This window comes from Pleurodeles waltl, chromosome 5, assembly GCF_031143425.1.
Source record: "Pleurodeles waltl isolate 20211129_DDA chromosome 5, aPleWal1.hap1.20221129, whole genome shotgun sequence".
Lineage (NCBI taxonomy): Eukaryota > Metazoa > Chordata > Amphibia > Caudata > Salamandridae > Pleurodeles > Pleurodeles waltl.
Window position 1 is genome coordinate 1093616607 of NC_090444.1, and position 144179 is coordinate 1093760785.

Genomic DNA, 144179 nt, shown 5'->3' on the forward strand with positions numbered 1-144179 from the left:
CCCTTTCTACCTTTGAAGTTGGCCTACTTCAAAGTGAAGTCTCTGTTGTTTTCAATATCCTGCCTTGCCCAGCCACGCCCCAGAAACACACCAGGGGGTTGGAGAATGCATTGTGTGAGGGCAGGCACAGCCCTTTCAGGTGTAAGTAACCACTCCTCCCCTCAGCCCAGATGGCCCATCAGGATATGCAGGCTACACTGCAGCTCCCTTTGTGTGACTGTCTAGAGGAGAGCTGCAAACAACCCAACTGTCAAACTGACCCAGACAGGGAATCCACAACCAAGCCAAGTCACAGAATGGTTTAAGCAAGAAAATGCCTACTTTTTAAAGTGGCATTTTCAAACATACAGTCTAAAAACAAATTTCACTAAAAGATGTATTTTTAAATTGTGAGTTCAGAGACTCCAAACTCCACGTCTATCTGCTCCCAAAGGGAATCTGGTCTTTAATAATATTTAAAGGCAGCCCCCATGTTAACCTATGAGAGGGATAGGCCTTGCAACAGTGAAAAACGAATTTGGCAGTATTTCACTGTCAGGACATGTAAAACACATACATACATGTCCCATCTTTAACATCAACTGCACCCTGCCCATGGGGCTACCTAGGGCATACCTTAGGGGTGCCTTACATGTATAAAAAGGGAAGGTTCACACCTAGCAAGTGGGTACACTTGCCAAGTCGAATTGGCAGTTTAAAACTGCACTCACAGACACTGCAGTGGCAGGTCTGAGCCATGTTTACAGGGCTACTAATGTGGGAGGCACAACCAGTGCTGCAGGCCCACTAGTAGCATTTGATTTACAGGCCCTGGGCACCTCTTGTGCACTTTAGTAGGGGCTTACTAGTAAATCAAATATGCCAATCATGGATAAGCCAATGTACACAGATAATTTATACAGGGAACACTTACTCTTTAGCACTGGTCAGCAGTGGTAAAGTATTGAGAGCAAGAGTCCAGCACACAGAAGCAACCTGAGAAGTAGAGGCAAAAAGTTAGGGAAGACCATGCCAATGATGCCAAGTCTAACAATACTACTAATATAAATTATGACAAACCCAGCAGACCAAAGCGCTACTGTTCGCGAAACAAGTTCTGTTGACATCGACTAGAGAGACATATGCTCTCCAGATAGCAAGATCATTAGACGAGATACAATCCCTATTAAATACCAACTTCCCCAAGCACTTTGGAGAGCTGGTATCCAGAATATTAAGTGCTTCAAACACTCCAGGGATTGTGCACTTCTTTAAGGCTGTCGGGTCTGGATTTGTGTCCATCTTCCAGACTGTCATCGGAGTCATTTGTTCAGCCATCCATTCACTCTTTTCAAGTGTGTTTGGTGGCTTTCCTGAGACTTTGGCCTTGATCGGCAGGATACTGCTGCTGCTGTTCCTGATATGCAGTAGTTGTGCCTTCCTAGCTAACCCGAGTAATGGAGCTACTGCCACCAAGCCTGGCTGTACCGTGGTCGCATGGTGCAATTCTTTGGTGCTCTGTTGCAGGAAGAATTGGAGCATGTTTCATCACTGTCATTCCGACCAGTCTTATTGTGTGTGCAACCAGTCTTTCATTGCAGCTGGTGCCTCTTTGAACATCTACCTTCGGTGTGCCTTGCTGTTCAACCAGTGCCTCCTGTGGACCAAGAACTTGTGATGTTCTTGATGAGGGTTCATTCACAGTCGTGCCCCCATGAGACTGCAGCTGATTCGCGAAGCCACTTACGAACCGCCATTGGTGGACTATCTGGGTCATTCAGGCACTTTGAATGGTGCTGCCCTCGCAGGTGATCCTGCGCTTGGGGCTGCTGCGCACTACTGCTCCATGGGTCTGTCTGCCAATCTGATCATCCATCTGACTATGTGGATTTGTTCCTGGATGCCCCTCCTTTCAATAACTTCGGAGACATTCTTCAAAAACATGAGTATTGTTAGATGAATTTGACCATTGACTTTATTTTAAAATTTCAAAGTCATGCCAAAAATTGCCTTTTGACTGAATTGGCTTTGGCCTGCTGTGCTTGTCATGGTCGACATTTTTGTCTCTTTGTATGTTATAGCCATTTTATCTTTTTTAACTAGTTTTAAATTAGATTTTAATAATGTTTTAGCTTGTTTTAACTCAGATCATTTTAGCTTGGGTTCATGCACCGTCTCTGGCATCATCCTTATGAGGTCATACTTGTTACGGCAATGGGGAGGGCGTAGTGGATCCTATTTAGTTTTACTGGGAATCAGGAGTTTGCTTAGCCTTCTGGCTTGCAGGCCTGTGCTCCTCTCACTTAGTGAATTTTAACCTACTAAGCCTGCTCTGTTTTAGCACAGTTATTTGATTATTTCTTCAACAATGGCTGCTATGTTTATAGTTAGGAAGGTATTTTGATTTCACGTTATCAGTGCCACTCTGTGAAGGCGCCACTATCAACATAAAAGACAAGTGATATATGTATGTAGTCACATCATGTCCCTTTCCCACTTACATGTGACAGGAACATAAAGTACTTTGGAGGGAATTGTTTATATGATTGCTGCCCCAAGCGTGCCTTCTTGTCTATTCTTTGAGAACATGTCTGCGTCAGGTGTCCCACAAGATCTGAATAGATACATCTCACCCAGACAAGGTTATCAGAGGGATTCCTTCCAGATGTCATCAACGCTATCTAAGCTACATGACGCCTTGATGCCAGGCTTCGTGTCTCCATGGAGTCTGACCTAGAGACCTCATTCCAAGGTAACGAGGGATGGGGCTCTTCTCATGGGCATTGTACTGGCAGATTAGGTTTAACACACCTAGCTCTCTTTAGGTTAGAGATTAGGTTATCCATGCTAGAGTTTTTAGGGATGTTTTACATATTATGTTGCTTGCAAGATGGTGGAGGTCTTTGTATTCTCGACTCATTTTTACAATTCTGTTTCTTGCATTGTTCATTATCCTAATCATGGCAGCTCATGCATTTTACGGTAAAGTGCAGTCTTGTTAATAAAAAGCTACTGAAAACTTCAATGCATTTCCTTCCTTGCCTGTGTGTCAATGAGAGTTATTGCTCATGCGAAAAAAGGGTAATCTCTGTTTAACCACAACTTCCCTGTGATGTCGCACTCTTGAGTCCATGCTTAAAGGCTGCCAGAAATCACTTTTTACTGTTTGGGTTATTGGTGAGGTACTGCTTGTGAGCCAGGAGGGTTGGGCTAACAGTTGCTACTTAATCAAACAACAAAAAAACATTGGTTGATGCTTAAAGGTCCGCACATTAGTGATTATGATGAATGACTGGTAAGTCCAAAATGTTGAGATTCTGTATTAAGGTGCCGGTCTGGTATGACACCCAATCACCCCAGGTGGGTGTCCAGTGCACTGATCACAACAAAGTTATGAACTGTGCTGAAAAGCTCATTGAGGGAAAAATACCAAGGCACTCCAGAAAGTAGTCCACGTAGTATAATCAGATAATGAAGAAAGTTCATACAAACGTTTTTCTTCCAATTAGTGACCTTTATTTCTGGTAAGTATACACAATACGCAAACAGCCAACACGTGTTTCGTCTGAAGGACTTTTTCAAGGTGAGATTTATTAAGTGAAGAATGGTTCATATGTGAAAAGGCTGAGTTATCGTAGAGTCCATCGATGACTTGTGGCGATCCAGATATAGGAAATAACAAATGATTGTAGTGTGGTACCGAGACAAGTGTCTTTATGGCATCAAGTTGGTCATAACAAGGTTGGGGAGAAATGGGCCGTGTTAAGCCCAATAAGAACAATTGCGTGTCGTAAATCTTGTGGTGACCCCATGTACCCTCCTGTCTGTGTCTAATTTTGCATTTTGTTCCCCCGCCTGGTAGCTTTCCATGTGTCTCCTCTCTTCTGTGTGTTAGTTTTTGGCCCTTGCGATACCCCTCCAGTTCCAACAAAAAAGGTGATCTATGGGAGGAACTGGATGAGGGTTGCTGCGCAAGTTCCCTAGCATCTTCATATGTAATACTGGAGACACTGGAAAAGTCTGTATCGCTAGTTGAAGCGGACAAATGTATATGTTCTTTCAAAGAGTGATCCCCACCTCTATCTGTTTTGATGTTGTCGTATTTACGTGCAAATGTAAAGACTCTGCCATTTCTGTAGTCATTGTCATCTCTTCTGAGTTTACAAAGTTTTTTTTGTCTTTTATGTAGATTTGATGCTTATGGATAACATCTTTAAGTATGTTATAATTCTTTACCTTTGCTTCCGGTAAATGAATGTCATTGATTTCTTTTTCTACTATGGCTATGTCAAGTAAAAGTTTGTCCCTTTTGATTTTGGCATCCCTGATGAGAATGTCCATCATACCAAAAGACGATGTTATCAGAAGTTGCTCCCATTCTTTAAGCAGATCAGGACTAAGATCATCAAAAAAGGGGAATAAAATAACTCTCAAGCCCCTAGGTATTTGTTTTTTTTCCAATATATCTTTGTAGGATAGTATAATCCCACCATCGTGAGAGTTTCTGTTTTTTTAAACAATCAAGTTTTATAAATTTCATTCTTAAACCTTCCTGGGTTGAATTTTGTAAACCGGAGGGTGTGTGTCAGGTTATCTGATTGGAATAATTCCTCTAAAAGAGTATCTCTATTATCATCAAAGGTAGCCATATAGAACAGAGGGTGTTTACAGTAATCAGCAGTGATACCAATAATGTCTAGTATGTTTAACAATAAATGCAGTATCAGATACACAGAGTGCAGAACAGCATGAAGGCAATAATCGAACAACAAAAAAACGGTGGATAATGCTTAAAGGTCCGCACATCTGGGATTAAGATGAATGACTGGTAAATCCAAAATGTTGAGATTCTGTATTAAGGTGCTGGTCTGGTATGACACCCAACCACCCCAGGTGTTCAGTGCACTGATCTCAACAAAGTTATGAACTGTGCTGAAAAGCTCATTGAGGGAAAAATACCAAGGCACTCCAGAAGGTAGCCCAAGCAGTATAATCAGATAATGAAGAAAGTCCAAAGTTCATACAAAATTTTTTCTTCCAATTAGTAACCTTTATTTCTGGTGAGTATACACAACACGTGTTTCGTTCAAAGGACTTTTTCAAGGTGAGATTTATTAAGTGAAGAATGGTTCATATGTGAAAAGGCTGAGTTATCGTAGAGTCCAACGATAACTTGTGGCGATCCAGGTATAAGAAATAACAAATGATTGTAGTGTGGTACCGACACAGGTGTCTTTATGGCATCAAGTCAGTCATAACAAGGTTGGAGAGAAATGGGCACTTGTAGGAGTGGCCTAGTCACCTACAAACAAAAGCACTGTCATACCTAAACCAGCAGTCCTGCCTATGGCAAGAGTCCAACTACGACAGTAGAAACCAATTTCCTTCTAATTTTATTGTTTCACCAATGGAAACATTCTATTTAGAAGTACATTTTCCTGTACTAATTTTCTGGAATAGTCACTTCTTTATAACAAGATTACTATTCACAGCTCTTGCAACCCCTTCTATCCTGGTTGTGCTTTCACGTTACTTGCTGCACCTGCCTTTTTATCCTTTTTAACTTTAACCACACACTTTTAAACAATGTTAGCTAAGTTATCTGCACAAAAGCTTTATGCTGGTGGTCTCAGTCTGGACAGGCTTCTCAAACAAGTGCAGAGAATTGCAAAATTGTAGAGTTACCTGGCCTCCTGCTCCAAGAATAACTTCTGATATTGCTACATGGCCAAAGGTCAATTTATCATACATAAACTTTGATAAACTGAGTACGCTTCTTGCAGTTCTAACAGAGGTTCCTACAGCAGTTCCTATAGTCTCTCCAGTGGAAACTTTACTACTCTGCATCAGAAGTACAGAAGCTTTTGTACACTCAGTTCCTGACAGACTTTTGTTTGGTTCTGTTTTTCAGGCTTCTAAAACAAATAGTGTTTCACACATTTTAAGCTATTTGGCTCTGGATTATTGGCTGGATTTCAAGCTATTTGTGGAACTATATTTACATTTTTTGGGTTCACTGTTTTCAAACTTGTTTTGTGGAATTTCAACAGCTCTCAGAGTAGTGTCATTGTAATAATCATCCTTACAACGGCTCAGCTACAGCACACACAACAGCAAAGAGCTCTTCACCATCGTCAAAGAGTTCACAAATCCCGGAACTGACAACTCAGTCATCCCTGCATCTTAAGACTTCTGTGACGACCTTGCCACCTTCTTCCACTGGAAAATCAAGGACATTTACAAAGGCTTCAAGAATCAAAACATGCCCGCACTGCCCACTAACACCACCGCAAACCCCACGCCGCACCAGATATTGAACTCTTGGGAACCCATCACCACAGAGGAAACCCGGAAACTCATGAACTCCATCCACTTGGGAGCATCCTTGGATCCATGCCTACATCACATTTTCAACCTGGCCTGCGCCACCATCACAGCAGAGCTCTGCCAGACTATCAACCGATCCTTTGAGACCACCACCTTCCCATCTGACTGGAAGGTCTCCAAGATCAACCCGCTACTCAAGAAACTTACCACCGACCCAAGAGAGCTGAAGAACTACAGACCCATCTCTCTGCTCTCTCTTCCAGCCAAAGTAACGGAAAAGGCAGTCAAACAGCAACTCATCTATTTCCTCGAGGGACACTAGATTCTAGACCCATACCAATCCGGATTGAAGAGCAATCACAGTACCAAAACAGCACTTCTAGCAGCCACTGATGACATACGCGCCACACCGGACCATAGAGACACGACCTCACTCATCCTCCTCGACCTCTCCGCTGCATTTGACACCGTCTCCCTCTCCACCCTCTGTGCCAGACTTCACAACGCTGGCATCCGTGATGAAGCACTGGCATGAATCAGATCCTTCCTTACTGGAAGAACACAGTGTCAGACTACCACCGTTCACATCAGAACCCAAAGAAACATGCTGCGGAGTGCCCAAAGGATCCTCACTCAGCCCGACACTCTTCAACATTTACATGCCCCTGCATGCCAAAAATCAGACAACGCAGCCTAAACATCGTCTTCTGGGCCGACGATACCTGATGAATCTTCTCGCTGACTGATGACCCAGCAAAGGTCAAGACAAACTTCCACAACAAAATTAGAGCAGTCACCACCTGGATGGAAGCCAAGTGCCTCAAACTCATCTCTGACCAGACGGAATTCCACCTACTCGGCTCCATCCCCTCTGCCTGGAACGACTCCTGGTGGCCTACCGACTTGGGAAACGCCCCCGCTCCCACTGACCACACACGCAATATGGGCATCATCCTGGACTCCTTTCTGTTCATGACCCATCAAGTCAACACAGTCTCATCTTCATGCTTCCATACATTTGACTCCTTCGAAAGATGTTCAAATGGATCCCCACCGAGTTGAGGAAGGCAGTCACCCACACACTCGCCAGTAGCAAACTGGACTACAGCAACGCACTCGATACCGGCATCACAAAGAAACTGCAATCAAGATTGCAAAGAACCCAGAATGCAGCAGCCAGCTTCATCCTGGACATACCCCGCCACAGCCACATCTCCTCCACCTCAAAGACCTACACTGCCCCCCCCCCCCACCCTCTTCACAACCTAGGACCGGCCTACCTCAACCACTGCCTACCTTCTACGCACCCAACAGACAACTCCATTCTTCCCAGGTGACCCTCGCAGCCATTCCCAGAATCCAAAAAGCACAGCAGGGGAAATATTCTTCTCCTAACTTGCAGCCCAGACGTGGAACACGTTACCACTCAAACTCAGACCGCATCACTGAAGCATTTCAGGAAGGACCTCAATCCCTGCTATTTGAGTGAGCAGCATGCCTTGAGATCCCACAGGTGATAAGGAGTATTGATTGATACAACCATGAACATCAACACAACAAATGCAACTGAACACCACATCTGCCAGGCTATGATTTTTATTTTAATGAAGACTTGCTTCCACTTCAGTGAACACTGGACTCTCTGCTTTCTTAAGATTCAAACAGGATATGTCGGACCACCCACTCAGAGCTTGAATTGCTATCAAACTGTCATTTTGACTCTTCTACTGAAAAAAAGAATATGGTTCAGGTGGGCCATTTGGAGCTAATTCAGCCAATAGTACATCATGAAGCACATTTCAATGTTATGCAATTGTTTAAATCAAAGCACGTTTGAGTAACTATTGTTCTACTGCATGTGCCACAACAGTGTATGCCAGACCTCCAGTTTCGCCTTCCACAGAATTGCCAAGTTTTTCCTCACTTTTGGTTCTGATTGTGACTGCTGCACCGCCAACTTTGACTCTGAAGAAAAATATGATGCCTTACTCACCCGCACCATCTACAACTTCACTATTCATACTGGCATCTTCATCAACTTCAGTGATTTTACCAATGTTTTTAGTTTCTGCAGCATCTCCTGATATCAGTATGTCTTGTGACGCTTCCTCACCTCTAATCTTGTCTATGTGCTATGCAGGGATGTGGAATTCCTATCGCCCCGGGACATCTTGTTTGGGGTCAAGGGCAACAAGTTTTTATGTTTACTTTGTCCTTGGGACAAGTAGGCCCAACCCTCTGCAGCACAAACCCTTTGGCTGCCTGTTTACAGAGAGTGGAACTCTCTACAGTTGAGGTAATGTGTTTCCAAAAGATAATGCTGTTCGAACTTGTATTTATGGTTCATTATTTGAAAACCTTCATTATTAGGGTGAGTGCTGTAAATAAATGTTTTAAGGTCACATTTCACTACTGACGTTGGTTCCAGTACAAATAAAAAAAACGTGTATACACATGTTTGAAAAGTTTAGGCTATGAGGCTAAGTATAATGCTCCCAGAATGCTCTCTGATTAGATGCAAATGAGGTGTCATTTAGTAAAATGTTTTGATGCATGCTAATATTTCCCAAAAATATTTCTAATGGAAAATCAGTGTAACCATTTTCAACACGATTATGGGAAGCATGAAAATAAACAAACACTGACAAAGCCAACTGATCTGACATATTTTTATAAGTCTTTTAGTTTCATCAATGCGTGTCTTGTTTTGACATGGCTTTTGTAACACTTTATTGTTGTGGGAGCTACCAGGCCCTCAACATTGTAACAAACACTGGCAAAAAAAAAACCAAAACGTTTTTGAACTCTAAAAGCACACGTTGCCACCAGTGGCATAACAAAGGCCCCGCAGCCGCCCTCCAGGGGGCCCCTTCAGCACAGCACCTGCCCTGAGTGAGTCTGGAGAGGGGGCTCCTCCATGTTCTTTGCAAAGGGGCACCCTCCAGTTTCGTTACGTCACTGATTGCCACTGTAGTTCCTGACACTGAACAAAACTACTTTGTGTGCCAATGTGCTCCTTGTGGAAGAGAAGAATGCGATCTCTCACAGTAAAGCCAGCCGAAAGAGAGATAAATAGAAGTTTAATAAAAACAAAATGTCTTTAACACCAGACCTAATTAGGGACCAAGACCCACATGTAGGTAGCTTTTTGCATGTCGCAAACAGCAACTTTCGCTGTTTGCGACGTGCAAAAAGCACATTGCGGTGCACAAACCCAGTTTTGCGATTAGGTAACCTGGTTACCGAATCGCGAAACGGGTTTGCGACTCGCAATTAGGAAGGGGTGTTCCCTTCCTAATTGCGACTCGCAGTGCAATGTAGGATTGTTTTGCGAACGCGAACCAATCACAGTTTGCACCCATTTCAAATGGGTGCCAACACTTACACAAAAGGGAAGGGGTCCCCCTGGGACCCCTTCCCCATTGTGAATGTCACTGTAAACATGTAGACCTGCAGCACCAGTAGCCACCCACTATAGTAGTCCCTTAAACATGTCTCCAGCCTGCCACTGCAGAGCCTGTATGTGCAGTTTTGAACTGACATTTCGACCTGGCAAGTGCACTCACTTGCCAGGACCAAATTTTCCTTTGTATTACATGTCACCCCTAAGGTAGGCCCTACTTAGCCCCAAAGGCAGGGTGCAGTGTATTTAAAATGTTGGACATGTACTTTTAAGTTTAGAAAAAAACTATTTAATTAGTTTTTCAGTACTGAAAGGCCTCCCTCCCATAGGTTAACACTGGGATTAACTTGAAGCAGCCTTTGAGTGTCAATTCCAATTGGCACAAGATAGAAACTTTGAGTTTGGTGCCTCTGGAGTCACAATTTAACAATTATAACTTACAGTGAAATTTTAAATGGTAAGTCTGAAAATGCATGTCTGAGGCAGGTGACAGCTAAGCTTTGTGCATTCCCTCTAGACAGTCACACACAAAGGGACCTGGGGTGTGACATTTACATCCTGATAGCCCATCACCAGGCTGATGGGCCTTCCTGGGCTAAATGGGAGGAAGAAGCTGACACTTGCATCTGAATAGGGCTGTGCCTGGCCCCACACAAATACCTACATAACTCCCTGTAGTGTGTCTGGACTCAGGGACCGTGTGCACTTCAAATGCCCCTCTTTGAAGTCTCCCCCACTTCAAAGGCTCAACTGGGTATAAGTACTGGATCCCAAACCCAACCAAAACAGTGCACTTCTGGATATGAGGAAATTCTGCCAGGAAGGACTGTTGTGCTGCCAGGAGGGACTGCCCCTCTGCACAACTGCAATGCTGTGTTGGCCTGCTGTCTCCTGCCTCTCTATATCCTCTACAGAACCAAGTAACTCCAAGGGCTAGCCTCCTGTTCTGGAAGTCTCAAGGCCATCAAAGACGTCCCTCACCCTGGTTAGGTTGCTGGACTGTGCCATTGAGAGTCGTGCCCTGCCATCCAATCCTGGGCCTTGAGAGATAACTCTGCAGCTATTTAAAATAATAATAATAATAATAATAATAATAATGCATCAAGGCCGTTGAGCCACTTGGAACCACCACAGTGCCAGCTAACACAGTGCCCTTCAATGCCAACGCAGGACCAGCCAGCAAGGCTCGACAACAAAACATCTACTCACCTGCATGAATCAGAAGAGACACATCAAGGCTTCACCGCTGATGCTTGCTCCATCCAAGGTACTTTTTTGGCAGGGCATGCGTGGGTCCTGTAGCCAGCCTGTGTGGGTCCTGTACCCTGCCTGCCTTCCATTGCTGTTGGTCTGATCTTTGGATTCACCTTGTCTAGTATGACCTTGAGTAACCTTTTAGTGCTGTTGACATTAAAGCACTATATTGCAGTGTATTCTTTAAAAATTAAATGAGTCCTACACATTATATTTTTGTCATTTTGGTCTTGTTTTACTCAGATAAATATTCCCTACGTTTCTAAACTGGAATCTTTCTGTGGTAGTTTCACCGTGCTACTTTAATTTAAGTGTTGCACAATTACTTTATACTTTGCCTCTTAAGTTAAACCTGACTGCTCTATGCCAACCTGCTAGAAGTGAGCACTGGTTAATTTAGGTTGTGCATCTGACTTACCCTGACTAGGATTGTGGTCCCTACTTGTTCAGAGTGCATACCTCTGCCAACTGGAGATCTATTTTCTAGCACCAATGATCAGCGATGAGAATAGGACTTGTGTTTGTGAAGTGCCTTACAATGATTTGGTGTACATTACCACCCACATTTAGGCCAATTCGCATCAATTGTCTCGGGATCCCCAAAGGCAATTGTTTTCTACTCTAGCTGACTGGCATTGTTCAATTCTCCCTGATTGGCATTTATGTTTTCTATAAATCAAGTCTCTGAATGGAGATCCACCCAACTTCACCTGCAAACCTGGATTTTGACTTTGTAATGCAGGAAAAGTATACAGTGACCCAGCTTAAGGATTTTTGCAAGGCATTTGGGGTTTCTACCAAAGGCTTCCCTAAGAAGGTGGAGCTGAAAAAGGCACTGAGGGCCTGGATAGAAGCTAGAGATGCAGCATGAGACCCCTGAGAAAGATGATGTGGAAATTAAGGATAATGAGGAGCTGGGCCAGGATTTAGTGGATAATCTAGAACTGCCTGGGAACCAGGGGGATGATACCTTTCAAAAAGCAGTGATTCCCCCCCTCCCCCCCTCCCCCCCCCCCCACCAACCCACCCCAAGCCAGGGAGGAGCATTTCATCAAAAGGCCTGTCCTCAGAGGAGCTAGAGGACAGGAGGGAGGAGAGGAAATGGAGGTTGAAGCTGGCCAAGTTGAAATTGGAGGAAAAATGGAGGCCAAAAGTGTGGCCATGGAAGAGAATAAAAGGATGCTGGCTCACAATCTGACCCTGAGGGTTGATTCCAGGCAAGATCGTGACAGCAATTCTTCTGTGCCCTCTGCCAGGAGGGTCTAAATACCCAAGGTCTGGTGCCGGACTCTGTGGTGGGAGACAACGTAGACAGATGGTTTAAGGCCTATGATATTGCTCTACCGATGCACAGGGTCCCTAAGGAGGATTGGGGAGCTAGTATGTGGAGGTAAATTCAAAGTAAGGCAAGGGATACTCTACTGACCCTAAAAAGGGAGAGACAGGCTGAGATATTCCTCCCCCACACCTCCCCAACACCATCCATGAAGGAGGCCCCAAGTTTGGTCTGACCCCAGAAATGTATAGGCAAAGTTCAAGGACAGTCAAAAGCTATCCCAACAGACCTGGTGGATTGTGTGGATTCTTTTTGCAAGGCACTGGATGGTTGGGTGAAGGGCAATGAGGTAAAAGGTTACCAGAGGCTGTACAATTTGTTTGCAACAGAGCACCTGCTCAGTCTTTGTTGTACAGATCTGCATCAACACCTTGTTGACAGTAAGCTCACTGACCACAGACAGCTTGCTAAGGAGGCGGACCGAAGGGTCAGTACCAAGGTTCACAAGACAGTATCTGGGAGGGAACCACCAAAAGTGTGGGCAGTGTCCTCAAAAGATAGAGAGGGGGCAAAAAGAGTAAGGAGTTCTCTAAAGGGCCCCAAAGTAGTGCTGTGGGTCGGGGTTCCCTTCTCTCTATTGAGACAAAAAAGTGGTTCGCTGACAGTATGTCTGCAGGGAAGGCTCTCGTGAAGTGCTGCGTGTCAGAAAGAAAGGTACTACAATGGAGATGCCAAGTGTCTGAAGCAGGTACAGCCCCTCACCGGTGGCCAGTCACTGGGGTTGGCTAGTGTAGCACTTGGGGAAGAGGCTGCCCCAGATAGTTTTGGGGAGTGAAGGTTACACTAGTTTCTCTGGGTGACAGAGAGATGCTGCAGAAGACCCACATGCTTGACAATACTAGGAAGTACAGTCGTTGGGTCACCATCAATTGGCAGAGGCTCTGGGGGTCACATGAGCCAGCATGACAACCGTCTGGTGTCATATGATGTCTTCAGACCAGGTAGTCCCTGAGGAGTTCCACCAAGTTGTTGCTGCTGACAGCCACTATCCAGTAGCTCTGGTTCCCTTTAACAAGGGGGGTCTCAGGTCTGCTTAAGGTAGCTGTAAGTCCATCCAAGCTGGTGGACTGTCTGCTATACAATGCCCTGGAGCATACCATTTGGAAGGAGGTGGAGCTCAGGTCACTCTTGGGAAAGTTGAGATTGCCTGAGCAGGTGTGCCTGGCCATACAATCCATAGCAGCTCAAGAGAGTGATCAGAAGGACCTGGAGCCTGGAAAAATGGCCCAGGGTCCTGCCAAGAAAAGGAAGGGCAAAGGAGCAGGAAACCCACTCCAGGGATTCCTGCAGACTGGGAGGAGGCTGAACCTGAAGGGGAGGCCCCGGCACCTACAGGGGAAGAAGTGGAAGAACTGGGGAACCTGCCTGAGCTGTCCAACTTTCATCAGGAAGGGGGTCTCAGGGAAGAGTTCTGCAAGGCGGAGGAGTGCCCTTGTCTTGTAGGTCTTTAACAGCAGGCTGAAGCCCAGGAAGCCGGTGACACCTGTGGCAAGCACATGAACTATTGGAAGAATAATCTCCTGTATAGCAAGCCATTGGCTCCTGAGCCTGGTGCAACACGTGTGTTGGTAGACCTCAGTGATGCAAGGCCTTCCTACTTGGTCTGGCTCATGATGTGCCATTGGCAGGTCATTTGGTGAAAGACAAGCGCTTTGACAGGCTTGTCACCCACTTTTATGTTTATTAAGACCTCAGCTGCATACTGCAGGTCCTGCCCTACCTGCGCGGCGAGTGGCAAGTCAAGGGGAAGCGCAATGTCCCCCTGCAACCCTTTCCTGTTGTTAGCCCCCATTTTGAGCAGGTTGGATCAACATTGTGGAATCTCTGGATCCCAAGACAGCCATAGGGAACAGATTCATTCTGATCTTGGTGGACCATGCTACCTGGTACCCATCCCCTCATAGGGCATTAACTGTGCCCATTGTGGCCAGGGCACCAAATGGGATCTTTACCTGTGTGTGTTTCCCCAAGGCAGTGGTATCTGACAGAGGTACAAACTTCATGTCTAACAACATGAAGGTCAAGTGTAGAGTGGGGGGGGGGTGGGTAACCTACAAGTTATTCACTCCTTACCATCCCCAAACCTATGGGTTGGTTGAGAAATTGAAACTGACCTTCAAAGGCATGATAAGGGGTCTACCGGAACCCATGAGGCATATGTGCGACGTCCTCCTGCCATGCGTGTTCACCTACAGGGAGGTAGTGCAGAAGGGGGTTGACTACAGACCTTCGAACATCTGTATGGCACCCTGTGAGAGGGCCTCTCACTCTGGTGTGGGAGGGTTGGGAGCAAGCTCCCAGGAGAGCCCCCCACCCACTCACCCCACCCCAGGATATGGTCAGCTACATGTTGTCCCTTTGCAACCAGGCAGCACACTTCAGGAAGCTCACCCAAAAGAACCTAAAATCCAACCAGGAGGACATGAAACACTGGTATGACCATAATACTGCTATGGTGGAGTTTCAGCCTGGTCAAAAAGTGTGGGTCACAAATCTTGTGCAGCCCCATGCTCTACAAGACTGCTGGTCTGGGGCCTATGAAAAAGAGGAGCACAAGAGCAATATCTCCTATTTGGTGGACCTCAAAACTCCTAGGAACTCTTTGGGGTCCTGCATGTAAACCACCTCCAGCCCCAATTTGAGAGGTCTGAGATTACCATGCTCTTAGTAACTGATGATGGGATGGAAGAGGAGAGTGCACGCCTCCCTAATCTACTATCTTCTAAAGACCAGAATAAGTCAGTGGAGGGTGTCTACCTCTCCTCTACAATGACCCTAGATCAACTGTGAGGCTGTGGCAGTTTGCTGCTCTCTTCTCACTTAACCCAGGGTGCACTCATGATACAGATACTGGGAACATTCCAACTGTAAAGAACAAAACTCAGCTCAACTGCATTGCTGTGCTGGCCTGCTGCCTCTTGCCTTGGAGTGAGAGATACTGCAGTTAACTCTCTACATCTTACAGAACCAAGTAACTCCAAGGTATTGCTGCTTTGCCTTCTTTTCTGGAAGTCTCAGGGCCATCCTAGACTTCCCCAACCCTGCTTCATCTGCTGAACTCTGCAAGTCTTGGTCCTTAAGAGGACTCTGCAGCTGTTTTTCTTAAAAAATGAACGGATGGAGGCTACTGCACCACTCAGAATTGATGCAGTGCCCTTCAATGCTGATGCAGTGCCAACACAATGATGACCCAGGGACCAACTCTGAGGTTTGATGCCCACACAGCTCCAATCTGAGGACATCACTGCACGGCTCAATAACGACACACTGCCTGCATTGAAAGGGGTTTGAAACCAGCGCAGAACCAGACTGCCAGGATCAACGACATGTCTACCTGACTGAGTGAATCGGAACCAATGCTTTGCGTCTTCAACGCCGACGCTTGCTCCATCCAAGATACTTTCTCAGCGGGCCCTGCATAGGTCCTTTAGCCAACCTGCCCTCCATCCCGGTTGGCCTGAACTTTAGATGAACTGTACGATTCTGTTTGCTATTTCATGTATTCAAACCACAGTGATACTTATTATAGGCTGATAGTGTATCACTAGCTCATATGCGATGTTAACAATATGACTTCTAGAAAAACACATGGTAGTCAGACACATTTGTGAGAGAACTTACAATTTATCTAAGAAACTTTCCATCACAACAAGTCTCATTTTTCTCGAAATGTTGATAAAACGTATAAGATCTGAGAAAGAGTTTTATTTTTTATTTTTTTAGGATGAGTAAAGCTGTGGCATTCCTATAGGAAGCATTCAATCCACAAACATTCTACATCAAAGTAGCACACTGGTCCTTACTGGCTGCAAGCAATTTGCTCCTCAAAGGAACACCACATAACATAACAAAGACAGGCCTTGCTTCTCTTGCAGGCTCCAGACTGAAAGAACATTGGATTATGAGCAAGCATGCGTGCTAGACCACTTACAAATCTTCTATTCAAAGCATTTTAGTCCTAAGCTAGGGAACAAGCGAATCCATCACAAGTTGAGATCATCTGAATATCGCCATCTGCAACCACTTGTTTCTTTTTTCATGTATTGCATTTATTCTAGTCATCACAAATTTCACATCTGTGACTATACTTATTCCTATAACCTGCACTGGAATAGGGCCTTATATTATCACTGAAGCCTTTTAAATTACGGCGTAGATTTCCTCGGTGAGCTCATCTTTTGAAAAAGGTATTACAGTTAGCCTCTTCAAATAAATGTATTCCTGTTCTCGCTGTCAGTAATGATCATTACCAGATACAAATTATTGCCAGACATGCTATGGACGGTTCATGAGTCACCAACTGTGTCTCTTTCCCACTCAAACAGGTAAGCTGATTCACGCTTGTGCTTTTCAAAGTTCCACAGAAAATTTAACTTAGCCATGTTTATAGACAGGTCTGCAAACACATCAGTAAGCTGCCCCTTTAACCTCTTAGCGTGCCCCTCCTCCCCCCACATCCCCCAAGTGCTGAGCCCTTTTTTGGCTATTTGGGGTAGTTCACGCTCAGGCCTTCATAACTTTTTGTCCACATAAGCTATCCACGCCACATTTGTGTACTTTCTTTTTTTTCAACATCCTAAGGAGTGTAAAGGTACCCAGAGTTTTTGGGTTCCCCTGGAGGAGACCAAGAAATTAGACAAAACACAGCTAAAATGTCTTTCTTTTTTTTTTCAGAAAAATGAGAAAAACAGGGCTGCAGAAGAAAGAATTGTTTTTCCCCTGAAAATGGCATCAACAAAGGGTTTGCTGTGCTAAAAATCACCATCTTTGCTGCTTTCAAGAACAGGCAGACTTGAATCAGAATACCACAATTTTCAACGCACTTTTGCAATTTTACTGACCCATACCCTATTTTTACTATTTTTTGTGCTTTCAGCCTCCTTCCAGTTAGTGACAGAAACGGGTGTGAAACAATGCTGGATCCCCGACAGCTAAACATTTCCGAAATGTAGACAAAATTCTGAATTCAGCAAGGGGTCATTTGTGTAGATCCTTCAACGTTTTCCTACAGAAAGTAACAGCTAAAATAAAAATATGTTGAAATTGAGGTGAAAAAAAAAAGCCATTTCCAGCCACATTTTCTTCTATAACTTTTTCCAGCTACGGCAGATTTTTTTTAAAGCAATATACAGTTATGTCTGCTGGACGCTTCTGGTTGCGGGGATTTATAGGGCTTGTAGGTTCATCAAGAGCCCTAGTTACCCAGAGCCAATAAATGAGCTGCACCTTGCAATGGGTTTTCATTGTATACCGGGAATACAGCAATTCATTTGTTGAAATATAAAGAGTGAAAAATAGGTATCAAGAAAACCTTTATATTTCCAAAATGGGCACAAGATAAGGTGTTGAGAAGCAGTGGCTATTTGCACATCTCTGAATTACGGGGACCCCATACTAGTGCTTGAATTGCATGGCATTTCTCAAATAGACCTATTTTTTTTACACAGTCTTACAATTCAAAGGAAAACATGTTGAGAAAGACAAGGAGCAATAACACTTGTTCTTCTATTCTGTGTTCCCCCAAGTCTCCTGATAAAAATGGTACCTCACTTGTGTGGGTAGGTCTAGTGCCCATGACATGAAATGCAACATGGACACATCACATTTTTACATTGAAATGTTTTTTTTTTTTTTTTTTGCAAAGTGCCTAACTGTGGATTTTGGCCTCTAGCTCAGCCGGCACCTAGGGAAATCTACCAAACCTGTGAATTTTTTTTAATACTGGACACCCAGGGGAATCCAGGATCTGGTGACTTGTGGGGTTCGCCAGGTTCTGTTACCCAGAATCCTTTGCAAACCTAACAATTTTGCTAAAAAACACTTTTTCCTCACATTTCGGTGATAGAAAGTTCTGGAATCTGAGAGGAGCCACAAATTTCCTTCCACCCAGAATACTTTTAAGACTCCCAATAAAAACGGTACCTCACTTGTGCTGGTAGGCATAGTGCCTGCGACAGAAAACACCCCAAAATGCAAAATGGACATATCAAATTTTTACATTGAAAACCAAGGTATTTTTGGAAAGTGCATAGCTGTGGATTTTGGCCTCTAGCTCAGCCAGTATCTAGTAAAACCTACCAAACCTGTGCATTTTTTTTTTTTAAACTAGACACCTAGAGGAGCCCAGGATTGGGTAACTTGTGGTGCCCTCACCAGGTGCTGTTATACAGAATCCTTTGCAAACCTCAAAATTTGGCACAAAAAAAAACAAAAAAAAAAACACACACTTTTTCCTCACATTTCAGTGATAGAAAGTTCTGGAATCTGAGAGGAGCCACAAACGTCCTTCCACCCAGTATTTCCCCCAAGTCTCCCGATACAAATGGTACCTCACTTGTGTGGGAAGGCCCAGTGCTAGTGTCAGGAATGGATCACACAACGGTCAATGATAGTCCCTACATGAGGGCAACTGTTGACCCTTGGGTGATCCATTCCTAACGCAGGAACTAGGTACAGGCACTCAAGTGGGGTAGAGTTTTTATCAGGACAGGTGGGGAAACACTGGGTGGTAGAAATTTTGTGGATCCCAGCATATTCCTGTAGTTTGTGTGACAGAAATGCAAGAAAATATTTAGTTTTTATTCAACATTTCACATTTGCAGGGTATTCTGGGTAAGAAGATTTTGGGGAATCCACATAAGCCACACCTCTGTGGACTCCCCTGGGTGTCTAGTTTCCAGAAATGTCTGGGTTAGGTAGGTTTCCCTAGATGGCCACCAAGCCTGAGACAAAAAACACAGGTGCCTGCCTTACAAAACCAGGTTGTTTTGTGATAGATAATTTTGATGTCTCCACAATACGATTGGGGCTGGACTGAACTGGGGAGATCCCAAGAGAGCACTCTCTTTGTGCTTGCCGCAACATGCACCTGCTCTCTGGGTTGGGCTAACCCACTATTGTCCCGCTGCACAGACTGTGCTTGCGAGGGACAGTAGGACTGTCCTCATAACCACCCTCAATCAATGGAAGAGGAGTTGACGGAAAAAAATTACTCCCAGAGTCCGCGCCATTGTCCTATCCCTCAGATGCTGTCTCAGTATCTCCTGTCTAAGGCTCTGATACTATGTCTGCGCTGTCCCATATAACCAGAGTTAGGGCTTGAGCAGCAGTCATCCAACAAGAGACCATCTCTGCTACTGACTAAACTCTCGCTCTAAAACACTAGTCTAACTAGACAGTCACAAAATTGCTGGTGTGTGATGCTGGCAACAGTAAAGGTTAGTCACCTTACCTTCGCTTCTTCCCTCAATCAGCACATTCTCTCCAGACACTCAAAAAAGCCAGAAAAGACACACTATTACTTCACCTTGTCAAATACCAATCATCACCAGTATTCAGTGCCTCTGGCACCTAGTCCAACAATCATTATTGGTACTCCCATTCCCATGACCTCTTCCTCGGATTCCCTCACTACCACCCTGCAAAAGTGCCCTTCATCTCTCCATCGCCCCCCAGCACATACATTTCATTTGGATTATAACACAGGTAATGGCTGGCTTTACTAATCCACTCAGCTGTTCACATAAAATACAGATTTGATCTTTGCAGAAGGCATATAAACCTTCTGCGCTACTTTATGGCATCAAAACTGCCACTAGACAAAAGTCAGATCCTTTTGTAGCAGAAACATAATCACAAGAGTTACTTGACTTTATTGCTGCCTAAAACTACAAAAATTACAGTTGAAAATTGTCAGTTGAAGTATGAGCACTGCTTTGAAGATGCAAGCTGCAAGACAACTGGTGGTATATATATATATATATATATATATATATATATATATATATATATATATATATATATATATATATAGAGAGAGAGAGATCACTTTAATTTGTGGATGTGGTTTTCTTGGGGGCTGACTGCAGCCCCCAGGAAAAAACCACCCACGCATTGTCAAAAGTGATCTCTCTCTCTCTCTCTCTCTCTCTCTATATATATATATAAATATATATATATATAGATAGACCGATAGATAGAGCTAGATAGAGCTAGATAGATAGATAGATAGATCTATATGAACGAGTTACTTACCTTCGGTAACGACTTTTCTGGTGGATACATAAGCTACCTGTGGATTCCTCACCTAATGAATACTTCGAATTCTGGCGCAATGGGAGTATTCATTAGGTGAGGAATCCACAGGTAGTTGTATCCATCAGAAATATTTTTTAGTAGCTGTATGATTTCCCTGGGGGCCACTATGAAACCATACAGCTATTTAAAAAAAATTGCTCACGGGCGAACCCGTCAGTTTCATTTTTTGTTTTTTAATTTATTTTTTTTAATTATATTTTAACCCCTGGTGGGCGCGATCTTTTTACATGTGCCTGTGGGTATGGGCTGCACGTTTTTAGAGGTGCCCCACCTCCCCCCACCCAAAGTGAGTTCCCTGGTGTCTAGTGGGGTTTCCTGGCCCTGGATCACAGTGCAGCTGCAATCCAGGGCCAGGAAACCATTTTGGGAAGGCTTCGTTTGAAAGGGGAGAATCTCCCCTTTCAAACGAGGCCTTGGTGAATGGTGGGGAGGCGTGTTTGGGCCCGTTTCCCCCACCAGAGCAGGAAGCGGCCTTACCTCTGCTTCCTGCTCCGGTGGGGAAAATAGATTGTGGCGTCAGTGCGCATCACGGAGTGCTGATGTCACAAAGGGGTATTTACATTTATTTTTTTATCCTCCCTGGTGTCAGCCACTGGTCATGACCCACACCAGGGAGGTAGGGCGGCCAGTGGCCAATCCCCGCAGTAAAGAGGTTAAGAAAATTACAAGTTAATAAATATTTGAGCTGAAATCTATGTATGAATTCAGTAGTGGCTTCGGTGAGAACAAGGTTGACTTAACAGAGGATGTCAGTTCCATGTTTGAAAAATTTTACAAGATTATGGTATCTGCCTTTGCCTATCATTCCAGAACCAGCGCCAAGACTAGCTGTGCCACTGTTTTAATACTCTGGGTTTATGTACTTGCCGCCAAACAGTAAATGCATTTTTAACGGGGTAAACGCAAGCCTAAACGCACAGACGATCAAATTTCTGTCTTATGTTGCAAAAAAAAAAAAAAAAAAAAAAACTCTTCTTGCAAAACAAAGTCATAGGAATCCAGATAAACTCAATAACATTAAATCGGACAGCTCCTTGAACAACTCATATGATTGACCCAATTTTATAGTCTTCCAAATTGTAATACCTTTTATAAGTGTATTTTATGCAATGGTGTTTATTAACTAAGCATATGTTTTTTTTATTTTTTTTATTGAAAGATGAGGGTAGGTCTCCGTAGGCAACTTCCTAGACTTTGTGGAGACTCCAGCTGATCTTCATTGAAGGAGTTTACAAGCTACAGTGTGTTCTTAAAGCATAATACGTCTTCAAAATTGCCCTTAGCCGGGAAAGATTACATGAATCAGAGCCAAGTTATTTGCAATTCCAATTAACTCTGAAAGGACAATAAACCGAATGGTACAAAAAGGCAGGGCAGATACGTTCAAATGTCTTACACATTAGGAGAGTGGTCTTCGAAAGTTGCATTCACAATTTACAACCCCCTTCTAGCAGCAGATCAAACGTGCCCCAGGTATAGTGATCTATTGTGCAGTTTAAAACTCATTCATTCTTGCCATCTGGTTTTCATTTCCCATGCTTTTCCCGTTCAATATGATGTTTAAATATTTAACAAACGTCAATTCTTCTTTTTAATGTGCCAACTTACCAGATGAAAAAAGAAGATGACATCACGGTAATGAATAATTCCGTAAACTTTATTCGGAAGAATAGATTAATAAAAATAAAAAATAAACTATCATCTCCATTTTCCACTGCTAGCTTGTGATTTGCACCTTACACATAAAGCTAGATTCCTGCCTTTGGGGAAAGGGTGTCATTCACTGCTTTACATGTTTATTTTTTGTGTCATATGCACTGGCGCTCCCCAACCACACGTCCAGGAAAAACAACTTGGGAAATGTCCATGCGCACAGGTGTTTTCTTAGGCAAAGCGAGTACACTTCGACGTAGAATCATGCTGGAAAATGTACATGGTTACAAAGTAATTAGTGGTTATGCATTCATAGATGAGTCTTCCACCAAGTAGAGTCCTTCCTTGAATTTTGAAATTCAGTTTTAGAAAGACTACGGTTGAGTCATTTACAGGCTGAAAAGCATGGATAACAAAAGCAAACCGAAAAGGAGTGAGGAGGTATTAAAGTAACGCTTTAACCTTTTCGTTAACAGTGCCAGTGACTTCCCATTCTGCCTAGATAAGAAACATTTATTCCCTCCTTAACAAATTGTAGATTCTTCCAAGAGGACAGATTAAGGCCATATCACTGCCTACGAGGAGGTTGAAAGCTGGATGTCCTGTGTTCCTTACGGTCAAACTTATCATGCCCTTCCAGGAAGCATCGCTGGCAATACAGGTCTTCATCACAGCCATGGCATCGAAGAGTAGCATTGTTGGTACAGATGCAGCACCATGGCAGTTCTTCATCACTGTCTATTGCCTTGGCCAACTGAACAGGTTTTTTGGTAACAACTGCAGTGGGCTGGACAGGGCCCTTCGCTTTTGTCCTTCTGCAGGGGTTCTGTTTTGCAGGACCCGTTATGATGGTGTTGTCTACTGGGATATTGAAGCCACTAGCTTCATCCAGAGCCGCTTCCTCAGTAAGCTGTTTAAGTACTCTTTGAATGGCTGCTTCTTCCATTTCATCATCACTGTCTGGCAGCTTATAGTCATCTATAGTTACTTCATCAGGGTTTTGACCTCGGAGAATTGCAAGTCTCTTTCCAATTTCTAGGATCTTCTCGTCCCTGGTATTCTCATTCTTCAGTTCAGCAGCAGCCACAGCTAGCAATTTTTCTTTCTCCTCCTGTAGCTGCTCGGGATCTAGGTCCACAGTAAAACTTTTCCAAACTTTATCCCCACTAACTTGGCTAAGATTGTTCGTTGTTGCAAGTGTGGCACCATCATGCTTAGTACCTGGTTTAAAGCTCTCATCGATGGCAATCTCCTCTGTGAGCTGTGTAAAAAGGTCTGCAGCCTTCTGAGCTTCAGTTCTACGGTCTGGTGGCTGGTGCACTGGTTTAGGAACTTTTGATGGAGGAACTACCCCCTGTAATGCAGCAAGCCTGTCTACTATTTCCTCAGTGGAGGGAATAGGTTTTAAAGGGTCATTCTTGAGGACCGCAAGCCTGGATTCTATTTCGGCATCAGACACAGCTATTTTGGGTTTGGTTTCCTCTTTCAATCTTTCAAGCCTCTCAGCAATAGCTCTGTCTTCTTTGCTAAGGCCTTTGTATCTTGAATTCAGTATCCCAGGGGGTCTTGCAGGACCAGGCAGTTGACCACTTGACAGATTCTGCTTAGCTTCTAAAGCAGCCACACGTTTTTTATAGTTCGCTGGTGGAGACCATTTCGCCATATTGTTCTTTTGAGACACTCCCCCAGTTAGCTCAACATGACACTGTTTGCACACTTTCTGCTGGGTGTTCCCACAGCGAGGAACAACTGCATTAAACCCAATACATCCAGAACAAAATGATCTGCCACAGCTCTTGCACCCACACTCTTTCTTGAAAACGGTAAACTTGGAGGCACAACCATAACATCTCCTATCCATGATGACAGGCAAAGGCGGAATGCACCGCAACACACAAACACAGATGTACCATATTTCATCAGTTTTCTTGGATTCTGACTTAATCTCTATCAATGGAGTTCGTCTCACTACATCCCTTTTGATTTCTCTTTGCCAGCAGATTTAACTTCAGAAAGTTTCATCTAACCAGGCCTACGGCTGAAATCAATGCTGTGTTTTTATCACTGCAATGCAGCTGTAATGAGTGAGGTGTGCAAGATGCCTTAGTTGTTTATTTAGATTTCAACAGCTCATCCCAGTCAAAGGACTCCGGCATCGTAGGCTGTTCTGCATTTTTTGGAATTGCTGGAAATTTTGATTGCATTTGCTCTCGAAATTCTGTAAACTACAAAAAATAAAAATGAGTCAGTGCAGTTAAAAGAAACCAGTAACCCAATGTCATAAATGTGCTGCAATCATATACAATAATTTGCCTGGCAGGTAGAAGATTTTAAGCAATCATCTTCAAACCAGTCCAGCAATATACATCAAACAATTCTCACTAATATGAGTTACTACCATATACACACTACTTAAAAGACAAAAAGGTAATATACAAGATGCATGATAATTGGCAAAGGATTACAAGGACAATCACAAACACTATGTTATATAGAGTCAAAATAAATGTACAGCAACTAACATAACAAATGTCTGCACCTAAAACTTTTTCCAACCGGTTCCTGTGTCCTACCTCAGTCTGCTGATGCTATAGGCTTTTTTAAATCGAGAAACACTTTAAAAGGAGCATGATTTTTTCACATATTACCTCTACTGCAACAAAAATACTCCCACAAACGCAAAACCTAAATAAGAGACTCAAAGGGGTACAGAAAGATCAGCACTTTAAGTCACACAAAATAAACTCCCATCTTTAAAGGTGTACATAATCAATGAATTAAAAGAATGGCAGAAAATCACTAAGTTGCTGGCTTTAAGACCTGGCTTCTAACTCCAGCTTGAGTGACAATCATGTCATTCTGGCATGTCTGTGGAATTCTGACTGTCAGACACAAGAAACATGGAGATTTTTTTTTAACAGGAACTACAATAATTTCGGTTATATTGAACAGACTAAAACGGGAAACGTCCTGAACAAGGCGGATGTTTCCCACACAAGCGTACTCACGCTTTCCGGAACAACAACTGCCTTTTTACGTGCCTAAAACATGCATGTGCCAAACTATGCATATGCGTAGTCAAGGCACAGAGAAAGGCAGAGTTGATTGGGAGAGAATGTGGTGAGGTAAGTGGGGATGGGGCAGGGGTGTGGGGTTGATTAAGGGCTTTGGGTGGGTGGGGGTATCCAGGCTTTTAATTTTTTTTATTTTTATATAGAGGTGGGGGTTGGGTATTTAATTTTTTAGGGCTTGTGGAGGTCGGACAATTTAATTTTTTTAGGAGTGGGGTGGGGGGGTTCGGTTATTTTTATTTAGGGCTTAGGGTGGGGTCGTTTATTTTAAAGGGGTGGGGAAAGGTTTAAGGAAGGGTGGGAGGAGAGAAGTGGAGGAGGGATCAGGAGAGGACGCGGTAAGGTAAGTGGGGTTGGGGCTGGAGTGGGGGTAGTTTTTAGGGGGCGGCTCTTGCTATGTCCCGGGGAGCCCACCTCGGGACATAGTTGTTTGCTTTTGCTTGGTGGGAGCCAACATCCCCCACCAAGCATAAGCAAACCAACTCCACTTTCTGACAAATGTAAGTGCAGGGAAGACACACAAAAACATTGCTTCCCACAAGCAGGGAGCTGCCATTAAAAGCAGCTCCCTGCTTGGGGGAGCTACGCTGACTCCAATATGGTGTGGGAAGCAGCCTATGACTGTGGGGGCCTTGAGACTCCTCCCGCGTTTCTATCACTCGCTCTTTCTCTCTTCCATCCCACAGTAGGATGGAAGACAGAGCGAGAGATTGTTATTGCAAAGATCCCTCCATTCAATGACTTGAAGGAGTAAGACTAGATAGATGTGTGGTTTGAATGTTAGAGTTACTTTTTGATGCAAAGCAGAACAGAGTCTCTTCTGACCTACTGGTAAAGCTCTTGGACTATTACTCAGTAGGTTGATGGCTCAAAGCCTAATATCTCCAGGCAATGGGTCCATTTATTTACTAGTGTTTTGACTGATAAACCTTCCTAGTAATGGAACATTCATGTCTCTTTACTCTCGAAGTGTGTGGGCTGAGTGTCATAGTTACCTACGGAAAAAGGACAACTCGGAGTCACCTATGGTCTAATGGTTAAGGTCACAGACCCTCACACTAACAGTTGAGGGTTCTAGTGCAGGTATGTCTGAGGTAAATACCTTGTTTTTAGTTCTTTTCAACTTCAAATGTTTAAGGTTCATACAGAATGTGATCTCACTAACTGTCATTGACAAATACACTTGTCTATTCAATTTGTCCTAAAAAAAAAATATATATATTCTACTTATATTTTTCATGAAAAAAAAATATATATACATACATTATATATATATATATATATATACACACACATACATACACATATATATACACACACTCACCTGTGGCACAATGGTTAAGGTGACAGACCCTCACACTGAAAGTTGAGGGTTCCAATCCAGGAGTGTCTGTGATCATTTTGCTACTTTAATTTGTTTTCAATCTTGAAAAGTTTAAGGTTCATAATGAAAGCTGATCTCACTCTTTAATTGACAAATACATTTTTGTCTTCAACCTGTCAAGAAATATCTCATTCTAAGTAGATCATTCACCAAAGCCTAAACAATTCTCTCACTCTCAATTACTCTTTTACAATCTTTCACCCACTCACACCCTCACGCACCCACTCACCCACTCACTCACAGACCCACTGAAACCCTAATGCACCCACTCACAGACCCACACAGAAACTGACACCCACTCACACCCAGAAAGACACTCACAGCGCTCTCACTCCCCAGGGCACCCTCTCACACCTATTCTCACACCCAGAGAGACAGGCCGTTGCCATCTCCCGCAGTGCACAGCCATAGAGCTGTGCGCAGCATGGGGTTGGATGGTTAGGGGTGGTAGGCAGTGGCTGGATTAATGTTTAGTAATGAAAATACCTTTACGTTAAAAAAAAAAAAAAAAAAAAAACATAGCAATTCACTGAAAAAAACAAAAGTTACATGGACGTTCTAGTTAGGAAACAGAATAAAAATTAAAAAAAACATAGAAATTCACTTACAACACCAAAGGTTACAGGGGCATTATAGTTAGACTCATGTTTTAAACGTAACAAACCACAGAAATTCACCAGCTATAGTTAGAGTTATCACAATTAACTATAACTGTGCCATAAGTTAACTATAACTTGCACCCTCTCCATGCACTGCTAATTACCACACAAATTGCAGCACTCATGACATCTTTAATAACATCGTTGATAATGTCACTGTAACACCTGCAGTAAAATTATTGATCAGATAGCTGTGCTCAGCGGGGGCGCCAGGGTTATAATTACCTTAGGGCACGAGTTACAGTTACTTGTGATAACTAACTATAAGAGTTGAATTTCTATGATTTGGTACATTTTAAATTAAAGCCCAACTATAATGTCCCTGTCACCTTTGGTTTTTAAGTGAAATATATATATATATATATATATATATATATATATATATATATATATATATATATAGAAATAAAAGGATAACACTTTTTTGCCGTTTTGTTATACAGGGACTTTCCATAATACGCTCCTTGTTAGAGGAGTGTGGTCTAGAAAGTACTATTCCTATTCTCTCTCCTTTTTCATTCATTCATTCAGACAAAAACCTAAGATGAGGCACCTTTTTAGGAGGCAGTAACTCATGTCTCATGCCTCCTGTCCCAGTCTGTAATAAGATACGTCCCTTCTTCATTCTGGGCATCCAGCACCTATCTATAATTCTACATCCATATAGATTACACAGTGGAGGTTGCCACTGGGTAGTCATAGTTAGGTCTGCTTTTCCACAGACAGAGATTTTTTGATCTGTCAATAACTTTGGCACATTCTGACAAATCTTCAGGAACTTTCCTTAAAAAAATTTTTTCATCTATTTCAGCTCCTTCCTGGAACGTTTCAGCGTGATTCTTCAAGCTGGGTGTTTTTTTTATTTTATTTTTTGAGGGGGGCAGGGGTGGAGCAAAATCACAAAACCTCAAATCCCCATGCATTTTCTATAGACTTTTTTTTTTAGGCAGTGCTGCTGCAAAAACCGCTGAATGGAAATACTCCAAATTTGGCAGGAAGCTAGATCTTGGACCAGAAATTGTGCTTTTTGTGATTTGGTGTAAATCCGTTCAGTAGTTTTTGAGGTTGAAAATACTGTATATATGGACTGCTGGGTTTGAAGGACTCTTGAAAGTCCCTCAAACATAGTTTTTAAAAACAGGGACTTCTGTCTGGCCCAGGGAGCGTATTCTCCTTGGGTCAATTTGCTTCTGCAACTGCTCCGAATGGCTGCCAACATGAGAAAAACGTTGCTGCCAGCCATTTCAAGACTTGGGGACTTAGTCTCCTGTCCTGAAGTTTTAAAGAAAAAAATAATATTGGAGGTCAGGGTAGGGATACCCTACTCCCCTAAGCCCTGTTCGGATGACCAGAGGGACCTCCCATAGGGGCCTGCGAAAACACATATGCTCTTAATGCATTGTGTGTATGTAGAGGTAACTGGGGGGCAGACAACAGTTGGTTACTTGTGTCCAGTTTGTTTCTTACACGTTTTGGTTCTGCAGTAAACATTTCCAACAAGGCAAAGACTCTACGTAGTATATTCTAGGTATTGTAAGCAGCCTACAGTCTTTAGTCAGAATTCTAGCATGACAATGTCTACATAAAATAAAAGACTGTGAGCACCAGGAATTAAGCCATGTACATGTGCTAATTTAGCTTCAAAAGATGAGCTACCTGTAAGGGTTTCACCAGAGTATGAAGGCTGCTGGTAGTATGACCTTTAGGACCTTCAGCCTTTGATTTGTTTTTTTTTTAAAACAGTGCCTTTTTGACAAGTGTTGAATAAAGTGTACACTGTTCTTGATGGATCCCTTCCTGTATGCTGTGGTGTATTTCTCATAAGTTTCACTGTCTGCAAAGTGTGTTGTGTTACAAAGTAAACTCTCTCCATAGAGCAAACACTGTTTACAGTATCCACTTTACTACTCATATCAACTCCATTTGCCAAAGTAGGTTCAGTGACTGAGTGGTTTGAGACAGGTAAAAGCTGTTCTTAGTGGATCAGATGTTGAATATCTTGAGGAACGTGGCTTTCTCTGAACCGTTATATACATCTTGAGCACCCTGTCCAATGAAGGTTTCCCATATATCTGTGGTTGATTGTTAATGTTAACTAGAATACCTGTGAAATGTATGGTCTAGAGTCAATGTTGCATATAACAAATGCTTGTTACACCTAAGGGAGCTGTATTTGTGATGCAATTAATGACGCTTCATATCATTCTGCGCTACTATGTACTTACTTTTAGACCTCTAAAATCATACATTTATAGAGTAATGTGTACAAAAGAAGCTTGAGTGATGTCAATGATAACATCAATTATGTAATTTGAGAGGTCATCAGTGATGTCATAGAACATGTTATCAGTTATGTAATATGTGAGGTGATAAGCAGTTCATGGTGGGGCACAAGTTATAGTTCGCTCTGCTGACTATAACTGGTGAATGTAGCTTTTTTTTTTTTTTTTTTTTGGTTCAAAACAATGTTGTCACTGATTTTCACCTATCTATAATTTCACTTTAATGTCACTTTAATGTTTCGTTTTTTCAGTATATATTATACACACAAAACCACATTCATTCATCCCCTCACTAAGTTCTTAAATGGAAGAAAATTAGTTTTAACTACTTAAAATGGAAGAGTCTGGAAGATATTTTTGGGGGAGTGTTGATATTTAACTGCTACTATGTGCCCAACACAGGATATTGCATGCGTGTGCACACTGTGTAATAATACTTAATTGTTTAGTTGAGCTATACAGAGGCTTGTAATTGCTCTTCAAGGTGGCACCTAAGCTAGATGCAATTTCAACGTCCAGGTACTTTATATATGATTTAAGAACACACTAAGTCGCAAGGGAAGCGGCTACATTCAATTTTGCTTCACAATTTGCAATACATAGAACAACGTCACCATCCTGCGGCTACCTTGAATATTACAGGCTATTTTTGTCGCAACTTTGTTAACTTTTATTTCGTACGTTGTTTTATTCGGAGGAACACACACGGCTCATTGCACTCTGTGGCGTGGAAGAGCTACATATAAGATTTAAAAATAAATAAAAGGGCACGTTTGCAGAGTATTCAAACTAAACTATGCAGGGGGATGCTACATTTAAGGCTCTAACTACTCGCTCACCGTTCTCGATCCTCACCTTGGACTGGGGCTCGGTCCATCGTTTACTTCATGTGGGTACAGCATTTTAATGTATGCTAGCACTGTTTATGTCACAAGCTAAACTGAATACGGGTAAAGCTGAGAAGTAGCAAAATACACCCAATGTGGAACTTGGCAAGCATGTCAACATACCAATACAGAGTAATTTTAAAGCCAGTCTCACAAGAACAATGTGCAAATCAAGCGTTGGTTTAATCAGCTTGCCTGCCGTAGTCATCTCTCAAATGGAAACACTTTCGTTTGAATTCGGATTATTTTTATATGCTAAAAGCGTCAAGATTTTATTATGTGCATTTGTTTTAGTGTATTTGCAATTGTGAAAGAGCCATTGTTCAACAAATATTCCTAATGTTCTTTTCAGATTTTTTTGGTGTTTGAGAATCATCAACCTTAAGCAACAGAGAATAAATAGTTCATTCGGAAAATAACTTCGGAACTAAACAAACCCTGATATTTCAACTCATTCACAATGGCAATACTGCCCTCTGGTGGCAAAATTAAAGACCATTTCACAAAAATCTAAGTTGTTTCCCAAAATAGGGCTAATATATACACTAAGATTCGATATGCAGTACGAGGTCGCAGAATATGCAGTCTTTTTGGGAACCATCTCATATTTGCGAACCGTCCCATGCACTAATAAGTCGGGTCACTAAATAATTAATCATACAGGGTGGCAAAAGGACCTGTCTAGTCTATCTTCCTTAAATAGCTACAATTTGTGACTTGTGATTGTCTGTAATCACAGGGATGTGGAATGCACGGGATGGCACACTACCATTCCTGTGTCTGCACTCCAAAAACGTTCTTGTTCTTTTATTTTGTATTTTTAATAAATGCAGCCCGTGTTCTTTATAGGAGCTGGGCTTATTTTTTTTATTTTTTTAACATTTACTTTTTGAAAAACTTTAGGAGGAGAACTAAGTGGTCCTCCGGGCAACTAGTTACTACGCTCCCCCGCCCGCCACCCGTATATTCCCCCCTCCTCCATCCCGTGGGCGGTGCCAACCCGATTACAAAGGGGAAGGAGTCCAAAGAAAAACGCTTCTTTATGAATCAGTTACTACCACAAGTTAAGCGTTGATAACTGACCAATGGTTTGCGACTTGAACTGCTGTCACAAAACACTGATCCATACCATACAGTCTCATAATTTGGGAGGAACGCCCATTTAATGCCCCCTCTGATTTGTAATTCGTTATTGATCGCTAACTCAATTTTCAAACTTTTCCAAGCTATAAAATGCTTTCTTTCAACTCCTCTCCGTTTACTCTCCATTGTTTTCAAATTAATTTAGTAAGCCGATTTCATGGTTATACAAACACCTTGAACTAGTCATCTAAATACTGTACAAACTGTTCAAAATGTTTAAGAGCCTCGTCACATATCCTTGCACAACCCCATATAGATTAGATCAGGATTTATTTTCTTAACAGTATGCTCTACTCAGTTCCCAACTGAAATTTCCTAAATGCTAAGTAACTGTACCTATGTGGGCAATTTGGTGGCACTGTCCCTGCGCTAGCTGCTGCCTAGTAGGTCTAGAAGCCACTTAACTGATAAATTAGGAATTAATACGTTTTAATTCGTAGGGATCTCTTTACATATCGCTTCTCAGACATTATTTGCATATCATTTTATATTCAAAATTCAAATTTCAAAATCAAAATGTATTCGAAAAATATATCACGTAAAATAGGGTCTATACAATTTGTAATTTTTAAAGTTTGTTTAAAACCACATGTGAAAAGTGGTCTCAGGCCACATGTCGAATACAGCATCAGCCGATGTGTGTTATGTGGCATACGCAGTCGCTTGTTCAGGGCATGCCATTAGGCAATATATTCTCCTATTGACATATTAACTGCCTGGGTGGCTATGTTAAATCCCATCATATCTTCCTAGAACATCTGAAATTCTCATGAAAAACCTTGGTGCAAAAGTTGTTCATATCATCCCACTATTGCGATGTTTTACAAATTATCACATTGCACTCTTCCAGTCATCCAATAAAAGTCCATTCTCTTGTTTTCCCACAGTTATCATTGGGTTACACATCCATATCTGAAAGTAAAGACCCACTAAATCCATCTGCGGTACAGAGCTGCCTTGTATATGACTGAGGAGATTAGTTCCTCAGACAAATGACAATTGTTGATTTCCGTGTATCAACTGTCCAGATATCTATATTTCTTCCATACTTTAATTTCTCAAAAACTGCTGAATGGATTTACACCAAATCACTAAAAGCACAATCTGCATACCAAGATCTAGTGCCCTGCCAAATCTGGTGTGATGGTCTGAAAAAACAAAGATTAGAAGGACGTTATAGTTCTAAAATAAAAATATTTGAAAATTCACTAAAAAAAAAAAAAAATGTTACAGGGTCGTTATGGTTAGGTTCTGATTTTACAAGCATAAATCCATAGAAATTCAGCAGTTATAATTATAGTTATCTCAAGAAACTATAACTCGTGCCCAAAGGTAAGTATAATGCGCGCCCCCCCATGCACAGTTTTCTCACCAATAATTTTATTGCAAATGTTGCAATGATATTATCAATGATGTTACAGAAGATGTCATGACTGATGTAATATGTGGGGAAATTAGCACTGCATGGTGAGGGTCGGAGTTGTAGTTTGAGAAAACCCCATTGCCTGCAGCCAATACCACACTGTGGGTCTGTGAGTGGGTGTATGAGTGGGTGCATGAGTGGCTGTGTGGGTCTGAGTGGATGGCTGGGTGGTTTTGTGGGTGTGTGAGTAGTTGTGTGGCTGTGCAGGTCTCGGAGTGGAGGGTCAGTGGCTGTACGGGTGTGTGAATGGGTGTGTCAGTGATTTTGCTCTATTGGTCTGCGAGTGGGTTTGTAAGTGGCTGTATGGGTGTGTACATGGCTGTGTGCAAGTGTGTGTGCGCGCGAGTGTGATTGTGTGTATATGTGTGTATGCGTGTATGTGTGTGTGTGTGTGTGTGTGTGTGTGAACGCCTGTGTGGTTCTGTTAGTGGGTATGAGCGGTTCTCCAGGTTTTTGAGTGGATGTGAGCCATTTTATGAGTGTGTGAGTGGATGTGCGAGTGGGTGTACATTTTTATTTTTTTTAAGTAGGGTTTGGATCTCTGGATCCACCATGGATTCACATGGGGCCGTGCTGAGTGAAGCCACAGATCCTCACACACCCTAAAAAAATATTTCTGGGCTATTTCCTGCATATGAGGGGTCCTCCACAGACCCCTCAATCAGTCACATGAGGACAGGATACCTCTGCCCTATTTACACTTTATTGCCCCCCCCCCCCCCCCCACACCAGGAAGCGTGTCCCGATTTAAAAAAAAAAACAGCAACTTTTCTCTCAGGTTGGTTCTGCCAACTTTAGTGTAATTTCATCCAGCGGTTTGGGCTGTAGATGTGTCTAAATCCCTATTGGAAATTGTATGGGGAAAACATGTTTTGGGACCTCCCCCCCTTTGTTTCTCACCCCACTTGACTAATCACCCCAAAACATTCCAAACAGCAGCTGAAGTGAGTGGAAAACTAGTTTTGAAGATTTAGTGAAGATTCGTCAAACAGCACCAAAGATATTAGCAAAACAAAAAATGCTTTTCTATGGAAACTAGGTCCTAACTATAGCTACCTACCGGCGACCGTCCGTAGGATGGATATATACATGTACTCCCTCTGCATGGTAGGAATTATTCTAGTAACCCGCCCAATAATCATGGACCAGAAAAAAAATAAGAATATGAAGTAGAGAGGACATATAGGTTTTATGAGCCAATGAAAATATAAAACTTCAAGCAAGGTCCATATGTGCTCTGCAAACACCAATGCATCAATAAACGCCATACTGACCTGACCTCACATGAAAAAAAACAATGTGTAAAATCTGAAGTGAGGTGTCCGAAACACACACAGGTGCAATACTTACACTATGAACCCCTAGTGCCTTCCAGACAGCAAGACTAATGAGTCCAACTCCACACCAGGCGTATAGTGACCCCCAACCAAGGGCACGCAAAGCGAGCGATGAACCACTCTCTGGTAAGGCCGCTGTAGCAGTAATACCCTGGAAATCAGGAAGCAGACAGTCAGTTCAAATTTATCAACTTTTTAACACAATGAAAAACACGATTTTAGACATCTTTTGCAAGTTCCCATCATACACAACAGTCTTTTACTTCAAATGAAGCAGATTAGTTACATAAAAAGGACTGTAACCTGATAATTCACTTCAATCTCGGATCCCTTTTAACACCTCATAGCAGGGCTTCTCTAACTTTCCATTTTTCACCCCATTTTCCATAAAACTATTGAAATTCGAAGAGGTTGCAATGTATGGCTTTGCAACCTCTATTTTCTTCACTTATATGTTTATCATTTATAAATAAATTATCTGGCTCCACCGGGTGACATCCCCCCTGCCTACTTATGATCAGACTACAGCGCAGAGCCACATCCTTGTAACATGCCAGGTCAGAAGGAATGGGGAACGCAAGGCCATGATCACAGCAAAGCTTCCTGTTGAATGGCTAAAACTATGAATATGCTGCGTGGTTTAGACACATGGCAATCACTAGGTTAACCACTCGCTGGACCTTCTTTGTTAGCAATTATGGATGAAGTTTCTAAGACCTGTTCTGAGTAACAATGAATCCAGACAGTGCTGTCCTCTTATGATGCTGCACAGCATGGACTGCAAACCTGAGTTCTTGTCACAAAAATCCCAGTTTCAACCACAGAAAGCTCGTCTTTCATCAAAACACTTCGTTCTCTGGTCCGGGTCTAAAACAATTGGGTATAGCAGCCACTTTAAATTCGTTTAAAATGCAATGAACTCTTGTATGGGGCCCTCACCAACACTGGACGACACACAAGGAGAAACAGGGCCTGTTAACAGGGCAGGAGAGGTCTACCATTCTTTGTGTCATGCTGTGAGGCCTGAACACATTAGGCCAACTGGGATGAAACGTGAACTACCTTTATCTTGTGCTCAATTACGTGATTAGCTAGTGAATGCATGCTGACCCGTGCTGCACTTTCTGATTACTGAGGAAAACAGGAGAGTGACTGGCTGAATGCTTAAATTAGTCTCAGCTACTAGTAGTTAGTCGGGTCGCATTCTAGTCCATTTGTTTTTTTTAAAACCATGCCACTGCAGACAAGCCACAGATCTGCAAATCAAATCAGTCTTGTTGCTGACCAAAATTAACAGTCTGGCCCAAACTGCCAGGCTGTGCTCCCTAAGAACAGGGACTCCAGCAACCCCAGGCCACGTTTGGCTGAGCTAATTCTGGTCAGTGAGGTATAGTTTTTTAGTGCCGTGGCACAGTACAGCAAAGGACCCACGTATGGCAAAACTATTACACTAAAAGCCTTGCACTGAGGAAAGCAAGAGTCATGTTTGGATGCTTTAAGGATTCTCTCTGGCTGAGATTGATTCGAGCATTCCTTCCACAACGTCATTGTTTGTTGCACTAACTACTGGTTACTGCAATCACGTCCGTGGTTGTATAAAAGACAAGACCGACTTCAGGTTTTTTTCATGAGTCTGAGGAAAGTATTTATTGCAAAACTAAGCTGTGAGCGACAGAGCAAAACAATTTGGGATCGATCCCTTAACCCCTGCAATGGTGATAAGCTACGAGTTAAAGCAGGTCACACATGTCATCTAAGTTTCGGGTATAGATCACAGAACTAAATTCTCACTAAGCTACAGACAGGTGCACGAGTGAGATATGGGAGGAGGTCCAGGTAGCCTTCCAAAGTAAGAACACTCTACTCCGCTTTGGCTGGGAAAGGTGAAATTGAGAAGTCTCGTCTTGAGTGTCAAGGCGCTTCCTAGCCTGCCTCAGAGCTGTTACCTAAAAGTTAGCATGTACAGAAAACAGGATAGTTATTGTAACGTTGTCATTTTATTTGGAGTTTAAATTTTACAATTGCCTCTATAAACAATAATGATAAAAGGTAGACAGTTCTGTGCCATACTGCAGAAATCTTTGAAGCAAAATGAAAATCAAATATTTAAAACACAAAAGGCATAACATTGGTTTGCATTAAGTAGCGCATATACCATGGTCCAAGCTCCCCAATGGCTCACATCCCATTGTAGGTATAGTAAATTTACAAAACCATTCTTCCCCTGTATAACTAATTCAGCGCATAAGTTCAAAGATTTAACAGCTGTAAGAGCAATGACTAATACTCGCAGGAACAGCAGAGGTAATGCTGGATCAGAGTGGGAATCAGTGTCATTTACGCTCTGCGGCATTTACGTTTGCCAGATAAGAGATACACATCTCACCGTTTTCTTCTACTTGTGCTCTATGTTTGGGTGGCAGAACATATGTGCATGTGCTAGCAAGGGGCAAGCTTCTGTAAGGACATCAATAAAATGGTAGCACAGAAGTAAAGAGAATGAAGAATTGGGAGCTGGTGCCTTAAGAACGCCTTTAAGTGGCAGAGGCTGGAGGCATAGCACGTCTGTTAAGCTGGGTGGAGACTTTGGTAGTCAGCCGCCGAGGAAGCTTAGAGTTTTCAGTTACCTGGAGCCTCTCTGGGACTATCAAAGGGAGAGGCCTCAAATTCCTGAAACACTAGGGGCCACATTTACACGTTTTGCAGCAAACCAGCATTAGCGCAGGTTTGCTGCAAAAAGTATGGCGCCGGCTAGCACCATTCCTAGAATTACTGAAACACCAACCATAAGGAGAGAAGTAAAAGGGAAATAGTCAAGGGGGATTTAAAAAAAAAAATTAAATAAAGCTACTGGTGAGTGAAGATGAAACTTTAGGAAATGTAGTTTTGATTGTGCAGTCTCAAAATACTACTGAACAGTTGCCTACAACCAAGGCCACTGGAATTATGCAATTCTGCGGCCACAGCTTATTCTGCAAAATTCGGAATTCGCCAAATAATACATCATCTGCTGCAAAATCTGCAGGCTTAACGAAAAAAATCTTTCTGGCTCAAACGGATCAAAAGATACTAAAACCATGGCAACATGTGTTCGCACAGGTTAACTGGTAATCTTTCAGTTGCTTTTGTTTTCTGCATTTCATTGTTAAACCAGTACTAATTAGGTGAAATCTTTCTCCAGACAGTATTACTGTGTGTACAAACTATAAAATAATGATTACTATGAAAAATGTACTGCATTATCTTTTGTTGCTGCATAATTTAGGAAACTCTTGACACAAAATTTGGTGCTCCCCTGTTGCATAATTTCAGTGGCCCTGCCTGTAAACCTTTGCGGGAAGTGATACCAGCACAAGGTTCACATAAGAAGTACTTTACTTATTATGTTAATACACCTGGAGCACAGCAGAGTACTGTGGCCAGTAACGTTTCACTTGCCCGGTTAAATATTTAATGAAGAAAAGAACGTCACTCCCCAAAAAACAAAAAACAAAAAAACAAAAAACACAGGGAATAGCTTTTTTTTTAGGTCGAGACTGCGTAAGCATGGGCTTGCGCATGCTCTCACCTACGAGACTCTTGTTTTCAATAAAGGACTTGGATCTTGCCCATTGCTTACCACAGTTTGACTCCAAAGTCGCTCTTCTTTGCTGCCTCTTAGTTGGCTAGCACTGCCGATACGTCACTTCTGTTCCTATCTGAGGAGCACTGACCCAGCATAGATTTATTCTGCTTGATTAGTGCTCGTCCGCTGCGATGCAGGTACTATTTCCTCTACCCCTTTCTATTCCACCTGCCCTCTTTGCCAATGCATTTATTTTGACCGAGGGAGAACAGATCCAAAAGAGGCACGTGCACACTCCACAGCCAATTAGCCCCTTTTGGAATTTTGCACGATGCGCTATGACAGGCTAAGGTGTCCGCAGTTATCCAATCATAGATCACTGTAGGTATTATAAGCACCTCCTTCCAATGGCTCAGTATAAGCTTATGTAAAAATAAGTTGTAGTGCTACCTGTAAGTGAGAAACTTACAGACAAATGACGTTTGTTTAAAGATCAATAATGAGCTACCGACATCAGTCTACATTCATGGTCGGTGAATTGAGAATGCGAAATTTCCTAGCTATCGTGAAGGAAAGTTTCAATTCTATTAAGGACACGGAGGCGAGAATTATGCAGATCTTTCTTCACTTTTTATAAAACAGCAAGTTCAAAGTTATATAAAGAATACACAAAAAAAATACAAGTTCCATGAGGCTGCCGCCATGGTAACCAGTGTCCAATGAGGATCCGCTCCCAATGCCGGTATAAATATCCACGAGTGCGTCCTTCGTCCTCGACTTCACTGCGAAAGGAATCCTAGAAGTCTCAATTGGTTGCAGTTTCGGATCCTACGAAAAAAATTACTAATTAAAAAACTGAAAATGAGATGGCAAATGTTGAACTCAAGCAACAAAAAACTGAACAGTTCTTACGAATCTCAGATATTTGAATCGGAAAGAACACAGTCATAATAGTAACTAACTCAACTTAATGTTAACTAGAAATTGGTTTAAGAAAACAAATAAATAAGAGCATTAACGCAAGCATACCACCGTAATACGAAGTTAAAATTCTTCGAGTGGGAAAACTCGTGAGTAGTGTTGGGTGGGATAATCCTCGCCTCCGTGTCCTTAATAGAATTGAAACTTTCCTTCACGATAGCTAGGAAATTTCGCATTCTATATCAGGACCAGAGGCGAGGATTATGCAAGTTCAAAGCTTACCCACCACCAAGGAGGCTGCTTCGTGAATTGGTTTAAAATAAAACTTTTTAAAAGTAGATTCAGAAGACCAATCAGCCGCATGCATAATGTCCTCTAATCTACCCCCCACTTGAATGGCTTTTGAAGCCATGGCCCCCCGGGCAAAGTGAGCGCCAAACACCTGAATATTGATACCTGCTTCGGTTAATATCCATCTGATCCACCTGGCAATGGAAGGAGAGGAAACTGCCTTAAACGGTTTCTTTAAGAAAATCAACAATTGATTTTCACCTGGAGGTCTAAGTTCCACTGTCACCTCTTCACAGACTTTGAGACACCTTATCACACATAGTTTTGGGGAATTAGGAAAAGCTGGATAGGATACTGACCTGGTATTATTCTTCGTTCTCCTTGATATAGTAAAAGTGACTCCTTCTGGAGTAAACACTGGAGCCGATATATCCAGGGCTCTGACATCTGACACCCTCTTACATGAGATGAGGCACAAAAGCATGGCCAGCTTGGCCGACAACTCTTTCCTTGACAGATACTGATTATCCTGCCACGAGGATAATAGATTAAGAACTAGGTTTACATACCAGAGCTCTGCATACCTAGGTTGTGGAGGCCTTGAGAAGTTTACATATCCAAGGATGTTCACCGATCGGGCGGTTATCAAGAGGGGGGATAACCCGCCAAAATAGCTGATCGAAAAGAATTGATCGTACAATAAGCCAGGCCAGACTCAGCTAATTCTGCAAGGAAATTGATGATGTCGGTAATACTGGCCCCCATGGGATCGCACTGTTTGCCCACACACCAACGAGACCATCTATTCCACACGGATCTATATCGTTTGCATGTTCCTGGAGCCCAGGCCTGTGCAATGAACTTTTTAGCTTCTTGCGAAAGTCGTCAGTCCTGCCAGCGAGACCTGAAATCTTCCATGCCATGAGAATTAGATGGCCTTGAAGGACCAGGGGATGAGAAAGGCCTGACGGGTCCCGGAGAATCAAGGGAAAGACCGGGAGACGCATAGGTAACTCGCAAGAGAGTTCCAGCAGAGTCGGAAACCACGCTTGGGACCTCCACCAGGTGGTTATCAGGACCACTGTTGCTTCCTGACGGCGAACCTGAGCTGCAACCCGTGGGATAAGAAGGAAGAGGGAAAAGCATACCCCTGAAGTTGCCCCCAGTTCTGGAGAAACGCATCCACTGCCGCAGCTCCTGGATCCGGGCGCCAACTGAAGTATAGGGGTAGATGGGCATTCCACCTGGATGCAAAGAGGTCCACTGAGCAAGGACCCAAACAAGCCTTGATCGCCCGAAAAATCGATTGATCTAGTTGCCAGTCGCTGGAATCCGTGAGAAACCAGGAATTCCAATCTGCCCAGGTATTCTGGGACCCCGGAAGATACTCTGCCGTGACAGAGATCTGATGCTGTAGGCAAAAATGCCAAAAGTCCTTCGCTAGATCTGCTAGGGCCCTCGATCGTGTCCCCCCAAACGATTTATGTACTGCACAGCAGACACATTGTCCATCCGCAGTAGCACTACACATGAGATCTTGTCTCTAGTCAGAGATCTGATCGCAAAAGACCCCGCCAGGAGTTCCAGACAATTGATATGCATGGTGAGGTCCTGCGGGGTTCAGCATCCCCCAAACAAGATGTCCCCGCATCGTGCTCCCCATCCCTGGCGACTGGCGTCCAATTCTATCACCAGGTCTGGGGCGGCCCCGAAAATGGCTCTGCCATTCCATGCTTCCATGTGGTCTAGCCACCAATGTAATTCCGTCTTTGCCTCCTGAGAAAGGGAGATTAGTTTGGAATACGTCACCCCCCGTCAAAGGTGAAAAGCCTTCAGACGTTGAAGGGCTCTGTAGTGGAGGGGGCCTGGGAAATGGCCAGAATTGAGGAGGATAGCAGGCCCACCACTGTGGCTAACTGATGTAGCGAAATCCTGTCGTGCCGAAGGACCTTCCTTAGTTCCTCCTTGATCTTGGATATCTTTGGAGTCAGAAGACTGAGGGATGCTGACTGGGAGTCTATGAGGAAACCCAGAAAGACCATCGATTGAGCCGGAGTAAGCTCTGACTTTTGTTGGTTGATCACGAACCCCAGACCCTGCTAAAGAGCAATAGTTGTGTTCATATTGGATAAGAGTTGAGACCTGGATTGATCCATCAGAAGAAGATCGTCCAGATAGATGATGAGACGAATTCCTTGTAACCGCAGTATTTCCACCACAGGCTTGAGGAGTTTGGTAAAGCACCATGGTGCTGAAGAAAGACCGAAGGGGAGAGTGGGGAACTCAAATACTTGATTGTTCCAGAGAAATTGCAGAAATCTGCGGTGGGGAGGAAAGATAGGGACGGTGAGATATGCGTCCTTGAGATCTAGACGAACCATCCAGTCCCCTTGTAAGAGGAGATCGCAGAGCATATGAATACCTTTCATTTTAAAATACTGGATTCTACCCATTTGTTGAATGCCCGGAGATTGATAACAGGCCGAAAACCCTTGTCCTTCTTTTCTACCAAGAAGATGTTGCTTACAAAACCTCTGGGATGAAGAGACGCAAAGGATATGGCATTCTTGTGAAGGAGAGCCTGAACATCTAAATTTATGAGATCGGAATCCGCCGTTGAAAATACTATCGGCGCAGGTAGCGTCTCCTGGGATGGGGTACCCCAGAATTCGATCTGAAAACCGGAAACTGTCTGCAGAACCCAGGCGTCTGAGGTGATGCGACTCCAATTGTTCTTGAAAAAACATAATCTCCCTCCGAAGTTTTGAGGGGAAAAAGGGATAAGCCTTACCAGAAGGTCCTCCGAGGGCATTAGTTGCTCCTCGTGCACTCCTGTTAGCTCTGCCTCTCCCCCTGCCTCTGTTGGGGAAGAACGTTCCCTGTCGACCATCCCATCAACCGTTGTTCCGGAAGGAACCGGGGCCTTGTTGGTACTGGCGGCCGGAAGAGCGACCCTTGCCTCGTCCGGCCCCACCAAAAACCTTATTCGGGAAGATCTTTTTGATGGATGGCTGGGCCTTGTCGAGAGCAAAAAAAGTGGCAACAAATTTTCCCAATTCCTTAACAAAAGGGTCGCCAAATAAATTGCCTTGGGCAATAGCCCCTGCCTCCGAGTTAGAAAGCTCCCCTAATTTGGGGTATAGTTTGATGAGCAAAGACCTGCGCCTTTCAGCCGAAATGGCACAGTTTGCATTGCCCAGGAGACAGACAGCTCTTTGGGCCCACCCCGCTACAATGTCTGTCTGAAGGGGTGTGTTTGATTGCTTGGCACGTTCCGCCAATTGAATTATCTCTGTGAGGGGTCCCAACACATCGAGGAGTTTATCCTGGCATGCCCTCCAGGATCGGTCAATCCTCTTCTTGGGGTCCTTAGTGTACTTGGCAAAAAAGGTACACCTTTTGGGGTCTATATCAGGCGTGAACGCGACCTTATCTGACAAAGACGGGCGTGGGCATTCCGCCCATAAACGGGCACGCACCTCTTTGTCAAGAGGTTGTCTAATTTTACTGGTGACATATTCTGCCACCTTGTGGTTTGGACGCCACTCCGAGGAACGCGGATGGTAAATCCCATCCAGTTCAAACATATTGGAGTCAGAATCTCCCAGATCAGAAGGATCTGGCATGGCAGCTCCAGGGCGCCAAGGGCGACCGGACTCATCATCCAAAGATGAGGAATCATCATCTGAGTCTCCAGTGAAGCCTTTAGGTGGCCCAATATCAGGGTTCCATATGTGGTGAAGCCTGTCACCAATTGCACCGGGTAGCAAACCCTCCCGGGAGGGTAAACACTTATGCGCACGCGCACTCTTGGAGAAGGTACTTGACAAAAATGCAACATCATCCAGGTGCCCCGCGTCACGCTTGCGTGATTTCTTGGGGGCCGATAGGGTAGAGTTTCCACCCTCCACTCCCGTCACGCCAAACATGCCCGTCCCTTTGGACACCTGTTCTGTGAGCCTAGCCACACTTTCTTTAAGAGGGCAAGGCCGTGAGAAATAGCCTGCGAGAACAGGGCATCCATCCCAGGGGGAAGGGTACGGTGAGAGGGTCCCTCACCTGGGGACATGTTAGCAAAAGTTCTCATGGTCCTGAGAGGACTGCATCCTGAGACTCAGAGAAATGTATTGTGACAGAGAACACCCAATAAAATTAGACAAAGGGTATTCCCTACCCCTTCTGTCAAAATAAAGAGGCAGCAATTGCTGGAATAAAGTCTTCCCAAAGGAGTTAGATCTTACCAAAATGGTGTCACAGGGTAGGGAAACAAAGCACAAAAGAAAAAATGCCAAATATAGAAAAATAAACTGAGCGCCGACTGTAGAGAACACACGAGCGCTCAACGCGCATTAAAATGCATGCGGGCGCCCTCTGTCGGGAACGACACGTCTCCACAATAAAAATAAAAACGCTCGGGCGGAACGCCTCCCGCGCTGAAGACATGCTCGTAGCAACACCTGTTGCTACAACAGAATAAGCCTCAGGAGAAACGTGCGTTTCAAGCAATAAACATACATTATCCAAAATACAAGCGTAATAACTGGGAGGCAGAGAGGCACTTATCTGACTGAAGCAGTGAAGTAAAGAGGACGATGGACGCACTCGGGGATATTTATACCGGCATTGAGAGCGGATCCTCATTGGACACTGGTTACCATGGCGGCGGCCTCATGGAACTTGTAGTTTTTTTGTGTATTCTTTGTTTAACTTTGAACTTGCTGTTTAATAAAAAGTGAAGAAAGATCTGCATAATCCTCGCCTCCGGTCCTGATATAGAATTGAATGTGTGGTCGCTTTAGATTTGACTGGTCTCCAGATATACTGGCTTTATGCTGCAGTTATAAAGTGGGGCTAGACGGCAGTTTACAGATGGAATCATATTAAGCAGGTTTGATTTTATAGTATTAACCAACAGTTTGCTATGCCTTTATCCTGGGATGGTTTCATCAAGAGCGTAAAGGAAGCAGTTTACCTATACAGGCCCCAGAAGTTGGTCTGAGACGGAGTATTATGTAATATTTTAAATCATGACTCCGTTAACACCTTTGCTTTACATGCTTCCTTCGTGCAATGTTTTACTTGTTTACAGCGACACTGCATTCATCCGGAGTATTTTCCCTTAAATTAGATCATATGTCCCCCGGGTTACTTTCAAGAAGTTATAATATCACACCCTGGGTGTAAGATGGTGGAACGCTTTTTGCATTAATACAAAACAAGCAGTATTTTCTTCTATAGGGGTTTTGCGTATATTTACCTATTTACCTCCCTTCTTTAATGGTGCAACAGTGCATGTAAATCATGAGTGTCTGAATTTTGTAAAACCGGATTAAATAGTTTTTCATAAACTTTTTATAACTGTGCAGTGTTTTAAAACCTTATATAGGGCCTCATTAAAACCACACTGCACATTTTCACAAACTTCTGTTTGTGCAACATTCAGGAATCTCAGTTTACGGTCAACAAGTGTGTATTAGAATTATGTACCTTTAACACTGCAGCATTGTCCCAATAGTGAAGGAAAAAAAAAAAAGAGGCAAACTTGTGAAAACTGGGTGTGCAAGGTCCAATTCTACTTGTGCCTTCTTAGCATAAGCAGTCCGAATGGAGCTGTTATTGTTCACCAAGTAAATACACACCTGTGTCGGTCATTTTTTTTTTTTTTTGGGGGGGGGGGGGTGGGGGGGGGGAGGGGGCATGGGGTCCTTTTAATCTCAGTCTTAATTCAAAACCACTGTATTGATTATCATGTTTTTGCTACATCCCCTACTCTTGGTTCACCTGTACATATCCTTGCCAATTTCATTTTTAGGTTGAGCCTACTTTAGCATGCGCTAGCGCACGCTCTTGCTTGCAAGACTTGTTTTCAAAAAAGGACTTGGATCCTGCCCACCACTTACCACAGGTTGACTCCAGTGTCGCTCTTCTTTGCTGCCTCCTAATTGGTTAGAGCAACCAATACATCACTTCAGTTCCTATCTAACGAGCACCAACCAAGCACAGATTAACTCCACTTGATTAGTGCCCCTCTGCAGAGATGGAGTTGTTTTCTTAACAGTTCTACTACAAGTGCTTGTGTTTCAGGCTCTGCAAGTTCGTAAGTTGGTTTTGAGTGCTAAACTTAGCGCAGCTATCCTATATGCTCAAGCATAGCAGGGGGAATGTGGTTAGAGACAAAGATTTTGATTGTTGGGGCCAAGGTGGATGCGATCAAGGTCTTTACGTCTGCAGTATGCTTGAATTATGGCAAGTGGTGGACAAGGATTGTGATTGCAATGTGTGTGTATGTATATATGTATTTGGTATTTCTATAGTACAAACCTAAACAAATGGCAGGGGAGCATTAGTCCCTATAGGGACAGGAATACCAAAATGTGTTCGTCAGCCGAGTAACAACGTCATTGTTCTCAGATTTATCCTGTATTAATCAATCTACCCCCCTCTCTCCACACCACTCTACCCCACTCCAATCTACTACGCTCCAACTCCACCCCAATCCACCCCACTCATCCTCTCCTATTTATCCCACTCCAATCTACTCCACTTCATTCGACTACACTCCACTATACCACAATATTTTCCACTCCACTTTACCCCTCCCCATACATTCCACACCAATCTACCCCATTCAACTCTATCCCACTCCAAACTATCCCAATCCACCCCCACCACATTCTATTCTAGCCTACTATAGTCTGCCCAATTTACCCTTCTCCACTCGACTCCAGTCTACCCCACTTCAATCAATCACAATACACTCTTCCCCATCTATCCCACTCCTATGTACCCCAATATATCCCACTCCACTCTACCCTACTCCTATCTACCCCATTCTAATGTACCCTAATCTATTCCACTGCAATCAACCCCACCCCACCCATATCTAATTTGCTTCACCAAAACCTACCCCAATTTAATTTAACCTACTTCAATCTACCACACTAATCTACCAAACTCGAACCCACTCCACTCTACCCTGCCTCACTCCATGCCACTAACTTTTGGCCATGCTGAACAGCAGCCACACTGGTGTACAATATGGCTTAAACACACTGACAAAGCCAATGCTTGTTGATTTTACCAGCACTGTGCATCCTATATTCTCTTAATCTCCATGATTTATAATGCACAGTCTGTCTCTAAAATAGCAACTTAGTGCTAGGAACAAAAAAAGCTGAGGTAGGACTGAATAAGAGAGCATACAGCGGTCTTTCCAAACGTCAAGTATTTGGTGAAGTTGTGTCAGCATCATGTTTCAGGCATGAGGATAAAAGAAACAAACTGCATAGTCACCGCACAAAACACAAAACTCTTTGAAAGCACTGTACCATCGACAAATTGAGGGAGCCAGATTTCAGAGAAAAAGCAGGTCTGTATGGCACTCGTAGGTCAGAAAGATATCTCGCTTTGTCAGAAAGCCAAAAACATGTTATTAGTGAACTTACAAAAAAAAAAAAAAAAGAAAAAGCCAACACCAACAACATAGTAAAAATTTCCAGAAACCACACAGCAGTATTTTCATTAAAAAAAAGTCTACATACTTGGCTGTGAGGTTCAGTAATAAAGTATAAAAGCATTGCAAGCACTCCATCCATCACTTTTTGTATACTTTAGTGTATCGCCCTAAATGGCACAGTAATGCCCAGACATGGGTTCTGTGAACACGGTCACTTGAACAAAGCTACATCTGGCTCATGAACCTATAACCAGGACAAAACTGGTCCTGGGTTGCTTGTGTTCCAGTTCAGGGAAGACCTGGCCTGGCAGTTTGGGCTGGACTGTTCCCAATGGAGCTGGTTCAATACTGATTTGCATACAGCTGGGTCCAAATTGAGGTGGCATGGTGCGCAAAATAATGGATTAGGATGCGGCCCCAAGTAATTATCAATGGCTGAGATTAATTCAAGCATTCCATCATCACTTTTTGTACACTTTAGTGTGAGTTTAGGTAAATGTCATGGAAAATAGGTTTTATGTCTCTTCTTGTGGCTTACTTGGGTTGGGCTGCAATGGTTTGAAGGGCATGAGATGGGAATCTTTCCCCAACGACTCTTCACCAGCCACCTTTACATTTCAATGATCCTAAGGAAAACTCAGCCTAAGAGACTGACCTAGAGCACAATCGGTTTCACAAAGTCAGCTATACAGTGAAGCTCTGATCAATTAGCTGGAAGATTCTTAAAATTGCTCTCTGGGAAGAAGTGGATCAGCCCAGGTGACTGATCCCAGACGGCAGCACAGATATGTTGGAGTGATGGAGTCACTGTTAGAGGAAATGACTGGAAAGATGTAAAAGCGAGAGGCAGTTGAGGAGAGATAGGAGTGTCTGAGATCAAGCAACCAGACTGAGATTAATAAAGATCCACACCAAGGTTGCTGGGAAAGGGGGCAGCGCTACCTGGAAGCAGATCTGGGACAGTTTGTCACTGCCTGTAGTAATGTTTGTAGGTGAAACAAGAAGGAACAAGCGTATGGCAGAACATGACCCAGGCACACAGAAGCCGGCGGGTAGTGGCAGCAACCTCAACTCCAGGATCCGATACATTGAGAGACAGGAATATGCCAACCCAAGAATAGAGGGGCAATACTGGGAGCGACTACACAAAATGCACTAATGTTCTTTGAGACCAAAGCACTAGGACTGCAATGGGTCGCAGTGTGATATCTGGACATCAATGAGCACTACAAAGGGAAGTAAAAAATGACTGTATAATCCTAGATAAGGCCCGCCTTAGTATGTCCAATTAATGTACACATGCTTGTCCCCTGAACACACACTAACAAGAAGCAGTAGTGCAGGTTAATGCACAAATCTATATATATATATATATATATATATATATATATATATATATATATATATATATATATATACACACACATATATATATATATATATTTATATATATATATTTATATAGAGGAATTTGGCTTAAGGAAAGAAAGACTGTGCAAAATGTTGAGAGCTGCTGTAGTGGGTTATGGTGAGGACCAAGGGCAAGCTCAGATCTGTTAATGGTCAGAGCACTCACTAGCATGCACAACTTACAAACTCATCTAAGAGGGCAGAAACAGAGAGTGATGACATTATTAATGATCAGCAGCACAATGAAAGGGCCTACCAAGACGAGCTGGATAAAATATTAGAAGCCACACCTGCCCTCAGATGGCATTGGAGATCACAAAAATCAATGAAATAACAAACAGGTGATTGCCTTATTGGAACATGTTGAAAAAAAAAAAAAAAGAAAACTGAAAGTAAAATTGAAAATGAAAAAGAACAGCAAAACACAAAAAGACAAAGAATGAAAGAGAAAGAAAGAAGAAAAAAAAGACCTGTGTAACGTAAGGAGCTATGTACTACAACTCTTCTCTAAAAACATTAATGCCATTGACTTTAAGCAAATAAACTTCTCATAGATTATATATTTTTCAGGCTGAAGGTTTCCGTACAGTCTGCTCTCACGTGACATTTATTAATTGTTTAATTCAGGCTTCGAAATGACAGCAGTCCTGCATGGTCACCTAAGCCTCAGAGCTGCATATTTCAAACTAGCCTGACAGACGGAGCTACACCAAGACAGTCTACAAGCTACTGGTGACTTGCGGTCAACATTTTGGAAACAGACAGAAATGTTGCAAGGATGCGAGGACAACTGGGATTTGCTTGGCTGCTGGAGATTAGTTTGTATGGTATCTAGAGAATTATTCTAACAGAAAAAGTTAGCTAATGTGACATACACACTATGTCTATGTCAGATTACCTAACTTAACATCCACACAGCTTACAAATGAATGTTATGTTGAGAAAGCATCTATGTAAATCTATCTCCAGCAACACTGTGATCACAATGGAGATAAAATGAAGATGAAGACAGTCTAGCTGGAGACTCGAGGCCCTCACACTCTAAGATTAACTGTTTAGAAACTCAATACATAAAGAATGCAGTATTACTTTGAAAAGTACGTGAGAGTAGAGTGCTAAATAGACAGAAAGAGTTGTTGGAAGTAGTTATAAGGGGACACATTAGACCGTAATTTAGAGCCCCAAAAGTCTACAGAGATAAGACTGTACCACCAGGAAAACCCAATTTCAAGAATTGGAAAGATCAATTCCCAAATCATCCCCCTCCCCCCCACCCCGACATAAAAAAAATATAGTTGAAACAAAAATACAAATAGCCTGGTTGGTGGAGCGACTGAGGTGCATAGATTACAAGAACTGCATGCTTAAGAAGCACACTAAGTGATTGAAAGCTGGGAGTCTATTAGTCTAGTAGACAAGACCTGAAACAGAAAGACCTCCAATATTAAGACAAGTGTGGCAACATTATATACACACATCATTAAATAGTTTAACAAGGGGCTTAATTCTGATAAATCATCCCTATGTGCAGAATGAGACTCAGTAGCCCAAAGGTGATGGAATGAGCACCTAGATGTCATATGTTTCTTGTAGCATAATGCCAGTACAACCCTAGAAACCCCTTCTAAAAAGGGGCGATTACAAAAGCAGATTTAGCTTTGGCCAGGAGGAAAACCTTGGGATCAGACATGTTACTTGCAAAGTTCAGTGTGGCATATGAAGAACTACTGAACCCAAGACTGATATATTTTCTTTCCTTCCACAAAAATGAAGGGAGGAAAATTATATTTTCCTACCTTACACAACAGAGAAAGCCCTGATAGTCGCACTGCCAAACCCAGTAGTGAACCCCAAGACAAACACTAATTAGAACTTTGCTAATGCTTAACATGGATTACAAACAAATCAGCAAGGGCATTGCTAATCAAACTGCCAAGCTGCTGCTCTCAATAATTCAGGAGGATCACAGTGGATTTGTTCTGGGATGCAACACATTCCCAAACATCATGAAAACTTATTAATGTCATGGAGGAAATGCCAGGTGCAACTATTTCTGGAAGTAGTGACTGCTGACTAAGCTTTTGACACACTTACCTTGAAATACATTTTCATGATAGTAAGAGTTTGGAGATGACTTCCTAAAATCGGCGCTGAGCTACCTGCCAGGATTGTCCTTTATCATCGATAATCTTTTTTGTTACTATTGCCATGGAATCTTCAACAAATATTATCAGAACACAAAACGTTCAGAGGCATTTCAGGCACATCCCACACTATTTCATTATAAGATCATGTACTAATTTACTTAGGTGTAGTCACAGGTCTAGACAGATTGGGAAATACATAGCTTATAGGTAAATTGGGACAAATCACATGTAGGTTCATTAAATACGATCAAACTGATGACAAAGAAAGACTAGAGTACATCATCAGATGGCATAACCGAATGTCGGACATTTAGGGATACAGGTTTACCATATAGTACTTGATCGGAGGCAATATTGGCAGCACTCGAATTGCTTTCAGACCGAGCACTATTTTTTGGAATTACCTTCCTCTATAATGGAGAAAATAGCACTAGCCACGTGGAGGGTGCGACCTAAATTGTTATACCACTTTATACTATAACTATCAACTAAGTTATTAAAGATAAATGGCCTTGTTTAGAGTGTGGAGGATATCCCATCTGCCAAATTACGATTCCATTTTAGCGAGAATCACGATTCAGTTTTAGCCTAAGGAAATTGTAATATGGAGTACAGGATAACTGTCACGTTTGTGAGTGAGTGACCTGTCTGCCAAATTTTAAATCAGGCCGTTTGACTCTGGTAATGTGATTTTGGGTCAAAATACAAGGAGAGTGGCCCTGAGCAAACTACGATTGCTGACCACTAAAGAAGGAATTAGCCTGTCTACAAACTTTACTCCATAATTGTGGAGTCCAGCAGTTGGCTTGATGGCTTTCTGTAAGGCAACACTACAAAGAGGAAGTATGTGAGGAGTGACTAGACAAGTAAAGAAATTGCAAGGCACGTATTAGGAACAGTGAAGACCTACCCACACGAAAAAAGTGTCCTGAGGTTAGTAGGTTTGGGGAGGTATTGTTGAGAAAGGTACCAGGAGAAGGCTTCTATAATAGAAGCTTACAGAACAATCTGGTGCAATATTTGGAGAGAGAGGGAGGAAGGGGGGGGGGGGAGGAAAAGAGAAAAAGAGACCAAAACATGGTTTGTAGCTGGGATTACAAAATGGAGAGACTTATGACTTTTCAAATTCTGCTAAAAAAAATAATAATAATAATAATACAGAATATCCAGGGGACAATTTCTTGACTTGTGGTAGAATGGTAGGGATGATACACTTGAACAATACACTCTATGTGGTGGGTGACTATCATGACTAAGCCCTCGGGTATGTCAGGTGATGTTTAAATACAAGGGTACCAAAACAATAAAAAAAAGTCCATAAGTAAGTCACTCAAGGTAAGTCCATGAACAACTTAAATAGTTTAGTACTTTAATGCAAGTAATCAGTCCAAAACATGTTCTGATATAGCATCATCCACCGCCAACACGTGTTTCGTCACCTTTACTGACTTCTTCAAGACTAGAGATCTGCCAAGATAATCAAGAAATATATAGCATCCTCTTTTGCTCCGATCGTGGCAGTATCGGCTAAAATATAGAAATTAATGTAGCAAATCCTAGCTTAGGAGAAGACCGCTATCACACAAAACACTTGGGTATTGAAAAATGATGTCACATATCTAAGGATGTAACCAAATTCTATTAGTATTTAAGTCCAGTAAGTCACACTATAATTACTTAAAGACCCTGATAAGTCATTAAACCAAAAAGTCAGATGTTCCAGAGGGCAGGGTTTGGATCCGGAATACAGGGTTGGTTGTATGATGGAACCACATATGCCATTACCCTGCATGCCTTTACAACACATCCATTACAATGCAAATGCCTTTACCATGAAAATGTAAGTATATGCATACATATATAAATGCGTGTGTGTATGTATGTAACACCTTATCGACCTCAACCGCTAACCCTACCCACCCTAAAAACTCAATACTCTTGCCACCCAAATACCCCTACCCACCCTAAACCATAAAAATACCCCTGGAACCCAAATACTCTATCCACCCTAGAAATACTGTCCACCCACATACCCCTACTCACCCTAAAACCGAAAAAAAAATACCCTTGTCCTGAAATACCCCTACTCACCATACGCCATAAGAATCCCCTTGCCACCCAAATACCCTAACCACCCTAAAAACACCCTTGACACCAAAATACCCTATCCACCCCTAAAGCAAAACAATTGGCCTTGTACCCAAATACCCCTACCCACCCTAAATCTTAAAAATACCCTTGCCACCCAAATACCCCCACCCAACCTAAACGCCCTTGACAACCTAACACTATTACTCACCCTAAACCCTAAAAATGCCCTTGCCTGCCAAACTCTTACCCATCCTAAAATTACCCTTGCCACCCAAATACCCTTAACCACCCTAAAACCTAAAAATGCCCTTGCCACGGAAACAACCCTACCCACCCTAAACCCTACAAACACTGCTATCAAAATACCCTAATGCACCCTAAACCTTAAAAACACCATTGATCTATGATATATAGATTCTACACTTACCTGAAAAATACTTACATTTTCGTTATAAAGGTATGCTTGGTAAAGGAATATGAGAGTTAAAACTTTGTGTGGCAGAGGCATACGCGTTGTAATAGATGAGCGGTAAAGGTATTGCGTGGTAATGGCTGGGTTGTAAAGGTTGTTTTCCTTTTTGAACTAAGCTTATTACGAAGGACAGCCAGGCTTCAGGGAGTAAACAAGCATGGAAACAAAGTAGAATTGGTTGCATGTCCCACATTGGTTTTGGGTCTATAGTAAGCTGGTAATGTTACCAAAGACTTTTCAAACAGAGCAAGGAAGATCTGAAAGAGGGAAAATTCCACATCCTGGAACCCAGGTGAGGTACATGGTTTCCCACTAGATGAAATTTGCATGTGTTCTTAGGGACTAGCTGATTCGCTTACAGTCACTCCTAAGGAAGAAAGGAATACTTGGCTCGGGGAGGAAGGTCTTTCTCTTGCTTCCTCTCTTGGACTGACTAAAGGGAAGACGTCATACCTGCTATTGCATAGCTAATTGTTTAACTACATGGTCAGTAATTCAAGGCTATGTCAAAGCTAGAAGAAACATTTTAACATTAGCAAAAAAATAACTTTTTGTCCTTAACTGAAACATAAGAATACAAGTCTAAAACAGATGATACAATAATAATCCCCTTAAAAGTGTTTTAAAGCTCCTGCAACTATTCCTGTATCGTTCTTACAGCAAGCAGCCCAAATTGCTACGTTTAAAAAAAATAGACCATCATACACAAAATCTTATGAAAAGTTCCTTCTCCTAGCCCTTACAGAATTTCCAAACATGAGCTAATGGGTGATATTTTCCTCTAAAATGGCAATTCTAGCTCAGTGTAGAAGAGGCATACAGGAAATATACCTCAAATAATTCACATTGCTAACCACCAACTTTCTCATGATGGACTCTGGAATAAAGAGGCGGCTTCTTAGGAAGTTGGAGTTGACTTGGACAAGCATCCCGACATACAGACCCAGATACCGAAAAAGTGCCCACTTGCTTGTGCACCCCTGCACACGTTATTCCCTGTGACCTAACAGGACTCAACCACTCTCGCAATAAACCAAAAAAGTGTTCCTTTATATTTTGACTACAAGGGAGAAAGGACTTAGAACATGGCCATTACGCTGACACTTGGTCACATAAATACGCCCTCAAAGTTGTTTGGAGCAAGCCACACTGGTGTCTTCTATATATCTGCATGGTTGGCCTAGAATTTCTTCTTAACATATAGTCCCGTTTAAAGCAGAACAATTTGGTTGATTAGTTTACGGAATGTGCTTGTTGTCCACATACACCAAGTGTATACAGTGCATGGAGATGCTTAACACAGGTTATCTGCTGCCAATCATTGCTTATAGCTCTTACTCTTCTACAAGCTCTTTATCAATGACCAGGCAGGCCTAAAAAAAAAAAAAAAAAAAAAAAATCTACTCTCCCACTTGCTACAGTGAGTCATTTTTTATCAGGTAGAAGTACCTACTCGCCCCTTTTAGCCAGATGACAGATAAAAGGTGTTCTGTTCAGTCAGAAAGTGAAAGAGCAATAAAGATGCCTTTACATCTTGCTATTTTCGTCTACATTTGCTCTGTGTTCAGAGACAGAGGTAGAAAGTCAGTTTGTCTTCTTACAATTACTTTTTCTTCTTCTGACTGCAGAGTTCTACGATTTTGTGAAATAAACTGTCTGAACTGCTGTACAAAGAGTGGGAAACGCAAGGCTGTAGGGTGTCAGTTTTTCCTAAAAAAAACAACATTTAAATAACTAAGTCAGCTGTACCAACATTTCAAAATATATTTCAGTAGCTGTGAAAGCCCATTTTTTTGTACTTCTGTGTGATAAAAATAATATATGTTAATACAATGAAAATAAATCAGAACACTTTACTTGCTGATCTGCGAATGATAAATGTTTTTTGAAAAACAATTTTCACAGACTGTTAATATAGCCTTATAACCCGCCGTAGCGGGCTCTATCGGCTATTAAAGGGAAAGGGCCTTTAATTGCCGGTAGAGCCCGCTACGGCGGGTTCTAAGGCTAGTAGAACATTCTGCCACTCAGGGCAGAATGTTCTATTAAAAAAAACAAATTGCTCACGGAGCCCGAGGGGATTAATATCCCCTCGGCTCCGTGAGGCTTTGTTCACAGCTGTTGCTGTGAACAAAGCGAACATTGGAATGTTGGCGCTGCGGGCTTTCACCGGCCAGTAAAAGCCTGCAGCACTCCAATGTTTTCAATGGAGCTGCCAAAGTTCGAATGTTCTAATACACCATATAGTTTTCTCATTAAAGCTGCAAGTTAGTGAGCAGATTTTTGGACATTTCTTGGAATCTTACTGATTGTAAATGACAGTGTGGTACCACATCATGCTTTAGTAATATATTTATTAAAAGTGGGTGTTTAAACATAAACTGAGAAATATTCCTGCCCTGATGGCAAAGCTATCAGTAAACTAAGAAGCAAGTCATAGATCAAGTGTACTCTATATGTGAGCTAGATTATTAGCATACATGGAGCAAACATTTAGTCTATTTAATCAAACAATAGAGCTTTGTTTGTACAGCAGAAATCTGAACTCACATATTTGAAGGTACACTCATATAGCCATAGAACCCGCCGTAGCGGGCTCTACCGGCTATTAAAGGCCCGCTCCCGCGTTAAATGCCCGAGGCGAGGGCATTTAACAAGGGAAAGGGCCTTTAATAGCCGGTAGAGCCCACTACGGCGGGTTCTAAGGCTATTAGAACATTCTGCCACTCAGGGCAGAATGTTCTATTAGATCATGGGTACTCACAAACTTTTTCCTCGGGGGCCAAAATTGCAGTATGGTTTGCGGCCGAGGGCCGCACTGAAGTGACAGCGGGGGGCGGGGCTTAGAGGGGGCGGGGCCTAGAGGGGGAACAACCACCCCACCCCCTTTTTCAAAACAATGCCCCTACCCCAGTAACACACACAGCGCCGACACATACAGCGCCATCTGCTCTCACCCCTACCCCAGTAACACACACAGCGCGCACACATACAGCGCCATCTGCTCTCACCCCTACCCCAGTAACACACACAGCGCGCACACACACAGCGCCATCTGCTCTCATCCCTACCCCAGTAACACACACAGCGCCATCTGCTCTCACCCCTACCCCAGTAACACACACTGCGCCATCTGCACACAGCGCCATCTGCTCCCACCCCTACCCCAGTAACACACACAGCGCCATCTGCTCTCACCCCTACCCCAGTAACACACACTGCGCCATCTGCACACAGCGCCATCTGCTCCCACCCCTACCCCAGTAACACACACAGCGCCATCTGCTCTCACCCCTACCCCAGTAACACACACTGCGCCATCTGCACACAGCGCCATCTGCTCCCACACCTACCCCAGTAACACACACAGCGCCATCTGCACACAGCGCCATCTGCTCTCACCCCTACCCCAGTAACACACACAGCGCCATCTGCTCTCACCCCTACCCCAGTAACACACACTGCACCCTCTGCACACAGCGCCATCTGCTCCCACCCCTACCCCAGTAACACACACAGCACCATCTGCACACAGCGCCATCTGCTCTCACCCCTACCCCAGTAACACACACAGCGCCATCTGCACACAGCGCCATCTGCTCTCACCCCTACCCCAGTAACACACACAGCGCGCACACACACAGCGCCATCTGCTCTCACCCCTACCCCAGTAACACACACAGCGCCATCTGCACACAGCGCCATCTGCTCTCACCCCTACCCTAGTAACACACACAGCGCGCACACACACAGCGCCATCTGCTCTCACCCCTACCCCAGTAACACACACTGCGCCATCTGCACACAGCGCCATCTGCTCCCACCCCTACCCCAGTAACACACACAGCGCCATCTGCTCCCACCCCTACCCCAGTAACACACACAGCGCCATCTGCACACAGCGCCATCTGCTCTCACCCCTACCCCAGTAACACACACACACAGCGCACACACACAGCGCCATCTGCTCTCACGCCTACCCCAGTAACACACACAGCGCGCACACACACAGCGCCATCTGCTCTCACGCCTACCCCAGTAACACACACTGCACCCTCTGCACACAGCGCCATCTGCTCTCACCCCTACCCCAGTAACACACACAGCGCCATCTGCACACAGCGCCATCTGCTCTCACCCCTACCCCAGTAACACACACAGCGCGCACACATACAGCGCCATCTGCTCTCACCCCTACCCCAGTAACACACACAGCGCGCACACATACAGCGCCATCTGCTCTCACCCCTACCCCAGTAACACACACAGCGCGCACACACACACACACAGCGCCATCTGCTCTCACCCCACCCCAGTAACACACACACACAGCGCACACACACAGCGCAATCTGCTCACACGCCTACCCCAGTAACACACACTACATTAAAAACAAATAAATAACCAAAGAGCCTTACCTGACTCAAAGCACTGTAAAGATGCCACAAATCTGGAACAGCAGGCAGGCAGGCGGGCAGCAGACGTGGAGCCGGTGACAGCAAGCAGACGACCAAAGCCCCGTAAAAGTTAGCTGCAAGCGCTGACTTTTATGGGGCTTTGGCTTCCACGATCGTCAGGGCAACGCAATAAACAATGGCCGCCGTATGTAAACATAGAGGAGGTCCGCGGGAGCATGCTCCCGCGGCCCTCCTCTATGTTTACATACGGCGGCCATTGTTTATTGCGTTTGGTGTGCGTCTCGCGGGCCGCCAAGTTAGGTCCGTGGGGCCGCTGGCGGCCCGCGGGCCGTACTTTGAGTACCGTTGTATTAGATAAAACAAATTGCTCACGGAGCCCAAGGGGATTAAAATCCCCTAAGGCTCCCTGAGGCTTTGTTCACAGCTGTTGCTGTGAACAAAGCGAACATTGAAATGTTGGCGCTGCGGACTTTTACCGGCCAGTAAAAGCCTGCAGCACTCCATTGTTTTCAATGGAGCTGCCAACCTTCAAATGTTCTAATGTGAGAATAAAGAGATAGGAGACTGTAAAAAGTAATATTTGCCTAGGATCACACAATTTGAGACCCGTTTACAGGTCAAGTACATTACAATTAGAACAAGTTGATTATTCAAGTTACTAGTCTAGTAAAAGTTTTATGATTTTTCAAGGCCTCCCAGGGTACATCAGGGAAGAGTGTGCACGTCTGAGCGGGCATTGTTAAAGATGGTGAAAACAACAAAGATAGAGACACAAACAGTACTGTGCCCTACTTTTGCTAAGGCGTGCTCCAAGATACTGTAAAACCTGTGATGCAATAACTAATATTTATAAGTTCCAATACAAACTAGCAATTTTTGATTTCTCAGAGAAATCCAACTTTCCATAGCTTCCTCGCCTACACTGGCTGGTGATGCAATAGGCCACTATCAAGACTTGTAGGTTTACAACTAACACAGCAAATGAAGCAAAGGTAACCAAGGTATTGCTTAATCTGACAGCATTGATTATGCCAACCAACTCGTCCGGCGACTCTGGTGGTCATTAAAGAGACTGACGGTCTGTGGACCGCCACAGTGGAGGTGGCTGTCGCACCGCAGTGGACCGCCATATTATGAACACGGGAATGGAACCAACAGAACACAGCTAAGTCGCCACCCAAACCGCCACAGCGGAGGGACCACCACGGCCATCAGCATGCATATCCAGGCCGGAGGTGAGGCTATTACCCACAACCCTATTACAAGGCTGCACACTGCCAGGACTTCTTGGAGGAAGGGTGGAGGGTGGGGATTGCAATCGCGAATTGCAAGTCTTTCCAATGCTCCTGCTGTCCATTGAACTCCAGGACCAGCGACGAAGACACCAACCGTAAATACACCCGCCTAGCACACACTGGAGGGAAGGACATTAGTACACACACAACACAAACACCCGTACCAAAACACATACACACCAAATTGCATACTTACGACACATACATGTAGAAGGAAAGCCAGGACAAGGTTGTTACCATCGACACCAACACTGCAGTGGTGTAGATATATTAAAAAGACTAAAAACTGTAATAAATAACTGTGTGTAAAGTAGCCCAAGGGCCAGTCCAAAATGTCCATAGTGTCCCTTGCACACTGGGCACAAAATAAGGGCCAAACTTGATTAATGACTGCAAACCACTGGGCAGGGGCATCAATGTGGCATGCAGGCCCCTCAGGGGTGGGGTTGGGCTCTGAGGGGGGGGGGGGGTTCCTAAGGTTTGGGAAGTCTTAGGTGGGGGAGGGGCATGGCGACGACCAAGGGAGGACTGGGAGGTGGAAGGCAGGGGTGTGGGGAGGGTAACAGGGCTCCTGGGGGGGTGGGGGCGGGCAGAGACTAGTTCACTGGTAGGGAACAGGCAAAATTCATGAAGGAAACATTTCTTGGTGGCACGAGGATGGTCATGGCAGAAAGGAGTGGGAGTGGTTGAGAGGTATATATGTGGAGGTGATTTGAGTGCAGGTGCGTGCATGGATGTCATGTATGTGCTGCATGACTGCTGGGTGGGTGACTATGGGCGTTTAGATGTGGTGGGAGGAGGGGGGGAGGAGATGCAGGAAGATGGCGGGATGTGTGAATGTATGTTGTGGTGTGTGCAGATAGCGTGGGTATGCTGCATATAGGGGTATTGACAGTCGTGCTGAGTGCGCATGTGGTGTATGGGGTGCATGTATGCGGGTCTGATGTAGTGATGGTGGCAGTGAGTGCACTTGTGGCAGGATCTGGGACTGAAGGTGTGAGTGGAGTAGTGCCTGTGAGGGGGGTGGTGGTGGTGGGGGAGTTGGTGAAGGGAGTGGATGTTATCATGTCTGCATCTGAATGTTGTGTGTGTGCGCATGGCAGTGGTGGCATTTATGTTTGTCATTGTGTACTGTGTCTGTTGATGAGGATGCAGGATTGGGAAAAGGTAGCTAGAGGGGGTATGGAAGAAGAAGGGAGACTGGCTGTCGTCGATGAGGAGGCCACAGCCTGAAATGATCTCTGCAGGCCAGCCATGGCACTGTGAATGTTTTCCAGGAATGCATTGGTCTGTTGCATCTACGATGCCAGTCCCTGGATGGCATTCACGATGGTTGACTGTCCCACAGAGATGGACCTCAGGAAGTCAATAGCCTCCTAACTGAGGGCAGCAGGGCTGACTGGGGTGGGGGCAGAGGTGTCTGCGGCGAAGGAAATGCCCATCCTCATGGGTGAGCGGGCACGGGCAACTGGGTAGGGAACTACAGGGAGGGCGGTGCTGGAAAGGGGGATGGCGGAAAAGGATGTAACTGGAGTGGTCCCACATGAGTCCGGCACCGCCAGGGAGCTACCATCGGAGGTGGAATCAGAAGATGGTGTGGTCGATCCTGTCTCCCAAGTGGCACTCCACTCGCCCTCCTACCCACTGTTCCCCTCGGCTACAGTGGATTCAGCCTCCTGGGTCCCGTGGGCTGCAGCTTCCCCACCCATGGTGCCCCTTCTCCTTTGCCAGATGATGCTAATGCACACAAGGACAGGGAAGGCGAGGGAGTGGAGGAGAGAGAGAGAGACAGGGTGCAATAGGTCAATGCAAACACAACAGTCACACAGAGTAACAACATCATTATCTGCTACCATGCCATGCCTTCACCTATACATGCTACAACAGTGAGCCACCAAGGACAAATTACAGCTATGATGATGTGTACTGCTGATGGTGGTACAATGGTACCGATGTACTTGATGTGAGTCAAACTAGTCACACTTGCCCAGTACTTGGCAACTCCACATGGCCGTTTAGGGAATACATTTCTGTACTCCTGTATCAACTGAATCCTGCATGGGTAGGTGGCATGCCTAAGCCACTGACAATTAGAACGGTGACATCCTGTCCCACTCTGCCTCACTACACATATAGTACATGGCAGCAGAATTTAGACTCGCTTATCTCCCCTCCCACAGTAGTAGGCAAATATAGATGATGATGCCCGACCCCCCCAGGTATACTGATGACGCTGGTAGGAGCTGGGTTCCAAAACTTGGTTGGGGTGACCACACAGATTACACATTGGAAGTACTTGCCCTCATAAGTCACTGTCTGCATGGTATGGGCACTCATCTGTGATACCAATGCTGCCAGGGGGACTGATACCCATAGTGGACAGGCATCTACCTAGTACCTACGCTACAGCTACCCACTGGCCCTCAGCCCAACCCCACCTAAGCAACACAATAACGAGGTGAGAGTGTGTACTTACCCCCCTCGTGGCCTCTGTGCTGGCCTCAAGCGCCCATCCACCTCAGGGTGGGCCACTGCCAAAATGCGGGCCATTAGAAGGTGGGGGGGGGGGGGGGGGGTCAGGAACTGACAGGCACCTCTTGCTCGTTGGGAGGACACCCCAGCTGGGCCTCCACGGTCTTCCGTTCCCAGTATCTCAAGTCCTCCCAACTCGTTCTGCAGCGGGTGCTACACCAGGCATGGACCCCCAGGGCCCGCACTTGCATGGCGATGGCCCACCAAATCCCCTTCTTCTGATGGGCGCTGACCAACATGGGTGACACAGACGATGGATAAAGTCATGTAGACTAATATCACAGGGACAGCAGTGGACAGCACACATATCATGCCCACACTCACACGTCTTCACACCACTAACCCTCAGACTCCTCACCCATCACCATGCATCCACTCTATCTGCCTCATCCCAAAGCCTTACATCCACATGCACTTCACTATCAGACAGGTCAGTGACATTAGACTCACCTGCTGCTCTGGTGCCCCATACAACTGTCCATAAAGGGGTAGGACCCCGTCCACAAGCTTCTCGAGTTCCTCCTGGGAGAAGGCTGGGGCCCCATCACCTGCAGGATGTGGCATCTTAACTACCAAAGTCAGAACACAGCAGCACACGCAATGGAGGTCTAGTGTGCAGGAGTGTCAGGAGTCAAGTGAGCATTGCCACATGAAATGGCAAACACGTCCGCTATGGACATCACAGTCACTGCCGGAACATTCACTATTGGCTCAAGTTTCCCATAGACAACCATGTTATCCAATGAAGAGTTGCACAGCGGTTGCGACCACCTATCACCATGACATCTAACGCCGGCAGTATTAGGTCACTTCTATCTGTCCTGTGCATGCAAGACAGGCGGCTGCCATTTTACGTGCATTTAGCGAATAGTGGCTGAATGTAGGGTGCGTCATGGGTGAAATTTTATGACTATTGCACAGCTTTACTGTGTCCACACAGTCAATGCAGCTTATTCTACTTCTCCCTCTCCTATTCCCAGATACAATGCAATGTTGAGGATGAGACATGCTCCTGTGTAACGGCCTCTACTTGACCTTTCCACACATGAAGAGCGACACGTCATGAAGACGTATTGCCAGAACTGTCAGACCAACATGGAACTGGTGACCCAGCGGAGCCTGATCTGTTGCCTGCCATCCATCATTCCAATGCCATCCCTCCCACAGTAGAGTGGTTGCCAGTCCTCCACTTTCTTGCCACAGGGTCGTTCCAGATGACAGTTAGCTTGGCAGCAGGGATGCCACAGTCAATGTTCAGAAACATTTTGAGGGATGTACTGTGTGCCCTGCTAAGACATCTGCCTTGCTACATCAGGTTCCCCCAGTGTGCCGATTTAGCCACTGTCAAAGCTACCTTCTACAGTTTGGCACATGCCCTCATGTGATAGGAGCCATTGATAGCACACACATTGCCTTGGTACCACCCAGGAGAAACGAACAAGTGTTTAGGAACCGAACAAAATGTTTACTCTATCAACGTGCAGGTGGTGTGTCTCCCTGACCAAAGTATCTCCCAAGTTACAGCCAACTTCACTGGTTCTGTGCAGGACTCCTTCATTCTGCAGAACAGCAATGCCCCACATATGATGGCACCACTACAGAGGTACCGGGCCTGGCTCATCAGTATGTATACATTTGTCTGTGTGACCCTGTACACTCAACTCTCTAAACACCCTGCCCTATCTCCCTCCAAGCCTTGACATGGGTCCTACCTCTGTGCACACAGGTGACTCTGCCTATCCTAACCTTTCCTGGCTACTGACACCTGCGAGACATCCGACTAAAGATGCTGCAAACTGTTTCTATGGGGCCCATGGTAGGGCAAGACGTGTGATCGAGAGAACCTTTGGGCTACTGAAGGTCAGATTCCAGTGTCTACACATCTCTGGAGGTGCCCTACTCTACAAACCACTGAAAGTTTGCCAGATCGTAGTTGCCTGCTGCATGCTACACAGTCTGGCCCAGAGACGTCACATCCCTTTGCTGAATGCAGAGGAGGTGGCAACTGGACTAGTGGCTGATGAAGGGGACATGGGGAGTGATGAGGATGAAGATGAAGAGTACGCAGCTGACTCCAGAGCAGAGTTGATACAACAATACTTCACTGAGTTACAGGTATGTGTCAGACGTACGTTATGTGACCTGTACTGCTGGCTGCCTTGTGACACAGATCGTCCTGGTTTCTGTTAGCACTGGTGGAACTGGGTGCAGCTCTTCCTCAGGGTGAGTTGAGGGGAGGGGTGAGGGGGAGCACATTTCCCCATCAGTGGAGGTGTTACTGTGCACATTTCAGTTCCATGATCACCCTGCTGCTGTGTTGCTTCGCAGATGATATGCCTGTTTATTTCCATTGTTCCCTGTACTGCCATATCAACTGCAATATGTATGCTATACATTGTGGTATCAACAGTATTGCTACCTATCCTAAGAGTCCACACTGGCAGGCAGTGCAACATTACAGTTTTGACTGTGGGACATGCCTTAAGTTTAGCTTTGACTCCTGTAATGAAGGACCATTGGGGATGGTTGGTTTGAGAATGTGGGTCTGCCATGGGCATTTGGTTACAGCCGACACTTGACAACTCACCCTTGGGACTTTGTAATTGGAGTGCATGTGCTTTGTGTGGACATGTTTCACTCCTATAGTGATTGTTGTCCCTGTCTTGTTCTTCTTGCAGGGCACTCGTGTGGTGCACTCTGGTTCCTGCATCACCTGTTGCCTCCCTTGAGACATGTCTCTAGCCTCTGCCTGCTCCACTATCATCCATGCTGCATATTGCTCCCCCTTCTGTCACTCTCACAAATATTGGCAGGACAATGGTACTTCTTACAATAAAGGACAAACACTATTGAGCACAGCTACTGTATTTGTGGCTGACATATGCAAGAGTTGATAAGTGGGGACATGGTGGGTGAACTTAGCAGTGTAGTCAACACAGCTGTGTATAGTCCAGGTCTAGTATAGGGGGCCATGAGAAAATGGAGAGAGGACAGTGGACAGTCTAGAGGGTCTCTCTGTGACACACAAGGGAGAATGTTCAGGAGGGTCACGTCCTGGCGGTGGTATTTGTCTTGGCATCAGTTCCTGCAGGATGTCTGTTTAGACATCCTCGCTTGAGTGGAGGTCCCTCAGCTATGGGGGGGGGGTAATCTGTGGGTCTTCAGGCAGGGCCTCCATTCCACTAGCTACCGCTGTAGTGGAGGGATCTGTTGGGATGTGGCTAATGAAAATGGTTTGCTGGTGAGTGGAGGACTCACCAGGATGCTGGTCAGTTCCTTCAGCACCCCTGCAATAGAGGCCATGGTGGCCTGCCACTGCTGCATGGCCTCCTGGTGTTGTTCCCGCTGCAGCTTCTGATTCTCCTATATGGTCGTGAGCATGTGGCCCATTGTGTCTTGGGTTTGGTGCTATGAACCCAGGATTTGGGAAAGGGCCACCTGGTCAGTCTGCTGTTGTGGCTGCCCCGTCCCTTGGGCCACAGGTCCCCTCCCATCTCCCCTGGCCCCCTGTGCCCACTCCCAGTAGCACCTGGACCTTCATTGTCTTGAGTGTGTGCCCTTGACTCTGGCCCCTGTACTGTGGGGGCACACTTCTGATTGACCTGTCCCTGGGCACTGGTTTGGGGGGACGAAAGGCTGGCTGCAGGGTAGGGGGGAGGAGGGAGAGGGGAAAGTGGGGGGAGGGGGTGGCTGGAGTCCGTTGTGTCCAGGGTGGGGCTGCTGGGTAAGGACTGACCAGACATCCCTGATGGGCCAGGCAAGTCATCACTGTCCAGATATCCACTGGGGCCTTCATCCTGCAGGGCTGTCTGACTCTGGCATCCACTGGCAGTGGCAGCGGGACCTGTGGATGGAAAGGGAACGAGCTCCATTTTGAAGATGTACTTGTTGGCCACATCGTGTGATGCATGGTGTAGCATGACTTGCTTCTCAGTGATGGCAATGACAGCTGCATCAATGCAGACATTTGGGGGGGGGGGGGGGAATGAGTGGGTTGTGCCATTGTTTACATGTGCCATTGAGGGTTGAGGACAGTGGATAACACTGCTGTCATTGCCATGTGTTGAAACGCAGTTGAGGATGCCAGTTGGTGTGGCATGTGATATGGTTTTACATGCAGGTGTTCCACTGTGAAGTGGGACTCTGGTCCTCTGATGTGTAGGGAGTGTTGCATTGTGGGAATTGTGGTGCTGGTATCCGTGCATTAGGGAGTGACTGAGAAGGGATGGTGGCAGTGGGGTGGTGTGGCATGCAGGGGAGGGGCGTGGTGTGCCTGTAGAAGTGTGGGATGGTGTGGATTGGGGTGTGATGGGTGGTGGGGACGCAAGCTGGGCAGGAGTGGTTGGTGGCTGGGGGTTGTTGTTGACTTACCAGAGTCGAGCCCCCCGATGATTCCAGTCAGGCCCTCAGGATGCATGATGTCCAAGACCTTCTCCTCCCAGGATGTTAACTCAAGGGGTGGAGGTGGGGGCCCACCGCCAGTCTTGTTCAGGGTGACCTGGTGCCTGGACGCAATGGAACGCACCTTCTCCCATAGGTCGATCCACCTCTTCCTAATGTCCTCCCTTGTGCGTGGATGTGTGCCCACTGAGTTGACCCTGTCAACTATCCTCTGCCATAACTCAGTTTTCCTTCCCAACAATGTTTGTTGGACCTGGGCTCTGAAAAGGTGTGGCTCTACCGTGATGATTTAATCTACCATGACCCTCAACTAATTTTCAGTGAAACGTGGGTGCTTTTGATGTGCCATGTTGTGTGTGGGGGGGATGTAGTGCGTGTAGGGTGCAGTGTGTGGTGGTTGGTGGAGTGAGGGTGTTTGGATGTGGGTGCAGGTGGGTTGTGGTGTTGGTGTGTGAGTGTGATGTGTGCCTAGTGCAAAACGTGCAAATGTGTGGTGTGTGCAGTGTGAAGGTGCCTGGTGTATGGGATGTGTGTGAATGGGTCATCGCAATGTGTGCTGTTTGTAGGATTCGCAAGGGATTGTGTGGGTGTGTGGGGGGGGCCGTGAGCAGCTGTATATGGTTTGTGTATGTGTCTCAGGTGTGGGGTTTTCAAACTGACCAATGTGGTGTTGCCCACTATTGACGGTACCTTTTTGAACCGTGTTGGTGCGCACCGCCAATCGTGTCTAGCTGTGCATGGAACCCTGGGCAGGAAACGGACACTTAATACGGCAGATGGAATGGTGTCGTCGTGGCTGGTGATCGGACAGTCATACTTTTGCCTTAGGTCAGCCTGGCGGTGTTTCATTTGTGGCTGTATTTGGGAGGTTTCCACTTTGTGACTCGTAATACGGCGGTCACTGTACCGCCAGCACTGACGGTATGGTGATAGTATTCTGCACGGCGGTCTTGCTCGGAAACCACCAAAGTCGTAATGAGGGCATCTGTGTTTAAGACATTCAACTTAATGCTAATTAATGATGCTTAATTACTGATAGATAATAAGCTATACATTTAGCATAGTACTTTGTTCAAGCTCCCAACACAGAATGAAAGTCTTCCTAGCTGTTGTGAAGGAAATTGGACAGCACAAAGGAAAGGATTATCCAACCCAGGATTTGCTTCAAATTACTAAATTGCACTGAATCCTGAGCAAAACACCCCACACAGATTACTTGTTCTAGGTACTGAGACGAAGCAGGAGTTGAGTAAAAACAGTAAAGAAGAACTGATGGTGGACGAGGAAGTTTGGGTTATCAATTGTGGTTAAAGTGAAGGATGGATACTGGATTCATGCACAATGAAGCTGTTGCACAAGAGAACTAGAGGGCACATAATACCAGAGTATACAGGTAGTTGAGGCATGTCACGTATCACCATTCAGAAAAATATGTTGAACTTTTCATGCTCAAGCATCTCTAAAACAAAAGCGATAACTATAGGAAACCTAACTATCTCTGGCCTACCTGTCAAATGGCCTAATGAACAGGGAAATGCTTTAACAACAGTAGGATATGTAAAGCAATATACTCTACAAGTCTGGTGAGACTGTGAGCTTCTGTTCACTCAACAAATCAATATAGTAACAACATAACTTGGAGCTCAAGGAGGATAAAGGGTCTAGCTCTATTACATTTAGACCACAAAAATTAGGTTGCAAGATTACTGGTCCTACCTTAGCTAGAAGTCTGCAATATAGTCCCCATGTAAAACACAACAGAATACACAGGCAGGCTACAAGACTATCTCAATGTGAGAAAATGTGATCAGTAAAGCACTTAAAGTAGTCCACTGACCACTTGTGGAGGTAAGCATAAAATGCAATGTTTTGAGACTAATTTTGAAATGAGTTCTAGGAGATGATCACAAGTACCAAGAGATGATCCCAAGTACCTTAAAGTCATGACGCTGTTCAACAAGGCCAAGAGCTTAGATTTCACAATACAATTTTGAACTGTCCCATGAAGCACAAGAAAGACAAATGTGGTGGAAAAACGCCTCTCTAACTCACTGGATCCTCCTCTGAGATCAATAGACAACTTAAACTCTTTCATAAAGTTCTGAAACTTATCTGTCCAACTCATGATCTAACCCCATCGAACCTGCACCATTCACGCTGACTCACAATCGATTACTAAACCTTAAACTGTTATGTGTACTGTTAAGGTCCATGGTGACATATTAGTGCATTAGAGATCAATAAATTAAAAGAAAAAGCATAATCCTTATTTCTTAACAGAACCTGCACCTTTCCCTAAGAATAGCTAGGAAATCATGAATGACTATTCATTTTCTTAAATCCTTGTTTTCCTCATGCAATTATCCCATGTGGGATCCTTGCCAAAATGCAAGCAAACAGTGGATAAAGAGTCTACAGAACTAAGACACTCAGCATACATTTATACACAAACACTGAAGGCTCAGCATTCTGTTATGTGGCTGCAGAAATTAAATCTTGAACACTGATTTATGAAACACAGGCTCAGTCGCCAGACTAAACACATGGAAAACCCTTATTGCATCCCAATTTTCACAAATGTATCTGGGAAATGGAAACGCAATGCTGTAGAATTGCATTTCATTTCTTCGGTCCACGTCTGAGGACACACTGAATAGCAACCACCGAGTATGTAAGATTCCTACAATAACCTTCTGGAAGCCACCATCTTCAGTTATTTCCTTAAGCTCATCATCGGCTAAAAAACGCCAGACGCTATACACAACACTGATACAACTTCCAGTCAACAGCAACTACGTCACCCACATCTGGCATCACCAGAAAACTACAAATCACAACGTCAGGAAGCACCATACTTTCCTAAACTGATGAATGCCAGATGCAGTAAGCACTCAACAGTAGAAACTGAGAAAAGACTTGACAAAATAAAATTAGTTTACAAAAAAAAAACATGCAATTTTGTTTGTCCTGCTGGCCACGTTTTTGCCATTCACAAGCCTTCTGTTTGCAGGGCACTAGAAGTTAAAAAGAAAAAATAGTTCCTTGATCACGTTGAGAGCAGCAAGCTGACGCTGATTAAGTTTAAATCAATTAATGCTTGATCTCTGCTACACACAGAGGAACAGAAAAGATACCAGGCATGAACTGTGAGACTAAAGAAGAGTGCCAACAGCCAACAAATGGTGAGCGATAGGTGGGCTCCAAGCCCTTTACCGAACACAAAAGTGTCTTTGCATGCACCCGCAGGCACGACCGTAAAAAGGACCTACAATCATTAATAATGAACACTGGTTAGCGTTAGAAAACCAACTACCATCCTCCCACATCTTAAGAAATACGTCTTTCCAAACATAGAAAAACAAATTTAAACCGGAGGTCAACCGCGATATGAACCGTTACATATTAAGTAGAAGTCCGGGCAAACAAAGCATGAACAAAGGCTCATGTACAGCAGGATGTGGGCAACTGAAGGTAAATGTTCGCTAAACTCGAGCACAACGAGGCAGTGTGTTTACAGCATGGGACGCTAATTTCATGCTATAAATAGCAATTACAAACCTCTAAAACGTTTTGGTAGATTCGACTCAACAAAGCCACTTCAAAAAAATTCGCCTTGCTAAAGAGAAAAGTCTGAAAAGAGGGCAAAACATTAACTTTAGTCACACGTCAGCGCCTCTAGGGTGTTCTGCACCAATACTAATTGTGAGGCTGGAAATATGCCGTCAGATGATGTTTGCACAAGCCCTACCAAGCCTCAAGACCACTGCTGCAGTAATCACTCATCAAAGCAGCTGCCACAGAACACTTTTAACAATACGATCTCATTGTTGAAACTGTGGGAATCAGTAAGCTACTGTTCCTTGAGCACTCGGTCATGATCACAAGCTTGCCTGATAAATAGGTCAGTTTCCCTTCATGTGCCTCCTAGACAAGTGATCCTTTAAAAAAAAAAAAAAAAAACCCTCGACGAAAAATAGCTTTCAAAACTTCAACTAATCCTAGAAGAAACTGAAACTAAGACCTCCCATTCATCAAAGTTAAAGGCAGACAATGTAATGAAAGCCGGGGAGGAATCTACGAAGATATACAAGGTACAACAGAGAAGCAGGAGATCACAAAGTAGTGTTGGATCTACGAAATTCAACTGATCAAAACCTATGTTGATCAATTCTTTAGTTAGAATGGGTTTCACAACAATGGAGATGATAGCAACAGGGAAAGTTACCTTTGTATCAACAGTGTTTACTATTAACGCGGGAGTCAACTCTGCTAAGAAACTCCTGTCTGACAGAAGTGGCGAGGAGACTGTTAAGTGCACCTGTGCATTCTCCACACAGAAGAAGTGCATTCTCCACTTAGAAATGAAAGGGTATAAACTTGAATGACACAAAGGGCATTAATATACACACAATGGCGGCTCAGCTCCCTCGGTGGCTCGTTTGTGTGGGAGGAATGGAGGTAGTGAGTCAGAAGAGAGAGCGTGTGCAGGAAAGGATGCCACCTGCCAATAAGGTCTGCCATTTTTTGCCTCCCTATGATCCTGGGATAGCTACTGGTCGTCAAACCAATAGTGCATCGCTCTCTACAAATCAGACAAAATTCGATGTGGACAAATACTAATTTAGCATCTGTACAAATCAACAACCCCTGAGGAAGCCTCTGGAAATCTAACTTCTATGTGAGATTGAGAATATAATCTGGGTTGCAGGCCAGTAAGAAGAAGCTGAAATCTGTGTTATAATCACTGGTAAAAGCAATGTTTACCTCCGTGCGTCCGATTCTAAAATATCTGTAATGGTGTACCCTCATAACTCTTCTGTGTAACCCATCCAATGTTGATCTCTGATTTTGGGGAACTGGGAAATCACTGAAGACTGAGCCGATGCAGTGGAGAAAGAATTTAGAGAATGTCTTGTAATTAGTATAAAACAAACCTTGTTGAACCAACTGGGGCTTTTCCTTTTCGCGAGAGAGAGAGTTGTACCAAAGCCCACCAGCATTCCACACGTTGCCACACCAGCAAGGAAAATTCCACCTGAAAACGCATAAAAAAATTTGCAGGTAAGTAGATTTTATACTGGCTGGAGAAGGCTCTAGAATAGTATAGTATAGCGGGAGAAAAAAAAAAAAAAAAAAAAAACTTAACGAACATTGTTCTTGTAACATGTTTTACGATATGTAAATAAAAATTATATTAAAGCGAAAGACCTAGATGCCTGGCATCGAAGTGCAGACAGGGTTCACTCAGCTAAAACTGGTAATAATAGAGGTCTTTAGCATTGGTGTCCTGTTGCAAGACTACTGCTGGAGCCCAAAGTGAATGGCCCAAGTTCTTTATTTTAGCACTTGACTCTCACAAAGTAACGAAACTGACTAGTCCTAAACTTACTCCAAGAGATGATCTGAGATTAGAGTCCAACAAGACAGTAGAACAAACACTTCAAAAACAGTTAAGAAAGGAGTATCCAGTCAGTGATTTACTTAATCAAAACTGTGTCTACCACAGAAAAGCATGTCTCTAGCGCCTCTCTGGCCATCTTAAACACTATCATAGTACTTAAGTGATGAGCGCAGTAAACAGGTTTAACATGGGGTCTATGGCTAATGTTATGCTATGGCAATGTTCAGAAAGATTCACGGGCCAGCAGCCAGGGCAACAATACCATTGGGAGTATTTCGAATGGGGCTGCAAGCAGTATCTCAAAATTGAAGCAATACAAACACATTGAAAGGTTTATCAAAATATTCTTCAAAACAAACAAAATCAAGGCCATTTCGATTCCTTGTAATGAAGTCTGGATGAGAGTTTCAATATACACAGATGTAGTTCTGTGCACTTGCTATGTCCAGACCCTCAGAACTGGCCATGTACCTCCGCGACTGAAGGGTGACAAGTCCATTTGTCTCAAGCAAGCAGCCACAATTCCTATAGGGAGAAAAGGGGCAGTTTACAAAGCCCAGTTTCAGGGAATAGTCTACTTATGTCTTATTAGTGCAGTCCTTGATGGGCTAGTCCATAAGACCTAATAGCTTGTGTCACCCGGTGCCAGTGCACTGTGATACCCAAAGAGATGGCAGAGTAAGTTTAAGGGCATTACGATGGAACCCACAGGGTGTAGTCACACAATTCTTGCGATGGAGAAATGCACAGGCCCAGGTGCATCAGTCACAGGCCCCGCAAGACAAAGCTGGAGACATTAAGCTTCTTAAGCTTGTGACAGAGTTCAAACCTAAATATTTCACGAACTGCTGGCACTAAAACAGCCAACTGTATAAGATTCAGGATGACCACACTTAGCAGGCAAGGAATTAAGCAGAGGAAAACCTAAATGCCTCCAGAGGCAACTAGAGGGCGAACACCAGCTTTCTGCTGCACGTGGAGGCTGAGAGGGAGGGGGAGGGGGAGTTTGCAATGAATCAGGATCACCGTCACACAAGGCAATGTCTCTTCTTCTGAGCCCCAGTGGGTATGTTCAGTTGATTATGGATGGCACCCCAGCAGTAGACAAAGTAAATTGGTAGCTCGCAATTATCCTCTCAGTCAGCTGGGCTCTGTACTTCATGGGCATTTGGGGCCTAGTTCTGAAAGAGGCAGTCATTCTTGTCCAAAAGTAGAGAGGTCTCCCTCAACTCACACAGGTCAGTCAAGCAGAAGTTTGTTCGGACTAGGCCCAGATTTATGCCCAGAATAGTGGCAGGCGCTGACAATTGGCCAAAACGTTTGCCGTTTTCTTCGGTGTAGCTGAGTGACTCAAATTGAACAGTTCCGAAAAATGGTGTCACATATGTACGAAGATATCTTATTGGCTTAGTATCCGGATATATGGCTTGTAGTTCTTGGGGCAGAATATCCAATGGTCAGTGAAAAAATAATGTTTCTGTTTTAGACTGATTAATTTTATACCTCCATATGACGGGAAAAGCTTGAATTTTAGCCACAGCTCTCTGGATATTGTCCCGGTTCTCTTCTAGATACAAGGCAATGTCGTCTGCAAACAATTTGAGTTTTGGGGCACCAACAACCAGTGGAATTATGCTCATATCTTGTCTGATTGCCAGTAGTGACAAAGGCTCGTTATACAAGGAAAGCAGAACCAGTGACATGGGGCATCCCTGGCATGCCCCACTCCATATGGTAATGCACCCTATAGTTCACGAGTTTATCATGATCGCTGCTTCCACTTGTTGATATAGATTTTCTAATGACCCTATTATTTTAGAATGAAAGCCAAAGCTTAGCACATTAGAAACATAGTTGCCCACTTGACACGACTGAATGCTTTTTTAGCATCATTATTGCAACTTTGGCTTTACTAGGTCTATAATTTGTATTTAAAAAACGGTGTTGTTACTAACAGAGCAACATGGCAAAAACACACTTCAATCACAATCTACTACTGTCGCTGCTACAGGGGCTAATTCAAGAGCCATGATTTTATTAAATAGCTCATAGTCTTGAGTTTGGTGGCTGATTGGCCTATAGGAGCCAGGAGACTCAGGTGACTTGTCTTTAAGGAAACGGACTACGGTTGCCTTAGTAAACTGCTGGAACTTCACACCCACTGAGGAATTCTTTAAAAATCTTTGAAAGATGGTAACTATTTGAGTGCAATCTTATAGAATTCGGCTGGTAAACCATCACAACCACAAGCCTTTGCATTGGGGAGGCTTTTAATGATGTTCTATACTTCAATATGTGTAATGGGGCAATAAGAGTTTTCTGTTGGTCTTCAGTTATGGATGGGAACTTGATCGAGTTACTAAAGGCATTAGCTAGATTAGGTACAGGAGGATCCCTTTAAGAATATAAGTCAGAATAGTGTGCCAAGAAAACACAACCAATTTGGTCATTATCCGTTGTAACTATCTTTTTAGTCAATCCCCATACAGCACAAATGACACCCTAGTTTCGCAGTTTTTTAGCGACCAGGCCTGAAAGCAGCCTGTATATTCACTTTCTTCATAGACTCTCTGAAAGCTTGTTTTTTGGTAGATGACCTTGCGTGATACAAAGTATTCTTTAAGAGCTTGGTTTGCATTCACAAACAGACTGTGGGATTGGGCGGCTTTTAAACTATTGTCCGCCCGCCTATCTTGATCTAACTCCTGCTGAAATGTGTCAATCTCCTGATATATCACTCGGTTTTGTCATGCCACATATGTGATACACTCACCTTGTGTCAGAACTTTACATACCCCCAAACTGCGTAGACAGAGCAGAGCCTTGATTTGTTTGAAAGAACTATGTTGGCGTCTGCCGCATATTTGAAACCCACCGCTCTTGGGTCAGTAAGGATCTAAGGTCCAACGTGTCTCCCCTTTCTTTGTGTTGCATATCTTAAGATCCAGGAAATGAGCAGAGTGGTCAGAAAATGGATTGGACAAAAAAATACCCGATTCTCCTCTCCTCGCCTCCCCGCCCCCGGTTTATTCTGTATTTTGCCTTGTCTAGAACAAATCTCGAGTAATGTTCTGAAGTAGGTTGAAGTCCCCACCAATAACGATAGGTCCCTAAAGAGGGAGTAAAAGATAATACAATTCCTGAAAGGGGTAGGTTCATCTTGGATAGGCCCATAAACACTAATCAAGTGGGTAGTTGCATTGTTAATACTAACAGACACCAAGATCCATCAAGCTTTGTGATCTCAAACCACCCATAATACTTGCCTAGTGAACATCTTTGTGAATCAAATAGAGACCCTCCTTAACAGCGGCACCCTCAGAAACAATGAAAGCTTGTGTTGTATATTTAGGTAAGGCGGGTGATTTAACTGATATCTTGAAATCCTGAAGTAAAATCACTTGTGCCACAGGTGATATGAGCCAAGCCAAGATAAACCAGGACTTGTTTGGATTGCTAATTCCATTGGTATTACATGTGATAATTCTGAGCTGCAGCTCCTTGAAACTTGGTTGACTCATGCTAAGCTGTTTATGACTGATTGTCCCTTGTTGCCTGGAGGTATCTCAACAGCTTTTGTCTTAACAGATGTATCCTGATTATCAATTTTTTCCTGTTTTTTTTGTTATGCAGTGCACCCCTCGCATTTCCTCACTCCTAAGCCCCCATCCTCCTGGAGTCCTCCCTCCGCTACCAGTGCTGGGAACCCTCCCTGCCTAGGATCCCTTGGAGTGCCCACCTTCTTATCTGAAGCCCAACCCACGTGTCCCCCTCTACCTCCTGTGTCTCCTTTATCCCTGTGCCTGACCACCCCCGCCAGCTTTCTCTCTACCCGCCCACTCCCTGATTCGCTCCCTGCACAACGGCATGTTGGAAAGGTGCTATGGCTACATCTAGACAGCCCAGGCACCTCACACTTTAGAGACATTACAACATAACCCTTTCAAACTTAATTATTTCTGTTGGAATTGATTCAATAAGGTTTTTGTCTTTTCGACAGTCTGAAGGATATGTGCATGGCTATTATATAGTACCTTTAATTTCGACTGTTGCCCAATTTCTGCAGGTGCCCCATAGTATTTAAAGTCATAGATCAAGACATCTACTTCCGCCTTCTTGCAGCTGTGATAGACATGTCAGAAAATACCCAAAAAGAGAATTTATCAGCTGTATGATAGACTATCTTTGATGGCTTTAGATAGTATCTGTTCCTTTATTTTGTAGTCGCTAAAGTTCACCAGGGTGGATCGAGGATGTGAAAAGCTGGGGTTTTGGTTCAGGGGAACTCGATGTGCTCTCATAGTGAAATCCACATCTTTCAACACCATCTTAGGACAGATATACTTCTTGATGAGTTCGGCCACTACCAGACCTCGAACAATCATAAAAATATTACCAGACCTGCAGGTCGAGTAACTTAAATAATCTACTCGACCTAACTGTAATGTACTTGACCCGCAAACGGGTCTCAAATTGTGTGATCCTACGCAAATAGTTTACAAAGTCACCTTTTTCTTCATTCTCACATGATTGCCCCTTTAAATATGTGAGCACGCATTTCTGCAGTACAAAAAAAGAAAATATATTTTTTATTACGTAGACTAAAGTTTGCTGCATGCATCACAAGAATCTAGCCCACATATAGGAGACACATGACTTCTTTTAGTCTGCTAATAACATTGTCATCAGAGCAGGAGTGCGTCAGTTTGGCTAAATACTCAAGGTTAATAAATATATTACTAAACCATGATGTGATACCATATGGTCATCTACACACAGTAAATTTCCAAGAAATGTCCAAAAACCTCTCCACTAACTTGCAGCTTTACTGATAAAACTATATAGTGTATTAACAATCTATAAAAATTGGGTTTCAGAAAACATAGCCTTTGCACATCAACACGTAAAGTATTCCGATTTTTTTTCATCCTATTAAAATAGTTTTTCATCACACAGAAATATTAAAAAAAAATGGGCTTTCACAAGTACTGAAATATATTTTGAAATGTTTGCACAGTTGACTTAGTCATTTAAATGTTGTGTATTAGAAAAACCTGACACCCTATAGCCTTTTATTTTACATTTTGAACAGCAGGTCACAAAGTTCACCTTACAAAGTCCTGGAACTCTGCAGTCAGAAGGAAAATTAATTGTAAGACAAACTGACTTTTGACCTCTGTATGTGAACACAGAGCACATGTGACATAAGAACAAGATTTAAAGGCATCTTTTTTGCCCCTCCACTTTTCAACTGAACAGAACACCTATTCTTTGTCAACTCACCAGAAGGGGCGAGTAAGTCCTAAAAATAGCTCAACCTCATCAAATAAGACTTGCCATACCACAGCTGAGACCGTAGTTCCTTTTTCTCACCCTTCCGGGATACCAATGATGTTAGTCCAGTGTGATTTATTTTCTAGATCATGCCGTTTTAGCTGTAAATCAACTAATTCCATCTGAAGTTTTGACACCTTGGATTTAAAATCTTAAAAGTCTGAGATCCTTTGCTCTGATTGGGTTATTCTGTAATTCAGAGCCTGCAGGTTGGTATTGAGTAGCTTGAGTTGTTCATTTGTCATTTTGTTGGCTTCCTCCTGGGAAAGCTTCATTTCCCAAATCTCACTGAGTATTTGTTGTAAGAAAGTCTCCACAGAAAATGTGTTGGCAGGTAAAGGAACCAAGTCCGATTCTGGATGCAACAGATTATGCTCTGGGATCCTCTGTAAAAGTGACAAGGAGGTGGGCGTTATGGGACAGTCCCCTTGGGTGTGGACATTACTCTGTCGTTCTTCAGGACTGGGGTGATCTGGTCACCGGTTCTCTGCACGGTATCCTGGTTTTTCCCTTCTGCTGGAAAATTTACGTGAGCCTGCTGTATCAGTTGCTCCCATTTCTCCTTCGATCTGGAGCAGCTTGCCCCCAAATAAAGGGCAGGACGACTTGTTCTTTAGTACCACTTCCCCACCTGACAAATTGCTATCCATGATAGCACTGTGTGGTTGGGAACTGTGCTCAAGGATTCCGTGTGTTGTATGCCCTTCAAAGGTTATCCCACCTGAGGACAGTTCTGTACTTCCACGACAAGACCACGCCTATTGCCAGAGTCAGAGTCCCCTGTCTGCGTTGACATCTCCCTAGAACGGGTATTCAAGGCTTTAGGGGAGTAGCTGGGTCTATTAAACAACCTGACCTGCCTTCGTTTTTATATCAGGAGCTTGTTTTGGGGTTCTTCATGCTGTTATTTTACCTAGTTTAAGAGGGCCTGGAAGTTTTGCCGGTACACGGAAAACGCAAAGGGATGTCCCATGAGAGCTTCTTTATCCCTTCACCCATCACCGCTGGTATTTGCCGTCAGTTGAATAATCATCCAATGTCTTTGAGGTGTCTTAAACCTGATTCCTAGGCCCCCTTGGATGGACCCCCCTCATATCCCTTTCGAATGAAGAGCTGTGCATTTAATAAGACCACTGAAGACTACGTCCCCAGTCAACACAGCGAATACAGCCCCAACAACCACCGTTCAATGACCTCTAAGCGTTCCCCTCATAAGAACAGTTCTTGTCAGCTATCGTTCTTGGCTAGGAGATAAACAGGAGAAAGAGCTAGTGCAGGCTGTGTTTGTTTGTGGAGCAGGTCACACTCCTTCTGCCTTACCGCTCAGTCTGCTCAGCCCCTCACATGCTTGCAGCCTGCTCACATGCCTGTAGCTTGCACTCCTATGCCGCAAATAAGTCTCAATGATTCTCAACGCTCACTGCACACTCATTGGTTCGCAAGTCCCCCAGATCATGCTTGCTCTCTTCTCAGGCCAGGATCACAGGGACTGCAAAATGCAGCTCAGCTGCACAGACCCGTGCTTAGAGAGCTAAGCTGTCACGTATTGCGAGCAGCAACACCGCCTGCCATCTTGGAACACCTTTCATCATCTCTGGATGTGACCCAACCACGGGGCATGACGGGAGCACCCAAAGTCAGTCCAATGCTCCACCCTTCCAATGATAAGAGAAATATTTTATAGGGTCTTCAAATCGGTGCCCAAGATAGTGAATGGCAGTCACAGGACTCAGAAGTCCAGTAATAGGTGGGCAATTAAGGGGACAGTGGCTGGCAAGGGTGTCAGTTCATTGCAGGTGTCCCTAAATGGTCAGCTGGGTTAGAGGGGCCTTAAACTTTGAAACCACCAATTGTGGAGACACCTTCTATTGACAGGTTCATCCACAGATAAGGCGACAAGTAAAATATTCACCAGGAGATCCAGAGGTCAGGTCATCAGTGGCCTAAAGAACTGGATTGATAAACATGACAGACTTGATTTGGTTGGAGGTCAAACCATAATATGCCCTGAACTGCTTTAGGGAGAAAACTAATTCCAACTGTTTCGGAATCTGGAAGCCAACTGCATGGTTCCGCTGGCCAGAGAACAATGTCAAGGTTTTCAAGACTCCAAAGGATTACCAAAGAGGTAGGTAGATGTGATCCAAGGATACAGGCTTCATTTGTAAACATGGCAGAGCATTCCCTCGATCCAGGTGATGCAGGTTTCTGGAAAGATTGGCTGGGAAAACCTCATGGCTCCACAGGAATCTTCACCATTTAAGATGTCTTACACACACAGGTCCCTTCAGTCCACTGAGCCTTGTTTGTAATTGATCATTCAGAAACTACCTCCTGACGGGGGAAAAGGTAAGCTCTCCCTTCTTTTGTGTTGCTAAAGTTGCCCTAAGTGGGAAGGGTATGCCCAGACGTGGTTCCCTTCCTCACTGTGCCACTGGATTCAACCTAGCCTGGCTGATGAAGAGTGAAACCCTGAAACGTGTCCCAGGATGCTTGTTTCCGGTCCAGTCCAGTGAGGACCTGGTTTGGCAGTTCGGGCTGGATTGTTCCCATGAGGAACAGGGTCAAGACTGATTTGCATATGGCTGGGTCCAAACTGGGGTGGCATGGTGAGCAAAAGACCGATGGATTAAACTCTTGGTTCATTCCACAATTATCTGAAATTATTACTATGTATATTGCAGAATTTGCAGAATGCCAACAATACAGCCCTAACCCACACTAAAAGTAATTACTTCAACAATACCACGTCCAACAGGCCCATTTAAAAATGTACATATAGAGTCTGTTGACATGATTGAGAGATGTAATAATTACAGATACCTTATTGTGGTGGTCTGCCCCTTCTCAAGGTGGATCGAGGCAGGACCATGTGTACATAATGATGCTAAAGCAGCAGCCAACTTTTTGATGAGAGGTGATACCTAGGTGGGGAATCGCAGAAGCGATCCGCTCAGATAACGGCACACACTTCGTTAATGCAATGTTTCAGCACATCTGCATCTCTCTAGGAATAAAGCATAAATTATCATCTGTTTATCATCCCCAAAGTAATGGTATAGTGGGACGCCTTAACGGCCTGTTAAAGAACAAAGTTAGTAAATTATGTGTCACAATGCAGAAGAACTGGCTGTATTGCCTTCCCCTAGCCTTATATGCCCTCAGGAACCAACAAGAAAGTGATCATCACTTGACCCCTCACCAGATAGTAACAGGGCGTCCCATGCCAACTCCTTTAACAATAGCTCGACAGAGGACAGATGCTCAAAAGACAGCTGAGGTTTTAGGACAGGAGAGGAGTAGTTATTTATCTCAGCTATTGAAGTCTGTCAAGTTCTTCTCTAAACAGGTGGCAAGACAGGAGAAGTGCACCACTGTAGCCCAGCAGACCAGTCCAATCTCCGTGGGCCAGCAAGTGTACATCCGCAATTTTGTACGACAATAGAGACAGCAAGTTCGAGGGCCCCTACTTAGTTACCCAGGGAACCCCCACAGAGGTGGAGGTGGAGGGCAGGAAGCTATGGATACATCTGTCAGACGTTCGATTGTCCCCGGCTTCATGTCACACATCACCATCTTCACAGGAACTTTTATAGGAGGGCAAAGAAAAAGACGAAGGGCAGGTCCTTCCTAAGGAGGCCAGCGGAGCTCCTATTCGACATTGCTGGTGGACAGTTACGGTATGTATTTCGATTTTGTTTTTCTGTTCATGTTTTGCTATGCTAGCAATTACATTTCAATGGTATTTTAGCCCACGCATGGCAATGTGTCAGTATACTAAGCGCTTGTAGAGAGAAGTATTAGAAGTATGAAAATGTATCCCATAATATTCATGTTCATTTACTAGACAACATATGGTATTAGCACATGACAGAGATAGGCATGCAGACCACTAATGAATCGCCTTTTGTTTGTTTCCTGATTCCACATGCTAGTGACACAGACAGGCTGCACTCGTCAAAAGAGGTATCGCCAAATATTACTCAATGTTTATTACATTTGTATCTTTGCAGAATGAGAGCACGAATGCAACCCTTACAGAGAACGCAGGAAGCGTTTCTAGTAAACACCACACAATATGAGAAGGAGTTAGCCGATATAACAAACGTCCTGACAGATCGCAATGAGTTAATAGTGAAGTTAGAAACAATGGCTGAGACAGGGGTAATGAGGTACAAGAGCAAAAAATTGAAAAATAGAACATTAGAACAGGGATTCCTGGGAATATCACGATCCACACTTTTCTGTAAAAAACTATTCAGCCACACCTATGCCCCAAGATTGTCAGGAGAGGCCATATTTTCGAGTAAATGGATCAGTATACGTCCATGGTCAGTGGTACCATGGTGCAACATTTAGATGTAGAGCTCTCTCTTTATGGATGGGAAATCAGAGTGACAATAGCACACAGCAGAAGTGTCAGGCTATATGGGATGAAAACATATCTAGATTAACTTGGGTAGAAATGTCATCCACTCTTCGAGCAGGTAGAACACCAATTGTTTTCTTTTTATGTTTCAGAGGGAATGGAACAGTCCCGGTAGGGAGAAACATCAATTGCATCACCACAAAGTACAATGCTGACATGCAATGGGGTACCTCCAGTCTGATGGACTACTACTGGCAATGCGGAGAATGGCTGTACTCACGACTTCCTTCCGGATGGAGAGGTCTTTGTTACTTAGTTACTGTGCACACCCCATCCCTGGTGATTCCAGGGGTGGACATCTCAAAGTTAAATGACCACCCCATGAGCCGTCCAACGGCCTTACTGCACCAGCGGAAGAAGAGATATGCAGATTATATGGGTACTACAACCTGGGGAGATGTTCCACGAGAGCACAGGTTGTTTAATGATGCCCAGTTGTTCTTCGGAAGCATCTTCCCATTTGTCCAAGCAAAGGCAAATACCCCGATGGGAACTGATGAAGACCATTAACACAACTGAAGATGGGTTCAATGCAGTCAAGGAAGAGATGCGGGCTGTGAGGGTGATGCTTATGCAACATAGGTATGTGCTAGACTTGATGACGGCCATGGAGGGTGGGGTTTGTGCCAAATTCGGACCTGCCTGTTGCACATACGTGCCAGCCAATGATGCAGGAAATGGAACAATAATGGAGGCCATACAGACTCTACATAACCTACGGAAGAAGATGGCAGACGAGGGGAGGGGGGGTGCCCCCGACAAATGGTATTCAGGGTGGTTTGTATGGATGCCATCCTGGTTGTCAGGACTGGTTAAGGGGTTATTCCCGATACTTGTGGTGATCTTATTGATGTTTTGTATCTTTCAAATAGTGGTAGGATTCTGCAAGAGGGTTAGCCAGAAGTTGGGTGGGATGTTCACTATTAGGGTAGCCAGGAAAGTGCAGGAGGACGAGGACAACATATATACACTAATGAATGTATGTGGCAGGGAAGGTGAAGAAGTAGTTGAAATGTTACTGAAAATATAGAAAAAAGAGAAGGCCCACTTTTGCTAATGCATGAATTAGGAGGAAGATGTGCAGAGTCGTACATGATCAGAGAAGAATACAGGCCCATAATGCTCATGGCATCCAAATAGAGAGCTCAGTACAGGAAGCAAGACAAGGACAAGCAGAAACATTTATTCATAGTGCAGCTGCAAGTAGAAGGCCAATGATAGCTTAAGTCATAACTTGATAACATACACACAGGGAGGGCGCACATTCCAATCCACGTTCACAAGGGAAGGACACACCACAGTGGTTTTAGAAAGGGCACACGATAAGCTTTGATGCTTGAAGGGCCAGCAGATGTGCGAGGGAGGCCAGACAGACATGGTTCCAAGTCTGGAGTTAGTCAAAGGAGAAAGTACTGATAACCTTCAGAACGTGAGATAAAAGACATTGCGGTTTATTAACAAATGTGCCCATGACAGATGTGTAACCTTTGCTTTTCTGTAAATGCGTAATTAGATGCTTTCTCACGAGAAACGTGGCTTCATGCTAACGTAGGTAGAGACACAATGTACCAAGCAGGCGCTTAAATCAAAAACGCATGACAATCGATGAGATGCATTCAAGGTGTCGTGAACATATAAAAAGGGCTGTTTGAACTGACAAAGTTGAGTGTGGTGTCAGTCACAGAGCTGTGCTACCCTCCTGGCCATTATTCATAAATGCTCATATTATCTGCCAAACAGAGCTGTGTCGTTCTTTGATTCCCGACCCTACAACAGACCCCATGCAATCTTTAATAAGCATGCATTCCTGTATGGTCACATGGCTGGTCATGCAGCCATTCAAGAAAATCTGTGAGAAGTGTCTGTGGGCCTTACTAAATCACATGTTGTCTCAAAATATCATATATTGATCAGTGTCCTATGGAACAACACCCCCCCCAAATTATGAGCAGTTTTCAGCACAATTTCTTGTGTGATCTTAAGTAGTTCTTCATATTCAGTTCAGAAATATTATATGGGGGACAAACTGGCATTTATATAGCGCAAAAACACTTTTTCAAAATTAAGGACCTTGGGGAATAGTGGAAGTAGATGGGGAGTGTCAAACCTGGGTTTAAGACTGTCATGGAAACATGCATTTAATCCAATTTTTTTAAATAATTGGAATAAAAAAAAAAGACAGCTCCCGACTGAGTAAAGATATCTCAATGGAGGATAAGACAAGGTTACACTGGTTGAAAATTGGAATAGTATTCAGATCTCGCATTATATATTCCACAGCTCACAGACTGTGCCATGCATTACTGGTTTTAGTCAGGCCAGGCAATACTGATAGTTAATATGCTTTAGTTTTAGATAATTTTGTACACATCACAATTCCTTATTTTATTTCCTGTTATAATCCTCAGCCTAGCATTACTGGCTCCAGTCACGCTCTTCCCTCAGTATGGCCAGCACAAGGAGCATCTTCTTCACGTTTTGCTTTTTTGGGCCCTGTTTTAACTAACTTTTCTGTATTCTCGGGTACTCATTCAGCCCCAGATGCTGCTAGGCTGTTGGCAACGGCACAGCTCCCACTGGCCACCACAAACTGGGAGTCATCAGATCACTTTTGCATAATTCAGCAACACTTTTCCCGGAATTTGCCATGGTTACATTTTGTCTTGATCTGGATCTTTACCCACATGGGCAATTATCCATGGCACCTGACTCGTCGAGGATATAATGAATTTTTACCTCAGCCCTCTTTTCCTCCCCCAACTTCTTATTTTTTGCACCTTATCACACTCATGGACCCACAATATTTCTTTATTTACTGTTTCAGCTACAAGCCTTACGATAAAAAATAAAAAAAGCAAAATACAACCAATATGATAAAAACAATTAGCACATTTTAGAGACAATAAAAAAACTGCATAGCTAAAAAGTGCAGCGAGCAACAATATAATTCCAAACAACTCACAGAGCAGTTAACTAATTCAGAAACTCCTGCCCACTAAATTACATATGCAAATACAGTACCATCATCTATGCTCTGCAATAGCGCATTAGATGCCAAATACTATTGTTGACCCCCTTTGTGCAAAAAGTGCTCCAGAAGGGGAAGAAAAAGTGCTATGTATACAACAAAATAGCACCAGCAGGTGATACCCTGATACTACAAAGTCTCCAGTGTCCACCCACAGAAAGGCAATAGATAGATACACGGACAGAATGATAACCATATGATGTTAAAATAAAGTTTTAATGACATTAAATGCACATTAGGTACTTTGTGTATATATAGTTTAAGGGTCGATTTTCTTCAACGGTTATGTACCTCAGGTGTGTTAATACCTAGGGTTTGTCTTTCTTTCCTTTGCAAAAGCTCATGGCATGCACATTGTGTTCCATTCTACTGTAACAGAGGTGAAATAAGTATGTTCTCCCTTCTTGTGAACAACTACCTGAAAAGCAAACCTAATAATAAAATAGGTATTATTATTACTACCAATAATAATAATATAAACAAATATTGTCATAAACAATTTAAAACTACACCAGATGCCATCTCTAAGCACTGTAAATGACAGGTGTGACCTATGCACAAAGTGATGGTCCTCAATTTACTGACCCAAGAAAGATAAAAGTGACTTGGCTCTGCTAGGATTCAAACTTACGTCCTCCAGGTGAGAGATGTCAGCAGTGGGTCTTTAATTAGAGCGATTCAGTGACTGAGGTAGTTTTTTTTAGGTGCCAGAGGGAGAGAAAGTTTCCTCAAAGAGCAGCAGTCTAGATCTTTTCCCAACTTAAAGAAATTATTTGCGTACACACAAACTATAAAATGTGGGAAAATATTTCATAGTTCCCTGTGAAATATGGAAATTATCATATTGACAACCCATGTTAGACCCGACAGCCTTAGGGTGGTCTTGCCCCTTAATCTTTTGCATAGTTCCTCTACATTTCTGACCTTGTTTTTGCAGACTTTAGGACTCTATGCACTTAACCAGTGCTAAAGAGCTTGTACTCTCTCCCCGAAACATGGTAACATTGGCTTAGCCCCAACTGGCATATTTTACTTATACTACACATGCCCAGACCTGTAAATTAAATGCTACTTGTGGGCAATGATTGTGCCCCCCAATTAAGTAACTCTTTAACCATGTCTCAGGCATGCTACTGCAGAGTCTGTCTGTGCCGTTTTATACTGTATTTTCGACCTGGCAAAAATCACCCTTATGCCAGTCCCAAACCTTCCCTTTTTATACATATACGTCACCTCTAAGGCAGGCCCTCAATAACCCAGAAGGCAGGGTGCAATGCACTTAAAAGATGGGCCGTATTTTTAAGGTTTACGTGTCCTGGTAGTGAAAAACTCTCCAAATCATTTTTTTCACAACAGCAATGCCTTATTTCTTCCATAGCATAACATTATGTAAGTGCATCTTCTAAGTGTAATTCACAATCTGGAAGAGATAAACTTTTTGAGTATGGTGTCTTTGGAATCACAATTTAAAAATCACAACTGTGGTGAAGTCAGATTCTAAATTGCAATTTTGAAAATGCTACTTTTAGTAAATTGCCATTTTCTTACTTTTTCAATTTGGTGCCTACTGCCTGTCTTTGATATCTTATCTACAGTGGGTGACATATGGGCTTTGTGTACCCCCCAAAAAAATAAAACAGCCATACACACATACACAATGAAAGCTTAGGTGTGACTTGATAGGTCATTGTGGGAGGATGGGAGGGAGGAGCAGGACTTAGCCTGACACCTGAATAGGCTATGTCCTGCCCCCACACAAAGTGCTGCATATCCCCCCTCTAGTGAGTGTGGAGCCAGGGCAGAGAGAGACTGTGAACTTTAAGGACCTCTCTTTGAAGTCTCCCCACCCCCCCACATCAGAGGCACCACTGGACATAAGAACTGGACTTCCGACCCTACCAAACCAGTACACTTCTGGACCTGAGGGCATTCTGCCAGGATGAAGAACTACTGTGCTGCTGAAGGACTGCCACTCTCCTGGACTGCTACTTTGCTGGACTCCTGCCTTGCTGTGCTGTCATGCTGTCTGTTTTCTTGCCTGGGTAAGAAGGACTGGACATGAATCACTTGAGCCCAAAATGACTCCAGGGGCTAGTTTGTTGGCCGGCCTCCTGATCTGAAGTCTCAGGGACATAAAAGACTTCCAACTGCTCTTGAACACGGACTCTGCTGCCAGCGACTCTGCTCTGCCAAGTGGTGCCACCTTAGTCCGGGACACTTGGAAGTGGGCCTAAGATGGCTTGCTCCAGCAGAACGAACGCATTCTCTGCTGCTGGAGCAGAATCATTGCATTGTTGCTGTTGCATGGAACAGAACTGGTGCATCGCCTTTGGAACTGCTACTGCTGCGTTTTCTCACCAGCATAAAGTCCTCAAATCTCCATCGATGGCAGCTTTGACAACCATGGAGGAACTCTGCATCACAGCCTCTGCGCTCATCGGAACTGACGCATCACCTCCACAGCACAATGCAGCCTCAACATCGGTCTTCACATCACAAGCTATGGTGCCTGTATCCTCAATGGCGAAGTAACTCACACCGCAGCCTCATCACATTTCGGAACAGATGGATCATCGATTTTGCAAGAAACAGAACCCACACATCACCTCTACTACATTATCTGGAACCACTGCAACACTCCACATCCAGGACTTAAGGTACTTTGGTTCACCTGGCCTCTCTTGGGTTCCTGTAGCCAGCCTGCTCTCCATCACAGTAAGCCTGATTATTTTACTTTGTCCCGGTCCGCCGCAACCATATATCCCCATTGGCGCTTCTTGCATTTAAGCATTATTTTACAGTTTATTCTTTAAAAATGTGAAACTCTAGATCTACTTACGGGATTTGTGTTGTTTTGGTCTTGATTTATTTATTAATCTTAGTCTCTTTTTCTAAACTGGCGAGGATTTATTTTCTGTGGTGTTTTCACTGTTTGTAGTGTTGCACAAATATATTTCATACTGCCTCTAAGTTAAGCCTGATTGCTCTATGTCAAGCTACCAGAGGTTGAGCAAAGGTTAATTTAGGGTTTGCCTGACACTTACTCTGACTAGGATTGTGGTTGCTGTCTGAATAATGTTTACACCCCAGTCAACCAACAGCCGAATAACGAACAGCCCCCAAACCAAATCTGCTGTGGTTTACTATTATCAGACTTACTACATTATTATTAAGCAGCAGGAGGGGCAAATTAAACAGCGAAGTTATTGTGTCATCATTCTCTGGCAATATTATTTTCATCCATATTAGCTAGAAACAGCTTTTGTAGAATATGCAAATTATGTTTCAAACCCAGTAAGTCATTTGTTATGCTGTAGGCACTGTTGCCACAAAAAACAAAATCACATAAATCTACTGGCCCTTACCGCCATCTATTATTGTATCAACTGCGCAACCTACGTTGCTGCGCTAAGATGCCCTAGGGGAGAAAGCAGTCCAGATCCATATTTAATAAACGTGGCATGCTGCTGCTCCCTTCCCCTGCAGTGATGCACAAACTGGCTGACCTACTGTCATGGCATTACTTTTCACTTTGGTGCAAAGTATGTGCCTGATGTCTAGCATCACTTTTGGACAAGATAATCCTCCAGTATCAAATACATGGTTAGACTTCTCCCCTTAACATTTCACACAATGGGTGTGTGTTGTACAGTGCAGCTCACAAGCAGTGTGTGAAATCGAAGGACAAATAAAAACGTTTCTCCTGTTTTATGCCTCCTCCAAAAATCAGTTATTCTTTCGCACAAAGCCAGGTGTAATAACTACAGACGACTCAAGAGTTCAGCTAGAAAGATGTTTATTCTTCAACTCCTCACAATCCACTCACAGAAACCCACTTCAACATTCTACCCCAAGCTCCCGGTGATTCCAAGTGTCTCAACATTCTAGGGAGAACGGAATGTGCCATATTATTACTTGTGGTTCATATTTAAGTATAATTTGACGGCTAACTGTGTTGCTACGTTAACTGATCTTTTGTGAAATATATATATACATATTTACAATGTCAGACAGTGTCTTATTAAATCACTGCTTATAACACATATCTCCTTCCCTCACAGAAAGAAAACATAGTCTCTCTGCCATCTTGGAACACTAAGGTCACGTGCACTTGTTCTCCTACCTGAAGTAGTTGGAACTTGTTCATCATTGTTCAATGTCCCAGTCTCGTTTATAGGCCAGTTTTCTCCTTCATAGCAAGGCATGATTCGATCCATGCTCCATACCTTACCATTCTGTAATTTAACAACATTCCGATATACTTCTTTTATTTTAATGGGATCCGAAAATTTGCTTCCATCGCTGGAACTATGTCTGGGAAGTCGGATTCTTACCCATTGGCCTACACACCATTGTTTGTTCTTGGTTCCGAATTTCCTGTTGTGCCATTCCACATACCTATTCTGGTTACGCTTGAAATCCTCTACTGATACATTCCTTTGTTCCTGTACTTGTTCTCCACCCTTTAGCCAATTGGGATTCAATTAGGTACCGGGTTGTCTGCCCTTCAACGATTGAAATGGTGTCAAGCCCGTGACCAAATTTGGCGTGTTATGATATGACCAGAGCATCTCATTTAGTGCACGATCCCCAGGAACACCTGACCTTTTGGCTCTTTGAGTACACTCCTTTATTACTCTATTCATTCTTTCTACTAACCCGTTAGCTTTTGGATTGTATAATGCCGCTCTGAAATGATGCACTTCCCAATTCTTAAGGAACTCTTTCATGTTATCCGACGTGAACTGAACCCCATTGTCCGTCACCAAAGTGCTTGGAATTCCCTCTCTCATGAAAGCTTCTGTCAGGAATTTGATGGTTTCACTTGTGGTTATTTGATTCACTATTTTGTACATAGTCCAGTGTGAGTGGTAGTCCACTAATACAAATACATACTGCCCTTTGTTCCCCAATTGATTCGTAGGACCCAAGATGTCCAGACCCAGTTTATCCCATGGTTTTAAAGGAATTTCTACTGGAGACAGTGGAGCTCTGCGTGTCACATGGGTTTTGTCGCTTGTCGCACATGACCAGCAGTCCTTCATGACTCTCTCAACTTCGTTGTCCATCTGGGGGAACCAGTATAAGGCCCGTAATTTATTTTTTGTGAGGCTACGCCCCAAATGTCCCTCATGTGCCAGTTCGACTAGCTTGGTCCTCAATGCACTAGGAGGTATTATTCTTTCACCTCTCATAATTAGATCATTTGATAAATGAATTTCAAATCTGACATTCCAGTAATCTCTTAAAGGTTCCTCTACATCCTTTGCCCTATCCGGCCAACCATTTATAATTTTGCTTTTTATTAATTGCAAAATTTGATCTTTTTCAGTTTCTTCAATCCATTCCTTCTTAGTAAGACAAGTTAGATCGACCCACAATATGGATTCTGCCTCTTCCTGATCCTCTACCTGCTCCTCTATTTCATTATCTCCCGTGGATCTGGACAAAAAAAAAATCGTCTACATTCTTTTTGTCTCCTGGTACATACTCCACGCTAAAATTATATCCTTCCAGACCCAATAGCCATTTGGCTATACGTGGGGTAGCACGTTCCCTGCCTTGTGTGGTGAATACGTTAATTAGGGGTTTGTGGTCAGTTTTGATTATAAATGGTAGACCCCATAAAAAGAATTTAAAATGTGTGATTGCCCAGAAACAAGCTAATGTTTCCCTCTCGATGGTGGAGTATTTCTTTTCTGCATCATTTAATGCTTTTGATGCAAAGGCTACAATTCTCTCTTGGCCATTGGTCTTCTGACATATCATGGCTCCTAACCCTTGCCCACTGGCATCTGTCGATACATACGTCTTTAGTTTAGGATCAAATTTTCCCAGATGAGGGGAATTAATTATGGCTTCTTTTATATCTTCGAATGCTTGTTGACATTCCTGATTCCAATCGAATTGAATGTTTTTCCTCAAAAGTGATCTCAAAGGAGTGGTAATCATTGCAAAGTTCTTTACAAATTTCGCCATGTACTCTGCAAGGCCTAAGAAGGATCTGAGTTCCTGTTTGTTAGAGGGGGCTAAGGCTTCTTTTACTGCTTTTACCAGACTGTTTTTAGGCTTGATTCCCTCCTCTGATATAATATGACCCAGGTATTCTACTGATGACAACCCAAATCGACATTTGTCTTTCTTAATTGTCATGCCAGCCTTATCTAAAGCTTGCAGAATGCTCCTTAGAGTATTGTCATGCTCAGACTTGCAGTTCCCATAAATCAACACATCATCTTGGAAACACAACACGTGTTCCATATCTCTCAAAATATTTTGCATGATGCGTTGAAATACTGCTGCCGCCGAAGCCAACCCAAAGGGCATCCTGCGATATTGGTAGGCTCCGAACGGGGTAATAAAAGAAGTGAGGGAGCGTGATGATGGATGAAGCTCCACTTGATGATACGCTGAAGAAAGATCAAGTACACTAAAAAAAATTGCTGGACCCATTGTGCTTAGCATTTCATTTATTTTAGGCAGCGGGAACCTCTCTATCCAAATATTTGCGTTCAAGTCTCTGAGATCAATACACACACGCAAACCCTGACCACTTGATTTCTTGGTGATCACGATTGGAGCAACCCATAATGCACTGTCAATTGGTTCGATGATTCCTAGCTGTTCTAACCGATTTAATTCTTGTTTTAAAGGCTCTCTCATCATTAGTGGTACTGGTCTAGCCCTATGTACAACGGGAACTGCACCATCTTTAAGTATGATTTTGTGCTGATAATTTATTAATTTGCCCAATTTATCTTCAAAAAGGTTAGGGAATTCATTGCATACAAAATGATCATTCTCTGGATTTCTTACTAACCAGACTGGATCTTTTCTGTTAGGGTCTAAACGTATCCCTAGATCACGTTGGTGTTCCCATCCTAAAATATTTGAGCCTTTGCTGGTGAAGTACACTTTGGCCCTAGTCGATCTACCCTTGAAGGTTATCTGCATAGACCTCATACCTTTTAATGGTATCGGATCACTATTGTATCCTCCCGGACTAATGTCCGCCGGTTGCAACTCATACCCTTTATCTTTAAATTTGCTCACATAAGTGTCAAAATTTATAAATGTGTATGGTGAACAAGAATCCGCGTACATTTTTATTTGTTCTCCATCGAGATCTATTACACATGATGGGTACTTAGACTTCGTGCTTATGTCATTCTCTACCACTTGCAGTACACATTTGTTGTGCTTATCTTGGGTCTCTTCCACCTTATGTACCATTTTCCTACCATAATTCTCATTTCTCTCTCCCCTACAAACTCTTGCATAGTGCCCCTAATTACCGCACTTCCTGCATATGCAATTCCGAGCTGAGCACTCGGAACTGTTGGCCAAAGGTTTCACACTACCGCACCTGAAACACCTATTCTTAGCATTCCCCATAACACCTTTCTTATTAGTGATTTCATGAACCTTTTGCTCCTCATTTTGTTCCCTATCATCTTGGTTGAATGTATGTTTCACTTCCATTATGTCCTCTTTAATAGACGAGTTTTTAAAGGCCTTTATACATTCTGTCGTTTGTTCAATGCTTTTTGCTATTTCTATAGCTTCCTTCAAGGAAGGGCTTGTAGTTAATAGTCTTTCCTGAACTTTACATCTCACTAGTTGGTCTCTAATGAGCGAGTCTTCCAAGAGTCCAAAATCACAGGTCGCAGCCAGACCTCTTAAACAAGCTATGTAACTTGATACTCTCTCTTCCCTCCCTTGGATTCTACTGAAAAACTTGTGCCTTTCTAACACGATATTTACTTTCACACCAAAATGTCCTTCTAACTTTTTAAGAGTTTTGTCATACGCATCAAGTTCTTCATCCTCATCTTCCTCCTCCTCAAAATCTGTTAAATTGTCATAAACTTTGCGCCCATGTACCCCTAAATTGTGTAGCAAAATGTGCTGCTTCCTTAGCGGGGAAAAACTTTCTCCACCAATCGCTATTAAGTAGGACTCAAATAATCTTCTCCAGTCCTTCCATAATAGGCTTGGTTCACCTGTATCATTCAGGAAGGGAGGAGGTTGATTCATACTGGCTGCAGCCATATTCCCCCAAATTCTCCTATTCGTACAAGGTATACACAGTGTAATCTGTTTACTGGGATTGCACCCTTAAATATTATGACCAATGTGTTCATACTTATCACCTATTTTGTGTTTACCATTAACATTGCCACACAATTAGAAATTTCTTAACCGCACACTTGTCACAATATAAAACACATATGTCCTTTATAAAGAGTTAAGAAATCATCAGAACACCAAGAATGTGAAATTCTACAATATTATAGCATATGACAATAATTTGTCCTTTTGCAATGCATACAATAATGTCAACTTGCAGTTTTTTTTTTTTTTCCTTTTCACCTCCTTAAGTTCCTGCTGTAATGAGAATGGTTGCTGTCATGCAATTTAAAATCAGAGCGTTGCTCTGGGGTTAATCGCTAGGGACTGCCCTCAGATGACGCCCTCAAATCGCGCTGCTCCGACGATTTCCTGCCATGTTTCCTGACGCGCTATGAGCGCTTTACGAGTGCGTCTCCAATATCCTGCCGTATTTCCCAACGCCACAAGCGCGTCAAGAGCACGTCTTCAGTCTGTCTCCAGTCACCCAGAAATGCCGTTCGGCTGTCAGCAGTGCCTCCAAATGACAGCGCCACGACTGATGACGGCGCCACGGTTCACCGCTCTGTCGCTGAACCTCCCTCGCACACGAGAGTCTCCAAAACACCCGAGGTGCACCGGCTCAACCACCGCGTATGCGAGAACTTATCTTCTCACAGGTAAGACGCCAAATTCCATCAAGAACACCTGTTTAGCGCAGATCAGGGAACGCTTCCACATGCCTCCCTTTCACTCCTTAACTCGGCAAAAATGAACTGCTTTCCAAAACGCTGCGCTAATTCTCCTCCACTTCACTTTCAGTTCACAGTCTTGACGACGCACCTCCTGCACTCGATACTGATACACCTCCCGAGTTAATGATGGGGAACAATCTCAGACTCACCCCAACTTGATTGCTGATGGAGGGATATAATCTGCTCACAATGGTCTGCTCACAATGAACGTCACTTGGCACCATCACCCAGGCGAAAGAGTGGTTAATTAACTGATACAGGGGTGAGGAGTTACACTGCCCCTGCGCAGTCCATTACTTGTAAATTAGGCGCATCCCACCCTTGTCGCCAATTAAATTAATCTGTAATAACTACAGACGACTCAAGAGTTCAGCTGGAAAGATGTTTATTTTTCAACTCCTCACAATCCACTCACAGAAACCCACTTCAACATTCTACCCCAAGCTCCCGGTGATTCCAAGTGTCTCAACATTCTAGGGAGAACGGAATGTGCCATATTATTACTTGTGGTTCATATTTAAGTATAATTTGACGGCTAACTGTGTTGCTACGTTAACTGATCTTTTGTGAAATATATATATACATATTTACAATGTCAGACAGTGTCTTATTAAATCACTGCTTATAACACCAGGTCTGATATTTTTTGCAGATCTTGCTGTGTGTCAAAAACTATGAGCGGTAGAACTGAAATACCCAAGAACCACTGACAGAACCATTGGTGCAATGTAGCACAAAGCATAGAATAGCGATATTTGCGCTATAAAAAAAGCCCACTTTCCAGTGATAAAAAGAGTTTGGCGCAGGAAAGTAAACTCCCAATCACCACATTGTCTGACTTTACTTCATCCTGCGTGCCTTTGTGGTGATGCAAAGTCTTGATAAATCTGCCCTCTTGTTTTGTTCCTTTGTCTCGGCCCCTTCAATCATGTCAAGCAACAAGAATTGTAATGCACTTTACATATGAAATGCAAACAATTCATTTGAGCCACTCAGTACGCTGTTTGAGCAAATGAACTAATTGCATTTCGATTGTGAAAAGCAAGCCAATCTCCTAATCGCACAGGGCTCCAGGTATGGGAGGCCTTGAAACAAGTGAGCAAGCCAGCGGGGTGACCTTTAGTTCCCCTATTAGCTCCAACACTGAGAAGAATAGTTTTCTTGACATTCACAACCATGCACAACACCTGCTTATCTAGCCATACAGTTTTAGATTATCAACTGCTGCTGATCCTAAAAAGCAACTCAGTTTCAACTAGTGAGATCTCCTAGAAACAGAAAAATGTGTTTTTTACAAAAGGAGTTTAGATTATATTTCCAACACCTACCAAAAGGTGCAAATTAAAATGTTCATGTCCCAACGTATGTACAGATTTTGTGAAAATGCTATAAATTCGAATCCCAATGGTAATTAACTTCCTTATTGGTGAAGATCAAGTAGGTTTTATCCCAGGTCAAAAGCTTTCTACAAGCCCTCAAACTTTCAAACAGGCGGATGGAGCCTGCATAACAAAAATCTGTCCCTTAAGTTTATTGAAGTAACAGAAAAGCATTTGATCTGCTCAGTGTGGTCAATACTTGTGGAAATCTACTATAAAAATGTAATTCGCTTAAATTCACCATGGTTATCCTTACTATGTTTCATTGGCTCTATTGTTGAAAAATAAACTGCAGACCAGTATCCTTAAAATACAGTACAGGCGCCAGTAGGCATTACACCTGTCATTCCTTCGATTCAGCTATAAAACTACGCCTTTTGACAATACAGACCAAAGAGACTTATGGAGAAACCCAAAATAATGATTAGAGATGTAATCAATAAAGGGCCCAGCAGCTTGGGCATACTGATAGGAACAACAACGTACACGAAAAAGCTGTAGCTAAGCCACCAGACAGAAAAAAATACAATTGTTTATTACGGGAAACATCCGGAATCACAAATCCGGAACAACAAAGTCGTGAACAACGCAAGCCGAACAACGCTTGCATGAACAACAAATTTGTTTTTCTGTTAACCACGCATGTGCTGAACAATGCACATGCGTGGTAAGGCACAGAAAAAGGGCGTCAGCAGCGGGAAAGGGCACTGACAGGTAAGTGGGGCTGGGTCAGGGTAGTTCTGCTTTTTAAGGGTCAGAGTGGGTGGATGGGTAGGTTTGTTTTAGGGATAGGGTGGGGGGTCTGCTAAGTTATGTTTTTAGGGGTGGGGTGGTCAGAGTTGTCTTAGTTTTTAAGGGGGGGGGGAGTAGTTTTAGTTTTAGGTGCGGGTGGGTGGTCAGGGTTGTCTTAATTTTTAGGGGCATAGTACTTTTAGTAGCAGGGGGGTCTGGCTTGTTTTAGTTTTAGGGGTGTGGTACTTCTGGGTGTTAGGGCAAGTTGGGGGGGGGGTCACATGCTGGAACCACGCATGCCGTCCCACACATGCTTGGCATACCTTTATAAGGAAAAATAGTTGTTTAGGCATGCGTGGTAAAGACATTTGTGGTAACAACGTGGTCATTGTTTCAACCGCGTTGTTTAGGCATGTGTGGTTCCAGGGTTCGTTGTTCCATCATACATTCATTTATTACAAAAATCACTTTACATTTTTAGCACAGGTTTAGAAAAAGTAACGTTGTGCTCTTGTAAGGGTAAGAAGCAAGAGGCATAGGTAAAAACAATTCACTTAAAAATGAGCAACAGACTGTCCAGCGTATGTGATCTCATAGGCCACAATACAGGTGCATCTTCAATAGATATTAGCCATCAGTAATGTAGTAACTTGAACAGTCCATATTACTAGAAAGTCGAAATTTTGGCACCTGAGGTTAACTTGACTCACAAGAGCAATGTGCTGCTGCACAACATCACGTTTTCAAAATTCTGTGCTGAAGATTTGACATAATAATTGTTTTGTTATGATTTAAATTATGTTTAACCATTTATTGTTTCTGTCTCTACTTACAACTTTTCGTGTATGTTTCTTTTATTATACCTGCGGTCCAACTACTGGGCCCTTCCTATGTCAAAATAGTACTATATAGTGAACTACTGTCTCTACCCTGAATGAGCCACTTCTATTGTACTATAATTGCCCGGGGTACCCACAATTATCAGGCCTACCCTGTCTTTTTGCTACAAAATAATATTTAGGCTGGGCTCTGATTATTTTGCACGGTGCTTAAGAACTGATAATAGTAATGTTTGGAATGGGCCTCATGCCTTTGCGTAAGTATCCAGCATATCAGGTGTGACAAATACCGCTTAAACCAACGTTTTTCTAATGCATACCAATACTGACAATCCCTGAACTGTTTTCGAGGTTTCCCCTCGAAGATACTTAATATTTATTAGACTATCCATTAAAGTTGGAAAATTCAATGATCTGTTTTAAAAAAAAAAAAAAACAGATGATTGCGAAGATCCCTAAGCAATTAAAAAAAAAAAAAAGAAAAGAAGAAAAGAAGAAAAGAAGAGGAAGAAGAGGAAGAAGAGGAAGAAGAGGAAGAAGAGGAAGAAGAGGAAGAAGAGGAAGAAGAGGAAGAAGAGGAAGAAGGAAGCACAGATGTTAAAAGTGCTGTAGATTTCGTATGAATTTGCCAGTAGGCAGTTTCCAAAGAAAAAGTTTTGACAGCTAAATTGTCTCTCAAAATCATTTTGGTGAGATATTGCTTCTGCTGAAATGTGACTTTTCCAGGTTTTCTTCCACTTGAAACAAAAACAGTAATTGCAGGATTTTTCACCCAAATTCTTAAAAATATGGAGAAATTGTACAGGTTTGGTGGGTTTAAAAATATTTCTAGAAGTTAAAGGAAGCAATGTTTCCCACCTCTGCATACCTGTATGGTTCGATATTTCTTGACATAAAAGAACTTATTTTGGTGCATGACCCACAATGTTTTATACCTACTGGACCTTTTACATAGCTATATCACATGTATTGTACTTTTTAACATCTATGTAAGAATCACAACTTATCCTCACATTTCCAGTGTGCTTAAAGCAACTGGAAGATATAGTTTAACTTTACCAATCAGGCTGACAGTTTTATCAGCTCAAACATATATCAATAGTTAGCCAAGGTACAATAGTGTCAAAGTTGATATAGATAGGAAGGTACCACTATATAAAATTAATCCTGTCCTACAAAAGCTTAACAAATTAATTTGAGATACAAACATACTGCTTCTATTCTGTGAACAACAGAGACGGATTTATTATTGCCTAGTTCTGCAGGCATCTGATAACAGCACAAAATCTGGAACAGATCTTTTGTCTTTTCTACAATTTTTGCTTAATCTCACCAAGGTAAGATCTACTCAAGTGATCCCTCGCCTTCCCAGTCTTATATTTTATTTTGTCTTAGTACAAAAGACCTTGTGGTGTGATATATGTTATGTACGTTTTTTAATAACATATTATTTGTTGGTAGCTCTGGGAACACAAAGGCACTGGTGTATGAGTCACACAGAGAGCACTTCCTTCAGCCTATTAAAAGAGTAACAGTGAACAAATGCTATCTTGGTCAAATTGTTGAGGGCAGATTTACAGAATGGGTAGAAAAAGACCTGTTAAACCACGAAAGGGATTCATTTTCACCTATTTGACTTATTCCCAACACTTTCAGGTGGATGCATGCATACTCAAGTATGTCGAAATTTTGCAGAGTAAGAGAACATAATACACACAAAAAAGCTGACTTGTCATACAGTAGTTACGGGGGTAGGTTAGGTAATGAGATACACTCCCGAGTCTGTATCTCTTGGCCACATTTTTATCTTCTCTCTCAATTCTCAAAATGTATTGGCCTGAAAAGATTCCTAGTCATCTATCTGGCCAATCGTGCAACAATGTAACCAGTCCATTCAGAGTCCATCAAACTACTCTCGTGTTGCCAAGAACGCATCTGTATTCCACCCCCAATAGGCCGTATGTAGCACTGGCAGTGTCACCACTCAAGCTCACAATAAATGTAATTTACTTCCGTTAACTAGTTAGGTCACTTAATTCTGCACAGTTGGGTCACTACATATGTGTGTTCGCAAACAAGTGCAGCATACTCGTGGGATGGTCCATCCGTCTACTGAAGTAAGTGAGGTTAACACTACAAGCGGACTGCTTAAGCAGAAGAGTGAGTGTATATTTAAGTAACATGCATTTACATACATTACGATGTATGTGAATCAGGGGTACGTTACATAAACGGAAATCATGGCTTTTCTTAACACGTAAATCAGAAATAGAGAAGGCCCTAGAAATGTCCAATGTCCTCTCCTCGTCCGCACAATGCACCGCAATTGTGCATTAAGACACAACTTTAACTTTAGTTAGCAAGCTCCGGCATCTGCGGTATTCAGAGCTTTTCTGCTGCACAGTCACTATCAAGGTCATGCCTACTAGACTCCGGTGAAGAGGTTTGAAGGTGAACGTGTTAACCTTGAAGATGAGCTGTTGGCCATGCTTTAGTGCTGAATGATTCAAAAACCAGGATGTAATAACTAACACGTTTGTAGCGTTTTTTCCCCATCAAACATCACTAAACACTCGTTCAACTTTAGAAAGTTAAAATGTGGCCATCTGATCAGTGTGGGTGTTAATTCGTTTGCTAATATGCACAGTCCAGTACCGTGATTCTGTGAAGGGGGGATACCGCTTTCTCCCTGCCAGTCTCTCCTTGTGGCTTGTGCTCTTTCTTACATGTACTGCTTATCTTGAACCTTACACAGAAACACCTTGTACTCGCTAACCGACGACCAAACTGGCGTTTTTGGATTAACAAGAGCGAGCGCCTTTGAAATATGCTGTTTGGGTGAAGGTAAAGAAGCCCAGTTTGCACAAGACCTGCACAAAAATGGCGTGAACTACTCAGCGCTACAGCTCGGGTGAAACCGGAAGAGGAAACCCATATGGAGCGAAGCATTGGACGTAAGCTTTAGGCAGCCAGTGTTAGCTAACCACTGTTCCTACCCGAGTCGCACTGTGTCCACACAGGAAGTTACACTGCACAACTGAACATCTTGCTCTTCCTTATTGGCCTTTACTCGTGCTTTTTACCTTTCACGAGCAGCAGCTTGTCCTTAGTTTTATCGGGGTGCGCTGTTGCTGACGCTGCTGCATCTCCCTGCGGCTCAGCAGACTCCATACCCGCTGCCCAGCCCATGGAGCCAGGGGGAGGCTACCACGGAAATCCCGCCCTGTCAGCAGCACACACAACAAACATGGCATGAGCACACAGGCGTGTTATTAGGCTAGCTCTGCACTCTGCGCAGATGCGGAACGGGGCGTGTTTATACTGATAATAGGGCGCGGCCATATACGTTCCCATGTAGATCTGTCTGGTTTCGTTAACCTCTTAACTGCTAGGAATTTGTACCCCCTCTTGGCAAGCTGTTTTTTGGATGAAAGGGGATAGATCGTGTTTAAAACTTCATACATTTGTTTCGACAGCGGTATCCACACCAAATGTGTCTTATTTTTATCAACGCCCTGGGGATTCTTAAGGTGCATTTTGCTTTATGAGGCGGCAATAGGGGAAACGTGCTGTGCAAGAAAGTGAAGGAGCATAACGTGGTTGCACCATTATGCATCCTAAAACGTGAAGATGGAGGGGTGGTTATTTTCCTTATGTAATGTGTTCAACGAATTGTTAAAGGTGGTACACTGAAAAATAGTACTAAAAGTTCACACTGAAAGTTAGCTTTTGTGCAAGCCACCTTAATACTCGCTTGCAAGACTGTCAATGTTGTAGTATTTTAGAAATGTTATTTTTTACATTCATTTTATATATAGCCAACGAGTTAGACATTTATTTAAATATATTTGAACTAAAAGTATATTTGTGTTCATTTTAGTTGGTCAGAGTGAAGGCCACATTCTTTTTGTATGTTCTAATCTTCAATGTGAAGCTTGTTTTTCCCAAGCTGCAGGTGCTGAAGTTAACAAGGAGGTTGTTGTGCACCAACAGAGATAAGAGGGTCTGAGTCAACGCTACCATACGAAAGGAGTATTCTGGTACTGGCAGCTATAGCTTTTGAGATTCCTGAATGTGAGGTTGTATCAAGGGCGGGAGTCGAAGGCTTTGGGAGACCAAATTGCTAATCATAATTGCTTTACAGTTTTGTTTTTCAGGTGAGAGTTTTGTCATGAAGTTTTAAGAGTAGTTTAGCGGGCGAGGGATTCAGACTCTCTCTGCCCCATGCTCAGAGCGGACCTTTTGAGGTACATACCTCATATTTGCTATGTGGCGTTATGCCACAAACCTCCCTTAGACAGAATCTTGTACTGAAGTTCTGTTTGCTAACCTTTCTCAGATGTTCATTTGAATTTCAGTAGTTTAAGAGCTAGATTCAGTGGTTAGACAAGAGAACATGATTTTAGAATCCAGACATCGAGTACTTTTCCTGATTTTCTGCATTGTTGCTATAGAAGTTTTGGTCTTTTAAATGTTTCTTCGATTTAATATTGTGCAACCCTTAGCTCTCCATTGATGATTTTATATCTCTTTACTATGGTTCTGAGACTCACCTATGGAACTTTGGCTTCAGGTCTGTAATAAAGCCCTTTGAAACTTTAATTTAGACTCTGAAGTTTAATGTGTGACTGTTGAGTTATACTGTAATCGATTTTAATGATTTGATAAATTATCGCTTTGCCCCTCGGAACAAAGAGGAAAAGATTTATCGGCCCTCAGACAAAAAGATGGGGCCCTGGGCTCCCTCAGAAGCATATGATAATTGTTTCTAAAATTGGTATCAAATAAAGGGCTGTTGTGTTAGGATCACCATCTTCCAAGCATAAGCAGACTTTTATTAAAAATTACCAGAGGTTTTGCATTTTTCTAAGCAGTAATCCATTTTTTATAATTTTTGTGGTTCAGCCTACTTGCAGTTTGTGTTAGAAACAGGTGTGAAGGGTGATCCCAGAAAGCTACACATTCTTAAAAGTAGACAACATTCTGAATTCAACAAGAAGTCATTTGTGTAGATCCCTCAATGTTTCCCCAAATAAACTAATTGTTGAAATACAACAATTATAAAAATGAGTAGGAAAATCCGCAATTTGTGACAACATTTTCATCTGCAACTTCATGTCACAGTGGGTGATTTACAAAAGCAATATACCATTACATCCAACAGACTCTTCTGGCCATGAGGATACGTAGGATTTGTAGGTTCTCCAAAAACACATAATATCCAGACCTGACCCAACAACTGAGCTGCCCCTCGCAGTGATTAGGCAAAAAGACAACCTATGCATTTCTGAAATGTGCACAAGACACTGGGTTAGATTCAGCAGTTATTTGCCACCTCTGAAATGAAGGTTACTCATACTATCAGATGACTCAGGAAATTTAGCAAATTGTGTTTTCTCTTGCACACTGGCTTACATTCGGAAGCCAAAAATACAGAGAAATAGAATTGGTAATAACAAATGTTCTACTGTTCAGTGCTCTCGCGTCTCCTGGTAAGAGCACTAGCACACTCGTGTTTGGGCCTAGTGTCTGCAATACAATATACCCCAAAAATATAAACTGGAGATATTTCATTTCACCCAGCAAAATCAAGACATTTTTACAAAGTGGGTGCAGCAGAATTTGGGCTCTAGCCCAGCTTCCACCCAGACAAACCTACCAAAACTAGACCCTGCTGAAAACTAGAAACTCAGGCAATCCAGGATGGCGTGACAAGTGTGGACCCAATGGCGTTTTCTTTCTCATAAAGCTTTGCAAAACTCAGACTTTGGCTAAAAACACACATTTTCCTCACACTATTGTGAGAAAAATGTTCAGAAGCTGCAAGGGTCCACAAAATGTCCCTTTTGGGCCACCCCACACCTTTTTGTTTTAAGTTCCCTTGTGTCTGATGGGGTTTCATCACTCAGAGAGGCAGATTGAGAGAAAAACCCCAGTCTATCTCCCTTAGGGGCAGAAAGAATTTACCACCGCCTGGGTATGGCTCTATGCCAGGGTGGGTCTCCCCCTTCCCCCTTTTCAAATGAATCAGTGACTGGGGGAGTTCTGCCACCTGGTGGGAGGGGGGGGGGCAAATGGGGGTAAATGCCCCAGTCTGTCCCCAGGTGGGCAGAAAGACCAATTGTACTCATGGATGGGAGCAGAGGGCCATGGTCCAGGAGGGCCACCCACCCATAAAAAGTCTCTGGTGTCTATTGTATGGATCACTGCTTGAGGATCTCCCTCTGAGGGCAATCCCCAAGCAGGGATCCAGTAGAGAGAGATTCAGTTGGAAAGGGGAAATTCCCCTCTTTCCAGCGATACCCTTCCATTGAAACTGATGCTTGGAGGGGTGAGATATGCCCCTGAGCACCAATGCAAGTGAAGGTGAAATGAACAATCAGCTTATTTAGCCTTCACTTTGAAGTTCATGACATCAGCGTGCAATGATGCTGATCATTATTGAAAAAAGGAAAGAGCCTCAGCCTGCTGGGGATGCATCAACAGCTGCCTGACCTGAAACAAAAAAGGGAAACCTTCTTGTGCCAGCACCAAAGGGATTCTCTGCCCTAGGTACTTTGACGTGACCACCATGTCAATAGGGACTGACTTTGAGTGCTCATGACTGGAGGTCACGTCAGCAGCGTCCATTGAGATAAAACAGTTCTACATAGACTGCTTACTCCTGTGTTGCTGTTTCACAGACCATTTTTTATCTGCCTTGGTAATTCAGCTGTAACTTTACCTTATGTGATCAACAGAAAAAGAGCTTTTTGAAGTTCTGCTGAAATGAGGGCCTAGGCCCGTCCATGTGTTGATTACCCTGAGTACAGCATTAGAATGGACAAAAGTTATGTGTTCCCACTTAAAAAGAGAACTTGATACAGCAGGACTGTGCTGTTATGGTGGCAAGTCAATGATCATTGCTATGTGCCTTATCTTTTCATAATAAAGGCAGTAGGCTTGATATATCTATTGTGGCCCTAAATGTGGCAGATATGTTGGAACTTTAGAACAAGTCACCATCACAATGCTATGTTTAATTTTGTTATTGCAAGCCATGTGTAGTAGGCAGCATGATTTCTTTTTTCTACTTTGAGTATTTTAATTTATCTTGCATATATTTGTAAGTTTGTGTTTGCATTTTGCTGTGGCTGTGAATACAAGAATGAGTCAGTGGATGAATGAATGGATGCATGAATGCATGGATGGCCAACAGAGTGCATGTCTGTTGATTTATTCAGTTCTTAGATTGATCACTGTCTGAAGACGCACTTTCATTTATATGTCAGACCTACTGGCATTTCCGCTGCTTATTTGTGTTGTCTCAGACTGGTTATGCAACTTGCTGTTTTCAACTAAAATTGGCTGTAGCTAGATCAAATTGTTATTAGTTCCGACTAAAAAGATGATGTTATGGGATCAACAAAAAAACAGCTTTAGGAAGAACTACTAACTGAGGCGCTTTTATCCCCCCTGATTTTGATATCCCTTTGATTGGTCAGATGTTGTGTGTGTCCATTGAAAAAAAGTGCTTGTAATGACACAGGAGGTCTAAGTTGCTTATGGTCAGTGGTGTTTGATACTGAACAGAATAGGGATGGGTTCAGTGAATGTGAAGGCAGGGTTAGACACATAGCTAAAGAGAAAAACATATTCTAGAACCTTTTTCACTGGCTTTTTACCTATAAGTAAATTCATACCAAATATAATACATGTTAGACCTGACAGCCTTAGAGTGGTCACCCCTAACTTTTCGCCTGCCTCCTTCCACTTTTTAGATACCGTTTTTGCTTGTTTTAAGCCTCTGTGCACTTTACCACTGCTAGCCAGTGCTAAAGTGCATATGCTCTCTCCCTTTAAACATGGTAACATTGGATCATGCCCAATTGGACTATTTAATTTACTTTTAAGTCCCTAGTAGAGTGCACTATATGTGCCCAGGGCCTGTAGATTAAATGCTACTAGTGGGCCTGCAGCACTGGTTTTGCCACCCACTTAAATAGCCCCTTAACCTTGTCTCAGGCCTGCGATTGCAAGGCCTGCGTGTGCAGTTTCACTGCCAATTCGACTTGGCATTTAAAAGTACTTGACAAGCCTAAATCTCCCCTTTTTCTACATATAAGCCACCCCTAAGGTATGCCCCAGGTAACCCATAGGGCAGGGTGCTGGGTAGACTGCTTTGATTACTCTAATAAGGCACTGAATGGATGGGTGCAGGGCAGCAAAGTAAATGATTACAAAGGGTTATATGATTTGGTTCTGTGAGAGCATATGCTCACTATTTCTTCTGCAGAGTTGCACCAGCACTTGGTAGATAGTAAGCTGATTGATCCCAGGAAGCTTGCTGAGGAGGCGGACCTCTGGGTTAGCATCTGCATTTTGAATGGGTCTTCCTCGGCTGGGAGGGTGGAGGGCCTGACACTTGCATGTCAAAGAACAGTAGCCTGCCCTCACACAAAGGACTGCCACACCCCCTACTGGGAGCCTGGCAGATAGGATTGAACTGAAAGGGGACATGTGCACTTCTAAGCCACTCTTTGAAGTCCCCCCCACTTCAAAGCCACATTTGGGTATTTAAACAGGGCCTCTGCCCCTACCAACTCAGACACTTCCTGGAGAAGAATCCTGAACCAGAACCTGTATCCTGCCAAGAAGAACTGCCTGGCTGCCCAAAGGACTCACCTGTCTGCTTTCTGTGAAGGACTGCTGCCTTGCTGTTGCCTTGCTGCTCTCTGGCTGTGGTGAAGAAGTGCTCTCCAAGGGCTTGGATAGAGCTTGCCTCCTGTTCCCTGAAGTCTCCGGATCAAAAAGACGTCATCTCTACAAGAAGGACTCCTTGTGCAGCGAAATCCGAAGCATAGCCTACCAGAAACGACGCACAGACTGCACCGTGGTGAAAATTTAAACGCACGCCGAACCGGAACAACGCAGCCCCACTTCACATTGAGAAGATTGATGCAGCGCCAGCATAGCAACCAGAAATTCGGCGCACGGCCCAGACGGAATTACGCAGCCCGACTTCCAGAGAGGAATCAACGCGGCGCCTGCAGTGCAGTAGAAAGTTCGACGCATGCCGACTGAATCGACGCAGCTCCTGTGACTTTGTCCTGCCAGGGCAGGAAATCCACGTATCGTCCCCGGGGAGTCCGAAAACCCCACAACCCGAAGAGGATCCACGACCGAGCACCAGAAATCGACGCACAGCCATCCCTGCATGCAAACTAAACGACGCAACGCTGTGTGCGGCCCGAGAAATTGACGCACACCACTTTGTTTCCACGCATCTCCTCCTCTGCTTTTCTTTGCAGAGATTTTGCACGCAAACTAGGTACTTTGTGCTTGAAAGATACATTTATTGCTTTTAAAAGACTTAAGACACTTTGGGGGTCATTCTGACTCCCGCCGGCTGCGGTAACCGCAGGGCCGGCGGGAGCCGCCGAATGACCGCACCGCGGTCAAATGACCGCGGCGGCCATTCTGGCTTTCCCGCTGGGCTGGCGGGCGACCGCCAGAAGGCCGCCCGCCAGCCCAGCGGGGAAAGCGCCTTCAATGAGGAAGCCGGCTCCGAATGGAGCCGACGGAGTTGAAGGCGTGCGACGGGTGCAGTGGCACCCGTCGCGATTTTCTTAGTGGGGCCCTGTTAGGGGGCCCCTGCAGTGCCCATGCCATTGGCATGGGCACTGCAGGGGTCCCCAGGGGCCCCACGACACCCGTTACCGCCATCCTGTTCCTGGCGGTGAAAACCGCCAGGAACAGGATGGCGGTAAGGGGGTCGGAATCCCCATGGCGGCGCTGCAAGCAGCGCCGCCGTGGAGGATTCCCTAGGGCAGCGGGAAACCGGCGGGACACCGCCGGTTTCCCGTTTCTGACCACGGCTATACCGCCGCGGTCAGAATGCCCATGGATGCATCGCCAGCCTGTTGGCGGTGCATCCGCGGCACTCTGCCCTGGCGGTAGTCAACCGCCAGGGTCAGAATCAGGCCCTTTATATCACTTTTACAGTGATATCTCAACATATACTTATTGCATTTTATTCGTTTTGACCTGCATCTTATCAGATAAATATTATATATTTTTCTAAACACTGTGTGGTGTATTTTGGTGGTGCTATATGGTGTTATTGTATGATTTATTGCACACATACTTTACACATTGCCTTCTAAGTTAAGCCTGACTGCTCAGTGTCAAGCTACCAGATGATGGGCACAGGATAATTTGGATTGTGTGTGACTTACTCTGACTAGAGTGAGGGTCCTTGCTTGGACAGAGGTAACCTGACTGCCAACCAAAGACCCCATTTCTAACAATGCATACACCCAAAATCCTAATTGGTGCGGCTTCACTGCCTTGCATTACCTTCTGTCAGGTAGGCTTTACATGGACGGTGCATGAGCATTCCCATACATCCACCCATACATTTTGATGTAAACCCATATTTACAATGACTTGTAGAGATGGTTTTACACCAAAATGGGGTGCCTATCTGAAGATGAGGTAATGAAAAGAAATATCTTTATTTCTCCTCGTTTCTTCCTCGTTGCATGTGTGCTGCATTCTGCTGCTCACATGCAAAGAGGAATTGGCCTCAAAGGATAGTTTTCTTTTCCTGCTCAGACAGCTTACATGATCACAATGTTTTGTCACTAGGCAGCCACAAGCGTCACAGTCCTATGAGCGAGCAGAACTGCACAGATCTTTGAAAATATGGTGCTGTTCTGCTCTTGCAATTTCATGCAGCACAGCAACTTCATTCAGTGTGCATTGTTTCATGAAGAGTTAGCGAATATGCTCTTCAATAATTTGGCGCAGGTATCCAGACATAAATTTGGTCTTGAACCTTGTACAGCATTCTGCTACCTTTTGACTAAGGGTACACTATAGAAATAACATATACATACAGACAGAGAATCACTATTTGTTAAAAAGAACAAGTTACTTACCTTCTGTAACGCTTTTTCTGGTGGATACACTAGCTACCTGTGGATTCCTCACCTTATGAATTCGTCCTTGCGCCAGCATCCGACGGAAAGTCTTCTTCCTAGCTGTCCACGTCGACGAGGACGTCATAATGGCACGGCTCCACGTGACTCCGTCTGACGTCAACGTGCCAATAAGAGGTCCTCGTCGGCCTACTGACGTCAGTTTCACCTCATTTTTTACGTGCCTTTGAGGCGAACCAGTGAGAACCGACCCATCAAAAACCGTAAAGAAAAATACATATACACAATCAAATTTCCCATTAAACACATATATTTACATAAATATATAAAAACATATATCTATATATATATATATATATATATATATATATATATATATATATATATATATACAGGGAGTGCAGAATTATTAGGCAAGTTGTATTTTTGAGGATTAATTTTATTATTGAACAACAACCATGTTCTCAATGAACCCAAAAAACTCATTAATATCAAAACTGAATATTTTTGGAAGTAGTTTTTAGTTTGTTTTTAGTTTTAGCTATGTTAGGGGGATATCTGTGTGTGCAGGTGACTATCACTGTGCATAATTATTAGGCAACTTAACAAAAAAAAATATATACCCATTTCAATTATTTATCATTACCAGTGAAACCAATATAACATCTCAACATTCACAAATATACATTTCTGACATTCAAAAACAAAACAAAAACAAATCAGTGACCAATATAGCCACCTTTCTTTGCAAGGACACTCAAAAGCCTGCCATCCATGGATTCTGTCAGTGTTTTGATCTGTTCACCATCAACATTGCGTGCAGCAGCAACCACAGCCTCCCAGACACTGTTCAGAGAGGTGTACTGTTTTCCCTCCTTGTAAATCTCACATTTGATGATGGACCACAGGTTCTCAATGGGGTTCAGATCAGGTGAACAAGGAGGCCATGTCATTAGATTTCCTTCTTTTATACCCTTTCTTGCCAGCCACGCTGTGGAGTACTTGGACGCGTGTGATGGAGCATTGTCCTGCATGAAAATCATGTTTTTCTTGAAGGATGCAGACTTCTTCCTGTACCACTGCTTGAAGAAGGTGTCTTCCAGGAACTGGCAGTAGGACTGGGAGTTGAGCTTGACTCCATCCTCAACCCGAAAAGGCCCCACAAGCTCATCTTTGATGATACCAGCCCAAACCAGTACTCCACCTCCACCTTGCTGGCGTCTGAGTCGGACTGGAGCTCTCTGCCCTTTACCAATCAAGCCACGGGCCCATCCATCTGGCCCATCAAGACTCACTCTCATTTCATCAGTCCATAAAACCTTAGAAAAATCAGTCTTGAGATATTTCTTGGCCCAGTCTTGACGTTTCAGCTTGTGTGTCTTGTTCAGTGGTGGTCGTCTTTCAGCCTTTCTTACCTTGGCCATGTCTCTGAGTATTGCACACCTTGTGCTTTTGGGCACTCCAGTGATGTTGCAGCTCTGAAATATGGCCAAACTGGTGGCAAGTGGCATCGTGGCAGCTGCACGCTTGACTTTTCTCAGTTCATGGGCAGTTATTTTGCGCCTTGGTTTTTCCACACGCTTCTTGCGACCCTGTTGACTATTTTGAAGGAAACACTTGATTGTTCGATGATCACGCTTCAGAAGCTTTGCAATTTTAAGAGTGCTGCATCCCTCTGCAAGATATCTCACTATTTTTTACTTTTCTGAGCCTGTCAAGTCCTTTTTTTGACCCATTTTGCCAAAGGAAAGGAAGTTGCCTAATAATTATGCACACCTGATATAGGGTGTTGATGTCATTAGACCACACCCCTTCTCATTACAGAGATGCACATCACCTATTATGCTTAATTGGTAGTAGGCTTTCGAGCCTATACAGCTTGGAGTAAGACAACATGCATAAAGAGGATGATGTGGTCAAAATACTCATTTGCCTAATAATTCTGCACTCCCTGTATATATATCCAGATAAACAAAAATCAACCATTTACAAGATAACTGTGAAATCAGGCAGGCAACGGGGAGGCGGGAGGGACTGTGAGGAATCCACAGGTAGCTAGTGTATCCACCAGAAAAAGCGTCACCGAAGATAAGTAACTTGTTCTTCTGATGGATACAACTACCTGTGGATTTCTCACCTCATGAATAGAGTCGCAAAGCCGTACCGCACTCGGTGGTGGGTGCCCGCCTGATTACACCAATAAATCTTGTAATACCGATTGAGCAAAATGACCGTCCCTCCTCACTTCAGAGTCCAAACAATAATGTTTTACGAAGGTATGGAGGGACGCCCAAGTTGCCGCTTTACAAATGTCTACTAATGGAACTCCTCTCGCTAGGGCCGAAGAAGCGGACTTAGCCCTAGTAGAATGGGCCCTGATACCTTCAGGGGGAACTTTCTTCGCCAGAGAGTAACAAACTTTTATACACAGGATGACCCACCTGGAGATTGTTCGTTTCTGGACCGCTCTGCCCTTCTGCTGTCCAACATACCATACGAACAGCTGATCATCCAGACGAAAGTCTTTTGTTCTCTCCAGGTAGAAACTCATTGCCCTCTTAGGGTCCAACCGATGGAGCCTCTCTTCATTCTTAGAGGGGTGTGGAGGAGGGTAGACCGAGGGAAGGGTAATAGCCTGCCCCATATGAAAAGGAGTGACAACTTTTGGCAGAAAAGCTGCCCTGGTTTTCAACATCACTTTATCAGGGAAAAACATGATAAATGGAGGTTTAACAGAAAGGGCTTGAAGTTCCCCAACCTTCCTAGCAGAAGTAATCGTAATCAAGAAAACAGTCTTTAAGACTAAGGGGGTCATTCTAACTTCGGCGGGTGGCGGAGGCCGCCCGCCAAAGTTCCCCCGCCAGAACACCGCAGCGCGGTCAAATGACCGCCGCGGTGATTCTGACTTTCCCGCTGGGCGAGCGGGCGACCGCCAAAAGGCCGCCCGCCCGCCCATCGGGAAAGCACCAGCAACGAGGAAGCCGGCTCCGAATGGAGCCGGCGGAGTTGCTGGTGTGCGACTGGTGCAGTTGCACCCGTCGCGATTTTCAGTGTCTGCCACGCAGACACTGAAAATCAATGTGGGGTCCTGTTAGGGGGCCCCTGCAGTGCCCATGCCAGTGGCATGGGCACTGCAGGGGCCCCACGACACCCGTTCCCGCCAGCCAGGTTCTGGCGGTGGAAACCGCCAGAACCAGGCTGGCGGGAAGGGGGTCGGAATCCCCATGGCGGCGCTGCTTGCAGCGCCGCCGTGGAGGATTCCCTGGGGCAACGGGAAGCCGGCGGGAAACCGCCAGCTTCCCTTTTCTGACCGCGGCTTTACCGCCGCGGTCAGAATGCCCCCGGAAGCACCGCCAGCCTGTTGGCGGTGCTTCCTCCGTCACCTACCCTGGCGGTCTATGACCGCCAGGGTAGGAATGACCCCCTAAGTATCTCAACGGGCATGAATGCATAGGCTCGAAAGGTGAACCCATCAGAAACGTCAGTACCCGATTCAGGTCCCACTGAGGCATGTGAAAGGGCGTGGGAGGAAACTTATTAACTAAACCCTTAGTTAACCTATGTACAATCGGAGATTTAAATAAAGAAGGTTGGTCCGGAAGGCAAAGAAAAGCCAACCGAGCCGAAAATAACCTTTAACCGTACCTACCGTACAGCCTTTCCTTGCTAAATCAAGAGCAAACAAAAAAATATCTGAAAGGTGGGCCTTTAAGGGATCTTTTTGATTCTCTCCACACCAAACCACAAATTTTGCCCACCTACCAGCATAAATGGATTTAGTGGAGTGTCGCCTGGACGATAGAATAACATCCACTACATCCGGTGGGAGAGAAAAGGAACTCAGGTTGCCCCGTTCAATCTCCAGGCATGAAGGTGCAGGCTCTGGAGGTGGGGGTGTAGAACCTGCCCCTGCGACTGTGAGAGGAGGTCTGCCCTGAGCGGGAGACGGAGCGGAGGGCACTGAGAGAGTTGAAGCTGGTCTGTATACCATACCCTTCTCGTCCAGTCCACCAAGATGACTTGGGCCCGGTCTTGACAAACCTTCCTCAGAACCCGAGGAATCAAGGGTATGGGGGGGAAACGCGTAAAGCAACTGGCCGCTCCAGGACATCTGAAACGCATCCCCCAACGCTCCTTGCAACTGATAATGGAGGCTGCAGAACAACGGACAGTGCGCGTTCTCCCGAGTGGCGAATAGATCCACCTGAGGGGTACCCCACATCCCGAAGATATAGAGGACCAGATCTGGATGGAGACGCCACTCATGATCTACTGAGAAGAGATGACTGAGACCGTCCGCACGTAAACTCAGTGCTCCGGCCAAATGATTCGCTATTAAGCAAATCTGATGGTCCTGAACCCAGGGCCAGAGTCGCAGAGCCTCTCTGCAGAGAAGGTACAACCCTACTCCTCCCTGCTTGTTTATATACCACATCTCGGTAGTGTTCTTTGTCAGGACCTGAACTGACTGAATGCGAAGGGAAGGGAGGAAGGCCTTGAGCGCCGAACGTATCGCCCGCAACTCCAACAGATTGATATGCAACATCTGTTCCGCTGGAGACCAATGACCCTTGATCTCCAGGTCCCCCAGATGAGCTCCCCACCCTAGAGTGGAAGCATCCGATATTACTGTGGCCACAGGAGGTGGTAGTGAAAACGGTTTTCCTTGGGAAAGGTTGCCGTCCACTGTCCACCAATAAAGATCCGCTACAGCGTCCCTGGAGATCTTTATTGAATCCCCGAGATCTCCTTTGTGCTGGAACCACTGCCTGCGGAGGCACCACTGAAGAGCCCTCATATGCCAGCGAGCGTGAGTGACCAACAGAATGCAAGAAGCAAACAGACCTAGCACGCATAAGACCTTGAGGACTGGAACTGCCTCTCCAATCTGAAACATTGGAATCAGCGCCTGAATGTCCCGCACCCGCTGAGGCGGGGGGTAGGCCCGAAACAATGTTGTGTCCAATACTGCCTCTATGAACAGGAGGCGTTGAGAGGGCTCCAGGTGAGATTTGGGCACATTTACTGAAAAACCCAGATCGAACAACAACTGGGTTGTCATTCGCAGATGAGACAACACAAGCTCTGGAGTCTTGGCTTTGATCAACCAGTCGTCCAGGTAGGGAAAAAACGCTACTTCCCTCCTTCTGAGATGTGCTGCAACAACTGCCATCACCTTCGTAAAGACCCGAGGTGCTGAAGTAAGTCCAAACGGAAGGACCGCAAACTGGTAGTGTTGAGTCCCGACCACAAACCGGAGATACTTCCTGTGTGACTTGATTATTGGAATATGAAAGTACGCATCCTGCAAGTCGACAGACACCATCCAGTCTCCTTCGTTCAACGCCAATAGTACCTGCGCTAGGGTCAGCATTTTGAATTTCTCCTGTTTGAGGAACAAATTCAAAATCCTCAAGCCTAGGATCGGTCTTAGACGACCGTCCACTTTTGGAATCAGGAAGTATCTTGAATAACAACCCTGACCCCTTTCCTGCAACGGCACCAACTCTATTGCGCCCTTTGACAACATGGTCATAACCTCCTGTTGCAACAACAGAAGATGGTCTTCTGAACAAAATGAGGGACAGGGGAAAGGGAGGAGGGGACTCCTGAAAGGGGAGAGCATAACCTTTTTCCACAATTCCTAACACCCACGAGTCTGTTGTAATCGCTCCCACTTTTGGAGAAAAAGACTCAACCTTCCCCCTACAGGAGAAGTATGGTTGATAAAGTGGGGAAAACTAGGGCTGCTTCTGCTGTTGTCCACCGGAGGAGGAGGATGAAGATGAAGGCTGCTGGACTGGCCCTCTAGCTCTACCCCTACCCGCCCTCTAAAGGCACGATAGGGCGGATTGGCAGGTTGCTGGGCCAAGTATTGGGACCTCCGAAAGGCAGAGCCACGTGTAAACCCCCTAAACCTGCGAAAAGGTCTATAAGATGCAGCAGTAGCAGTCTGTTGCCCGACTCTCCTTAAACCTTTCAAGGGCAGAATACGCCTTCTCTCCAAACAGCTTTTCCCCATCGAATGGCAGATCTAATAAGGTGGATTGAACGTCCGAGGAAAATCCAGAGGACCTTAACCAGGCATGCCTCCTAGTAGCCACAGATGTTCCCATGGCCCTGGCTACCGAATCAGAGGTGTCCAGGCCAGACTGTTTTATTGGCTGTGCAGCCGCCTGCTCATCTGTAAAAAGAGACCCAAAGGACCTTTGTACCTCCTGTGACAGATCCTTGGCCATCTCTTTAGCGGAGTCCATAAGGGCGTGGACATACCTGCCCAGCACACAGGTAGAATTAGTAGCCTTAAGCGCCATATTACAGGATGAAAAGATCTTCTTCGAAGACTGCTCCATCCTCTTGGACTCCCTATCAGTTGGGACTCCAGGGAATGTCCCAGGAGCAGACTTTGCAGAGCAAGACGCCTGGACTACTAAACTTTCAGGAGTAGGATGACGTAACAGGAAAACCGGATCTCCTGGTGCGCCCCTATGCCTCCTGGCCACTGCCCTGTTCACTGCAGGAGTCGTAACTGGCTTCCTCCACAAATCCAATATAGGCTCAGTTAAAGCCTCATTGAAGGGCAGCAAAGGAAGGATGCAACACCTCAGTGAGCAGGTTAGTTTTCACCTCCGCCACAGACAAGGGCAAGTCCAGAAACTCTGCTGCCTTCCTGACCACCGTATGGAAGGATGCGGCTTCTTCTGTAAACTCCCCCGGAGACGCAATGTCCCACTCCGGGGAAGTATCCAGCCCACTTGCAGAGGCCAGACCTTGGAATTCATCCGAAGGCTCAATCTCACCTTCCTCTAGCTGTCTGTACTCTTCCTCCTCTTAAAGACGTAATGCTTTCCTACGAGGCCGAAGATGCGTCTCCAAAGCCGGCGTCGATAATGAATCTATCGACGCCGAAGACTTCGAATCTCGGAAAGGCCCAGGAAGAGATGGGTGACTCCTAGCCTCATCCGGCGCTGGCGCCGACACGGAGTCCAACGATGACCTCTGCGGAGTCGGTTGGCAGGAAGGCGATGGAGCCGGTCTGGCAGGAGACATCATCGACGTCGAATGGCGCGGCGATGGCGTCAGCTGACGCGATGGTGGAGCCACCGTCACAGGTGGTGAACTCCCACAAGGAGATACCCTCGGCGTCGATCCAACACCCTACACCAGACAAAAGGGCATGAATGGAGCCACCTTATACGGCCCCGGAGAGCCCAAATCAAATGCCAATGGCCCCGTGGGACCCGCCGGTGCACCAGCAGGGGCCATGGACTGAAAAACAGCATACATTGCATTAAAAAATGCAGCCCGATCCGCACCTGGAGCCGGGAAAGCAGGATATTGCTGAGTAGATGACTGCTGTATATCAGGCTCCCTCGACGCCGGCGAAAATTGAGGGCTATGATGGGCAACCTCAAAGACCGACAGTGCCGGCGACAACTCCGGACTCCTTGGCTGACGCGTCACAGTAGGGCTCATCTCCCATGTCTTCTGGCGTCGAGAAGATTGAGACCTCGACTTCGATCGGCTCCGCTCCGACCGGCGCCGAGAGTCATGATGGCGCCGTGAATCATGATGACGCTGCTTCTTATGCTTCTTTGGTGAAGCATGGGAGGAATCCCTCTTATGGCCCTTCTTCTTCGCTTTCGCCAGAAAAAGCTTTGCCTCACGCTCTTTTAGAACCTTAGGGTCATACTCTGGCACGATGAGCATCCTTCCACATCATGCTCAGAACTAAGGTACCAAATACAATCTGAATGTGGATCGGTCACTGACATCCGACCCCCACATTCTCTACATGGCTTGAAACCGGACTTCTTTGGAGGCGACATTGTAACCACCAAAAAACGCAACAGAAATCAATGAGCCAGGAAGAAAAACCGTTGGCGTCGAAGGCACGGAAAAAAGGAAAACTGACGTCAGTCAGTACGCCAACGAGGACCTCTTATTGGCACGTTGACGTCAGACGGAGTCACGTGGAGCCGTGCCATTATGACGTCCTCGTCGACGTGGACAGCTAGGAAGAAGACTTTCCGTTGGATGCTGGTGCAAGGACGAATTCATAAGGTGAGGAATCCACAGGTAGTTGTATCCATCAGAAAGGCTATGTTTCAAATAATGAGGAAAAAACCAACCAAGGCTCCAACATGAGGTAGTTGTCTGGCAGGTTAAAGGGTGGCACTAGAAGATTATACTGTAGGATTAGTGCACACCGGTCATTATAACTTTAAACATTCCAAATTGTGCTCTTCATTCTCCATTAACTAGAAATGTTTAAATAAAAACTGTACAGAAGCAGGGATTACAATAAAATGAAATCCCTCCATTCATAGGTTATGCCTTCCTACCAGTCCATCAACTCCTCAAGTGCTTTTGTCTTAGGGCCTGAGGTGCCGCACAGGCTTCAGGAAGGATAGCAATGCCCCTGACAGTCTTTACTTCTGTTTGCACCTGGTGCGACAATCTTTCTTGGTGCCACCCCCCAAAGACCTCCTTCTCCAAGTATTCCCTCAGTATCACCATTCAATAGTGCCCCTCATCTCTCCATAGACCCTCTCCCATGTGTGTTTACTTTATTTTATAGTGCTACTCATCCCAGTGTAGGGTGTCAAAAGCGCTTTACGTTACACACATATTATTCAGAGACAATGACTCATATAATTGTGCAAGTCATAATAGAGACAATGTTACTTAAGAAAATGAGGGCTGCAAGGTGTAGGAGTTACAATCAATTCACACCAGTAGGCATTATATGCAGGGCCACTGGAATTATGCAGCAGGGTTGACTAAATATTCGTCAAGAAAAGGCAAATTATGCGGCATAATGCTGCACATTTATTGATAGTATTACTTCATTATTTTTAAATTTTAATACATGATGTTACTGTCTGGGCAAATATTTCACCTCACTAGTGCCAGCCTAACAACTAAATACAGAAATAGCCAACTGAAAGATGACCAGAAAACGTTTGTACGGGTATTCCATTGTGCGCAAACACATCTCACCACTTTTTAAAGTAATTTTGATCCATTTAAAATAGACAACAATTTTTTTGCTAAAATCTGCAGGTTATGCAACAGATGATGGATTATATGTCAAATGCGGCAAATCAATAATTATATAAAAAAATCCCCAGCCACAGAAGTGCATAATTCCAGTTGCCCTAATTATACGTTAATGGTGCTTGGTCTGGAGAAATACAAATTAAGGGTTTAAAACATACCATAGTGGTGGGGGTTGTTCTTACTAATAAATGCTTCTTATCGAACACCGGAAACCACTGAACTATCTACATAAACAATTCTTTTATTTGCCTGTTATACTTTGTGCTTTGCAAGAGGCACATTATCTCTCTGCTCTGCTTTATGATGAGTCAAAACTGGGATTAGTCAAAGCTCAGAAATCTCTCCAGGAGATTTGTTAATCACCACAGTTAAATTTACATTTTTATGATGGCCTGATAATTGTAGGCAGGTAAAGAGGGCAGCCGGAACCCCAAAGCATGGCTCCTGTTTCAGTGGCGCTGGCTCCACAACAAAAGCAGAATGCCATGCCTTAGGCCCATGCAGAAGCAGATGCACCACATGTGGTAATTGCATTGTGACCCATTTTCTTTCTATATGTGAGAATCGGCAGCAGACAGAGTTACAACAGCTCAATCCATACTCTGTGCGGCATCGGGTTGTGGCCGCTGAAGCCTCTTCAGTTAAAGAAGTGCGAGCTGGCCCCCAACATAGACTGCTCTAAACGTCCTGAGGCTTCTCGCAAGGGGGCATCGCATATTCTTGTGATCCCCAGAATTCCGGACAAATGGCATCCGTAAGAAGAATTATCACGGACAACGGACTTGACTGTGAAAAACAGACGGATAAATCAACATTCCTGATAGCTAGTAGAGGATTCCTGAGCAAGAATCCTAGGAGAGGGGTCCTATTGGAAAGAGGTGACACTCTCCTTTTCAAAAATGCCTCTCACAACTATAAATGGTTTTGGAGGGGTGATGCTATGCCCCAGCCAGAAGAAAACAAAAATGTTAAGTGAAACATTCACTTCCTCTGTGGCTTGCTGGGATGGCCATTGCATGATCAGCCCTCCCAGGGAAGGGAAAACTTAAAAATATATATTTGCTCAAGGGGAAGTCAGACTTCATGCTTGTTGAGTGGTGGTCACCATTTTACCTTCCCTGGAGGGTGGATCTGTAGGGACATGGCCTGATTAGGATCCTCCCCTATTGAAGTGAAATTACTACAAATTAATTTACCTTCCAAGGGGGGTTCAGCCCCTAGACCAGGTGAGGTCTGACATTCCAAATATCGATCCCTGTTGTCTAGTGGATGATTCCTCTTCAAGAATTGCATGCCCCGCTTTGATCCTTGAGCAGCAATTCTTTGTTGATGGGCATCATTGGAAAGGGGAGCCTTCTGCCCTCTCACCTGTCACACTGTTTAATATCAGACCACATCTAACACATCAGGCCTGGACCATAATAATGATTTACGTATGAATGGAACTGGGAAACGTGAGTGCTCCGGGTCATTTTTTCATTGAAGGAAAAATAAAGGACTTTCCTTCACTGACAACACAAAACAGTATCTGTAGAAACATTGTCTAGGCAATGTGCTATTGAAGGAGACTCTTTGACAAATGTTGACAATTAGTTGCCTATAAGAAAAAACCCTTCAGCCAGCCACACTATATTCATTTAATACATGCCAGCTAGTATAAAGATTAAAATGATGAGGAGAGATTGTTCAGTGTTTCCTCAATGCCTCAGTCTACAAAAGCAAGTAATAATAATTTGTTTTGATATAAGGTTAACTGCCCTATAGTTTCCCAATTGCAAAAAGAAGAACAGATGATGGATGGAATGCAGAGCAAATCAAACATTCACCCCCAGTCACAAAGATCTGGGTTTAATCCATCATTTGTTTGCTCACCACTCCACCCCAGGTTGGACCCAGCCATACGCAAATCAGTCTCGACCCTGTTCCTCATGGGAACAGTCCAGCCCGAACTGCCAAGCCTGGTCCTCTCTGGACCCAGACGTGGGTCCCGTGCTCACTGCACCACTGGAGGACCTGGCTTGGCAGTTCAGGCTGGACTGTTCCCATGGGGAACAGGGTCAAGACGGATTTGCATATAGCTGGGTCCAAACTGGAACAGCATGGGTGGCAAAAAACCCCAATTAATTTAGGCCCAGACCTCGGTACTGGGGGTGAATGTTTGACATTGTTCAGCATTCCATTCATCACTTGTTCTTTTTGCATTTGTCACCCCAAGTGGGAAAGGTATGCCCTGACGTGGGTCCCGTGCTCCCCATGCCATTGAAATCAAGCTAGCCTGGCTGACGAAGGGTGATACCCAGAAACCGGCCCTAGGATGCTTGTTTCCAGTCCCGGGAGGACCTGGCTTGGCAGTTCAGGCTGGACTGTTCCCTTGGGGAACAGGGTCAAGACTGATTTGCATATAGCTGCGTCCAAACTGGAACGGCATGGGTGGCAAAAAAACGATGGATTTAGGCCCAGATCTCTGTACTGGGGGTGAATGTTTGATTGGAGGGGGGTTGGGGGGGGTCAGTACGGGGACTAGGGGGAGGGGAGAGCTATGCTGCTTGGGGGGCTTCTGTTGGGGTCGGGGTGGGGACGGGCCTCCTACATGGAGGGGGGGGTTGCGGAGTCCTGTTGTGGTGACAGAAATTGGGTTTCCTGTCACCAGTATCCTTTGCACCAGGGCTTTCGTGGCGGGGCTGCTGCCACAGAATCCCTGGCGGAAAGGATACTCATAATACCGGGGCGGTGTTAGGTGGACCGCCAGGTCGAAGGTAGTTAACCTTCAGGCAGGCAGTCCCACTGCCCTGGCAGTACAGGCAGTGAACTGGCTGTGATGCAGCCAGTCCACTTCCCCCCTACGCTGTGGGCAGTCTGACCGCCAGCGTAGTGGGTCAGGACCGCCAAAGTCATAATAGCCACCAGAGCCTTTTTGTGCGTAATCACGCACCGTAGGAATCAATGGAGAAATACATTTAAAAATGCATATAAATTCAGGCAATGCGTTTACCAATGTCTCCTTTTACAGGTATATCGAGGTCATTGGTGGACACTATGGACCAGCTGGAGAAGTTTGAGTGGTTCCCGGTTTTGGCGGGAACAGCTGCAGAAAGTCATTGGAGCTGGTGCGAGGCCACTGAGGGGGACCACGTGGAAAAGCACTGCACAGGTGGACTTAAAGGTAAGTAAGGTGATTCCCCTTGGAGTGTCGAGTTCGCAAGGGGTGAGAGACCTTTAGGGCACAGCTGGATCTTCAGTGCAGGGCACAGGGCGGTCAGGTGCAGAGCGAATTGGGGAGCCAGGAGCTGTGCGCAAAGATGCCCTTGGAAGCAGGAGGTAGGTCACTTTGAGGATCGCTTGCAGGCCAGCAGGGGCACTCTGGTGGGAGGTACTAGTGGTTTCTGAAGTCCCTTGACTGGGGCTTTCTTCTGGTCCTTTTGCAGTCCATAATGGACTGCCCCTCTGGTTATCCGACATTAGGTGAATACTACCTGGGGCAATGGTGCGGTTTGGCCACTGGAGGGCACAGTGGCACCAAGCTTGGAACACTCACAGGGTTTGTTCTCACAGTCCGTCAGGAGGACTTTTGTCCAGCTGCAATGTCTGGTTCCTTGGTCAGCAGCCGGTCAGTTAAGTGGCCTTCACCGGGTCTTTGGTCTTTGTTTGCAGGAAAGTGATGCCTTCACTCAGGAGGGAAATCTTTGGTTATTTTCAAAGTGAGGAGGTTCTCTGGTGGTTTGTAGAGTCTGTCCAATGTCCAAGCAACCCCTCAATGGTGATTGTGGAGTCCTGGCTGCAGCAGACAGGGTTTAGCACCTTCTTCTTTTACAGCAGGACTTCAGTTCTTAAGCCTTGTGTCTTCTTTGTTGCTGGCCTTTGTCTTCCTTGGAATCTGATTTCTTGGTCTAGGGATGCCCACTAAATACTATATTTAGTTGGCGTTTAAGGGAGTACCTATAAGTGACCAATGGTTAATTTACCTTAGGGTGGCTACACCCACTAAGTGACCACTCACTATGGGCAGAGGTCACTTCCCTACACCTGATTGGCTATTTTCCTTCCATGCAAGATGGAAGAAAATTAAATGGAGGGGTCACCTCGCATGCAACACCTTAGGGGTGGTGCAAGCTGGGGCTGACCACTCCTAATGTCCTTTGTATGGTTTCCTGCTGTTGCTCCCACCAAATGTGGGGGTTTGCAATGGGGGTGGCCATCTTTTGCTAGCAGCAGGCTTGTAAGTCGAGTTTCAAGGGTGGTAAGTCCTTTGAAACTCACTAGCAGGGTAGTGCACATTCCTGAGGGAGGGGGTTTTTGCTCTTCCACCCAGGAAGGGCTTTATTCTGGGATCCAGAGAGCAGGATCTCTCCCCCCAGGGTTCCAGAAACCTTTCTGGTGGTGGCACGCTGGTTGTGACTGGCCAGTAACCATGCCAGGGTAGTTAGCTTTTTCAGGGGACACCTCTAAGGTGAACCCTGGGTACATAATGGGATACATTCAATGCTGGTACCAGCTTGGATTTATCATTCTGAGCTGCTTGATACCAAACAACCCAGGGTTCAGAGTAGCCATCATGTAGCTGTGAAACTCGTACTGACCAGTGTCCAGCACATGCATTAAAATGGCTGCTCTGTTCACTTGCTATGTACCAGGTTTGATAGGGACATAGTAAGGGCATATTGCTCATGCATCTATGCCTACACATACAATATAGTGCACCCTACCTTAGGAAGGCCTGCCGGAGGCGTGACTTACCTATATTGCATGCAGTGTCTAGTGGACAGGGCACATAGGCTGTGTGCCATGTCAAGTTTGTACGCTAGGATTGCATTAGAGCACTCAGCCTGCAATGGCAGTGCTGGGTGTATCTGGATGCATTGCCCTTTTGTGTGGCACAATCTGTGCTGCTGTCCTCAGGGTCCTGCCCTTAGTACCTCATGCCCTAGGTACCTAAGTACCATTTACTATGGACTTACAGTGGCATCTAAAGGTGTTTCCTTTTGTGCCAATGCACCATAGCAGTTTTAGGGAAAGAGATCTGGCCCAGGAAACCTGGTTAGCAGGGGTCCTTGGCACTCACAACTTTGAAAGTACAACAAATACCAGGCAAAAAGTATGGGCTAACCATGACAAAAGAGGCTTTTTCTTACATATATGACGTAAAATAGTGCCCAACGGGAATCACTATCTATCAGTCTGTGTGTGCATGTATATATATTCACTGAAAAAAATAAGGGTTGAAGAACAGTTTGGTGAGCGAACTATAACTCTATACCATTAACTGCTTATAACCTATGTTTATAACCTCACACATTATATCACACGTAACATTCTAAAGTATATAATTAATGACATCACTGTTGACATCTCAAATGACATTGTTGACAACTTGACTGATGACATCACCTAGTGAATGTGGCAGGTTGCTCTACCCTTTTCATACTTGAAGGTATGAGCAAGCTACACTGAGGCCAAATTTTCTACTGTCTCTGTAGTGCAGATGGGCATAACTTTTGCAACGTGCAGGACATAAAGCATATCTGTGAAAGCAGCCACGTGTAGCAGAGAGTGTGCTTTTTTACTGGTATTCAGGTGTATAAGAAACATAATTTTCCTGTAGAGATCAATGCAATCAGCAATTTATTAAACCTAAAATACAGGTTGAAAGAGTATTTGGTCATTATACACCTTGATGAGATGTACGTTACATACCTAATTTGACGTAGAATTTTAAGTTCAGGGCTTCAAATCTATGCTTTAACTACTGATAGGGCATGTTTGAATAAATACCAAACACATGTCCTTGAAATGAGCTGAAGGGCATACACAGTTATTACAACAATGCTTAGACTCATTCTGCAACTTGCACCATTTGTAAGCGAGTCACCCATAGATTATACATTCTTCAACAATGTATAATGTATTATTGAACTTCTGGAAATAAATATTGGTACCTTATACATTTCCAGGGTATATAAAAACTGTTGATAGCACTACATGACTCTTTAATGTCAGCAAGTACTCAAAAAGCCACAGGCAAATAATGCAGTATAAACAACAAAAGCTTTAGTTTTTCCTCACATATTTTGGCAAGAGGGCTGATTTAAACCACAGCATATTTTTAGCATACATGTGCAACACATTGTAGTTGTACTCAGCCTACCTTGGTTAAATGGAGTTCTGTTCACTCTTAAAATTGCTAGTAGTTAAACTGTGAACCATATACACACATATAGGCGGTCATTCTGACCGCGGCGGTCGGCGGTCGCCGCCCGCCAATCGGTTCCCGCCGAAAGACCGCGGCGGCCATTCCGGCTTTCCCGCTGGGTCGGCGGGCGACCGCCATAAGACCGCCGGCCGGCCCAGCGGGAAAGCCCCTTCAACAATGAAGCTGGCTCCGAATGGAGCCGGCGGAGTTGAAGGTGTGCGACGGGTGCAGTGGCACCCGTCGCGATTTTCACTATCTGCAAAGCAGACAGTGAAAATCTTTGTGGGGCCCTGTTAGGGGGCCCCTGCACTGCCCATGCCAGTGGCATGGGCAGAGCAGGGGCCCCCAGGGGCCCTCGGCACCCGTTCCCGCCATCCTGGTTCTGGCGGTGGACACCGCCAGAAACAGGCTGGCGGGAAGGGGGTCGGAATCCCCATGGCGGTGCTGCAAGCAGCGCCGCCATGGCGGATTCCCTGGGCCAGCGGGAAACCGCCAGCTCCCCTTTTCTGACCGCGGCTTTACCGCCGCGGTCAGAATCGCCCAGGAAGCACCGCCAGCCTGTTGGCGGTGCTTCCGCTGCCCTCCGCCTTGGCGGTCATGGACCGCCAGGGTCGGAATGACCCCCATAGTTCTGGACAATGGAGGCTATAAATGTTTGTTGACCCATTACTAATTACTTCCTTTTCTAAAATGATCAAGCAGTTTATAAAGTAATTTGTGAAGTAGTAGCTTTTATGATGTCAACAGTGATTATGTAATCAATGAAGGAATTGAACATTTCATAAGTGATGGTATATGTGAGGTCATAAGCAATGCATGTCAAGGGTGCAAGTTATAATTATCTCACTGAACTATATCTGGCAAATTTCTGGTTTTTGTGTTTTTAAGCATTTAATCTAACTATGTTGCTACTTTAACCTTTATGTTGTTTCAGTTTTTTCTGTGAATTTCTAGTTTTTTTTTTTTTATGTGAACGGAGATCCTATTACTATATCTAACCATAACATCACTTTAACTGTTAGTTTTTCCAGTGAATTTATTTTTTTACTGTTAGGGAAGATCATATTACCATACCTGACTATGATGTCTATGTAACCTTTGTTTTTTTTTTTTTCAGTTTATTTCTTGTTTTTTTTAAAACATATTCAGCAAACATCTACACCGCACACAGCCTTTTACCATTCTCGACCGGGGGTTAACAAAGGCCCACCCCCTACTGGTCACCAACACTCAACAGCCTGCCTTCCATGGTCAGTTTGCTTTCAATGCCCATGCTGCACTCCTTTCTCCATCTATGTGCCCCTGTCCCCACTTCCTGCCCAAATCAGCTTGCTGCCTCTGCCCCTCTTACCTGACCTCTGTTCTCTGTCTGTGTCCCCTGGTCCTTCCTCTTGCCCTTCGCGGTCATTGTGCTGCCCCTGCCATGCCTGGCAGCCCTCTCTGGTCAGCTTGCTACCCCCACTCCCCACCCCTTGCCCTCCATTCTCCATGAGCATGCACCCCTCCTGCAATTCATGGTCCATTCTACTGACCCTACCCTTGGAAGCCAGCTTGTTATAGCCACATTGTTGCCCCTGCCTCACTTCTGAGTCCATGCTCCCCATACCTCCAGCCCTTTGTGGCCAGTTTTGCTGCCATTGCCCATCGGGCTTGCCGTGCTTGGTTAGCCCCTGCCCCTGCCATGCTCCTCCCATTCCCCCTGCCGCTCCCCCCTGTTCTTCATGGTCCATTGAACTGTCACTGCCCCGCCTGCCTGCCATGCATGGCCGTTTGTGCTCCTGCTACCCGATCACCTGCCCAGCATTGTCAGCTTGCTGTCCCTGAGCCCTCCCCCTGATTTCTTTCGCCTGAGCCCATGCCCCATCCCCTCCCTTCTGCCTTCCCTGATCTGTTGTACTGCCGCTGTCCCCTGTATGACCTTTGTGGTCTATTGTTCTGCCACTGTCCTTCCTGACTTCCCTGTGCAATCTGCTTTCAGACACTGTCGCCTTCTTTCTGTTCTTGTTGCTTGAGTCTAGCCCCTACCACCTCCATTCTGTGTTCTGTGGCCCTTTGTGCATGCCACATGCCCTTCCATCATGCCCATGATGGTCCATTCTGCTGTCACTAACTCACCCACCTAGTTGTTGTGCTTCCACCGGCCCTCTCACCTTCACTGCATGCTAGGTTTGCAGCCCCTGTCCTGATCACCTTCCACTTTCCCTCCATTGTCCTTCTGCGTGTCATTATCTCCTCCCTCTTGCACTCCATGGTGTGTGATGCTTCCAATAACCTTCCTGTCTGCATGATCAGCTTGATGCTCCTGCACCTCCCCCCTCTTCTCCATTGTCCATGTACATGCCTCTGCCCTCGACCCCCCGGCCTCCATTGTATTGCCTTTGCTCCTCATGCCTGCTCTGCATTTGTCTATTGTACTGCCCCTATCCCCTTCCCTCCATTCTCCAAGTCTAGGCCCCTAATCCTTTACCCCGCCCTCTATGGTCCAGTGTGTTCACACTGCCCCAACCTTCCGCCCTCCATGGTCTGATGCCACTCCCTCTTCTGCTTGTCCTGCATGGTCCATTGTGCTGCCATTGCCCCACCCTCCTGCCCTGTGTAGTCAGCCTGTTGTCCGTGCCACTGTCCTCAGGCCCTCAGTTGTCAAATGTGTGCTGCCTGTTCCTTCGCTCCTGCCCTGCGATGCCCCTCGCCCAACAGGACACCTCACATGGCAACGGGCCTCTTACTTTACGTAAAAAAAAAAATAGAAACTCGCTGAAAAAAACAAAGGTTAAAGTGATGTTATAGTTACTATTTCAAACAAACAAAACCACTAAACACTAGTTATTCTTTACTCAAGTAACCATAACTTGTGCCCTAAAGTAATAGAACTTACAGCCTCATCATAAGCTGCTAATTACCTCCAATATGACATCACTCATGACATGGTCTATGACATCATTGACAACATCCCTGCAACATCTGAAACAACATCATTGATGACAACACTTTTTAAAAAAATAATGTAGTTTGTTGTTTGTTTTGGTATGTTCCTATATCATAATAGACTTCAACAACAGTCTATTTTTAATAGCAAAAGGTAAGTCTATTCTTATAAGTGGCAACACAACTCACACATTTGTAGCAATAAATGTGTCTTACAGTTGGAAATATGCTGCATTGGGTTTGTGTTACTTATGTAATGCAGAGCTGACACAAAATAAATATTTAGATTTCTAAACTTACAGAAATCACTTTCTTTTGGTTTATAATCTATATTAATAGAATGCATTTCAAGACTTTAGATCAATAGAGTGTCCCATGGGTGTTGCATGGGCATTCCCTTTAACTAATCCATGAATTTGAAAGCAAATTAGTATCTACAACCTTTTATAAACATGGATTTGTGCCAAACTCCTGTAGTCTCTGAACAGGGCAAAGGCTGTGTGTTGTAGGGTTTGGTGGGGGGCCACCTCTCTGCCTGGAGCTTTCTACAGGGCAAACACTGCGCATAATAAGAGTGTTTTCATGCAATCAGGCTAGGGTGAGGTGAAGGACTGGCTTCTCCCCAAAGGCCTTTGTACAGGGTAAAGGCTGTATGTAGTAGTGTTGGTGAGGGACTGGCGTGTCCACAAAGACCTTTGTAGAGGGTGAAAGCTGGGTGTTGTAGGGTTTGATAAGGGACTGGTCTTTCCACAAACCTCTGTACAGAGTAAAAACTGCCTGTACTATGGTTTGTTGAGGGATTGGCCTCTCCATGAAGACCTCTCTACAGAGCAGAGACTGCGTATAGTAGAGTTTAGTGAGGGACTAGCCTCTCCACAAAGATCTTTCTATAGGGTAAAGTCTTGCCTAGTAGGGTTTGGTAAGGGACTGCCTGTCCGTGAAGAGCTCTGTATGAAATGAATCTTGTGCGTATTAGGATTTGGTGAGGGACTGGCCTGTCCGTGATGATCTTGGTACAGGACAAAGATGTACACAGTAGGGTTTGGGGAGGGACTGTCCTATCTGTAAAGACCTCTGTACAGGGTGAAGAGTAGGCTGTGCGTAGTAGGGTTTGGTGGAGGACTGGCCACTGCAGGAACACCTCTGAACAGGACAAAGCCTGTGCATAGTAGGGACATGCCCATGTAATGGGGTTAAGGCATAATGAGGGGCTGGTCTCTCCACAAAGGCCTCTGTACAGGGCAAATGATGTGCATAAGTAGGGATTGGCGAGGGACTGGCCCGTCTGGGAAGAGCTCTCTACAGGGTGAAAATTGTACATAGTACTGTTTTTTTGAGGGATTGGCCTCTCCACAAAGATCTCTATAAGGGGTGAAAGCTGTGTGTAATAGGGTTTCCTGAGAAACTGACCTCTTCACAAAGATCTCTATACAGGGCAAAGGCTGTCCACAGTATGGTTTGGTGAGGGGCTGGCCTCTCTATGAAGGCTTCTGTACAGACCCAAAGCTGCCTTGTTCTATGGCATTTTTATTACAAACTCAGGACACAGGGATCGAGTCCCCGTGTCCTGTAACAGTGGGTACAACATTTCTGTTCATGCTGTGGCCAGCCAATCAGATCATTTGTTTCTGCAGGACTGTCTTAGTAAACAGGAGCCTCTTGGCCAGTTGGCATGCTTTATTTTTTTTAATTTGTGGTACCACGTAGCTCCATCGGGAGTCCTACAGAATTACCTATCAACATATCTTCAAATTGTGGACCTTAAATTCTCAAACTCTACTGAACAGATTTATACTAAATCACGGAAAACATACTTTCTGAGAAAAAACTCTAGCTTTCAGACAGATTTTGTGTATTTCCATTCAGCAGTTTTCACTGCAGCGTTCAGTAAACTTCCTATGGAAATTACATGGAAAGAAAACGTTGTATGACTGCAATTTGTTTTCTGAGCCCCTGTTTGACAGCACTGAAACTTTCCAGATTTCCAGGAATGAGCTGAGGTAAGTGTAATTTTATTTTGGAAAGTTTTGTGAAGATTCGGCAAATGGCGACAAAGTTACCAGTGAAACAAAAATGCTCTTCCAATGGGAAGTCCAACCTAACTGGATGGACAACTGGATGACTGATGGGTGGATGGGTGGATGGATAGATAGCTAGGTGGATGAATGGATCTTTGTGAATTCTGTTTTATTCACAATTTCATCCTGAAAGTGCAAACAGTGGCTAAAGCGTTTCAGCAGATTGCCTGCGACTGGACCTTAGAGTCCCTTGGGCCAAACAGTCAAGATTCTCTTGACTGAACGGCCAAGATAAGGTGCATCAGTGCAAATAGTCCCTCTATCATTTTTAAAAAGACTTGAACTTGGTTTTGGTTCAATTTCCTTTGCATGAGAAGCACGCCGGCCTTCGGGTTATAGGCCATAGTTCTGTATAATTGTCTTTCCTGGAAACGTTATTAACAGAATTGATCCATAAAAAGGTTTGAAACGTTACAGGCATCCACACCTGGCCCTTCCAAATTACCGTTTTAAATGATCCCTTCTCTCTGCAAAGAATGTACCAATAGACTTTTCTCATCACACAATAAATCATCATGTCCTGAAGCAATTCTGCGATGGCAGTCTCAGTCATTAGGTATTTCAAATTAATTAAATCATCTGTGTAAGGTACTCGAATTCAATACCTTTTTCAAGAGCTAATCCAGCCATCGGTGTGGCATTCAAACAACAGGTTATAATCTGTATGATAATCATTTTTTCTAGTATGAAGTAAAGAAGCCTGAGTTTCTCATGAGGTCCACCTATTTGATTTATATTACATCATGATACATAGCTACAATGTTAGTGCCCCATTAGTTTGCCATGGCAGTTTAACAGCCTCTACGCATGATGATAATGTGTTGGTGGAACTTAATAATAATGTATGTTGGTTTTGTCTCTTGAGCTTCCAAACTGCTCTGATCTTTTAGTTTCTTTATGAATCTGAGAGTTGGTCATTTCATTCATTATGAACAATACCCATATAATCGTCAAGTTCTATATGTCTGAACTGAGAGTTAATTGGCAAAAGTCGTGTCTCTTCCTTACCAGGCCCGAAACACAACCTCCTGTGATGCTAAATGGACTGCTTTGGGAACATAAATGCCTAAATTACCTGGGGGTAAGGATTTATCACACTACACCAGACATCTTTGAGGGAAACCTGGAGCTAGATGTGAGAAAGCTAAAGACCCACATAGATCTCTGGAAAACCCTGCCGCTGACGGTACATGGGCACATAGCACTGCTGAAGATGGCGGTGCTCCCCTGGTTCCTATACTTGTTCGGAACACTTTCCCCTCTGGATCCCATGGTCCTTTTTCATGGTGTTCAACACCATATTAGGGTCCTTTATATGGGGAAACAGTTATCCCAGGGTGGCTTTTGCTACCCTGCAGCGGCCATCCAGTTGGGGAGGACTGGCACTGCCAGACTTTGAGTCATATTATTTGGTGGTTCAACTCCAGTGGTATACCCAATGGCTGGCAGGCAGACAATCACCAGGCAGGGAAATGGGACCATTTGTCCCCACGCTGGCTACACTCACTAAAACACTATTGGGAATTTGCCCAGCTCTACAGCATGGCCCAAGGGAGTTTGTTGTCATCCAAAGATGCTGGGCAAGAGCTCTGCGAAAGTCCCGTATTAGGACTCCGTCCTCCCCAGATCTACCACTTCACATGCTGATAGAACTACCACACGGGGGAGTGGCGGGGACTTTGAGAGTGGCCTGCAGCAGGCCTCACCAACATGTGTTAATTATTCTGGGACTCAACCCTAATTACATTTGAAGAACTCAGACAGAATATTGAAGTTCCCGGGGGTAATTTCTTGGACTCACTGATGCTGCTTGGTTCCCACAACACCTGGCCATTGCCTTCTCTGCTGGTTTCCGCACACAACTAAAATCAGAATAGTAAATTCCAAGACCTAGCCTTACTACTGGTGAAATGGAAGCTTACATGTCACTGGAAAGACCCAAGGGGCCCACAGCTATCTGCTGCCATTGGAAAACTGTTGGGCGCGAGCCCACAGTGCAGTATTGTTGCAACTATATTGCAACATCTGCTGGCACATTCAAGGCCATCACATGTCTGTACAGAGCATTACAAGCCACCTCCATGTGACCGCTGGACACGTTGTGGGCTCACTTGGAAGAGGACTTGGGGAATCCTATAACAGAGAGGGCATGGGAGACTATCTTGGAGCGCATAACCAAGATATCTAGGAACGCTCATTTTAAATTGATAGCGTTCTATATACTACATAGTGCCTATCTCACCTGAGAAAATTAATATATTTTTTGGACTCACTGATGCTGCTTGTACTAGATGTGGAGGGTTGAATGCCAATTTTCTCCACATATTTTGGGCATGCCCCTTTCTTACAATATATTGGGAGGAGGGGTCACTACAACACTGGCGAGGCTGAAAGAGAAGATGGTTCCCACAACACCTGCCCATTGCCTTCTCCACTGGTTTCCACACACAACTAAAAACAGAATAGTAAATTCCAAGAACTAGCCTTCCTACAGGCGAAACGGAAGCTTACATGTCACTGGAAAGACCCAATGGGCCCACAGCTGATAGCATGGAGACAAGAAATTGAAAAATGGGCACGCTTTGAGGGGCCATTGTTGATGAGAGAGGCCCGTCGGGGCATTGGTGAAATAGAAAACACTAGGGGATGGACGGCACTAGTTGATGGTCTAAGGAATATGAACCAAAGATCCCACAATAGTACTCCCACACACACACACACACGCTTGTGAACACCTGTCCTGCACCCCCGTAAGCCATGAGCTGGCAAAAAAAGTTAATCCTTCACATGGACCCCCACTGTACTGTATAGCCCAGGGCACATACAAGAAATATTAGGCCAGAAGATTCAATAAGTAGCCATACACTACGAAAGAACTATATACTAGTCCTACTGAAGTGCCCTTCCATGGTAGTAAAAACTACACTCAGAGGATGTAGAGGGAGGGATGGGTGGGGGGGCAGTCCCAGACTGAGAGCCACGGCTCCCTGGTGCACCATCAAAACTAGCCAGGGGCGCCGCACACAGTTTGGGAACCACTGGCTACAGTTTTATTGTGTCCAAACTGGAAATCGCTCAGTGGTTACTAAACTGTATGTGGCACCCCTGGCTAGTTTTGAAGGCGCACCAGGGATCCGCGGCTCCCAGTTTGGGAACCACTGCACTGTATAACTAAGGATGATTAACAATAGCAGTATGTATTGCGTCCTACCTGTGTTTCCCTCCTAGTTGGGGATTGTTGTAATTTCTGAAAAATCAACAAAATATGTTAAAAAAAGTTCTACAAAGTCAGTAGAAAGTGTCAGCTGCCTAATCATAAATTGAGTATTAACATACAATACATAATCCATCATCATGATTATGAAGTCAGTAAAAAAAGGATCACGTGCATTCCAATTAATTATATTATCCAATAAATACATGGTAAACTATTCTGCACTCAAGTCCCAGATTCTACTCATTCATGATCAATATAAAGCGTGAAGTGCCCGTTTGTATAAAATGCATATTAATCTTAATTGCTCAGTATGTTCTTTGTTGTCTATTTCATTCTGACCAGCAATAGGTCATATTTGCCATGCAATACACAGGGGGACATCAAGGGCGCAAATGTGCCAGGCTGCAGACTTGTGTCCATCCGTGGACAATGTATAGTGCCAAGTTCCAATTTATCTAAAGTACAAATTAAACCATATAACCTTATATATTACCCTTTAACTTGCATGTACAGTACATATTCACCTCATAGTATGCATTATGGGCAGACTCCCTAATAGTGATCTTTATTGTTACCCATATAAAGTATATACTCATGTACAGTCCACTATTGCACATCCTTCTCAGTCCCCTATTTTACCCCACAGTCAGAATCAGGTATGATCTTTCATAATCCAGTTCTCCTATTCGACTCCTGTCTATCCAGACATGGAATGTCTTGATTTATACCGACAGTATAAAGCAGAACTTCAACTTCTGTTGGTGTCCCAGACCCTCCCACAGATGGACATGCAGCTCTGCATCTAAATTATGACCCCCATGGAACTCCTGTTCTCATTCGTACAATCAATCTTAATTCAGCACTGCTCACATCCTTTTCGGTTGCCCTATATATGCCGTAGCAATACCTTTCTCTCAGAGATTTATTACAATTATGTAGGTTGGGTCTTTATTTTCAATCGCGCAGAGCAGTTGAAAAATTCTTTGCTTGACTTTATTTGTTGTACTTCCCACATATCTCTTCTCACAGGCACATTGCAGGACGTATGCCATGTACTCAGTTTCACATGTGATATGTTCTTTGATTTGCTTTCCTATCCCGTCCATTTTAGAGCTTGTAAGATGTTTTATTCATTCTATGTTTACAAACCTTACGTTTTGTACACTTCCAGAAACGTGCATTATTTTTACTCTGCCAGTTGATATGCCCTGTTCTGACTGAATGGATTTGACTATTAATAAGTTTCCACGAGATGCTACCTTTTGATAAGTTATCTGAAGAAGGCTTTGTAGGATTTGTTCTAGATGTGCATCCAGACAGCGTTTTCCAATTTTTACTGGTTATTTTGCGTAATTCAACATAAGATGTGTTAAACTCAATGAGGAACCTTATATGTGCTTTATCATTCATAGTTTTTTCTTTGGTGATTGATAGATCATCCAAGTCAAATTAGCTTTATTCGATGTCATGTTAAAAATCATAAAATTGTACAGAGATACAACGTAATCACACAGTGTAATAAAAAAAAAAAACAGCCTGCGTATACTGGTTGAATAGAAGATAAACAACTACCCAGACATATATTAAAATGTTAAAAGTGCACGTACCAATAAAAGAGTAAGTTTAGGTCACCCCTGCAAGGTCATTCTGGGAGGCCAAAGTTTTCCTGCGCTGTAACACAATACACAAGTAGGTTGCCACGGGAACAGCAAATCGAAAGAGGTGGTAACGATTGCAGAAGCAAATATGTGGGGCGACATTGCTTAAGTTTTAAATCACGTAAAATAGGCAATATAAAAGGCGTGCACAGGTCCTCATAAAAGATACAAAAGAACAGAATGTGCAAAGTGCTTTGAACAGATAAGTTATCACATGGGCATCTAAGTAAGTCTTCAAACAAGTCATTTCCTGTGGGAAATGTTATCAGACGGTGAAAAATGTTGAATCTGAAACGAGTCAGAACAAACTTGTGGTAACTGTTGTGCACAGCCTTAAGATAAGGTTTCAAATCTAAAGTGATTACAATCCATTGGTTCTTAACAACACTAGGTTTTATCAGTTCTGTGGCCAGTTCCTCAAACAACAAAAGCACATCTTTTTGAATTCCTTCCTGCTAATAGATTATCCATTTTCATTGAGCGCTGGTTGCAAGTAATGTTCCAGCATCTGCACTAAATAACCACTTTGTTCAAATCAATAAATAATTTCAGCAGCTTGTAGTTCAAAGTCTTCTTCTGCCCAGCAATGGCATCATGCTTGGAATAATTCAGCAAAAGGCGTTGAAGAAGCCAGAGCAACGCCGGGAGCACATAGTATTAATAAGCAGATTTATATGAAGAAGGTAACAGCAAAGAGTCCACAACTTTGAAACCGCTAGGCAGTTCTTAAGTGTCTAACAGCAGTAAAACATCAAATGCTTGAACCCTCCAGAGCTCCCATAAAGCTCCAAGCATGAATCATTGCAATACAGGTACGTACAGCAAAAGTAATCCTTTTTTTTTTTTTACAAAAAACAAAAAAGTAGCATGTAATATACAAGAAATAAAAACTTTTGAGCTCACTTAAAGTAAAACATTGTTTACCTTAAAACATTTCATGATGAGCAACCTTACTCTGCAATTTCATAAGGCGTTCACAGGGAGAAACATCTCTCCCTGGCTTAAAGCTTGAGTTATGTGTAGTGGCAGAAACTGACAATTCAGAGGAAGAGGAAAACCCAACTGTCATATCTGAAATGGAACTTACTTGACCATCTGAAATAGGTTTAACAACTTCACTCACTACACTTGGCATAGGTTCAGTGTTGTTTACCAAAACTGATCCAAATGGTTTCCCATCTGACTATACTGGTACAACATCTGTCATCAACATAGAACCTGACGGTAGCAAATTCCCAACATCAGAAACAACTTCACATTTATTAATAATATCTGCTTGTTCAAGCCCCGCTAATGGGAACTCACGCCTTGTGACACCAGACTGGCCATCACTGGCTTGCCACCCCTATACCTGAGGAGTGTGGTCAGCTGTGAGCTGGTGCTGCCTCATTCCGCCTGCAGACACTGAATCAAAGACTTCTGCAGCACAAGCCAGCCCAGCGGTGGCAAAGGTGCACATAGCGGCTGACCCACCAACCATTGTATCGGGCAACAGAATGCCGAGGGACACACAGCACCCTACTGCATGTATAACTGAGAAACTGGACATTGTTCTCACCACCATAGAGAGTTCTAGATCTCCATGCAGACCAAGCTTTGCTCCCTGGTGGCTGAGTTGAGTTTCATATGCAACGACCACTGAAAACATGTAGGCAGGGTCACCAATGGGGACAAAGCATTAGGCTCATATAACCACTAACTACAATCACTGTGTCTTCAGGGACCTCCAAGGTCGGTTACGGATGCTCAAAGAGAAGGCAGAATACAGTGAAGGACACTATCGCAGAAGCAAAATCTGAATCCTGGGTCTGCCAGAAGGAGTTAAAGGCCACGATCCACTGGCATTTCTGGAGGCCTGGTTCAGATTCTTTGCTCCTTCATCAGACTTCACACCATTCATCTCTCTGGTGAAGGCCCACTGGATGCCGACATGCCACCCCCCGAGAACTCCTCCACGTCCAATGTTGGCCAAGCTCCTGCACTCTATGGGCCATCGTAAAGGCTGCCAGAGTGACTAGACCTTTGAAGCTTGAGGACAAAAGCACCATGTTATTTCCGGACTACATGTAAGCTTTGTATCAACAACATGCCTCCTTCTTGGAAGTCAAGAGGCAGCTCACACAGCTGGGCATCCAATACTTCTTGCTGTTTCCAGCCCACCTCAAGAACCTCGTGCATGGTGACTCCCTCTTCTTCACCGGTTCAAAGGACATATGGGACTGGGGCCAACAAAAACCACAATGCAAAATCTACTAGAGCGGCGGGGGCCCTCTCGCCCTTCCTTGACATGGCGGAAGTGACAATTGCCCGTGATGGAGACCCTCCCCGAAGTCCCCGTCCCCGAGTCGCACGTCCTTCTACAAATTATCGAGAACCACCATCAGGACCTCCAGGCAGCGACATCCCTGGGGACTGGACCTGGGATCTCTGATGGTGAATGAGGCCCACACATCTTCTCCTCAAATGAAGACTCTATGAAGACAGACGGCTCCAACTTGGAGTCCCAGACCCCGTAGCTAGTGACTCCTCAAACTCTGAGAATTATAATTTAGTCTTGTCCCTACTGACTGGACGTGCTTCCATGCCTATACCACATTTCTGCATCACAAGCATGTTCACCGCCCAAAGATTGTGAGCCACTGATCTCATGGACTGCTGGAGTGGGGACATTGCTACCATACTCATTATACCATCACAGCCAGACCCAGTATAACTCAGATGTTGACAGACAGGGTGATCACGTCCTTGGACCTTGCCCCTAATTGTTTGACCACCATCCCACATTGCTATATGGTTGATCACTACAATCAGTTTGGGGTACCTCCATTGGCGGGAGGCTCCATGTGTTGTTGTTTTACGTGTTGATATTGTTGATATCCCCCCACGATTCCTCCTCGCATGATTCAGCCAGACAGACTGGCACTGTGTGCTACACACAGATAGGGCAGCAGAGCTGTAGTGCATGGGGGAGACTCCTGGAGGTAATCTTTCTCTTGAGACCAACATCTATCACCTTCTATGCTATGCCTCTGCCCAGTAACAGAAGATTCCTCACCCTAAATATACATGGCATGAAGACAGTGAGGAAACGCTACTCTGTATACTCATTTATAAAGCACCAACGTGCACACATTATATTCCTCCAGGAAAAGCACACCGCAGCTGGGGAGCTACAGCAAATACAACAAAGGTGGAAGGGGTCGGTGTACGCCACCACATACTCGGCATGCACATGAGCACTCATGGTTTGGATCTACCCAAGGGTTCCCTTCTAGGTGCATGACACAGTAGTTGACAAAGAGGAGCGATACGTGCTGATTGAGGGCCAACTTGATGGATCCCACACATCCTTATAGGGCAATTCTATGCCCGAACACTGACCAAGGGGCGTTTTGTGCCACAATCCGAGCAGTGCTGGCTTACAGAACTCAAATACTGTAAGTGCTGGGTGAGGACTACAAATGTGTGCTTGATACCCAACTCGACCATTGCCATCCACCACTGCTTCGCTCCCTCACCCACACAATTGGAATGCTTCAACGGCTGGGTCCATCAGTGGACACTTGCAGATGTATGGAGGGCCACACACCCGATCTTCCAACTCTGTGCCTTCTACTCTGCACCCCACAACCTGTACGACCGCATTAATGTTCCCTTCCCCTACTTGCCACAGTCCGCAAAGCTGGCTACCTGGGTTGCATTATTTCAGACCATGAGGCACAGGTGGTAGCAATGGAATGCTTTGACATCCCCAACACCTACATAGCATCTTCCCCAGGACTGTTTGGGGCACCTAATCTTTTGCGAGACGCAAGAGCCCACATAAGACATTATTTCACTGAGAACCATAAATCAGCAACCACTAGAGGGAATTGAATGTTTTCAAAGTGGTCACGAGGATGGTCTGTCTGCAGGAGATAGTGGGAGTATACAGAACACTAAACAGGAAGATAGAAGAGGTTGATTGGCTTCTACCACTGCTGTAGCGAGCTGCATTACATGATGCCTCTGGTTGCCCAGTGCTGGCCAAGGCCAAAACCCATCATGCAACCTTTCTGGAGCACATGTATTGGATAGTACTTTGGCACATATGTGGTCAAAGCACACCGAGAGTGTGACAGATTGGGTCACCTTCTTTTTTGGCTGATCCGACAAGAGGCCAGCTCGGACCCCATTCTAAAATTGCCTCGCACACTGGCAATGCTCTCTATGTGCAACACAACATCTTACAGGCAATCCTCAGGTACTACTCCACCATTTACAGGGCTTCCCCCACCAGCTGTATACCAGGTGGGAGCCTTCCTCTCGGGATTCCAGATGCCACTAGGCTAAGCCTAGGTGCTGTGATTTCAGTGACAGGTGTCAAACAGGCCATCCAGGACCTCGCAAAGAATAAAGCCCTAGGCCTTGACAAGCTGCCAATAAAACACTATAGCACTTTCACGACAAGCCTTCCACCTCAATTACCAGAGATTTTTAACAATACCCTGACCTATGGGGAATTACCTCCATATCTTGTGAGTCTATGTTGGTATCCATCCCCAAATCTGACAGAGACCCCATTAACCTGCCATTATAAATAGACCGAATGCCATTCTCAGAGCAGATTACAAGATCCTGGGGAAAACCCTTAAACAGGTATGCTCAGATCGTTCCTCAGCTTATCCATCCAGACCAAAATGGCTATGTTCCAGGGCATAGCACATCTCAAAGCATTAGGTGCCTAGTTCATGTACAGGATCAGGCCCAGAAGTGATTCCCACACACATCCTGCCTAATATTAGACCGATAAAAGGCATTCAACTCACTTGCTCGCTTGGGACTACCTTTTCTGTGTGCTGGATCGAATGGGGGTGGGCAAACACCTACTGACATATGCAAAACTATTGTACAGAAATCCCTCCTCCCTGATTCACTTAGGTCAACTCATCCCACCCCATGTCCTGGTGGGTAGTGGAATTAGGCAAGGATACTGTTTATCCCCCTTGCTATTCTTAATGGCAATTGAGCCCCTCGCCATTTGGCTTCACAGGGAAGGGCAAAAGTGTGGATCCGCCTGGATGAGAGGACACATGCAGTGTCCCTCTATGCTAATCACCTACTCCTAAACCTACAGGATGTCCTTGCCAACCTTTCCCCCATTCACGCGTCACGCATTTTCGTGAGCAGTGGCCCTCCAGGTCAACTGGGCTAAGTCTGTGTATGCAATACGTCCCAACATAGCACATCTGGAGATGCGTCTCAGGGGAACCCCACTCAACTGGCAAGAAACCACGATTCAGTACCCAGTACCAAGGCTTCCCCCACCAGCTGTAGACCAGGTGGGTGCCTTCCTCTCAGGATCCCTGGATTCCTGATGCCACTAGGCTAAGCCTAGGTGCTGTGATTTCAGTGACCGGTGTCAAACAGGCCATCCAGGACCTCGCAAAGAATAAAGCCCTAGGCCTTGACAAGATGCCAATAAAACACTGCAGCACTTTCACGACAATCCTTCCACCTCAATTACCAGAGATTTTTAACAATGCCCTGACCTATGGGGAATTACCTCCATATCTTGCGAGTCTATGTTGGTATCCATCCCCAAATCTGACAGAGACCCCATTAACCTGCCATTATAAATAGACCGAATGCCATTCTCAGAGCAGATTACAAGATCCTGGGGAAAACCCTTCCAAACAGGTATGCTCAGATCGTTCCTCAGCTTATCCATCCAGACCAAAATGGCTATGTTCCAGGGCATAGCACATCTCAAAGCATTAGGTGCCTAGTCCATGTACAGGATCAGGCCCAGAAGTGATTCCCACACACAACCTGCCTAATATTAGGCCTATAAAAGGCATTCAACTCGCTTGCTCGCTTGGGACTACATTTTCCGTGTGCTGGATCGAATGGGGGTGGGCAAACACCTACTGACATATGCAAAACTATTGTACAGAAATCCCTTCTCCCTGATTCACTTAGGTCAACTCATCTCACCCCATGTCCTGGTGGGTAGTGGAATTAGGCAGGGATACTGTTTATCCCCCTTGCTATTCTTAATGGCAATTGAGCCCCTCACCATTTGGCTTCACAGGGAAGGACAAAAGTGTGGATCCGCCTAGATGAGAGGACACATGCAGTGTCCCTCTATGCTAATCACCTACACCTAAACCTACAGGATGTCCTTGCCAACCTTTCCACCATTCACGCTTCACGCATTTTCGTGAGCAGTGGGCCTCCAGGTCAACTGGGCTAAGTCTGTGTATCCAATACGTCGTAACATAGCACATGTGGAGATACTGCTCAGGGGAACCCCACTCAACTGGCAAGAAACCACGATTCAGTACCCTGAATTATGTCTCTACCACTCCCCAGTCGACCTCTATGACAGTAACCTGAGGAACACCCTGTTTGTGTTGAAATCCGAAGTACAGTTCTGGAAGAATTTGTCTTTAGTCAACATGTGGAAGATAGCTTTGGTGAAAATAGTAATCCTGCCCCTGATCCTCTACTACTATTCAAACCTCACCATAGTTTCCCCACCCAGGTATTTCTTCCATGACTTTGACACTCTGTTGGGCAACCTTATCTGGGGAAGCAAAAGCCACTGAAAAGCACTGAAATAAGTGGCCTTGGAGCTCTGTCCTTCAAAGCCTACCACCTGGTGGTGCAGCTGCAATGGGTATCATGTTGGTTAGTGGGGCAGAACCTGGAAGAGACTTGTCAAGAGCCGTGCACTTTAGCACCAGGCAACAAAACAAAACTGCTACTTCCTCACAGCGTGCCTGCACTGCCCCACTGTCACTCAGCTAATGCTGATTTCCAGCATATGCTGTGGTCCTGCCCATCTCTTACGATGTATTGGCAGGGAATTCACAGTATTCTACCAGAGGTCATGGCGCTTAATGACATTTGCACTTGGAAGGCCTGTGTCTTAGGCATTTTTAAAGGTAGGAAGCACTGCAAAGTGAGTGCAAACCTTTCAGGCATGGCACTTTTACTGGCTCACAGAACTCTTATCCTTGCAGTGGAGGGTGCCATTGACACCGCTGGTGGCGGCATGGCATGGGGCGATGTGAAATGGGGGGAAACTGAAGAGGAAGCTCTGTACTATGAAGAGGACCGCCACCTTTGCAAGCACCCAATCTCTCAAGAACAGGACACTCTCCTTACCCTATTCCTACAGCTTATGCAAAATAATGACCTTCCCCCCATTAACGTTCCAAACCCTATTAGACCACCATCACCCATGCATGTCTACACTGGATTCCCCACCACTCTCCTCCCTGCCCCTCAACCCCCCCAAACCACCCCTAAACTGCAAAGTGCCACAATCTCCGCCCTCACCATTTCAGCAAACAAACCCAGCACTCAGATACCTTACTGCGTCGCCTTTGCTGCAGCTCACCTCCAGAGAAATCCCGACTTTGCCTGTACCCATGGGATAGTCTACCTCTGCACCCGAATCATTTCACTCCCTTCCCTTTTTCAGGGATTATGCCTGCATTGGCGGATAGCTCTACTGTTTCTCACCTATTTTGCATAAACACCCCTAGTCTTTCCAGGGGAGATGCACATAATTGCTGCTCTCAAAATGTAGCATTGTACAGTAGTAACCACTTATTATTACAATGTATTGTGATGTCATGAACCACGGTGCTCTCCACCTTCTTTGGGGCATGCACTGCTGTATGTATCTGTTTCAATTAAACCCTAATAAAAATAACTTTAACAAACATATCTGCTTGTTCAACTGTAATTATGACTATCCTGTTCTTATTTCACCACCCTTTTCCTTCAAGTAAAATAGAAGCTTTAGTAACTTTCAAAACTTTAGTAGGCACTGAAAATTTAGAATCACCTTTTACTGTACTAAGATTAGAAATAGTGATTTTCTAATTGTGATTTCCTGCAAATTACAATTAGGAAATCGCTATTTCTAATGTAAGGAACTCTACTGGGTTTCATTTGAGATTGCTAGTGGGTTCCAAATAAACCTACTGCATGAATATTAATTAGGTAGGTCGCACTTTGTGACCCTTTAGGAATCCCAGCCTTCAAACGACTGGATAGTGATCTGCTGTGAGTTCTTTTAAATAAAGCAATCTTAATTTTTTAACGCAGCTTATTTTCATTAAAGGAAAATAGGATGCATTTAAAAGGAAAAGATACAACTTTGAAGTTGCATTTTTTAAAGAGTAAGCAGTGACCCAGGGGCCTACTGTCTGCCCTTGAAAAATATTTTTTCCCATTCTCAAAGGGGAAAGGGTCTCTTGAGGACCCCTTCCCATTTGCGAATCGGTTACTGCCTCCTTTAAGGAGATGCTAAAATCTGAATGTTTTACGACCATAATTTGTTCACAAAATATTCTTACATCCCATTCAGATTTGGTAATCACAATTTGGTCTTTGTACATACCAAAAAACATTTATGAGGTTGAAAACAGCCCGATTCTGTGAATGACATAATTAGAGGAGGGGGCAAGAGACCAACGGTAGGCGACCAGACAATGCCCAAGAGAAAAAAAATAAAAGAGATAGAGAGAGAGAAAAGACAAACCCAACCACTAGATTGCAGAATAGCAGATAGCATATGAATTTAGAACAGATTCATGCTGCAAAAGTAAGTTTTGATTAGGCTCTCTCTCAGGTGGTACACGCATTCCCTGTACCAATGAAGCATAGGAAAGATATCAACTCTGTTCCTCATCCACCAACTAGCCACACTCCTCCACCGCCACTGTCACCACAGCTTTCACATTCACCTCAGCACTGAACGCACAGGACATTGAGTATGACCACACAACCCCTACAATGAGTCTATACTTACAGATAAGGAGGAGGACCCACAGCAGGACAACAATGTGAGCCCGCAGAATGGCAGCACCTCCAGCACTACCCTGTGAAGGCTTTACCACCTGCTGACACCGTAGAGAATCATATGATAATCTAGAGAGCAGCAGATCAACACAAAGTGAAGCTGCATGTCATCAAGGAACAAGGGGCCAGATGTAGCAAACGTTTGCGAGTCGCAAACGGGCCGATTCGCTATTTGCGACAGTGCAAAATCGGAAATGGGATGCAAAAAGCCCATTTCCGACTCGCAAAAAGCGATGGGACCCGTTTGCAAGTCGCATCCGTTGCGACCCCATTTTGCGACCCGCAAATACCAAGTCGCAATTTGCGAGTCGCAAACCTTATGCAATTGCAACTCGCAAATTGCGACTAGTCGCAAAAAGCCCAGTTTGCATGTCCCATTTACCACTAACTCAGAGCAGGTGGTAACCATTACCAAAGTATAAAAAGAGACCCAGAAGGCATCTGGGTTACTCAAGATGGCGGAGATATACCTGATAGCAGTGAGGAGGAGAGTCCACGCAGCCCAGCAGAGGAGGAGGAGGGGCCACAGACAGGTGAAGATATATAGAACAAGGCAGACTCTTTTTCAGCAAACTGAAGAGGAGATCTATGACAAATACCGCCTTAGCAGCGCAGCCATACTAGAATGAATCAATTTACTCAAACCACAGCTAGAACACCAGACTCTGCGTGGCTGCGCCATCCCTACGCATGTGCAAGTGCTATGCTCACTGCACCTCTTGGCCTCAGGGAGCTATCAGGGGGTCATTGCTGTGGCAGGTGGGGTATCCCAAAGTGCAGTGTCAAGGTTCCTCAGGGCCTTCCTAGATGCCTTAGTCACGCACATGTCCCACTTCATATACTTACCAAGGAATGAGGCAGAAATGAACAGCACCAAGCTGGACTTTTACCGCATTGCCCACTTTCCCCATGTCATAGGGTGTGTAGATGGGACACACATTCAAATATGCCCCCCTGCAAATCTGGAACACATTTTCCACAACAGAAAGCGTACCCACTCACTCAATATACAGGTTGTTTGTGACGCCCATTATGTCATCACCGACATTGTAGCTAAGTTTCCAGGCAGTACCCGTGACTCATACATTTTTAGGCATAGTGGGATACATCAACGCCTGGAACGTGGGGAATTCGGAGATGGTTACCTCCTAGGTAGAGCCACAGACACTTGCAGACATACACACAGGTCACTGTGCACGACAATCTGGACTTCCTAACTGTGTACTTTTGTGCCCAACAGGTGACAGTGCATATGCTCTCAGGCCTTGGATCATGACTCCGTTTTTAACACCCAGCAATGATTCAGAGAGGCAATACAACAGTGCACATAAGAGGACCAGGAACCTGATAGAGCGCACCTTCGGACTCCTGAAGGCAAGATTCAGATGCCTCCACCGCAGTGGAGGTGCCCTCCAATACACCCCCATTACCGCATTCAAAATTGTGGTCGCATGCGCCATCCTCCACAACATAGCCACCCGACATGGGCTACCTCTCACCCCTGCAGACCCAGATCCTGATGATGAAGAGCAAGAACAACCACATCGCCATCATGGGGATCGGAGTATAGCTAATCAAGGCAGACTGAGACGGGACCACATTGCAACACAATATTTTGGACGGTACGTGTCAACTCCCACCATACTCACCTATTAACCAAATACTCCATTTGTTAAGTGGAACAAAAATAACTATTTAATCAGTGTATTAAAGAAACTATTTACAAGTATAGATTGTCCATGGGCAGGGAAATGCCAACCAGTCATGTTGCACATTAACGCCATGTGCCACATTTAATGATCCTGGGTGATCTCTAAGATCTTCTGCCCCTCCTGCCAGCCTGGCTGGTCCCTGCTGCTTCCGTGGTGCTCTGCCTACCACTCCTGAGCACCCTGCTGTCAGTGGCAGAGACACTGCTCACTGTTAAGCCCTCCTCACTGTCTTGGGGTGTTTCCCCGGTGGCCCTCGACATTTCCCGTGTCTCCATCAGTTCGATAATGTGGGTGAGACGTCCCAGGCCCGTAGCCACATCCCCAGCGAAATGGCCCATCTCCACTTGCAGCCCAACTGTCCTCCTCGACAGGCCTGTGGTATTCATGGCGAGCCTGCCGATGGATGTGGCCATCCTGTCCAGTCTGTGCATAATCTGCCGATCTCTGCGCCGCCCACCCTCTGCCTGGGCCAGTAGTCCTCCCGCCAGTTCCCTCATGGCAAGGGCAAGGTCCCCAGTGTTCCTGCAGATCATGTCCATCCGTGTGTTGAGGTGCTGCATGCTGGCATGGTTGTTTCGCACAAAGCGGTGCAGCACACCACTAATTCTGCCCAAAATTCTATTCTGCAGGCGCTGACCACGCAGCAGATGTGCCTCACTGGTGGTTGGAGGAAGCAGCCCGGATGCAGAAGTGTTTCCAGAGTGTTCTGCTGTGGTTTCTGGAGTGTTCTGCTGCACCTGTAAGCAATTTTCAAGGTAATCGCAATTTGCGACACCTACTCGCTAATTGCGAGTTCGTTTTTTGCACACTCGCAAAAAGCGACCTCGCAATCTGTGGACTCGCACACTGCGTTGCGAGTCCGGGTGCGAGTCGCAATTTCGGAACGTTTTTTTCCCTTGCATTACATCTTGCGACTCGCATTTTGCGAGTCGCATCAACTCGCAAAATGCGAGTCGCAATTTTTTATTTTGCTACATCTGGCCCCAAGATGACTTCCAAGTAGTGACCCTAATGACAAAAGAGAGCTCTGTTCAATTCCTGCCTATGCTTACAATGTGTTAAGAAATGTGTGGCATAGCCCTCAAAGTCAGTATGGTCATACCCACAATGGAAACGAAATACAAACAGGCTCCCAGTAATACACATACCTCTAGGCTCTCTAATGGTGTACACTGCGAGGAAAACTGTCTTTGTCTAGGAAACTGGTGATGCAGTTCCTTAAAAGAGCCACAAACCCCTATGCAACCAGGAAGCTAGTTGCAAAGCAGCAATGCAGTGACATATAGCCAACTCAGTAGGTCTTTTCTCATGACCGGTATTGGGAGGAGATGGAGCAATTGATTGAGCATTTACATAAGGTATATCGCAAATGTAGTAAAGAGTTGATATACTAATGGAAAAACCATATCTAATGCACACATCTACTATGGTTCATCCTTTTACAGTGGTAGGAGGCAACCTTGGACAAGTGTGTGCTGTCCATTGTCCAGCAGGGATACTGCTTGGAGTTTCAAACTATACAAGAACAAATCCCACCTCATCGACTTGAACTTGGTCAAGAACATCAAAGACTGCTGCAAGAAGAAATGCAATTTCTACTCAAGAATGGTGCTATACTGCAATAAAGGGGTCATGGGATATACTCCCTATGCTTCCCCACCCGCAAGAAAGACATAACACTCAGCCCATCCTTAAACTCAGGCTGTTAAAGCATTACATATGGTCAGGACATTTAAAAATGACCAACCTACACAATGCCATTTCACTGCTCTACAAATGAGATTATATGGCACCCCTTGATCTTAAAGACACCTACTTTCAGATTCTGATCAATCTGGTGCATCATCGATACCTCAGATTCATTATAAGTGGGCAACAAGGGCAATGCAAAGTTGTATTATTCGGAATGACAATAACACTAAATCAGTCTGGCAGTGTCTAGCGGTGTTTACAGCACACCTGAGTGACAGCGCCATTCATGTTGTCCCTTAACTGGCTGATGAAGAGCAGCAGACATCAAGCAATGTCTAGCACACACTCAGACTGTTGTGTCACTTCTTCACAGTCATTGCCAAAAGTTGGATCTCTGCCCACAGCAGACAAAACCCTTTTTAGTAGTGGTATTAACCGTGACAGTCAATGCCTATCCATATAAGGAGAGGGTGATGGCATTTCAACTGCAGTTCCAGCTTTATCAGACTCACATACTCCACAAGTGAAATTGGTGGGCATGAGGACATTGCAGCACTGTGATAGTGCATGACGCTTGGCTACACATGCATCCACTACAGAAGTATCTGTCCAGGCAGTGGTCACAA

General features: G+C 44.5%; 2 protein-coding genes across 3 annotated transcripts; both read right to left on the reverse strand.

The window, feature by feature from the left end:
* Nucleotides 1–22035: 22035 nt before the first annotated feature.
* Nucleotides 22036–23910, reverse strand: ZFYVE19 (zinc finger FYVE-type containing 19). The gene has a single exon (XM_069235298.1). It carries the CDS (start codon nt 23908–23910, stop codon nt 22618–22620), a length of 1293 nt encoding a protein of 430 aa, XP_069091399.1. The 3' UTR covers nt 22036–22617.
* Nucleotides 22036–98522, reverse strand: TMEM242 (transmembrane protein 242). 2 transcript variants are annotated; one of them, XM_069235299.1, is made up of 4 exons: nt 98324–98522; nt 70169–70269; nt 34249–34386; nt 22036–24274 (listed from the first exon to the last, which is right to left on the reverse strand). In XM_069235299.1, the coding sequence occupies exons 1-4, from the start codon at nt 98427–98429 to the stop codon at nt 24161–24163; spliced, it is 459 nt and encodes a 152-aa protein (XP_069091400.1). In that variant the 5' UTR covers nt 98430–98522; the 3' UTR covers nt 22036–24160. The 2 variants fall into 2 exon arrangements, with proteins under 2 accessions (XP_069091400.1, XP_069091401.1); XM_069235300.1 differs by lacking the exons at nt 22036–24274; nt 34249–34386 and adding an exon at nt 38410–38628.
* Nucleotides 98523–144179: the final 45657 nt, after the last annotated feature.

What these genes read in the sequence shown, in the direction of transcription:
- ZFYVE19 (XM_069235298.1), bottom strand. Translation starts at nt 23,910, where the DNA reads ATGGATAGGAGATGTTATGGTTGTGCCTCCAAGTTTACCGTTTTCAAG.
- TMEM242 (XM_069235299.1), bottom strand. Translation starts at nt 98,429, where the DNA reads ATGGGCTGGGCAGCGGGTATGGAGTCTGCTGAGCCGCAGGGAGATGCA. An exon ending in CAAGCTGCTGCTCGTGAAAG is followed by an intron (nt 70,270 to 98,323) that starts GTAAAAAGCACG and finishes ATGCGTTTTCAG; the next exon opens with GTGGAATTTTCCTTGCTGGT. An exon ending in AGGCACTAGGGGTTCATAGT is followed by an intron (nt 24,275 to 34,248) that starts GTAAGTATTGCA and finishes TATTTTTTGTAG; the next exon opens with TTTACAGAATTTCGAGAGCA.